Consider the following 144179-nt stretch of genomic DNA (forward strand, 5'->3'; position numbering starts at 1 on the left):
TCATTCTCATTACTGGGGTGTCCAGCTTGCATGTAGTATTGCAAATGTGGGCTTTAATGCTGTATAAGGAATGAATAGTCCTTACTTTCCAATCCTTGGTGCTTTACTATATCGTAATGTTATTTTGCTTATGTTGAGATTAGACTTTCACCTTCCGACATTCTCATTTACACCAGTTTTGCACTCATCCCTTTCAACATTCATTTTACATTAGAAAAATAATTGGAAGCATTTAACAAAACTCTCCAGAGGTTTTTATTAATGGAGAAATCAGAGGTAAAGAGACAGCCAATGGTAAAAAGTTGCTAAGCCTCTGTTTCAAGATCTGGATTGTAGAACTTCTGCCTTGCACCAAGTAATAAAACCATACTGAATTTGCTCCTGCACTACTATAAGAGACATTGCCATTTCAGAGACCCACTTTGACTTTTTACATAGAATTGTTGTTCAATGGGACTAAAGCCGTAAAAAATCTGTTACAGAAATGATCCTTCTCTTCCCAGCCAGTTCTGAATTTTTTTCTTCTGCTACTGTTGGTTGTTCCTTTGTTTTTTGTTTTGTTCTGCACAATTTAAGGGCCAAAGACTCTCTGAGCCAGAGACACATCTACGATTGGCGTCCTCTCTTCCTCCTCCTTCACCAATAAAATGACCAGAAGGTCAGAATATGAGACTATCCAGAACAAACAAAAAAAGCCCATAGCTTAAGGGAGGTTTTTGTTTTTTTAAAGAGCAAAAAAGCAAACCATTACAATTTCTGAAAGCCTCATCTCCAAAGAATTATCAATAAAGTAGCTCAGAGTAAATGTACTCAGCATCATACACAGAATAATCTATAAATATGTCTGTGAGGGGGTGGAGAGAAGCTTCTTATTCTTGGGTCTGATTCTGAGATGAGCTGGACATCAGTAACTCCTGGTGCTTTCAAGGGGTATTGCAGGTGCACCTCTCAGGAACTGACTCTTCATGACTATGGTGGTTTCCAGGGTTCTGCATAATATGAATTCATTCCCTGTGTGATGGGGTATCCACCCCCACAAGACCTGAAGGGGTTAAGCTGGCTAGCTGGGCCAATTAACTGACCAGGCTGCAGCTGGAGGAGGAGCAGTCAGGGAGCAGAAGTTAATTAGATGAGTCTCAGCTGGACAGTAATAGGAGGGGCCTGTATAAATCCCAGAAGTTGAGAGCAGAAGGGGGCTGAAGGGAAGTAACCTGTATCCACTCCCTTGGAGAAGGGATGTGTATTTGGCAGGATAGAGGCAAGTAGTTTGCAGCTACCCCCTGGGAGGAGGGAGCTGGTAAACCCAGAGAGGGAGGAGAGCTAGAAAGGGAGGAAAGCAGCAAGGCATAGGATATTACAGTCCTTGGTCACTGAAGAGAGGTGTAAACAGGCCCAGGTTCCCCTACCAGCCACTAGAGAAGTGGCACAGATCAAGCAGTGGAGAGTGGACTGTTTGGGTCAGTCTGCCCTGAAAGACTTTGATACTCTGGAAGGGGAGGACCGTAGTGACCTGGTCCGAGGGCCTAGTCACAAAGATGAACCTGCAGCTCCTGGAGCAGGAGGTGAGAGAGGATGATGGGTGGGGAGAATGCTGGAGGAAGGTGCAGCACCTGGAAGGAAACTAATCCCCAGGCACCACTAGCAGTAAGTGGACCCTGTGACAGCCTTCCATACACTCCAATAAATGCCTCTGAAATCCTGCATTTCATTCTGCAGATTCCCTTGTGATACTTTAATGTGAATTCATACAGTATAAAGGGGGCAGAGGGGAATCCATGAATGCCTTGGGGCTAGTCTACACTTACCAGCCGGGTCGATGCGGTGAGTTCGACTTCTCGGAGTTCGAACTATCGCGTCTAATCTGGATGCGATAGTTCGAACTCTGGAAGCGCCGCGGTCGACTCCGGTACTCCACCACTGCAAAAGGCGGTGGCGGAGTCGACCTTGGAGCCGCGACTTCGATTCCACGGCGTCTGGATGGGTGAGTAGTTCGAACTAGGGTACTTCGAATTCAGCTACGCTATTCACGTAGCTGAACATGCGTACCCTAGTTCGACCCCTGCCCTTAGTGTAGACCTGCCCTTAGTGAAGCTGGTAATAAATTAAGACCAGTATTACACTTTAATTTACTGTAGATACTTACAGTCGCTTATGCATCACATAACAGAAATAGGTTTTGAAGAAAACAATTCTCTTGTGATCATGTTTCATTGTAAAGAAAATGCAGTATTCATGTAATTTATGTGTCTCTAAACTTGTTTGACTTTAAAGGTTTCTCGCATTTCAGTTTAAATCTGTACTGTATCAGCATCTAAATTCACAAGTGTCAGCATGAATTTCTCATACGGTAATTTAATTATCCACATATCAAAAGTAATTTCACACCTGGAAGTCTTTGCTTTTTCAGATTAGCAGACTGGTAGGCTGTACACTAGCATTTCTTGTAGTCATTTTCGGGGATCCTAGTTTTCCTTGATAAAAACAAAATTTTCTGATTAAAATAAAAATCTGTTTTTCTGTGATAAAAATGAAATGCTAAACTTTAGTTTTGTCACAATATATTGTTATCCATATACAGTAGAACCCATTTATCTGAGCCTCCGTTATGTAGCTCTCAGTACCAGCTGAACCATCAGCTGCCCAGGGCTCACAGTGGCTGGGGCTCAGGCAGTGGCTGACTACCCTAGACTTGCCCCACACCCATCTTAAAATAAGGGATAGAAAGCACTTTGCCAATTCTCCTGATTATCTCAATTGTTGATGATCTGATCTGGCCCTGGTCCCAATTAGATTAGATAAATGGGGTTCCACTGTAAATTTAAAGCACATTCAAAAATCAACCACAACAAGGGGAGATTATGCACATTCAGTAAGTGACCCTGGTACTATCAGGAAAATTTTGTTAATAGTTAATGTGTTTTATTTTTTCACGATGTGTAAAAACTAAAGATTCTCTGTAAAAATACAAATTCTGCATTTTCCATGGGAAACAGATTTCTAGGATCCCTGGTAATTTTGGGAAAAACAGTAAAAAGCATCAAAATAAAAGTGTCAGAAAGGAGACCACACTGTCATTTTATACCGTAGGATTTCTCCCCTGTGAATAAGTGGTTGGCAACCCAACTAAAAGTTCTTCTAATTCAATGTCACATCCTGAAATGGATTTCACACCACTGTCACAATGGATCCATTTACTGCAATACTTAACAATGGTCCCTTCTACCTGGTACTGGTATGACTACCTTTTTATTTGTTTGGGGCAGAGAGGGGGAGTTAAAGCTTCTCTGTGGCCTTGCTGCTTCTAACTTTGCTTGTTGGTAAGCAACATGCAGTCTGGAACATTAGAAATTGTATATATTAAAAAAAAAAAAAAGTGAAATTCCATCCCTTAACTCAGAACTTTTTCATTTGGGCAGGGATGTAGGGGGGAAGGTGAGTTAGTCAAATGACATTTTTATTTAATTAAGACCATAGGGCAGAATATGGACCAGGATGCTCAGTTTGACTAACTTACAATCATGCAACCTCAGTGGAGCCAGTGAGGTTGCAGATGCAAGGAGTTAAAGTAAGGGGGAAGCGTGAAGCTCCCCCTCCTCTGTTAAAAGCCTGAGAAAAGATCACCTGACTCTTCCTGACATGGGTAAGCTCCAGGTATGGATCCTCTGTCCAGCACCCATGTCCCCACCCCACAAGAGCTGTAACCACACAGCTTACTACCCAGCCCCTGCACCACTGCTGACCCCTCAGCTTCCCTCCACAGCTGAAACATGCCCTGTCCCAGACTCCAGCTGTGTGGGTGTTCTGGGTCTTCAGTTTACCTTATCAAGGGGCACAAGGTATGCACAAAATGCACAGACACTTTGCAAATGGATTCTAGCACCATGGCTCCTAACATAATCACATGAAAAATACAAAAATAAATCCTACATGCATTTCCCTTTTCCAATTTCCTCACCACTCCAGAGCATTTCTTGGGCTGGGGTCAGAGTCCTCTGGGGCCAGCCAGGGTCTTTCTGTTGCAGTGTATGGCTTATCTGCTCAGACAAGGAGCCTTTTGTCAGCACCTCACCTTCTGATTTTGGCTGTTCCTTCCTCTTCCCCTTTCCCTCTGGTGGCCAAAACTTTCTGTGTGGCTCTTTGAGTCTTCCACCTGTAGAGTTTTTAAAGGTTAGCATCAACATGTTGGTTTCTCTAGCCATATCTGCACTACAGTTGCTTTGCCAGTGGAGATGCAGCTTATACCAACAAAATGAGTTGTTTGACTAGCATAGTTAAACCACCTCCATGAACAACATAAGCTACATCAGCAGAAGCACACGCTTGTGAGTGTAACTTCTTCTACACTAGGACTTTTGCTGGCATAGCTATGTTGGTGATATGTGATTTTTTTTCCCTGCTATCCTAGCCAACATAGTTATGCCATCAAAACTTTGTAGTGGAGACCAGGCCTCTGTCCTGCATTTGGGAATTTTCCTTTCTCCAATTACCAGCCCTCTGTTGGGGATGTGCTTAACAGCTTGTTAACCATGCTGGATGCATAAACCTAGAGACATTCCATGATATGGCAATTGTCAAGGTAACAGCTTCCAAAAATCAACCAGAAGAGTTTGAGGCATATTCATATGAGACTGGATGTATGAGATGTGAGGATCTATAGCAGGAGAGGGGAGGGAATAGGAGCTCTAGAGCAGAGGTCGGCAACCTTTCAGAAGTGGTGTGCCCGAGTTGTCATTTATTCACTCTAATTTAAGGTTTCGTGTGCCAGTAATACACTTTAATATTTTTAGAAGGTCTCTTTCCATAAGTCTATAATATATAAATAAACTATCATTGTATGTACAGTAAAAAAGGTTTTTAAAATGTTTAAGAAGCTTCATTTAAAAATTAAATTAAAATGCAGAGCCCCCTGGACCGGCGGCCAGGACCCGGGCAGTGTGAGTGCCACTGAAAATCAGCTTGTGTGCTGCCTTTGGCTCGTGTGCCATAGGTTGCCTACCCCAGCTCTAGAGTGAAGTAGAGACAGAGCAGCTTAGGGATAGCATTGTTTTCCTTATTCTGATAAATTTCCTCCTTCAGTTTCTAAAGGTGAATTTTTACCATTGTCATTTTGTGACTCTTTACCATTGTCAAATGACTATCACCATAACTGTACAGATATCAGTGGGATGAGCAGGTAGAGGCAGGGGATCTCCATGAAATAAGCAAATAGATGCTCTCTAAAGAGGGTGTGAAGTGCTACCTGCAAGACTTGGGTTATTTTACAGCCTTTCATGAAAATTTACAGGCTTGGAGAAGGTGCCAGATTAATAACCCTGGAGATTGAAGGTCTATATTTATCCACAGAAGAATGATGGCATATGCAAACTTCCCATAAGCCTCAACCCTATTCTCAAGGGAGAACCCCTGTAGGGGTGAGAAACATCTCTGCTCTGTCAGTTGTCTGCTCTGAGGCTAGCTGGCAAAAATTAGGACTGAGCTCACTTGAAATTAAAGCAGAATTGAAACTCCAGACCCTGGCCTACCTACCTATTTACTTTGTTTAATATCGGTAGTTTTGTCAATTTTTAAGTCAGTTTTTCCTCCCTAAAGTATTTTTAAGCATTGTTTTCTACTAGGGCTGTCAAGCAATTAATCACACGATTAATTGCTCTGTTAAACAATAATAGAATACCATTTATTTAAATATTTTTGGATGTTTTCTACATTTTCAAATATATTGATTTCAGTTACAACACAGAATACAAAGTGTACATTGCTCACTTTTTTATAGTGCAAATATTTGTAATAAAAAATAAATATAAAACAAAAATAGCATTGTTCAATTCACCTAGTACAACTGCTATAGTGCAATCTCTTTATCATGAAAGTGCAACTTACAAATGTAGAATTATGTACAAAAAATAACTGCATTTAAAAATAAAACAATGTAAAACTTCAGAGCCTACAGTCCTACTTCTGGTTCGGCCAAATGCGCAGACAAACAAATGTGTTTACATTTGTGGCAGATAATGCTCCCGCTTCTTGTTTACCATGTCACCTGAAAGTGAGAACAGGCATTCACATGGCACTGTTGTAGCTGGCGTAGCAAGATATCTGTGTAAGCAGGACTGGCTCCAGGCCCCAGCACGCCAAGCGCGTGCTTGGGGTGGCATGCCGCGGGGGGCGCTCCGCCGGTCGCCGGGAGGGCGGCAGGTGGCTCCGGTGGACCTCCCGCAGGCGTGCCTGCAGAGGGTTCGCTGGTCCTGCGGCTCCGGTGGACCTCCCGCAGGCACGTCGGCAGGAGGTCCACCGGAGCCGCAGGACCGGCAACCACCAGAGCGCCCTCCACAGCGTGCCGCCGTGCTTGGGGCGGCAAAATTGCTAGAGCTGCCCCTGTGTGTGAGATGCGCTAAAGATTCATATGCCTCTCCATGCTTCAACCACCATTCCAGAGGGCATATGTCCATGATGATGATGGGTTCCACTTGATAATGATCCAGAGCAGTGCAGACTGATGCATGTTCACTTTAATCATCTGAGTCAGATGCTACCAGCAGAAGGTTGATTTTCTTTTTTGGTGGTTCGGGTTCTGTAGTTTCTGCATCAGAGTGTTGCTCTTTGAAGACTTCTGAAAGCATGCTTCACACCTCATCCTTCTCAGATTTTGGAAGGCACTTCAGATTCCTATACCTTGGGTGAAGCGCTGTAGCTATTTTTAGAAATCTCACATTGGTGCCACCTTTGTGTTTTGTCAAATCTGCAGTGAAAGTGTTCTTAAAATGAACATGTGCTGGGTCATCATCTGAGACTGCTATAACATGAAATATATGGCAGAATTTGGGTAAAACAGAGCAGGAGACATACAATTCTGCCCCCAAAAAATTCAGTCACAAATTTAATTAACACATTATTTCTTTAATAAGTGTCATCAGCATGAAAGCATGTCCTCTGGAATGGTGGCCAAAGCATGAAGGGGTACTAATGCATAGTGTAGACAAAGACCTAAGTGACTTGTTTGAGGTCTTGCAGGAAGCCCAGAACAGGAAACTGACCCTGGGTCGCCCACGTTCCAGACTAGCTCCTTAACCACTGTATCATCCTTCCTCTGAACATTATTTTGTTTCCAGGTTAGATTCAAAAACCAAACCCAAAGAATGTTTTCGTCCTGTTTAAATTTAGATGGAGCCAAAATCTTGAGCCGTTAACTCCAAACTTTAGGCCTGGATCTTGCTGAGATGATGACAGGCTTGGACCATTACTGCCATGCAGCATCCTGCTGACTTCAGTGGGAGTAAGGGTGCAGATCCCTTTGCTGGATTGGAGTCTTGGGGGAAGATCCAAAGGCCACTGAAGTCAATGGAAAGACTGTCACTAACTCTTTCCATTGACTTCAAAGGCATTTGGCTCAGGACCTTTATGGGCAAAAATTTTAAAAAGTCCATTCTTATTTTATCCACTCACCATCATTTTTACTATCTGCTCCATATTTTCAATGAAACTGTTGAGGTCATTCCCACTACAGTAATAATCACCACTTCTTGCAAAAAGACACATCGTAAACATAGGGAGAGGGATGAGATACCATGATGATGAATATGCTGTACATACCTAGACTGATGTGCTAGATACAGAGTTGTGTGAGAGTTTGGAGATGGGTCTTCAAGGTAGAGGTGTGTGTTAAATGCAGTTAATAGTTTTTAAATGTAATATGTTATATAGTAGTCACATTCCAAAATAAGTCTGTTAGAAGTCTGTCTGGTTCTAACTGAAGTGATGGGATAGCTTTTCCCGGGAGTATGCTAAGATTGATGTGCACTGTTATTTATTATGCAAATGAACATCTTGATCCATATTTAGCACAACTCTAGCTCAGTTAGTCTAGTGTTGGGTCACTAATTAGATCGGAAACAGAAAATGGGTAAAGCTAACAGTTAAGTGACAACAAAATCAGTAACACTTTAACATAATGGCCTGGTTAATTACAAAGCGGTATCAGTAAGAATGATTCATAGATTCTAGGACTGGAAGGGACCTCGAGAAGTCATTGAGTCCAGTCCCCTGCCCTCATGGCAGGACCAAATACTGTCTAGACCATCTCTGATAGCCATTTATCTAACCTACTCTTAAATATCCCCAGAGATGGTGATTCCACAACCTCCCTAAGCAATTTATTCCAATGTTTAACCACTCTGACCATTAGGAACTTTTTCCTAATGTCCAACCTAAACCTCCCTTGCTGCAGTTTAAGCCCATTGCTTCTTGTTCTATCCTTAGAGGCTAAGATGAACAAGTTTTCTCCCTCCTCCTTATGACACCCTTTTATATACCTGAAACTGCTCTCATGTCCCCTTTCAGTCTTCTCTTTTCCAAACTATACAAACTCAATTATTTCAGCCTTCTTTCATAGGTCATGTTCTCTAGATCTTTAATCATTCTTGTTTCTCTTCTCTGGATCCTCTCCAATTTCTCCACATCTTTCTTGAAATGTGGTGCCCAGAACTGGACACAATACTCCAGTTGAGGCCTAACCAGCGCAGAGTAGAGCAGAAGAATGACTTCTTGTGTCTTGCTCACAACACACCTGTTAATGCATCCCAGAATCATGTTTGCTTTTTTTGCAACAGCATCACACTGTTGACTCGTATTTAGCTTGTGGTCCACTATAACCCTTAGATCCCTTTCTGCCGTACTCCTTCCTAGACAGTCTCTTCCCATTCTGTATGTGTGAAACTGATTGTTCCTTCCTAACTGGAGCACTTTGCATTTGTCTTTATTAAACTTCATCCTGTTTACCTCAGACCATTTCTCCAATTTGTCCAGATCATTTTGAATTATGACCCTATCCTCCAAAGCACTTGCAATCCCTCCCAGTTTGGTATCATCTGCAAACTTAATAAGCATACTTTCTATGCCAATATCTAAGTCATTGATGAAGATATTGAACAGAGCCGGTCCCTGAACAGACCCCTGTGGAACCCCACTTGTTATATCTTTCCAGCAGGATTAGGAACCATTAATAACTCTGAGTATGGTTATCCATCCAGTTATGCACCCACCTTATAGTAGCCCCATCTAAGTTGTATTTGCCTAGTTTATTGATAAGAATATCATACGAGACCGTATCAAATGCCTTACTAAAGTCTAGGTATACCACATCCACCGCTTCTCCCTTATCCACAAGACTCATTATCCTATCAACGAAAGCTATCAGATTGGTTTGACACGATTTGTTCTTTACAAATCTATGCTGGCTAGTCCCTATCATTTTACCACCTTCCAAGTGTTTGCAGATTATTTCCTTAATTACTTGCACCATTATCTTCCCTGGCACAGAAGTTAAACTACTGGTCTGTAGTTTCCTGAGTTGTTTTTATTTCCCTTTTTATAGATGGGCACTATATTTGCCCTTTTCCAGTTTTCTGGAATCTCTCCTGTCTCCGTGATTTTCCAAAGATAATAGCTAGAGGCTCAGATACCTCCTCTATTAACTCCTTGAGTATTCTAGGATGCATTTCATACGGCCCTGGTGACTTGCAGGCATCTAACTTTTCTAAGTGATTTTTAATTTGTTCTTTTTTATTTTATCTTCCAAACCTACCCCCTTTCCATTAGCATTCACTATGTTAGGCATTCCTTCAGACTACTTGGTGAAGACCGAAACAAAGAAGTCATTAAGCATCTCTGCCATTTCCAAGTTTCCTGTTACTGTTTCTCCCTCCTCACTGAGCAGTGGGCCTACCCTGTCCTTGGTCTTCCTCTTGCTTCTAATGTATTGATAAAAAGTCTTCTTGTTTTCCTTTATTCCTGTAGCTAGTTTGAGCTCATTTTGTGCCTTTGCCTTTCTAATCTTGCCCCTGCATTCCTGTGTTGTTTGCCTATATTCATCCTTTGTAATTTGTCCTAGTTTCCATTTTTTATGAGACTCCTTTTTATTTTTTAGATCATGCAGGATCTCATAGTTAAGCCAAGGTGGTCTTTTCCACATTTTCTATCTTTCCTAACCAAGGTAATAGCTTGCTTTTGGGCCCTTAATAGTGTCCCTTTGAAAAACTGCCAACTCTCCTCAATTGTTTTTCCACTCAGTCTTGATTCCCATGGGACCTTACCTATCAGCTTTCTGAGCTTACCAAAATCTGCCTTCCTGAAATCCATTGTCCCTGTTTTGCTGTATTCCCTTCTACCCTTCCTTAGAATTGTGAACTCTATGATTTCATGATCACTTTCACCCAAGCTGCCTTCCACTTTCAAATTCTCAACGAGTTCCTCCCTATTTGTTAAAATCAAATCTAGAACAGCTTCCCCACCAGTAGCTCTTTCAACCTTCTGAAATAAAAAGTTGTCTGCAATGCAGTCCAAGAACTTATTAGATAGTCTGTGCCCCGCTGTGTTGTTTTCCCAACATATATCTGGATAGTTGAAGTCCCCCATCACCACCAAATCTTGGGCTTTGGATGATTTTGTTAGTTGTTTAAAAAAAGCCTCATCCACCTCTTCCACCTGGTTAGGTGGCCTGTAGTAGACTCCCAGCATGACATCACCCTTGGTTTTTACCCCTTTTAGCCTAACCCAGAGACTCTCAACACTTCCATCTCCTCTGTCCATCTCAACCTCAGTCCAAGTGTGTACATTTTTAATATATAAGGCAATACCTCCTCCCTTTTTCCCCTGTCTATCCTTCCTGAGCAAGCTGTACCCATCCATACCAACATTCCAATCGTGTATTATCCCATCAAGTTTTGGTGATGCTAACAATGTCATAGTTGTATTTATTTATTAGCACTTCCAGTTCTTCCTGCTTATTACCCATACTTCTCGCATTTGTATATAGGCATCTAAGATACTGATTTGATTTTGCCTCCCAGTTTTGCCCTGGCCCTCCTTTCTCTCTGCCATTATAACCCATGCTCTCTCCTATTTCCAGATGTAACCATTTGTGGCTTGAGTTTTTCCATCAACTTCAATGGTCTTGAGTTATACATAGGGGCATGCCAGGGAAGTAATGGAGCGCACAGAACTCCACCAGATCTACAGCTGGTGGCTGAAGGTAACGTACTTTAAAGTAGGCTGCTCTAAATTATGCCGGGGGTTTTTTGGGCCCTGGGATCAAAGGAAAGGAAAGGAGGCCTTTTGCTTCCGTTCTGCCACCAGTCTCATTTCCCTTCAGCCTTCTTTCAAGTGCATGGCAGCATAGCTTCAATGGAGCTATGCTACCATGGGTTCGACCAGTGACTTTTGTTGCTACAGTCCTATTTTAGGAGGTGTGTGAGCATGAAGAATAAACTTACTGGGTATGCTGACCCAGTCAGTGAAGCTTAGGCAAGCAAACCTCGTGGATTTAGGGAAGGGAAAAAAACAGATGGTCTTGCCTGTCCACTTCCCACCTAGAGTTGGCAGGCACCCTGAAGCTCTCATGGAGGTGTTTCTGTGGGGGAAGGTTGGAATAATACCAAAGAGGAAGAATTCCTTCTTGTGTCCCCACCAGAACCCAATCTGTTCTTTGCCTGGATCTGCTAAACTCTTCTTCCTTCCACCCACAGTGTCTGAGGGGATGACTTTGCTCCTGTTATGATAAATCTGGCGGAGAAGCCTATGAAATGTGATACTTGTTATAACAGAGTCATTCTTGGCAGCTTCTTCAAAGTGCTTGTGTAATTTCTCTGTAAATCTGTACACAATGAAGATGGAAAAAGAGAGACTGTGACATTGCCAAGCATTTATGGAAAGGAAACTCCATAATGAGAATCAAGGTAAAAGGCTTAAATGGATATGTGTGATATTCGACCCAAGGAGCCTGATTCTCATCTGACTCATTTCACACTGACTTCAGTTGAGTGATTCTTCACTTGCACTGGTGAAAGTGGGAGGAGAATCAGGGCCAAGCAAGATGTTTATTACAAATGGCTATTAGCCCCATAATTTTAATCATGTGGCTTTGTTATTCACCTTCCCAGTAGTAAAAAAATTGTTTGGATAAACATATGGGGCCACATTCATTGTCTTATCGCTCTGTTGGCTCCAGTGGGATTGCATGAGTGAAACTGAGAGCAACATTTGGTTTGTATTCCAGCTGGTTCAGATACTGAAAACTGCAAAGTGATTGCAAACTCTATAAGAATCCCTTTATGAACAAGAAACAGGCCAATTTGTGATCTCATTCAAACCCTGTGCAACCAGATGTGAAATAGATAATACTGCACATAGTCAGCCATTTCTGTCCACACTTGCAACAACATGTCCGTATGCTTAAAATATAGTAAGTATATATTAATTTATCATAAAAGATGGGATTTTGTCTGCCAAAAGTGAAAACAATTAATAGATTCCAAGGCCAGAAGGGACCTTTGTGATCCTCTAGTCTGACTTTCTGTACAACGCAGGCCATAGAACTTACCCAAAATAACGCTTAGTTCATATATTCTAGAAAAACAGCCAATCTCGATTTAAAAATTGTTAGTGATGGAGAATCCAGCATGACCCTCGATAAATTGTTCCAATGGTTAATTACCGCCACATGTTAAAAATTTATGCCTTATTTCTAGTCTGAATTTGTCTAGTTTTAACTCCCACCCATTGGATCCTGTTATACCTTTCTCTGCTAGATGAAAGAGGAGTCTGTTATGTTTTGTTCCCCGTGTAGGTACTCACCCCTTAACCTTCTCTTTGTTAAGCTAAATCGAAAGACTCAAAGAGCTCAGTCACCATAACGTGAGTTTTGTCATCCTTTAATCAGTCTTGTGACTTTTCTCTGAACCCTCTCCAATTTATCAACATCCTTCTTGAATTGTGGGCACTGGCGTTGGACACAGACAGTATTCCTGCAGCGGTCACACCGGTCAAATAGAGAGGGGAAATAACCTCTCTACCCTTACTTGAGATTCCCATTTATGCATCCTAGGATTGCATTAGCTCTTTTGGTAACAGTAGCATGTTGGGAGCTCATGTTCAGCTGATTATCCACCATGACCACAAAATGGTTTTTATTGTCACTTCTTCCCAGGATAGCATCCTCCATCCTGTCAGTAAGGTCTGCATTTTTTTGTTCACAGATATTTACATTTACATTTAACATTACTAAATCACACATTGTTTGCTTGCGACCGGTTTACCAAGCAATCTAGATCACTCTCAATCAGTGACCTGTCCTCTTCACTGTTTACCACTCACAGAGAGAGGTGCCTAAGTCTGGGCTGCAGGGAGGTGCCTATCTCTGCAAGTGAACCACAGTCCTGGGGAAAATGAGTGCTCCTCTGCCTAACTTGCATGTGGAGCCTGATCTGGTAGGAATGCTCAGAGGCTCTGGTAGTGGAGGGGAAGGAGCTCCCTTATATTTAGCCCAGTGGTTAGAGCGCTCACTGAGGATGTGGGAGACCATCAGTTTAATCCCCACTCTGCCTCATGAGGATAAGGGATCTGCCACCTCTCAAGTGAGTGTTCTAACTAGAGCTGTAGAGTCATTTAGACTCATTCTTTGGCCCAATTAATATGTAATTATTTAATTAAAGAGGAACAGCTTAAACAGAAGGAACTGAGGGAACCTGAATATCTGAGTGTTCCTTAGCTGAGTGGTAACAGCACTCTCCTGAGAGGTGGGATATTCCTATTCAAATCCCTTCTCCTCATCAGGCAGACAGAGAGACTTGTACAGGGGGTCTCTTACATCCTGGGTGAGTGTGGTAACCACAGAGCTAAAGATTATGAGGGAGGTAGACTTCCTCTGATTGTTTTGTTTGGACTTAGACAGCCTTTGAGCATGCCTACTGGATTGGGCCCCACATGTGAGCTAGGGAGGAGCACCTACCTTCCCCTGGTTCATGGATCACTCTGGGGCATAGGTGAGAGATAAGTGTCTGGGCATTTAGAGGGAGGCAGCAGTGTGCATGCCCAGAACCATAGGCACCTAGGAAATTTCTACTGCAAAATCTTAGGACCCAAGTGAATTTAAGTGCCTACAGAATTACCTGGCAGCTGGGCGGGGATTTTGTGGATCACAACGGCACTTAAAAATACAACTTAGGCGCCTAACCACCTTTGGGGATCTTGACCTCAGAACTTAAAGGAAACATTCCAGTACATAGGCAGGAAATAATATGATTGCCAGTTTTCAACTGGAACGCCTGGTTGAAAAGGGACCCTGGCGTCTCCGGTCACCACCACCAACCGGCCCATTAAAAGTCCAGTCAGCAGTGCTGCGGGTCTAAGGCAGGCTAGTCCCTACCTGTCCTAGCACCACGCTGCGCCCTGGAAGCAGCCAGCAGGTCCGGCTCAGAGGTGAGGGGGCCACAGGACTCTGGGCACTGCCCTTGTCCTGAGCACTGGCTTCGCATTCCCATTGGCCAGGAACCGCAGCCATTGGGAGCTGAGGGGATGGGGCAGTGCCTGTGGGCAAGAGCAGCACTTGGAGCCTCCTAGGCCCCCCGCCTAGGAGCTGGACATGCTGGCCGCTTCTGGGGCACAGCGTGGAGCCAGGACAGGCAGGGTGCCTGCCTTAGCCCTGTTGCACCACTGACCTGGAGGTAAGCCCACGCCCCAACCCCAAGGACCACCCAACCCAGAGCCTCCTCCTGAACCCCAAGCCCCTCATCCCTGGGCCAGCCCCAGAGCCTGCACCCCCAGCCTGAGCCCTGACCTCCCCAGCCCCCTGCTCCAGCCCTGATCCCCCTCCCGCTCTCCTAACCTTTCAATCCCAGCCCGGAGCACCCTCCTGCACCCCAAATACCTCATCCCTGCCCTCACACCAGAGCCCACACCCCCATCAGGAGCTCTCACCCCCGCCACACACTCCAACCCCTGCCCTAGCCTGGAGCCCCCTGCCACACCTTGAACCCCTCATTTCTGGCCCCACCCTGGAATCCACCCCCCCCAGCCCCTACCCTCTCCCACTCCCCAACCCCCTGCCTCAGAGCCCCCTCCCATACCCTGAACCCTTGACTCCACCTCCCAGCCCCAAGCCCCTCATCCCTGGCCCTACCCCAGAGCCTGCACCCCCTGCTGGAGCCCTCACCCTCTCCTGCACCCCAACCCCCTGAGCCACGCCGGTGGAAAGGAGCAAGTGAATGAGGGTGGGGAGAGTGAGCAACGGGGGGGGTGGTGGTGGATGGAGTGAGCAGTGGTGGGGCCTCAGAGGAGGGGCGGGGCAAGGGTGTTCAGTTTTGTGTGAGTAGAAAGTTGGCAACCCTATGATAATCAGATTACTAATATAGAGTAAATTGTGTGTAACAAAAAATTACTATAAAAAGAACCCAAATTTGACTGGCAGACACCCAAAAGAGCAGAGGCCAACATTTTCAAAATGACTTAGTGATTTGCTGGATGCGTCAATTTTTGAGTGCCCAGCCTGAGTCCCTTTAGAAGGTCCTGGTTTGTCAGGAAGTGTAGAGCACTCATCCACTGGGAATCAGGCCTATTCAATGTTTCTCAAGATGGGCACTCAATAACTGAAGTGCCCAGTTCTTTTGGAATATTAACATTTGATGGATGTTGCCTGGTCTGCTAAATGTTTATATAGAGATTTCAGTCAATTCAATAAAAACACTAGAAACTACATATCACAGTTGTAATGATGCTCACTTTGTAATATGGTAACACCCTGTTAAATAGAAAGCTCTGATTGTGTTCCAATATAATGTCTCTTTACACAAAAGCTAACTGTTGTAATGACTATTGCTTTTGTTTCTGATATTTACAACTTTTCAGGTATTCTTCTTTTGTATGTTGATATCTAGATTGTTCAGCCAGTTAACTGCTGCATCATCAAAGGTAGCTAGATGTAGCAGTCTGCTCTCCAGTCTTCTAATTGTGAGCTCCACCACATATCTGACTGTCTGCATCACTTCCCCACTATCACAGTGTGAAGATTGGGCTAAGCCAAATTTCTGCATTGTGGCTGGCATGCTGGCCATTCCAGTGAGTAGCCTGTTAAGCCTAGTCCAGGATTTGTGTCCCAGGCTACAAACAGGTGGAAGCAAATTAGGGCTTCTGAAATTTGTCAGTATATTTGTCTCTATCCCAGAGTTGCTGCTTCTCTGCAAAGACATAACTGTTGGCCCTGATGTGTTATCTGAGATTGGCAGTGTGGCGGCAGCACTGGATATAAGTGCATGGATGGCTGCTGCAAAGTCAGTCATGGCAAGTCAGCAGGAGCTGCAGGTGTAGGTGTTTTCTTCTGGAGGTGGGCAGACCTTATAGGAAGCACGAGTTGTTTGTTTGCAGCTGTTGGAACCATTGTCAGCTTTGTATGCAGCAGGTTGTTTTCACCCATTATAGCCCTCCATGCAGTTTTAAGGGTAATGGCATCTCAATGAAGTTTTGAGGGAGCTATTTAAGCCAACATGTTTAAATTAGATGTTAAGGTGTAGCTAAGGCAACCACCAATGAGATGGGTGGCTGTGTTCAACTCCAAATCAAAGAGATGCATATACTGACTTCTGCCGCATAATATTCCACTGGAGCAAATACCAGTGTCATGACTAAAATTTGTTAAACATTTGCCTCCACTCCCCAGGAGTCTTCTGGATCAAAGCACTGTGGGAAGAGATCTTTTTTTTAAGTGTTCTAGATAGGACTGGCGGTCCAGTTTGATTCCTAAATAAGTGACAACTATCTGGAAAGGGAATGAATGAAGGTTGTGGCCCCTACTTATATTTCCTTACCTTCATCAGTGAAGATTTACATTAAGTGGCCAGAGTATTTATGTCCTGGCTGAGTGAGCCTTCCATATTGTGTAGATCGTTATCCACATTAGTGAGACAGATGTCATCTGTGTATACATACTTATCAACCTTTGTTGTTGGTAGGTCAAAAGTATACAAGCTGAAAATGACAGGAGCTAGAACCAATCCTTGTGGAAGTCTATTACGGTGACACCTAACTTTGTCTCCATCTTGCAAGATGAAGCTTCAATTCACTATCATTTCCAAGATAATCCACACCATGGGATTACAGGAAATAGCATGCAATAACTTGGCTGTCAGCCCCATCAAGGAGCCATCAAGTATCAATCCACACTAGGAACCTGTCACCTCTCTGTAATTTCAGTTCTGACTGCATGGCTGAAAGGCTTATCTGAGTTCTGTGTGTGTCTGTTAGCCACAAGCTGGAATGCAATGGCATTTGTGGTGACTGGAAACTCCTTGTGGCTGGAATCTTCAAAATGTCTTTTGACGGACTGCCAAGCTTTCTGGCTACACAGAGTAAAGTCCATCTTTATGACTGACTCTGTCCATCAGTCATGCCTGGTTTGATTCAGCAGTTGAATGAGTTCCTCAGATTTATTAGTGAGCTCCTGTTTGTTATTAGCTGATTTGAATTCCTGGTAGAGCTTAATTGCCTCTGATGACCACCCAGGGATATATTGTCAGTGATAGCATCTAGAAATCAATTTCTTAGCAGCTGCTTGAATTAATTCACTGAAGTCTGGTAGAAGTCATTTATATTGGCTGGACATGTCAAGTCCAACTCAGCCAGTTTGCTGACAGATGTCTCTAGTTCTGCTTGCAAGACCTCCCACCAAGCTTTCCAAAGATTCCACCAGGCCTTCTGTAAGCTATTTGTTGATATCTGCAGGCCCATGGTGATCAAAGACAGCTGATTGCTGAGTCTTTGGGAAAGCTTCAAAGCTTCCACTCTATGACCAGTGGTGGCAGTTGCCCAGTGCACTGGGAGAGAGCCTGTTGCACAAATGCTACTGTGAAAAGTTGGTGTTTGCTTTGGGTTATAGAGGAGTTGAAGGTCAATGACTGGTGCCCACTCCATTAGACTCTGTCCGCCTGCATTGTTGTCAGGGTATTCCCAATTGACATGACAGAAAGTGAAGTTGCCACAGTAGATGGGAGGACCTGGAAAGATGGGTAGAGTGGGGATTGGCCAGTTAAATGATTGAAACTTGTAGCCATTAATCAGTGTAAGCTCATTTACTTTTATTGCCTGCCATTCTATGATATCACTTGGACCAGATGTTCATACAGTGACAGCGGACAGCCCTTCTCTAATGTAAGATGCCATTCCATACTGCTTGTGATGGTGATGAGTCATGACAGCATAGACTAGAACTGAAATGCATATCAGTGGTGGAATGTGTTTCCTGAAGCAAGATGAGGTGTGCATCCAGGTTTGTAGCTAAGTGGAAGGAGGTATCCCCCCTTTACTGCTGCATCCCCTCAATATTAAAATGCAGCATTTTGAGAACCAGCCCCAGTGGTAGAGTTTGCAGTTCTGGCCCTGAAAGGGGGCCCATTGGAGGATGGTTCTTTTGGGCTGATTGCTTAGAATGCAAACTGTATTTTGCAATTTTGTCTACTTTTGTTTCGCTTTATGCTACTCATGGGGAATGCCATGAGAAGGTGACAGAGATGTCCCCCTTCTCAGATGTTAACAGAACAACAGTGCCTATTTTTTTTAAACATATATTGAAGTGAGCTTAGTGTTTGTGAAAGATTCCAGGTGGATAGCTCTGAAGAACTGAAGTCCTCTATTTATCGATAGGACAGTGACAACTCAAGCAGCAGCCATGCAAGCTTCCCTGTACTACCTCCACCAATGTGTCTCAACCTTGACATGGGGGTGCCACCAATAAGAGTGAGAAATTAAGTCATCCTCTATTCAGTCCTTGGATTCTCTGCAGGTGGATTGATTTAAATCACAGATTTAAATCATGGTTTACTCAGCAAGCCGGAAATCTTGATTAAACCATCAACTTCAATCGTGTTTTGCATTTGTACTTTTATTTTCCTAAAGAAAGGTTGATTCTCATTGGTTGGTAACTATTAAAACATGTTGATTTGCAGCTAAATATAGCCTTTACACTAAATGTGGTGCTTCTTTTTGATAACCAGGAAAATGCACTATATCTATACTCATTTATTTATGTACTTATATAGTGAAACTAATATTTAGTCACATTCTTAAGTTTTACATTTTGATTACATTAAAAAAGGGTAAATGATGCATTTTTATTCACAGAATTAATAATTTTTTCTGGAAATTTGTGTTAAGCTCTATTTGGATGGAAATTCAAATTCAATAAAAAATGCACAAAAAAGCATTGTAATTTTTATATGTGTTGGATACATAAGAAAAAAAAGTTGATCAAAACATTTTGCATTTAAAACTAACCAGCTTATTAAACAAAGGAAATATCTGTAGTTAGTAAATTTAATTTATTGTTTTCAATGATCTCTGTGTTCAAGACTTCAGAATTAATAGAAGTCATCCTTGCATATGTAGTTTTCTTCTATTCATAGATTGGAAGAGGGAAGCAAATTTTCCGGCTTTTTCAACTCCTAATTAGTTTCTTAACTTTGAATGAATTAGTCATTAACTGGACTTGTTGACCAAACTGAAAGAAAATATTCTCTTTGCACCTGCCGAAGAGGCTACTGATATCAAAAGCTGATTTAGCACTTCAACAAACTCTGGTTTGAGGTTGTTACCCTGTGACTTCCATCAGTTCACTGGTTTGAATTTCTTTAAATCTTGGCAGCAAACGTACTACTTAATGCTTTTTTGTATTTAATTAAAATGATTTTAATAGATTATAAATTTAGGCCTGAGCATACATTGTCAATTTCAAATTAAATTTTAAATAGGTTTTATTTTTTTAAATAAATCAGTTTTTAATTTAAATTAAAAAACTAATTTAATTTTTAAAAAATCCACTTTTTAAATAAATTTTTATCCACACTGCTTCTTGCTGAGGCAGCAAACAGAAGTATCAACTGTATATGTGGGTTTTGAGATATGGACACCTGCCCACTAGGGAATAGTCTGGTCTGGACTTGTTTCATGTAGGTCAGTGAACAACCGTTCAATGGTAATGACTTTGTGACTACTTAATGCAGGACTGACACCAAATAACCACCCCCTATTACCAGTTCTATGAGCCAGGCACTCCACAAGTATAAATAACTGCTCTCTCTCTCTCTTCCTCCGCCCCCATTGATCACACACATTTTCTAGCATTTGGACACTTGTTGAGAACAAAGGCTGAAGAACGTTCACTGTGCTATGAGTCATACAGACAGAAATGCATGAAGATCATGACTATCAGAAACCAGAACTAGAGCAAGAATATTTTTATGCAGGAATTATTCTCAGTGCTGCGGCTGCATTCTATTCAGCTATGTCAGAGACCAACTGGAAGCAGGAAGTAACACATTTTTCAACAAGTGCAGTACTTTTTTTTCTTTTTCTAAAACAACTTATTGACAGGGAGTATTTTCACTTAATTTATCAAAGGGATTTTCCCAAAACACATTAGCTGATGATGTGACTTCCTCTCAGAGCACTGATGTTGTTACATGCTTAAGAAAACGGGAGGGGCAACAAACCCTGCATGTTTCATAAAAGGTTTTAATGTAAGAATTTTTGTATATAATCTATATACTGTATCAAGAACAGTAACAGATTAACACCAGGGCTTATGGGGTCCATGCCTAGGGGCCCCAGCCAATTTGGGAGCCCCCAGAGGAGCACAGGAAACTGGGTAGAAGTAAGGAGTCACTGGCACTGGAACTATGGCCCTGCCCCCTGCTCCTCCTTTTCGAGGCTCTGCCCCCTGGCCAGGCTGGAAGACAGAGATGGGCCATGGTAAGAGCTGCCCAGGGAGCCCAAGCTGCTGTGGGGAGCCCCAGACCCTCCACCTGCCCTGGGCTCGGGCTGAGATGCCCAAGAGCAGTCCCCAGCCCATGTCCCTTCCCTGCCTCATTGCTTGTAGGACCCCAGGGCAGGGGCTCCAGTCTGGCCTCCTGCCCCCTCCCAAGGGCCTGCAGACATGCTCTGCAGGGAGAAGAGCTCCAGCCACGGGGGAGAGGGGCTTGGGCAGAAGAGATGGGGTAGGGGGCTAGCTTCCCTGAAGGGGGACTGCATCCGCTGCCCATGCTGTGCACTGAATAAAACGGGTCCTCTGTGTGTCTGTGGGGACTGGGTAGGGGGAGGGAACCATGTGATTAAAGGCTGTAACATAATGCATACGGGCAAGGTGGCAATTATGTTTGAATGGGCAATGTGTTTCCTAACTTTACCCCTCCTAATTTCCTAATAGTTTATTGATGTAAGCAAACTTAACTAATGCTAAAGGAAGTTTTTTGTTTATTGCAAAGATAATGTCTTTTGCAATAAACATTCTTGCATGGAACAAAGAATTCTTGACATTTCTGAATGTCAGTGGGTGGAGGGTCTGGCAGTTTCTATCATGCTCCTGCTGGAATGTACTGTCTGTAGATTGCCAATGCCTCTTTGAGGAGGAATTTACCATCTTAGATTTCTCTGCAACACCACTTGCCACTGTCAAATGCTTGAAAGCCATGCCAATCATTTGCCTGTTTTTCAAAAATTTCTTTCAGGGGTACTTTCCTATCCTCTTCTTGTTCCTCTCATGCATCCTCTCATTGCTAATTCACCTAGATACTTAGTTACTAGTAGTTTAAAATGATTTTGATTGCATACATCCTATTTTTTATTCCAATTCTCCTCCACCCTCCCCCAAAAAATCTTTGCTTCATTTTTATTGATATTCATTTCTACAGCAAAATAGAACCTGTATAATACAGCCCTTGTACGAATCATATCATAACCATAGATAGTTACTTTCATGATTATTTATCAAAGTAGACAGACAACTAACACTTATACAGGATAATAGGAGAATTAGAGAAAAAACACTTAATTTGGCAAGGCCAGGTCCTCAGCTGATGTGAATCAGTGTAATTCCATTGAAATCAGTGGAGCTATACCAGTTTATGCCAACCATATAGTTCTAAATGAAATTTGTTCCCTGTAGTAGTGGGTATAAAATGAGAGATCTCTTTTACTGCCTCTGATGAATTATTGAGTTGTCTCCTTGATAAATTATTAATTAGGTTTTTAAAGAGCTAATTGATATTACTGCACAATAACTGCATTTTAATTAGAATTATTATAATTGCTTCAAGAAATGTTCTATCTAGTTCACAGATTTGTAATTTGAATTTAAAAAGAATTCTACTTAAGGGATGTAGATTTCATTGTATGTACTTTGTGTTTGTGCCAATTTATGTTATTTAAAAAAATATACATTTCTTTTTCTGCTGGGTCCTTGGTTCTAATTTCTTTTATCCTTCTTCTATTGTCTTCTCTCCATTTCTGGAATTAACACCAGAGGCTTTCTGAATTAGAGGCAATGAGGGATGATGATGATGGTCTTCACTTCCAGTAGTATCTTTAAAATTATCAAGGATTGAAAGGATTTTAAAATACAAGTGATAGAATTTTACTCATCAAGGCCTATCCACACTAGGGTAAAAGATGTATTTAAAAAACATGTTTGTTAACATTCTTTAGAACTCTAGTCTACACAGGGCAAATTGTATTTTAACACATATTGTTAGTTGGTCTAGGTCAGTGGTTCCCAAACTTGTTCTGCCGCTTGTGCAAGGAAAGCCCCTGGTGGGCCAGGCTGGTTTGTTTACCTGCCGCATCCGCAGGTTTGGCCGATCACGGCTCCCATTGGCTGCAGTTCACTGCTCCAGGCCAATGGGAGCTGCTGGAAGCAGCACAGGCCGAGGGACGTACTGGCCACCGCTTCCAGCAGCTCCCATTGGCCTGGAGCACTGCACCACAGCCACTGGGAGCCGCGATCGGCCGAATCTGCGGACGCGGCAGGTAAACAAACCGGCCCGGCCCACCGGGGCTTTCCCTGCACAAGCGGTGGAACAAGTTTGGGAACCATTGGTCTAGGTGAAATCTGGGGATGTGCTTTTTATCCTAGTGTAGGCTGGCCCTGAGAGGATGAGCTCTGGCTCCACCTCCAGTTGAGAAGCCAGGTGTTTAATATACAGGGTCTTCCCTGATCTGACTTGATTCACTCTCAGATGGCTCCTGTAGCAGCTGATGCCATTACAGAGAGGAAATGTACTTTAACATACTAACTTGCTGTACTATGCAAATGTGTAGGGGAGGAAACAGTCTTTTGTTTAACTTAGTAGTTATTAATCTGCCATAGCTATTGTTGAAAAGTGCAGCACCATTCCAGTCTCCCAGAGTCTGCAAGTTCCTGCTGGGCATGACAATGCTTTGTAATGGAACTTCCCAGCTGGACCTCACAGATTGATTAAAATGTTATAACTTCTCTCTGTCTGATTATATGAATTAGGGAAAATCTCCTTGCTCAAAGTGCCAGGAGTCTTTTGCAAATTGTATAGGACAATTGGACTATGTTACAGAGACCATTCATACAGTAAATCTGAAACACCGACTTCTGTATAACTTCAGTGCTCACTAAATATACTTTTTTGGTTGGATATAATTTAGAAGTGCAGAGCAATTTTTTTTAGCTTTCCCTTAATACCGTCGACCTGGAACAAGCAGGTGCATAGAAACCTTTTCTGAAGGTGTAAATTGATTTATTTTGGGGGACATGAGATTTATATATTGTGGGGTTTGGATTCAGTTCTAGTTAATGCTACTTAATAGACAATAAGAGTATCACTCTGTTTCAGCAATTTTTGTTGTACACAGCTAAATTCATGACTACAGCATCTTTATGTATGGCTCCAGTTCATATTATGACCTAGGGACCTTCATCATAAGAAATAGACATTACTAGTGTAACACATCTGTGATTCAAATTAGCACATTAGTTACATTACTGAAAGCAAAACTTCAAAATTCATGCTCTTAAGTTAGTTTCATTATTGATTGATTGAGTGAGTGTGATATGGGATGATACACTTAAACAGCACAACAAGTTTGGAAATAAGGTATCCTTTGCAAAGTAAAATACAATACAAGGGGAAAAACACAAAGTAGTTAAATGTTAGCTGGTCTTTGACTAAGTCCTAGTGAACAGGTGTTCAAACCACACACATTGTCATCACAAATGGTCATCCTTGTTTCAGTGTCTGTAGAGAAGCTAGGTATAGAATTGATGTAGAGAGTGAATTCTTCTCTGCTACGCCTACATGTGGGAAAGAGAATAAGAAGGAAGGAGATGCTGCTGTCCAAACAAAGGAGAGGAGAGAAATAATGCTAGACAAATTAGTTTAAAAGGTCTGAAGATGGATAGGGGGTAGGCATGGGAGGAGAGAACAAAGGATACGGAAGGGAGGACCTCGCTTTTAGCTTACTGAAACTAATTCATTTATTCTTTCTAGTCTGTTTCCCTTGCTTGGTGAACTATTTGCAGGAAACATTTCATTCAATGAATTTAGCACCTCATTTTGTTTGTTTTACACTGACTCTTATTAATTTTTTCTAAATGACTTCAGTGTTGTTTGGCAACACATTTCAGGCTATGGATAGCTTCAAACTATTTGACATGACCATTGCTTTGAATTTGTGTCCATAATATGCTATCCATGCTCTGTGATTGATTATCTGTAGCTAAATATTATATTCTATTAACAAAAACACTGTAACTGGAGAAAGAGAAGATAAAATAACCTAAAATTCCACAATGCACACAAACCACTGAGGTAGAAGGGGCCCTTGCAGCCCCTTGTTTAGAGAAATTATCCCTTTAAATATTGTTTAAAAAATAAAATATTGGTAACAATGCATGGACCTCAGCACAAGCAGATGGACTCCACTTAGTCTGCATCACAGGAAGCAGATGGCAGCCAATACAAAATAATGTGTTTTTTTTTAGAGGCAGGAGCCTTGTCTAAAGTCAGTGTTGCCAACTTTCATTACTTTATTGTGAGTCTCATGATATTTGGTGCTTTTCTTAAAGCTCCAGCTCCTGGAGTCATGTGACTAGATGAGACTCTACTTTTTTGGTAAGTTTCTGTCCCTCACATTTGAAAAGATAAGTTGATGTGATTCTTTTTTTTTTTTTTTTTAAATATTTGGGTTGCAGTTTTAGTTGTTGGTCGTAAATGCTAAAGTAGAGACACTCACAAATATTTATAACAGGAAGGTCACTTATTCCTGGTCATGAATCACCCTAGGCTGAGCCTATAACAAACATCTGATGTGTCTGTTTCACATTTACAATTGCCTAAATAACACGTTAACTGGCAATTAATATGCATTACAACAAGATAGAAAATTCAAGTCTAGGGAAGGCCAGGGGTGGAGACAGGTAAAAATGCATCTGCCTGGGCCTCAAAATATTAAACTGGTCCTGTAAACAGGAGTCCACCATGAAGGTTGGCTTGCCATTCTGTTCTTGGGGTAGCAATCAACAGAAAAAATCATTCTCCAGGGCTTTCAGCGTGGCACTTTGAGCACTATAAATATTAACTTAAAAATACGTGGCAGTTGATATTCTATAAATACTTTTTACCATAAATTAAACACACTGCATCTAAATTCAGTGTACACACTGAGTTATGCTGATTTATACCAGCTAAGAGTCAGGCCCATTGACTTAAAGGAGTAACTGTAAAAAATGTTTTGTGATTACTCTGTTCCTAAAGTTATATTTCTTCAAGATATTGATGCTGCATTGTCATCTCCTAATGCTTTGAAGTCTGTTTTGTTTCCAAAACTCTGAACAATTTTAATCTTTTGTTTCTTTTCTTTTAAAGAGGGGTTGAGGGAATTTGTTATGCTGGAACCACAACAAATAGTATATTAATAAACTGTTCTCAGTTAAACGTATTCTGTAAATTTTCAAATCTCCTGAGAGAGAATTGTATTTTCAACTACTAGAAAAATATTTGCAGTAATAGTGATATAGTAAATACATAGGATTGTGCCTCTGAATGCAGAAAGTTGTCTTTATTTTTCAACAAGCAGCTCATTAAACTTTCTGGCAATCTTGTTTGCTGTACAGTGCTTCGAAGGGTTAACTAAAAGTCAGCAGTGATGCTGTAATCCTCAGGGACTGCCACCATGCTGCAGTGTTGTTGTGTAAGATCAGTTTTTCGGGTGTAGTAGTATTTGCTCCAGCAGCTGGCTCAGTCATGTCTGTCATTTTGGGTTTCTGTCCAAAACAACATGGCTGATGTAGCAGGTAAAGCAAATGACTAACGTACTATGTATGAAACTACATTCCTGTCATCCCCTGCTGTACCAGCAAATATATTACCTCTGAGAAAAAGTCAGACGCTTTTCAGAAAATTGATACACAATGCATCAGGAATGGTCATCCTTGATTGGAAAAAGTATGACTGTGCATTTTCTCAAGTACCAGCCTTCCTAAATGAAATGATAACAAGATGCAGATAAACCTGTCTGTCCTCTGTCTTACTTTTTATGTGCTATAGGCAAATTTTTTTCTAACAAAATATAATAGCAAGTTGGGGGGTAGTTGTCCACAATATCACTATTTCCCAAATTCTGTGGTAGCCTTGCCCTTAGATTGACACTGTAACCTTCTGGTATGAGCCATTTGATATGAAGTGGGGCATATCCACAATTTAGCTTCTATATGAATGTTCTTGTTGATCAGTGTCTAGTTTTCCCTTTATTTTAAAAAGATTATACACATTATATTAGGGATGGCAAATGTGATTTGATAATATCAGAGCTGGCCTTAACGTTAGCTACCCCTGCAATCAATCCATCTCTTTTAGGTTCTTAAATGCCCTGCCCCCACCCATTATTGTAGTATCCAAACGCTTCACAATCCTGCTGTGAGGTACAGGAATGCTGCTCTTCTCATGTAGTAGATGGGGAACTGTTACGCACAGAGTGAGTAAGCACAAATAACACAGGAAAGCCCGTGACAGAGCAGAGAATTGAACCCACATTTCCCAAAACTTAAAGGAGTACACATGAATTCACTTTTACACGGTGCGGCACCGTCACCAAGATGCGCAGATCAGTGGCGTAGCCAGGATGGGACACTTGGGTGGGCCCTGACTTCGGGTGGATGGGCAATGGTGGGGGTGGGGGAGGGGAGGCAGGTGGGATCGGGGCTGCCTCCCTTCACCCCCTCCACCCGGCCTTGCATAGGGCGATAGATACTCTGATCAGGGCCCCCCCCCGTCCCTGGCGCGCACCCGGGGAGTGGGGTTGGGGCATGGGGGCTTGCCCTGCTCTGCCAGCCCAGCGCTCCTGCCAGGGAGTGGGGTCGGGAGCTCGCCCAGCTCCGGCTGACGCTCCTTCCAGGGAGCAGGCTTGGGGCATGGGGGCTTGCCCTGTTCCACCTGCTTGGCATTCCTGCTGGAGACCAGGGTCAGGGCACGGGGGCTTACCCCACTCTATCCGCCTGGCATTCCAGCTGGGGAGCGGGCAAGCCCCCGCGCCCCAATCCCACTCCCCGTCTTGAGCACCAGGCAGGTGGAGCAGGGCAAGCCCCCAATCCTGCTCCCCAGTTGCCCGCCTGGGTCTGTGGGGCCCCTGGACAGAGTGTCCATCGCTCCCCACAAGGTCAGCTGGAGGAGGTGAGGGGAGGCGGCCCAGATCGCTCCTGCTCCATCCTTCCTGCCTCTCCTTCCCTGCCCCCATCATCTCCCCACCCAAGTGTCTCACCCTGGCTATGCCACTGCTCCACCCTCCCTGGCCTCTCTAGACACCCCAGATGAACTCTCGGACTTCTGACTTCAACAACATCAGCATTATCATCATATCAAGTTCATCCTTAACATCAGTAAAGATTAGTAGCAAGTTTAAATTTTATTAAAATTTTTAAATAAAACCTGTATTGGATAAATTATAGAGGTCATCTTGTGAGCCTGGAACCTAAACCCTCATTTCCCATCGACCCTTGGTATCCTTTTAAGCAATTTCTATTTGCACAGTGTTTTTTTCAAGAACATAACCACCGTGTAAATCGAGGCCCCACTGTACACATTTGTCAGTGCCTTTCAGTTTACATTTGCAACAGCCCTAAAAATGAGTATTTCCTGCACTCTGCAAATTCCAGTGGATGGCATGTTAGTGAGAAGAATAAGTATTGTGCTGCTACTTCTGCTTTCATGCAAGAAGTGGCAATACAGCCAGCATTCTAAAGAACAGGAGATCCAGACTCTTGGTGCTTCTTCTGTAATGGGGCCAACCAGCACTAAATCTATAATATTCCTCACCATTTATAGGATAACCTCTTGGTAGGACAGCATTAAATAAGGATTAATTATATTTCACTTGTACATACATGATGGTGTGCAGTTGGGAAGCAGCTCCCATTGGCCACAATTCCCAGCCAATGGGTGCTGCAGAGTCAGCACTTGGGGCGGGGGCAGCATGCAGAGACCCTGAGCCTAGGAGCAAGAGAGATGTGCCAGTCACTTCCAGGAGCCGCGCAGAGCCAGGGCAGGTAGGGAGCTTGCCTTAGCCCCACTGTGTCGCCGACTGGACTTTTAGCAGCCTATTAAAATCTCCCGGATTGGTTTCAGTAGCCACCAGGAGGTCGATTCCAGGAGACTCCTAGCCAATCCGGGAGGGTTGGCAACCCTATAGCAGGCTGACACCACTACTAACTTCTGACATTTCTTCCAATCCCTAAAGGATGAGGAAGAAAATCTGACAGAAAACAGCTAGTGAAAAAGTTTTCGTCTTCACTGGTCACATTTAAGACACTAATAGGATGGTACCGTACAGATTGCTAGCTCAGCAGCTGGAAGCCCAACTCCATTGTTTACAGTATTCAGGGTGGGTTCTTGGTACTTTGATCCTAACCTGCAGTTGCCAGAGTTGCATCTGTAGGAATGATAAAGGACCCTTAAGTGAGTTAACTTTGATCTTTATTTAGGAGAGAAGTGGTAACTACTACCCTGACCAGATTACACTGGGCTTCTTCCTCAGAACTCTGTGAAATCCCTCCCTCGTGTAACACCACTGGAGTTATGTCAGACTTGACTTTGGCCCCTCTATCTGCACTCACTGTCACAGACACAAAATGTCCCCTTCCTTCCTCAGAGGCGGCGAAAGTGAATTCGGTCCAAAGGGACTAAACAATGGACGAAAAACCTTTATTGTAATGGGGAGTTTCACTGAGCAGGGCCAGGATTTGGCAGCTACTATCTACTACAGGCATTGCACAACTGCAGGTTTAATTTACTGTAACTGCAGGTTATTCAATGTGAGGAGGAGTTAATTCTTTTGAACTGCTGAGTTAACAGGTGTCTTAATATACAGTGACTTTTATGTAAGGAAGGTTATCCCTATAGCAGAAAAGGTGTGTCCTTTTCTGTTCCTAATAGTCCATTAGATTTAACCATGCCTGGGATGAGTGTGTACATTCAAAGCTTCTTGCAGTTTTCCCAAGGCCAGCACCAACTCTCCCTTAATGCTCAGAGAATTTGGTTTTATTTTTGTACTTGCCTCTAGATACAGGATCAGAGTTAGGTATTTTGCTGCCCTAGGGAAACTTCGGTGTGTAAGTGTCCCATTCTGGAGCTGTTTTGTGTGTGTGTGTGTGTGTGAGAGAGAGAGAAAATCTTCAAAATGTTGAAGCTTCATGTTGCAAGGTTACAAATGGACCCATTTCTTTTGATAAAAAATAATGATTTTAAAATGATTTTTACTGAACAAAGAAATTGCAGAAGCAGTGTTTTTTTTATTCTATTTTTGAAAGTAGCAAGGAAAAATTTTGGAAGCCTCGTTCTGTAAAATTATTTATTTTCAAAAATACTAACTTTTGACTCAGATTTCACCCAAGTCTGGGTTTTTTAACCAGTTTGGTCCCATCCTCACCTTTTACTTAATCCCCCCCTCTCCTACCCAAGGTTATTTCTCTCCCACACACCGCAGCCAACTCTCCTTGCTTCCAGAGATTGGAAAAGAGCTCTGTTGAGTTGGGTCCCCAGGCTACCAATAACTTTGATCAGCTGCTTGCTCTGCTTGCAGAACAATCTGAGTTGGAGGAGGATTATGTTACTGTGAACTAAAGCCACTTTACTCTTGAATGAAAGCATCCATGAGGGGTGGGAGCGGTGTGCTTTAAGGTATGGCATTGACTTCACATCTGTAATTGATTCACTTTAACTTTCTTGAGTGTTCCAATGTAAACAAGCCCTTAGCTGGCCACTCTGCAGGGGTTTTTCTGGGAGTGGAGTGCAGAAGAGAGAGAACTGGAGCTTTGGAGGAATCATTTCTGTTAGATGGTGTGAGGGGGAGCGGTGTGAAGTGAGCTTCCAGAGGTCACTCTTACAAAGGGGGGTTCAAAGGAAGGCAGCTGAAGCACAAAGAACATTTTTCCTGCTGGCTTTGTTTACTTTTTACTGCCTCCTTGCTATTAACTTATTAGGCAATGTGCAACCACCAGATCCGCTTTTAGGAGCAGCAGGTAAACTGTGCTTACTTTGCAAGTGGAGAAATGGCTTTCCTAACTGCCGCCCCTGCAAACTCTGCCTAAGAGCCGAATGTCAAGCTGCATTGTTTCCTCCTTGTACATCGGCAGTAATAAAGGTCTGCAGACCAAATTATGCCCTTTATTACAATTCTGCCACCCCTTTGTCTTCAATGGGTTGCTGACCTACAGTGGGTTTTGCGGATCTGTCCTGTGACTAGAACTTTGTAAATAATTCTGTTGATGCGCAAGAAGGAATTCGGTTCAACTCAACTATGTTAGCAGTAATGGCTCTACAGGGCTAACCATTAGAAACAGTAAAAACTAATTCTATCAGTGTCAGTAGAAAGGATTCTGAATACACACAAGTGACATTCTGTTGAAGAATAAGGCATTACATAACTTTTCAGAGTAAATTCTACTGTAATTTGTTGAAAGTGTTTTGGTTGCCTCTACAGTCAGATTGAGAAACAAAAATATAAACTACCTTAACAGCTATGAAACTGTCTGCTTTTTCCTCCAATAGTTGCTAATGGGACCAGAATTTTCTCCATTCTAACGTGTGTCTGTGGTTAAGATATCTTTTTATTTGATTGTTGTTTATGTTTTTCAGGTACTTGTAAAAAAGGTGATTTAATGGTTAGAATATTGTAGGCTTGATTCTCACATACACTTAAAATGAATATAAGGAACTCTCTAAGCCAGTATAGGAGTGTCCACATGAAACTGGTGCATCTTTTGTGTGTAGACAAGGCCTAAAAACTATGACCAATGCCTGTCACAAAGGTATTTACTCACCTGTTTTTGAACCAGTTTTTCAAATCTCATTTGGTACCAGAAATCACATAGAAAAGAGCTCAGAGAATCAAAGAACAATCCCCAAAGCATTGCATGTTCCAGACAAACAAAAAAGCTCTTCTGTGAACTAGCAGGGAGAGCAATCTGGGCATAGAAGCCAACTCTAGGGGTACTCTGGGGCTCAAGCACCCAGGGGAAAAAATAGGGGGTGCTCAACACCACCAGCCACAGTGGTTCTGCGGACCTGGGACTGGCCACTGATCAGCTGTTTGGCGGTGTCCCGGGGCTTGTGGGTAGAAGAAGGCAGGAGGACGGAGGGGCCTCGGGGGAGGTGGCAAAGGGGGAGTGAGAGCAGGGTCTCAAGGTGGAGCAGGGGTGGAGCACCCACCGGGCAAAAGAAAAGTCAGCACCTGTGAGTCTGGGTATCGGTGTATAAATAAATACGCTTGGCATTCTGCTCTCCTTCAGGATTCCTATGGTTTGTGCACTGGGAGTGAACAGTTACATGTCAATACCAGAATGCTTTCCTTGCTCTTTCAAAGCCAGGTTGTTTGAGCCCTGGAGCTGCCTGGGAATGGTTTGGGTTTTGCTTTTGGATGCAAGAAGGTTTTTTCACCCTCTGTACTCTGCCATAGTCATTGGCATGCAGACCTTTCTCCCAGTTGCCCATAGTACATCTGTTTACTGAGGATATATTTAAAGATAGCTCTTGCCAAGCCCTTTCATAAATGGCTGGCTGAAGATTATCAAGCTTATTAAAGGCAATATGACTTTGTATGCTGGAGTAGAGGCTATGACTTCTCCGTAATCCCTCTGTGAAGTAGAGTTGTGCAAATAACTGATTTTTTTGGTTTGCTGGCAATTCGAAGAATTTGGAAAATTTTGTTTTGAGCCAATTCCACCCTGCACCCCAAAAAAATCAGAAAGTCAAAAAATTTCATTTTGGGTTGAACAAAATATTTCATCTGGAATGAAACATTTTGTTTTGTAGAGTTATGAACATTTTTATACATTAAACAAAATCTTTAATAAAAGGAAATTTCTAAAAAGAATAATTTCAGATTGAGTAATTAAAATATTTCATTTAGAAAACATTGACACAAACCATGTCAATTTTTTGGAATTATTTTAGTCTGTTTTTCTGACCAAATCAATTTATCAAAATTCACACAAATTCATAAAATGTTTTACTTGATTCAAATCTGCATTTGTTTTGTTTTTATTTTGCCAAGGGGGGAAAAAAGTTCAGTTAAAAAATCTTTGCCCAGCTCTAATGTCAGGCTTATTAAATTTAATCTAGGTATACTGCTCATGAACCTATTCTGGGCTGGTTTGAATAGTCCCTTCATAATGCACAAGAACATACAGAGATGATCTTACTAGGCTTTATTCACTCCATCTCAGTGCAGCCCCATCATAGGCCAGAGTAGAGTATTGAGAGCCTTGCAGCAGTCTGAAAGCACAGAAGGCCCCACTTTAGAAAAGCACTTATACACATACTTAAAGTTAAGCTTATCTTAATAATTGAACAAGGAGGCTTTCATGAATTGGGGTCTGAGAGAATATGATTGCATATAGAAGAAATACTTACTAAAGCCACAATCCTCCAATTTTTTCCACATACCTAACTTTAAGAGAGAGAGAGGACATGATAACAGTCTTCAAGTACATAAAAGGTTGTTACAAGGAAGAGGTAGAAAAATTGTTCTTCTTAACCTCTGAGGATAGGACAAGAAACAATGGGCTTAAATTGCAGCAAGGGAGGTTTAGGTTGTACATTAGGAAAACTTTGTAACTGTCAGGGTGGTTAAGCACTGGAATAAATTGCCTAGGGAGGTTGTGGAATCTCCATTATTGGAGATTTTTAAGAGCAGATTAGACAACCACCTCTCAGGGATGGTCTAGAGGATAATACTTAGTCCTGCCATGAATGCAGAAGACTGGAATAGATGACCTCTTGAGGTCCCTTCCAGTCCTATGATTCTAAGTATGGGCAGTAGTCCTCATTAATTTTATTGGGACAACTCACTTGAAGCATGTATGGAAATCTTTTCAGGCTCAAGGCCCTTAATGAGTATTAGTCTCTTATTTCTAAACACATTTTCAAAATTTTAGCTGGCTATATTTATAACAATAGCAGTGTGCTCACTACTTTACAGAAAGAGATGAAGACAAAGTACCTGTCACAAAGAGCTTACAATTATTTTAAATATCTCTTGGGAGAGGTTAAAATTTTAAATTTCAGTTTAACTTTTACAAAGAGAGAGCTAAAGTGGAAACATCACATTTTATTTGAAATCTGCTTATGAAACAAACTTCTGACAAACACAAGATAAATTGGTCTCTGTTGTTCTTGGACTGAAGATAGGAAGCAAAAATAGATGATTTACCAAATGCTCACCAAAAGGACATTGGCTTCCTAAAGAAATAAATTCCTCAGATAGAAAACTATGTTTGATCTCCACAACAGTAGCCCTGTTTGCCTTATCCAGAAATTTGCATCACATGCTACTGTTTTTTGGGTCTATAACTGGAGAATGTTCAGTATTTTACATGAACAGGGTTTTCTTTTAAAACTATTATTAAATCTCAGTTTGACCTTTAGATCCAAATAGTAGATGAAGTGCTATTCACTTCTGAATGTAATGATTAGATGGTGAAACTTCCTCTCCAGCTGCTCTTCTTTTTAACAGAGTGAAATTGATTAACCTGTGTTAGAACTATACATTTACATTTTAATTGAAAACTTTAAAACAATTTGACTACTTTACTAAATTAGAGCTAGCATCTTGTCTCTGAAACCAGGATCAATCCAAAGTTGCTCCATTGGCTTCAGTGCCATTACTCCAGATTTCAACACCAGACTACAAGAGTGCAGAATTTGGCCCTTGCTAGTAATTCCACTGCTAATACTAACAGAATCTGCTTTGCTGGGGGGAAAAGTGCAGGGTTTTTAAAGACAAAAAAGGAGATGTAACCCATCTAAAGGAATAGGCCAATAATTTCAAGCTTGGGGTCTGAGTTTCAGAAATGCTAAGCATCCATATCCCCAACTGAGGTAATTGTGGGTGCTCAGAAGACTATCTGAAAACCAGACCCTCAGATTAGTTATCTGAACAAGAATGGCCTGATTTTCAGAGGTTCTGTGCTAGGCATCTCCAGCTTCCATTGATTTAATCTCTGAAAAGTAGAGCTTTTATTTAGCTGTTAACTGGAGTTAAGTACCTAATTTTGGGCTCCCTAGTTGAAAATCTTGGCCTTAGCTCTTGGGTCTGAATGCTGTTATTATTTCTGTTTTGGTAAAAATGGGCAAAATCAGGCAGCTTGGATTATTTCACCAAATGTTTCAAAGATTTTTTCACATCCAATTATATTCCTGCATAATATATTTCAGAAGTGTTTGTGTTGGACGCATGCAAAATGTTATACAAATATCACAAATACTTTCCCAGATATACAAATAGAAAAATGGTATGCTTTGCTCATGCTGTGAAATGAGAAAGCATGGCCATCTTTGAGTATTAATGATGATACACTATATGTTAACAAGAGATGGAGCGTTGAGTGATATAGTTACTGTTCTGTAGTTGGTATATAGCTACAAAAGCTTTTGTTAAAGTAATAATCCAAAATGTAGTTCACCTTAAGCATACACAGGGCCATGTGTTTGCTTCCTAAATTTTGATCCATTTAAGTTAAATATTCCCATGTGGAATAACATGAACAAAGGTGTCTAACTACTCAGTAAATAGTCTTGCATACCTGTGTGATGTGACACTCCATATTCTTTATAGAAATATGCTTATTATATGAATATGGCATAATTAAGATACATTTTATGCAAGATGGCTCATGTAAGATATCATTGGAAAGGTTATAATTTACTGAATGCGAGTATCCAATTTGTATGCATGTATCATTTCTGTATCTGGAGTTAGCAATAGTGACTATGTAACAATTACAACTGTGGTTATACTTGGAGATGCCCACCAGACAATAAGCAATCATCTTAATGGGCCATTAGGAAAAAGACAATGAGTCTTCGAAGATGTGGATTTCCCCATCTTTTGGGAGTTCCTTCCGGTGGACATTGCAAATAAACCTGGTTTCATGGTTGCTTTGACACACCAAGATCAGGTGATAATGTCACCTGGTAAAAAGTGCCACCTTGGACACTGCTGGTACTTTTCCACTGGAAACAAAGGCTTCCCACCTTATGTAAATTCTATTTAAGGCTGTGGAGTAAGGCAAACAGGACTCTTCTCCATTGCCTTCCTGCCCAAGAAGAAAGACTGCTGAAAGTACCTGAAGAGACAAAGGAACTGAGTGGTGGGAAAGGCATGGGCTGAGTCCAGACTAAAACAGGAGTCTAGTCTGTAAAGAGAAATAACTGGAACTCTAAGCTACAGAAGCTCTGCAACGTGCCTAAAACAACATTTAGGGTGAGAAATTACTTCTTGAAACCAGTCTCTTTAAGATCTTAAGCTTATTATGCGTGTTTTGTTTTATTTGCTTGGTAATCTGCTTTGTTCTGTTTGCTATCCCTTATAATCACTTAAAATCTGCCTTTTATAGTTAATAAACTTGTTTTTGTTTATTATTAAACCCAGTTTGTGCAATTTAGAACTGGGGCAGGGGTAAGAAGTTGTGCATATCTTTCTCCACATTGAGGAAGGGAGTGAATTTATGAGCTTACGTTGTATAGATTTCTCTACAGCACAAAACAATATTATTTTGGGTGTACTTTTCAGAGGGGAGCTGCACTTGAGTGCTGGGCAATTTCCTAGCTGAGTCTTCTCATAGAGAGCTGTTTGCAGACTCTATGTGATTCTACAGCTGGGGCGTCCCTACCTGTGTGTGTGTGCTGCCAGAGGCCGGAGAGCCTAATTCAGCAGAACCGAGAGAGGGAGCCCAGGCTAGTACAGCAGGCAGGCTCAGTGAAACCCCAGTACATCAGGTGGCATCCCAGAAGGGGGGTACAGTTGCCAAGTACCCAATGTTCATTTTAAGGCTTCCTTAATTTGAGCTGTGTTTTATACTTATCTTTTGTAATTTGTATTAAGTGCAAAAGATGTCTGTTAATACAACATTATGGTTGCTCAGTTAAAATAATTGAGTCCATAAATGCAAAAATTAGGGTTTCAATAGCAACTTCCTGCACATGGTGTCCCACATATCCAAACACACTCTACCTCCCTCTCTCCCCACAACTCCCCTCCCCATCTTCAGGCAGAGGCTAAGAATGAAAAAACTCCAGTCCCCAAAATGAGTGTTTTAGAAAGTTATGACCATGTGAAAATAGGGTTATAATGTGAAAATTGTTTTACAAACTTGATTATAGTGGTCACTGATAGATCCTGCTATAATTAACTTAGCAAAGTCACTTGAAATATTTCTTTACTGAGATAATTCACAAACACGGAATTAAGCATAATCAACTGGCTTTCTATTTGCACAATAACCTAGATGTTACAAAACTGATGTACCGTAGCACACTTTAAATCCCACATTTTCATCTGCAAACATGCAGTCTTTATTGATTAATCACTGTCCCAATCTGATTTTGGGGGGAAAAAAAACAAAAAAACCTGTTTCTTGAGTTATCAAGGTACAAACAAAAATCTGGAAAGAAGAAAAAATGTAAATGTTAATCTATTTCAAAACCAACAGGATAAAAAAAAAATCATTTGGCCTAAACATTAAAAAAAAAACAGTCACGTGAGCTCTGACCAGGTATGTCACATTAGAACTTGGAAATTTTTTTGCTCCTGTACTTTAAAGCATATTATCATGCTACTGTGCCATCTCAGTCTTAGCTTCAGCAGCTGTCTACCACTCCTCTACAGTGCGTACTATTAATATCACAGGTATGTCTATATGCATTAATATTGTTGAGTAGTTTGGATGATATACTTTTTTTTTTAAAGCTAACAAGTGGGCCCAGAAAATCCATCAACCCATGTGCCATGAAAACAAAGAAAGTGGTCTGCAAGTTAAGGGGCAATCTAACTTCCCCCACCCCACCACCAGCTAGCATGTATGCCACAGTAAGAAGCAATCATTAGATGACAGCAGCCAAAGGCACATATTGCTTCCTCAACCCATTTGCACATTATCACCACCTCCACCTCACTCAGTCTCTGAACCAGGAAAACTTCCCTACTCAGGAAAGCATGTAAGCACATGCTTAAATCCAAGTCCATGGGATTTATGCACATATTTAAGTGCTTTCCTGAATCAGGGCCCAGTGAAGAATCCTCATATGGATGACAGAAATACTACCATGAAAGGTGGTTTACATGGCTTCTCTGACTCATCCGTCACCAAAAAGTCAGAGGCTGTCAGCAGTAGTTTTGTTTTGCTTTAACACCCCACATTTTCCAGTTTTTTAATTAATTTAAAATTGATATTAAAAAAGAACTGGATCCCTTCAAAAATAATAGCTAACGAGTTCAATCGATCTGTTGGATTTCCCATTACATGAGATGAGACGGTCTCAAAAAAGAAGTTTTGAAATATTGGCTAAGCCATCCAAGTTTCTTCACAGCACCGCTTAAAATTCAGAGCAGATTGCATAACAGTATGTCCACTACCATAGCAGCTCAAAGGCCCATCCATATTCAAGGCCCTAATGTGCTCAGCACTGTACCAAGAAACAGTTTCTGCCCCAAAGAGCTGATGAACTAAATAGGTGAGACAGACAAATAGTGGAACAAAGGAATTATTATCTCAGTTTTGTGGGGTGAGAGGCCCAGAGAAATTAAGTGACAGGATTATACAGGAAATATACGTAGATCTTCTGAATCCCAGTCCAATGACTAAACCATAAGACTAAATCTCCTTTCCCTTATGAAGTAAGTGAGCACTGGTTTATCTTTAATATAAAGCCTCAGATTCTCTCCTGTATTAAGATCTGCTAGCTGTTAGGAGGAGGAAGACAGTCAGGGAGCTGGTTATGCTTCCTAATTTTCACAGGGTTCTAATGTAAGAGGTTCTCTACTCTTATGTTTAGTTCCTGCATTACTGGGGTATGAATCTACCCTGCACTAGCCTGCTGCATACGTAACCCACACACCTCCTGGGTGTGGTGCTCTGTCCCATCTAGTGGCACGTAGACCACTTAGAGATTAATGAGTCTGCTCTACAGCCTTAGCTAAGGGCCAGTTGGTGTTTAACTCATGCAGTAGAGGCTCATGCACTAAGCTCCCGAGGCCCCAAGTTTGATCCTGCCCGACGACGACCGGGGTCTGTCCATGTTACACATACCAATTGTCCACATGAATCCTGCTGATGCATACTAACAGGTTGTTAATGTGCTTGAGTCTAGCCCCCTTTGAAACAGGGGGGAGGGATAGCTCAGTGGTTTGAGCATTGGCCTGCTAAACCCAGGGTGGTGAGTTCAATCCTTGAGGAGGCCACTTAGGGATCTGGGGCAAAAATTGGTCCTGCTAGTGAAGGCAGGGGGCTGGACTCAATGACCTTTCAAGGTCCCTTCCAGTTCTAGGAGATTGATATATCTCCTTTAAAAAAAAAAAAAAAATTAAAGTGCACTAATGAACAGTTTATGTGGACCCTGCTGATGCACACTAAGTTAGTGTGGGTCTAGCACCTCAGCTAGCCACATACTAAATGTTTGTGTAGACAAGACCTAAATAGAGCAGCGCTATTTCAGTTGAGAGTAGACAGAAAGCAGATCCACTCCACCTTGTCCCTGCCACGCCCTTATTATCAGAGGGAAGGGGGAAGTTAATGTTTGTGCCAGCCTTCTGTGAGCCAAGAGCTCTCTCATACTATGGGAATGCTCAGTTGGCTAGTTAGGGTCAGATTCCAATTGCTTTGTGGAATGAAATTGTTGGTACTGGGGAAAGAATCTGACTCAAATTGCCCAAAGTGAAAAACTCAACAATGACTTGGAACTGCTCCTGCATATGGTCCAGAATTGTCCTTTACGTAGTCCCACAACATGATGCCTGTATAAGGTGCTTTTATAACTGCCTAGATTGCTAAACCATCCTGTTTCCATTAAACTCAAGGGGTATTTTACCACTGACTTTAACTGAAGCAGGTTTGGGCCTCATGACTGCATTAGAAAAGGTTAATTAATCTGCATTTCTTCTTTGCATCCTAAGGGATGTTTCCTGCTGTACTCCATCATGCCCTGCTAAGAAGAATGCTACCACTCAGCAGTAGTCACAGCCAAGGAATACCTGTAGCTACCTCATACACTGGAAAAGCAATAGACCCTTCTCAGCCTTGCAAGTGGCAGCTAATCTTCTTCTTCTTTTTTCATATGGCTGGAGTAGAGCAGCAACTACAATTGCATCAGGAGTAGCAGAATTTATTGCAGTGATGCCTCCTTCATATTTATAAATTGGGAAGTAGGTTGTGATATATTTGATGGTCTGTCATGGGGTGCCACATGTGCATGCATGGGAGTCCTTGATTTTCAATTTATGCCTTAGATGTCCCCATCTACCATGGTTGGTTTGAATTCAGATCAGAGTGGACTAAGATGACCATGGAAGGTCAAACCCAGGAAACTTCTGTGTGGGATCTGGCACAAGGTGCTTATTTTTTAACTCAATCTGCTTTCCAAGCCTCCTTCTGATCATAGCCTGGTTGCATAAGGCTAAGTGAATGTTCCCAGAAAGGCTTGTGGGCCTTAAGACATTTGTGGGGAGGAGGGTTTGACGAGGTCTTGGTGGATAGGAAGGCATTTGTTCTCCTGGCCTCACTGAACTTCGCGGAGTTTGATGTTAGACAGAACAGGTAGCCATGGTGTTGGAGTCGACTTAAGGATTCCAGCATCACTGTATTCAGCTGGGTATCAACAAATTGCATGTGGCTGCATCTGCTCCATACCGGTGCACAATATTCAGCTACCGAATATACAAGTGCTATTGCACATGCTCGCAACACTGATACCAATGCACCCCAGGTTGTACCTGGGAGTGAAAGATGGCAGCCTTCACTCAGCCCACTGTGTTGAGTGAGAATTCATGACGAATGCCATCAACTTGGTGACGGAACATCACTCAGCAATCTCCCGGGCATCAGAGCAGTAACTCAGTGGCAGCTAATGCACAGCTAGACATACCTTCATAGCAAAAGATGGTATAATGTCAAACAAAAACTACACCTTGGCATTTCAGGGTGGAACATGTTTTTTGGAATAGTTTCCTGTGGGAAACAATTTAACCAGGAAACACACATATCAAAATGCTGTGTATGTAAAGCAGGGAAGCATACATCTCCTTTTTCATTGCTTTCTGACATGGGCTGCTGCTGTTTAGTTTGACTTCTGATTATTTGGTTTTGTAATGGGATATATATTTGCAAAGTATCAGTCTGCGTAAAAGACTCATTTACTGTCCATTTGTTCCTGTTTGCACCCCATTACAAACTCATTTACCAAATGAATGTGAAAACAAATGTGAGTTCTGTGGAAAGCCTCCCTGAGCCTGGGTGTGATTACAGCCATATGTAACAGCTCATAAATGGTGTCAGCTAGAGACTATGGTTAAAATATTACAACACGAGAGCTTGTCATTTCCTTAACAAGAATTCAGTATCTGCATTTCCTGTGCCCTTTTCCTGATGCTGTTAAGCCAGAGAATTCTTCCAAGAGCAGTCATCTTAAAAGCTAAATAGCTCCTTTGGAACAGCTCAGAAATGCTGTCATCTAAAAAAAATGCCGTTGTGCTGTAAAATAATGTTAAAAACTGCAGTAGTAACAGCTTAGTGCACAACCCCAGCACAAAAATGGAGAGGAAAATCAAAACCAGAGCCTCTGGAACAGTCAGTCTGGCAGGTGAGCAGCTGCAGAAGCTCAGCTAATAGGATATTCTCATATTCCCAATCAGACTGAAACACGCCTCCCTTTCAGGATCTGTCTGTTGGCCATGTCAACTATTAAAGCTGCATTTAACTTCAGTGAGGTATGCATCTCTCCAGCACTGCAGGCAGTGACACCATTCTCCCACAAGTCAGCTAATCCCAAATGGAAAGAGTGCTGCTGTTTGCAGAGATCTCTCCACACAAAAGAAAAGTTGGATCTCCTCTGCGTAGAGGCACCAATAAGAATACACAGCATTGCAAATGATACATCAGTCATCTTGCAAACAGGCACCCTCAGAAAGGAAACCTCAAGAACAGGATCCCCATAAACCACATTGGTCCCTTTAGGAGTTCTCTTTTGTGTCTGACATAATCTTGATCATGAATTAATGTTTTCTTATACACCTCTACCCCAATATAACGCGGTCGTGGGGAGCCAAAAATCCCTACCGCGTTATAGGTGAAACGCCGTTATATCGGGGTAGCGGTGGCAGGGCTGCAGCAGTGATTTAAAGAGCCTGGGGCTTCAGCCGTGAGGAGCCCCAGGCCCTTTAAATTGCCAGCGGAGCCCCGCTGCCACAGCCCCTTGGTAGGGGTGGCAGGGCTCCAGCAGTGATTTAAAGAGCTCTGGGCTCCGGCCGCTGCGGGGAGCCCAGGCCCTTTAACTCACCAGCCAAGCCTTGCTGCTGCAACCCCGGGGTAGTGGCGGCAGGGCTCCGGCAGTGATTTAAAGGGCCCGAGGCTCCCCACAGCAGCTGGAGCCCCGGACCCTCTAAAGCGCTGCTGGAGCCCCGCTGCTACTGCGCTATACACAAAGCCATGTTATATCGGGTCGCGTTATAGCGGGGTAGAGGTGTATGTAACTCATCTCCATTTGTATTCTACAGGAAACTGTTGTGGTTAATTAACACTTACTGATTTGTGTAATCAAAAATTGCAAAGCGCATGAAAGAAAGCAGAGCAAACTATATTGAACCAGAACTTATACCCAGCCAGGGCTGTACTGTTGTATGCACTTTACTCACTTAAACCAGTTTTCTGAAAGGAAAAAAAAAACAATCCAAAAGAATCCAGCGAACACAATTAAATCAAACCTTGCTGCTGCTCTGGTGTAGTGCTTATCTGTCTTCCTTTTGTGCTTTACAGTCTGGTTTTCCGCCCCTACTGTTTAGATCAGTGAAGGATCATTATGGGTCAGATCAAAAGCTGTTTGAAGTGAATGGAAGAGCTCGTATCAATTGCAATGGATTTAGGATAGGATCATGGGCAGAACTGTCCCTTGGGTATGGTGAATCGGGGTGACTGCTCCAGGCCCCCGCTTCAGTGTGCGTGTGTTGTGCGAGGGGTGCTAGGCTAGGCCAGCCTGGGGGGTGGGAGTTAGGGGTGCCTGGGGGGGCCAGGCCTGCCCGGGGTGCTAGCAGGGCCCTGGTGCCGGCAGTGGGGGTTGGACCCTCACTCACCGGCGGGAAGTGCACATTGTATTTCTTTTTCTTGCTCGCCTGCCACTGCACCGGTCTTCAACATCCTAGGGCCACTGGAACACACCAGCGCCAGGCTGACCCCATGCATTACCTTCTGCCCCAGAACCTTCCCTTTTCCGGGACCCCCAATGCAGGGAGCCCCCTCGCCCCTAGCACAAGTGCCACCCTGTGACTCTCCATTGTTCCTCACCCCCCAGCACTGGTGTCCCCTCCCCACAGATTTCACTCATATAAAAAATGTTAAAGGGTGCCCATACAGGCTGATTTGTCCTGGGCCCCACATCCCCCAGGGACGTCCCTATCATGGGGCCTTGGAGAGAATCTGCTACAAATGGCTAGTGCCAAAATAGGCATAATAGGCCAAATCCTGTACTATCTACTCTGTCTTTACTCCAGACATTATCCTATAGGCATCAAAAGACGTGCCCGAGTAAAGATTGCAGGAGATGATCCTATTTTAGGAATTAAAAAACAAAGACTTTTGTAATACACAAGGATTCTCTTGTGGAGCAACCTGATAAATTTTCATATGCAGATTCACTCATGTACATAGATAAAAAGGAAACATTTTCTGTTTTGCATCTTTTGTGTAAGCCTTTTTATTTTCTACTCATACTACAAGCAAAACTCCCATTGACTTTAATGCTAAACTATGTTTTAATGCTCGCAAAAATTGAAAAAAAAATGCCTTTCCAACTGCAAAGAGGAATACCATGAAACTCCCTTTGCTCTCTATCTTTGCCCATAAATAAAAATGTAAAATAAGCTCTGACTACCACACTGAGAAAAGCAAAAGAAATCCTGCAAATGGAACATTATACCTTTGTTTCCATTAACTATCTGTATCAGGCTTTCACCTAACAGGCCTTTACAGGCCAAGGCAATAAAGAAAGAGAATGTAACAGGGAAAAGGAAAATGTATAATCATGACACCAAATCAGAACATTTTTATTTCATTTGGATTCTTTTATTATTTTTATTTCAGTTGGATTTTTTTATTGTTTTGTTTTCATTTAATCTTAAATGTAAAACAAATCCCATGAAGAATTTTGCCTCAATAAGGACTTGAAGATATGGCCCCACTTATACCCAGTGATGGATGTACCTGGAAGAATTTGAAATTTGTTGATGTTTTTAAAGCATTTAAACTAGGATATTTTTCAAAAGATAAAATAGTTTATAATGGGGAATGATAATATTCCATGAGCCAAACTGGTGCACAGATCCAAGAGTAACATCTCTGAGACAGAACAGATAATCCTTGGCTACTGAGAAAACAGAGCTGAACAGATATATGACACCTTTGGGAGACAGGCAGCCATTTGAAAGCCAAAGGAGTCATATGAAGTATGAGTATTTAAACTCTTGCATTTTGTCTGCATTTCTTTTGCTGCTCTTGCTAAATCAGCTCTGTTTCAAACTAGCACTTACTTCCTGCTTGATCAAATAAAGATAGAATGTTTGATATCGGTTTATCAAAGACAAATTGTAACCACAGTGAACAGATGCAGGAGATGGGTTTTAGAAGTTGTAGTTTTGAAGTTGTGATCTTCATGAATTGAAAGTGAGCAGGAAAAAAATAATTACTTGAAAGAAAATTAAAATGGTGATAGTGTTTTCATTTTTTTATATCTGTAGGCAAGGGGATCTTTTATAAAAATGCGGCTATCTAACAAACTTGTTTTATTCTAAAAGCTAGAGCAGGGGTCAGCAACCTTTCAGAAGTGGTGTGCCAAGTCTTCATTTATTCACTCTAATGTAAGGTCTTGTGTGCCAGTAATACATTTTAATGTTTTTAGAAGGTCTCTTTCTATAAGTCTATAATATCTAACTAAACTATTGTTGTATGTAAAGTAAATAAGGTTTTAAAAATGTTTAAGAAGCTTCATTTAAAATTAAATTAAAATGCAGAGCCCTCCTGACCGGTGGCCAGGACCCGGGCAGTGTGAGGTGCCACTGAAAATCAGCTTGCGTGCCGCCTTCGGCACGCGTGCCATTGGTTGCCTACCCCTGGGCTAGAGACACAAAATTTTTAAATTACAGCTGACTTGCATAGTTGGCTATAGATTACAATGTTCTTTGTTCGAGTGAAAGTGTTTTAAAATGTATGGAATGTGCAACTATGTAGCCTTATTATTTATTCTCATTCTGTCATGGGTTGCTTAGCAAATATAGGCTCTGATCCATCAAACACTTACTCACCTGAGGAACTTGAGATAAGAGAGAGAATAGTCCCATTACAGAATTTCCTGTATAAATTCAGCCATTTTTATCCTGTCTTCTCTGAATAAGTAATGAAAGGGAAACTGAAGGTCTTAAAACAAAACCTTCTCACTTTTTTTTATATGCTTTCAAAAGAAGAAAGAAGTGCATCTAGTTATTGTTAAGGAAGTCTATTTAGAGCGGTATTAACAAAATTTGAGACAATTACCACATGTTTAATGTCTTGAGAAATCTGAGTAGCAGACTTCCTGTTTTCTCTACCAGAGTAAGTGACATAACAGGAACCATGTACATAGAGTTAAACCCTATTTCTATTCCATTTTTTGTATGTTTGTTTGTTCTTGTCATTCACTCTGGCAGAGTCAGAAAAATAGTAAAGTTATTCCTCCATTAACGGGGATTCCTGTTATCTCAGAACTGGTCTGTGAGCAACATTACCACTGCCAAACCCACTAATAATCATAGGTGACGCTGTTCTTTTCTCTGCTCACACACATACCCTGAACAACATAGTTCAAATATAAACTCCAATAGCCAAAAACAGTGAGAGAAACAACCCCAACTCCCCATTGTCAGTGGCTCTAATCTTAAGGTTTCCTCAAAAGCATGAGGAAAATAGCAATGGAAACAACATGCCTTGACTTAAACACCCCAAATCTCCCTGATAGTGAATTCTTCTCTTCTCCAAAATACTTGTTCTTGAAAGAAGGAAAACACCTTAACCTGATGGGGGATATGGGGCAGGAGACAGCAAAAGAGCAGAGATTCAGCTTGGAAAATGTAAGTTAATAGATACAAGGAAAGATAATTCAAATAAACTGCAATACATACTCCAAACACATTCAGAGGATGGGAGAAAACAAAGAAGCAGTGATGCTGAAAGAGACCTAGAGTTAGTGATAATGGACAAAAAATTAGACATGAATTTTCAATAAAATACATTAGAGGAGAAATTCTGGGCTGCATACACAAAGCGATCAAGTCATGGAGAAGGAGTTATGGAGATAAAAGTCCCTCTTTGTTCAGCTTTGGTGAGGGAGCTATGGAATATTTGAGTTTACTTCTGAGCATCTCAATATGGATTTATCTAAATGTATACCTTGTGCATCATCATGGTAAATATTGACAAGTAGAAGGGAGATTACAGAAGAGCAACAAAATATCAAGGGAGCCAGAGGAATTGATTTATAAAGAAGATAAATGTATTTTTGTTATTAAAATATATCCAACATTCTGGGGGAATGTAGAAACTTCAGCATGTGCACTTGTGAATGAGACCTCTATGACTGGTAAATTATACAATCCCACCTGTCTTGACTGTTGATTTGTCATCCTACCCTCTTACACTTTTATTTATCTGTGTAGTCACCTAATGAGTATTGGCTGATTCCTAGACTGAGCTCCTAGAACAGTGTTCTCCAACCTTTTTATGCACAAGATCACTTTTTGAATTTAAGTACAACCCAAGATCTGCCTCGTCCCTGGCCAGTGGGAGCTGCGATCGGCCGAACCTGTGGACACAGCAGGTAAACAAAGCGACCCGGCCCACCAGGGGCTTTCCCTGAACAAGCAGCAGACCGGCTTTGAGAACCACTGGACTAGATGTCTAGGTGTGTTCTTTCTCTATTGTCACTGATTCTTCGGGACACATACCCTTCAAATGTCTCCATGTCCATTCAGACTGTCAACAAGGATGCTCATTAATCCCAATTGTAGTGAGTTTTGTGATTTGAATACCTATCCACTAGTAACTGGACTGAGCTCACAAAATTCATTTCACAGGTAAGTCATTCTAACCCTTTCAAAGTGCTGAAGTCTGTACTGTCTCACGTTTTCTATTCCTTGCATCTGCAGGTCAGAAAAAAGCTAAATAACTAACTCCTTCCACAAACTAAGAGCCCAGTGACTTTCAATCATTTTAATAGTCAATTACAGTCAAGAATATTTGTTTTTCCCCTTCCTCTGACATAGATCCAATCCATCACAAATCAGTCATTGTGGACTTACAGAAACTGCACACAAAACTCCCAGCATAGCCATTAGTGTCACATAATAAGCCATTTATAGTCTTTTATTAATTGAACATTCACTTAATGTACTAAAAGTGAACACTGTTAGTGTGTTTTCAGGCCTGTATTAAAGCTGGATAGATAGATTACATGTAGAAAGACTTGTGACTTGAATGTGAGCCAGTTGTCACATGAATAACTATATCAAACTTCAGTCTTCAGCCTTCATAAACAAAACCATGTCAGTGTGCTCTGCTTTGATTTTATTTAATCAGTTTTAAACTAACCTCCAGTAAGTGTTTAGTATCCGATGGCAAATCAAAAAGTTGTCAATGTTAAAAAATAAAGCAAACCATTTACGATCACATTCTGATACTCTTATCTGTACTGTGTAGTTCCTCACTCTTCCAGTAGCCTCATTTACTTCAGTGGGACCACTCAAGGAACAAGGCACTATTTAGCATGATTCAAAGTATAAGATTCTGACCCTAATTATTAGGAATAATATTTGTGTTTACTAGTCTTCAGAAAAACTAAAAGACAGTATAGCTCTGTTTTCTAAGAGCCAAGTGCATATATGAGCAAATAAAACAAGTGTTATAAGAAATAAGAAGAAATACCCCTCTTTAAAAGACAGAAGTAACTTTTTTTCAAGCAAAAGAATAAATGGTATATTAAAGTTACCTTGGAAAACTCTACTCAAAATAAGATAGCTAATAAAGCTAATCAACACGTGCTGATTGCTCCTTTGCAAGTGCCGCTGGGATTTTTTGCATTTTCTTCTGCATAATTCAATATCTGATTTTAATAACACGAAGAACTATTTACAGTTCCCTCACCTAAAGAATACCTCTAGTCATGAGAATTTTGCTCCCTTCAGCAGAGTTTATCTGCTTCAATAATTACCAGTAAATCTCTCAGCTCGCAAAATAAGAGAACTGAACTACACCATAAAAAGGGTCATTCTCTACTCTCCATTCATCTTGATAATCTTCATTGCTGCGTAAACAATAATAGACGTTATTATGATTCATGTAGAAGGAGCTCTCAGCTACACACTGGCTCTAGAAATTCTTCCTAAAAATAAGCAGCATAATTAGAGGCAATCAACATCAGAAATATGAAGCCATTTAGAGGTTCTGGTTCTAGACTGAATGCTCCCTATGCAGTAGCTCAAATGCATATTTGCACCAATATTGATTCCTAATGTGATCAGACAGGTTTAGCAACTTGTTTAATATATAGGCCTTTGTTCGCTAGGCCTGGTCTACACTAGGACTTTAAATCGAATTTAGCAGTGTTAATTTGAATTAACCGCTCAACCGTCCACACCAGGAAGCCGTTTAATTCGACCTAGAGGGCCCTTTAGTTCGAATTCGGTACTCCACCCCGACGAGGGGAGTAGCGCTAAATTCGACATGGCTATCTCGAATTAGGCTAGGTGTGGATGCAAATCGAACTTAGTAGCTCCGGGAGCTATCCCACAGTGCACCACTCTGTTGACGCTCTGGACAGCAGTCCAAGCTTGGATTCTCTGACCAGCCACACAGGAAACGACCCGGGAAAATTTGAATTCCTTTTCCTGTCTGGCCAGTTTGAATCTCAATTCCTGGTTGGACATCGGGGCGAGCTCAGCAGCACCTGCAACGATGCAGAGCTCTCCAGCAGAGGAGTCCATGCAATCCCAGAATAGAAAGAGGTCCCCAGCATGGACAGACCGGGAAGTCCTGGATCTGATCGCTGTGTGGGGCGATGAGTCTGTGCTTTCGGAGCTGCGCTCCAACAACCGGAATGCAAAGACCTACGAAGGTCTCCAAAGCCATGGCACTCAGAGGATACAGCCGGGATACAACGCAGTGCCGCGTGAAAATCAAGGACCTGAGACAAGGCTACCAAAAAGTCAGAGCGGCAAACGGACGCTCCGGAGCCCAGCCCCAGACATGCCGCTTCTACGAGGCACTGCATGCCATTCTAGGTGGGTCTGCCACCACTGCCCCACCAGTGACCGTGGACTCTGAGGATGGCATAGTGTCGACGGGCAGTTCCTCGGCGATGTTCGCCGATGGGGAAGATGAGGAAGGGTTTGTGGAGGACGGCGCAGGTGACAGCGCTTACAATACCGCTTTCCCCGACAGCCAGGATCTCTTCATCACCCTCACAGAGATCCCCTACCAACCCTCCCCGGCCGTTAACACGGACTCAGAATCAGGGGAAGGATCAGTCGGTAAGTGTTATAAACATGGAAACATTTATTTCTTAAAAAACAGGAATAAAAACTATATAAAAACTATATAAAAAGTTTTCCATATAAAACTATATAAAAAGAAGGTCCACACATATAGGGATGGAAGAGATATCCTCTTGGGACACTTCCACGAAGCTCTCGTAGAGGTGCTCGAAAAGCCTCCGCAGGAGGTTCCTGGGGAGAGGTGCCTTATTTGGTGCTCTGTGGAAGCACACTCTTCCACGCCAGGCCATCCTCACGTACAGCGGAATCATTGCCTCGACCAGCATGGCAGCATACGGTCCTGGTCTGTGCAGGGATTCTCGCAGCATCCTCTCTCTCTCTCTCCGAGTGACCCGCCTCAGGGTAATGTCGTTCGGCGACTGCTGCATCTAATTAGGGCAATTAGTGTACTGTTACTATTGTGATTGCTTGACTTTTACTTTGCATAGCAATGACCTTTGTTTAACAGCCACGTGTTGGAGGCCGCAGAGGAAAAGCATACAGTGATCTTTCCCGGGCACAGCCGCGAGGGGCTGGAACAGGGTCAGACTTTATGCTTTCCAGATTGCCTTCTGCGGGAGGGCACAGCTATCCATTAACTGTTAAGCAGCCTATAGTGTAGGGCTTACCAGGCCTGGCTGATAAACAGATTCAGCTGTACCGCCCCGCTTGTCCGATCTCCGGTGCAAGACCGCAGCCACTGAAAGCGTATTCCGAAATCTCGAACTTGTCCTGAGAGCTCGTGAGACTAGGTGCCCTGTATGGTCTTGTTCACAGAAACTGAGTAGACTGTGTTCAGTGTTCACAAACATGTATCTTTTCAAGGAAATCACTTCCTTTTTCCCATCACACAGCTGCGGCTCTTTCACGAACTGCCCAGCCATCCCCCTCACAGAGGCTGGCGCAGATTAGGCGGCGAAAGAAAAAGACTAGGGACGACATGTTCTCGGAACTGATGGCCTGCTCCAGAGCCGAGGCGGCCAAGCAGAGACAGTGGAGGGAGACCCTATGTCAGCGCCAGTGCTCACACATCGAACGGGAGGACAGGTGGCGGCAGGAAGACCAGCAGGCGACTCAAACGCTGCTTGGGCTACTGAGGGAGCAAACGGACACGCTCCGGCGCCTTGTAGATGTTCTGCAGGACCGCAGGCAGGAGGAGAGAGCCCCCCTGCACTGTATCTGCAACCGCAATCCCCCGCCACAAAGTCCTGTCCCCCCCTCACCCAAAATAACAAGAAGGAGGGGCGCTAGGGGCCGTGAAAACTGTCACTGCACCCAAGCAGAGCGCTCATGTACCACACAGCTCTCATGCCATAAATTTTGAGAAGTGCTTCCCTTCCTGGATCACCCAGTCCCAAATCCAAGTTTCATCCCCCCACTGTGTAGTTGAGTATTAAAAGTAGTTTGTTGTTATTCACTGTTTCCATCACGTTTTTCTTGTCAGAAGACTTTGTGTGAAGGGGGGGGAGGGGTTTTTTAATTGCATAGGACAGCCTCCATTACCAGGGTACAGACTTGGGGGCAGGATCAACAGCAGGACACACACAGACTGCAGTCACTAGGCACCAGGGTCAGTCTTCGAGGTGTATGCTGCCACAGGTCAGTCTGTGAGGTGTATGCTGCCCCAGGGTCCTAGCGCCTGCCATCCACAAATGGCAAGGCAGGCTGCCCTTACCATGCCCTTCCACCCTAGCCACGAGCCTCTCCGATGCCCTGAGCCCCAGCAAGAGCCCTCATCCACGGACACATACTCACCCTTCCCACACACCCCTCACCCCATCCTATGCCCCAACCCCAGCCCAGAGCCTGCATCCAAACTCCGTCCCAAAGACGGCACCCCTCACCCCTTCCTGCAAACCCACCCCTTCCTGCACACCCACCCGCAACCGTCCTCCCCCCAGAGACCACTGTAGGAGCAGGAGCCTGTCATTCCTCTAGTGTAGAAGCGGTCTGTACATCAGTGCACACCGTACCCACCACAGTCTGCGTCCATGTTTCAACCCTAGAACAGGAATTCATAATTAAAGAAAACTTTGTTAATAATCAGTGTTCCATTAAATTTATTTTAAAACATGTGTTGGAAGGGGGGAAACCTGGAGAACGGGGTATGTAACCGCAGATCGAAGTCAACAGTCACTGAAACAGGCTCAGGTTCAGCTTCTCTGTAAATCAAGTGGACAGTCATAGGTTACCCTGCTCTCCGAGGAACCTAGCTTTCAAAGCCTCCCGGATGCACAGCGCTTCCCGCTGGGATCTTCTATCGGCACGGCTGTCTGGCTGAGCGTAATCAGCAGCCAGGCGATTTGCCTCAACCTCCCATCCCGCCATAAAGGTCTCCCCCTTGCTCTCACAGAGATTGTGGAGCACACAGCAAGCTGCAATAACAACGGGGATATTTTTTTCACTGAGGTCCGAGCGAGTGAGTAACCTCCGCCATCTCCCCTTGAGACGTCCGAAAGCACACTCCACCACCATTCTGCACTTGCTCAGCCGGTAGTTGAAGAGTTCCTTCTCACTGTCCAAGGCGCCTGTATAGGGCTTCATGAGCCAGGGCATTAGCGGGTAGGCTGGGTCCCCGAGGATCACTGTAGGCATCTGCACATCCCCAACCGTTATTTTGTGTTCCGGGAAGAAACTACCTGCCTGGAGGCTTTTAAACAGACCAGAGTTCCTGAACACACGTGCGTCATGAACCTTGCCCAGCCACCTGACGTAGATGTTGGTAAAACGTCCCCTATGGTCCACCAGTGCTTGCAGCACCATAGAAAAGTAGCCCTTTCGGTTAATGTACTGGCTGGCCTGGTGGGCTGGTCCCAGGATAGGGATGTGAGTCCCATCTATAGCCCCACCGCAGTTTGGGAATCCCATCGCGGCGAAGCCATCTCTGACGACCTGGACGTTTCCTAGAGTCACTACCTTTGAGAGCAGTTGCTCAACGATTGCGTGGGCTACTTGAATCACAGCAAGCCCTACGGTAGATTTGCCCACGCCAAAGTGGTTCAATACTGACTGGTAGCTGTCTGGCGTTGCAAGTTTCCAGAGGGCTATGGCCACTCGCTTCTGCACAGCCAGGGCTGCTCGCATCCGGGTGTCCTGGCGCTTCAGGGCAGGGGACAGCAAGTCACAGAGTTCAAGGAAAGTGCCCTTACGCATCCTGAAGTTTCGCAGCCACTGTGATTCATCCCAGACCTGCAGCACTATGCGGTCCCACCAGTCCGTGCTTGTTTCCTGGGCCCAGAATCGCCGTTCCACACCATGAACTTGACCCATTGCCACCATGATCTCCACTGCGCGGCGTACCCTGCTTTGTGAGAGGTCTGCGCCACTCTCCTCACTGCGCTGACGGAGCCTCCTCGCCCGATTTCTCAGCAGCTGACTGTGGAAGAGGTGGACGATAAGGTGCGAGGAGTTGACAACGGCCATAAGTGCAGCGATGATCGCAGCGGGCTCCATGCTCGCAGTGCTGTGGCGTCCGCGCTGTAACCGACCAGAGAAGGGTGCGAACAGATTTCCCGCCGGCGCTTTCAGGGAGGGAGGGCGTGATTGACGGTTCAATGACGACAGTTACCCAAAACCACCCTCGACACATTTTTTCCCCCAGCAGGCATTGGGGGCTCTACCCAGCATTCCAATGGGCAGCGGGGACTGCGGGAACTGTGGGATAGCTTCCCACAGTGCACCGCTTCCAAAGTCGATGCTGGCCCCGTTAGTGTGGACTCACAAAGTCGAATTAGTTTCCTTAGTGTGGATACACAAATTCGACTTCATAAGGTCGATTCCACAAATTCGAGTTAAGTAGATTCGAAATAGTCTTGTAGTGTAGACGTACCCTATCTTAATTACTTACACCACCTTTTGCCTCAATCCAGCAAAGCACTTACACATGTGTGTAAAGTTAAGCACTTGCATAGTTCCATTATAGCCTATTGAGGATCACAGTTAATACTCACAGGCCTTTTTCCCAGATAGAACGTAAATAATATTGCAGTTACATGAAAATAAAAATGAATCATACAGTAGGTCTGTGCCTTTGTCTTGTTTTAGTTCACCATACTATTAAATAAATACCCCTACAGAGGCCTTTCTTTTCCTTCCTCTGCCATTAATGCCTGTGCACTTACAATTGAGTCATTTTGGCCTATTGGAGCAGTTAGCCCTATTTCAGTTGAAACAAATATTCAGTGCAAGATCTTTTTTCCCAAGCTAATTGAAAATTTAGGATCAAATTTTGCTTTCAGTGATGGGCATGTAACTCTATAGGTTTGGGGTTGCAGAGGTGTAACTAAGCTGATTTGGAGCAGATTTGGGCTGAATATTGACAGCAAGATACAAAAAAAAGAAAAAGAAAAATCAGGGTTTTGCTGTTAAAAAGTCTGTAGTGAATCAAGATTGACCTGTGTTCACTGTTATTACATCTATAAAACGGGACTAATGATACTGCCCTCCTTTGTAAAGTGCTTTGAGATCTATGCATGAAAACCACTATACCAGAGCTAGGTATTATTATTATTTATTATTAATTTGTCATCACAATGAGCAAGGACAATTGCAATGACATTCTGGATGTCCTCCAGAAACAGAAAGCCAATTTGTGCCCTGGTTTTCTTTAGATGTCTTCTGCTCTTTCTAAAGGACTGATGCTCAGGTCTGGTTATGAATCCGTGATCTTAATGCAATTAAGTGTGAGAGCTAGAAAGAAAGCATTCTCTGTTATGGAACATAGCTACGAGATGACCTACTGTAGCAGATATGATCAAAACAGGCTGATCATTTTCAAAGCATTTTGCAAACTCACCGAGTTTTTTAAGGTTTTTCTGCAAAGTGTTTAAAAAAAAAAAAAGCAAGTGAGTAAATGAATCTGAGAGGGTGTAGTATAGAATTACAGTGTTATCTGCTATGCAAAACTTTCAGTATTAGCCACTTACATACTATTGGTGAATGATTCATCTTCAAGGTCCAGCCATAGGCTAGAAATAGCTTTTGATGGCTGGCATGGCTGCTGCAGGACCATCCCAAACTCAAGTGTCCTCTCCTCCTCACTGCCCCTCATTCTTCTCCCTCACCTTGATTTTTTTTTCTATTTCTCTCCCTGCCTCCCTTCCCACCCACCACCTCCTGCCTATACACTCGCTCATCACAATTTTTGCAATAGCTAGATGAGCACAGAGCTGTTTAACTGTGAATACTGAAAAGTTTAAAATTCAGTATCTAGTAGTACCTGAGTGAGTGATCTTAATGTTTGCTTTCCACAAACATTGTCTCACTCAAATTCAACAATCCTGAAAGGGATAGGAGCACAAAGCAAAGTCACTTTTCAATTTGGACAAAATTACTTGTGGAAAATATTTTCTGGTATTTGCCCAACTGCACTGAATAGAAACCTGGAAATATCTTTCCTGTTATAATTTGTACCAATCAAGATCTGCACTTCACTAGGGATAAAATTGCCATATCACGTCATCACCTGTTTTATGCATATCTTTAATCTAGTGATAATTTACATCAATTATTTTAAGCACTCCTAGGAATCTCCATTTTTTTCTTCCAGTTTTGTTTATAAATAATATGTACAGCCTTAAAAGGAACCATAACTGCTACTAGACTATGGAGAAAAACATGAACTGGTAGAAATGTTAGTCCATTATTTAGGAGTGGATATTGTCAGCACAGTTTTAGTTTACCTGATAGGCAAAATACTTATGTTCTATCAATGAGGCTGTCAGATGACTGTTTTGAGTTTATGTATTCTAAATCCTTTTTCTTTAAGTTTCTTTATGTGCGCCTCCGAGTTTGGGTGCTGCCTTACCCCCCATAAATTGCACAATATTATGTTTCTCCTCAGCAATTATCCTATTGTCTCCCAACATGTGTGTTTGTCATTCCAAATTCCTTGTTGATGCAGGTAGGCTATTTACTGGATACATTATACAACAAATCCTAATTTGTACATAATATATTGCCTAATTCTGAATTCGTGGCCATGGTGAAGAAGATAAAAGGATGAACCTAACACTGTTTCGACAATTTGAGAAATGATTACACAGGAAACTCCCTAGCACTGTGGTTGAAAGGAAATGTGTGGGTGTGTGATCTGTGACTTATTCAATATGAATCAAACTAAATTGGTCTATTTCTGCCGTGTCATAAGGGAGCGCTCAGAATCGGCCCTTAAATCTCTTAACTGTTGACAAGTGAGACTAAAATAAGCCAATATCATTCTACTTCTATCTATTAAGAATTGTGATGAACATACAAAGAGAAGTGATGAAAAGAATGGAGGATTTTTCATACTTTTAAATTCTTTTGCTGAGCAATTATAATCTTTTCTTATCAACTTCTCTTTCCTTCCTCTAACTGTCTAATGTAATAGGACCTCATCCTAAATTTCTTTTGTAGCTCATCTATTTTAAATCTACAGTCTTCAGCTGTTCCAGCTCTCTTTCGGGAATCGGCAATAATTTAGAAAAACCTTAGTTAATCTCAGATACTAACCTTCTGCAATCTGAACTATAATATTTTAATAGCACATCAGTTATTTAGTAATATTGTATAAGATTAGTTGGTTTAATTTTTTCATGAATTTCATTAATGTTGAACATCTGGGAATCCCCATGACAGAAAAACCTCTCTCTGATATTTTTAAAATATGATTTATAAATGTAATCTTTTAAAGATCATATCTATCTATAGAAAACCCATGAATACATTTGCATGGGATGGATCGATATTAATCTCCAGTGGAAATTTAGTCTTTTGGAGACATCATGCACTCTCAAATTGAAAGTGATTTTTGAATGAGTGTTACTATTACAGATACAATTATATATGTTGACAGAAATCAATATGTGTTTATATGTGAGGAGAGGAAGGAGGCATGACAGTATAAGAAAATATAAAGGTTTCATTGGAATGAGTTTGGGATGGCTGCATTACTAGTGGGTGGTGGTTATGCAGGTCATCCTGACCTGGCCTACATATCAGACCTAGTTTTTATTGACGTCACCCTTCCCTCAATGTTCCAACACCGATCACAGCATAAGGTGATCAGTCACACAAAATGCATCACATTGGAGTCTGGTATTAGCTGACGAAAGAAAAATCAGATAGTGGATCACAACTTACAAGTAAACTATTAGAAAGATTACCTTTAAATCAAGTTTTACCAAGAAGACTGTTAAGCTATCTAAGAAAGTAAAACTGGGGAGATACTACAGTAAAGAGCATGGTATTTGAAACTGGATAGAATAGAATATCTCAGTGTTTTGGAATAAAAACACTCTCAGATCAGTGTGGCTCATCAGCAACTGGTGCCGAATAGCTGCTCCTGTCCAAAACACCCTGTTCAAAACAACATCTGTGGTTAAAGATAGGACCCCATGAGAAGTTAAGGATAAAGTAAAGGAACAGATCAAACCAAAAGCTGCATTATGAACAGATATACAAAAGTGATTCCAAAGTTATATATTCAGGAGTGGACAGATATACAAAGTATTTAGCTGCATAAAATGCAGAAAATCCATCGGAGTTGGGTGTTTAGGTTCTTTTGTAAACCCCTCTAGGTGCCTATCTGCATCTTTAGGTGCCTAAATACCATTGTAAATCTGGCCTTAGGTGACCATTTACATAAGTCAGTTGGCAAATGAGTACTATGAAGCAAATCGCAAATGGAAAACTACTCAAGTGCAATAGTATCAGAGGGGTAGCCGTGTTAGTCTGGATCTGTAAAAGCAGCAAAGAGTCCTGTGGCACCTGATAGACTAACAGAAGTTTTGGAGCATGAGCTTTCATGGATGAATACCCACTTCGTCGGATGCATGTCAAGTGCAATAGACAGCTAACTAAAATAAGAGAGATTGCAAACAGTAAGCAAAACTTTGGGTGACCATAATTAACAGAGGAAGAAGTATTGCATTAGAACATACAGTTGCAACTGCATCACAGTCAACTGATCATGCCAAAATAAAGTTAAGCGAATAGAGAAAGCCAAAATCAAGTGAAAATGTTACCAGTGGAGAACGTTCAGTGAAAGCATAAACTGTCAGCCAATAAAACAGCAGTTGGATAACATTCTGCTTTCCTGATGGGTGACCTCAACCAATGGAATTACACAGATGTAACTAAGACAAATTTGGCCCATTATATGTAGTGATAGATATTGCGTATCAGCAGTAGATAAATTAAAGAAGTAGAATATTCCTTTCACCTGCTAGCAGAAATAAAACTGGACCTTTGGTCCTGAGAAAGGTGCATTTTTTTCAGGGAGGAAGAATGATCTTATATTTGTTTCATTTTAGTTTAATTGCTTTTATCCTGGGTTGGGCCAAGGTTCTCAAACCTTTAAAATGTCTTTTAAAAAAGAGATGTTACACAAGTTTACAGTTTTATAGGGTGCATGTAACAGCCACTGAAGGGTTAACCAGCACTGAGCAGTTGCTAGGCAATAGTGTCCTGCTTTCAGGATTACTGATCAGCCAGTGACAGTTTGTTCTGATGTTGTAATGCCTCTATCTTGTTTTTCATTTGTTGACTGTACTGTCAATTTAATATCATGTGAAAGAGTTTTGTGGGGAGTTCTGCTAATATGATCTGAGTTCAGCAGAGCTCTGTACGAGTTTTTCTGATGATGATTTTGAATTAAAGAGATACTTCATGTTAAAAATATTTTAAGCCATAACAAAACCAGAATATCTTTATCTGTTCTATGCCCCATTAGATTTCCAAAGCTCAAAGGATTACAAAATCACATTCTCACCATTGATGCAGTTTTCTTTTTGCTTTTCTCTCAGATGGGCCAGTAATAAATTTAGTCAGTTTCACTTTTGTTTATAGACAGCAGAGTCACGTTTCTTTCTGATTCTCAGGCACTGTCACAATTCTGCAATGCTTGGGTTGCAAACATGACAATGAGATATTTAAATCAAGTAAACTACCTTTCTCACTGAAATTTAAAAAATGTATGTTAATACATAAATTTATAATAATAATAGGCAGTGTAAAAACTTTAACAAAAGGCAAATTTGGGTCTTGAGTTACATATGTGTCCCTTTTACAATTCCTGATAAAGCACCTTTCTAATTCACCTCTAGTCTCTTCTAGTTCTTCTTCGAGTGATTGCTCCTATGCATTCCATTTAGGTGTGCGCGCCGCGCGTGCACGGTTCTTCGGAACATTTTTACCCTAGCAACTCCGGCGGGCCGGCTGGGCGCCCCCTGGAGTGGCGCGGCTATGGCGCTAGATATATACCCCAGCCGGCCCGCCCGCTCCTCAGTTCCTTCTTTCCGCCCGTGACGGCTAGTAGGAACAGTGGAGTGCTCCCTTACCTCCACAGCCCTAGCGTTCTCAATAGTTTTAGTGTATATAGTTGTAATAGTTGTTAATAGTTTGTTAGATTTCTTGTTAAAGTTGTATAGTTAGTGTATAGTATAGCAGTTAGGGAATTAGAGGGGTTAGCCCTCTTCTTCCGCCCCGGTGCGGGCTTATGCCCGGAGCACCGGGATTCAAGCCCTGCGTGGCTTGCCAGCGGCCCATGCCGGTGAGTGACCCGCACGACTCTTGCCTCCGCTGCCTCGGAGAGTCGCACCGGTCAGATAAGTGCCCCATTTGTGTGGCTTTCAAGCCTCGTACGAGGAAGGAGCGGGACTCTCGTTTAAAACAACTCCTTATGGAGTCGGCTCTCCAACCTCCGGCACCAGCTCCGTCGGCGCCGAAGCCGGCCTCAGTGAGCAGCGCACCGGCAGCACCGAGCCGCTCCGGTGCCGACGCGTCCCGGCACCCGGCACCGAAGACCCGGCACCGCTCCCTCTCCCCGGGGAAGAAGCAAAAGGTGCCGAAGACGGCCGCTGCAAAACAACAGCAGAAGCCGTTAGCCCAGCCGCCACCGACTAAAACGGTACAGGCTGAGGCAGTGCACAAGAAGTGCACCGGGCCGTCGACTCCGGCGCCGCAAGGGCCGTCGAGTCCGGCACCGCCCAGCTCCCCGGTGCCGACCGAGGAAGAGCTGAGGCTCCCGTCCACGCCGGAGGCGTTCGCAACGGCGAGGGAGCTGATTGACCTCACCGCTGATACGGGCCATCAGCTACCGGCACCGCCGGTGCGGACAGTCAAGTCCATTGGAAAGCCACTGATGATGCGCCCTCCTTCTCCTGGCGGCCGAGGTGATCGGAGCACCATGATCCGCTCTCGCTCCCGTTCTCCTTCAAGAAGGCGATCGCCACCGCACCGGGCCCGATCCGCACGACGGTCAACGTCGAGGCGCCGCTCCCCATCTCGTCGCCGGTCGCAGTCCCGGTACCGCTCGCAATCGCGGTACCGGTCGCACTCCCGGCGGCGTTCCAGGTCCCGGTCGCCGAGTCGCCGGCACCGCAGCAGGTCCGGCTCCAGACATCGCGGGCGATATCGCGATTCACGCAGCCGCTCAAGGCGCCGCCGCTCGCGCTCGAGGTCCGACTCCCGGCGCCGCCGGTCGAGCTCCCGGAACCGCCGGTCGAGCTCCCAGAACCGCGCTTCGCGCAGATCCCGTTCGCCGATCAAGCCGCATGACGACCGGCACCGTCCATCGGCACCGGAGAGGCAGTTTACCCCGGCACCGGACGTTCACCCGGGTATCGCCACGGCTCCTCCCTGGCCTTCGAGGGAACCCTCAGTTGCTTCTCCTGAGGGCAGTGCGGTAGACTTCCGAGCGGGGTCTCTTCCGCAGGACCATGGACCTCAGCAATGGGGGTTTTGGGTACCCTGGGCCCAACATGAGCAGGGGCCTCCCTTTCCACCGAGGCAGCCAGGTTCGGCGCGTTCGGTGCCAGAGGCCACTGTCAGCAGGCCACCCCCGTCTCCCACGCCACAATCCGCCGCCCGCGGTACACCGTTGGGGCATGAGACACTGGCACTGGAGCGCCCTGACGCGGAGCCAGCTCCTGAAGAGGTGCTGCCAGGTCACTCCTCGTCCTCCTCTCCCGACGAGGCGGTGGCAGGGGCGTCACCATCAGAGCCCCCGCCGATAGACCTCAAAGCGCACCAGGACCTTCTTCGGCGGGTAGCGAAAGCCATCAACCTGCCCATCGAAGAAGTCCAAGAGGTCGATGACCCCATCACGGATGTCGTGGGAGCAGACGCCCCCGTGAGAGTAGCGCTGCCATTCATCCGCACAATCCAGCGGAACAATGCCGCCATCTGGCAGTCGCCCTCCTCCATCCCTTCCACGGCACGCGGCGTGGAGAGGAAATATTCGGTACCACCTAAAGGGTACGAATACCTTTATGTGCACCCGACTCCGGACTCTTTGGTAGTCCAATCCGTGAACGACCGGGAGCGTAACGGACAGCCTGCCGCTGCGCCGAAGTCAAAGGAGTCCAGGCGCATGGACTTGTTGGGGCGCAAGATTTACTCAGCGGGTGGTCTCCAACTCCGCATCGCAAATCAAATGGCCCTGCTATCCCGGTATACATTTAACATCTTGGGATGCCTGGGAAAATTCACGGAGCTGACCCCGCAGGACTCCCGCCGAGAATTCTCGGCGCTCCTAGAAGAGGGCAAGTTGGCCTCCAGAACCTTGATTAAAGCAGCGGTCGACTCAGCGGACTCGGGGGCCAGGACTGTGGCGTCCGGTGTAACCATGCGATGCATCGCGTGGCTGCAGTCATCCACTTTGCCACCGGAGGTACAATATACCCTCCAGGACCTCCCCTTTGAAATGCAGGGCCTGTTCTCTGAGAAAACTGACACGAGAATTCAGACCCTGAAGGACGGACGAGTGGCAATCCGTACTTTGGGGATGCATACACCAGCCACTCAGAGGCGTCCGTTCCGGCAACAGCCCTATCGGCCCGGGCCGCAGGCCAGGTCTCGGCCATTTAATAATCGCAGGGCCCCATTCCGCCGCAGACCATCGGGCGGGCGGCGTAACCAGTCCCAAGGCTCGTCCAAGGCTCCTCAAGGTCCCAAGCCGACCTTTTGATGGGACGCCCGAGGACGGCACACCACTCTCCCCTCAGGATCCATCCCCTTTGTTTTCAAGTCGCCTTTCCCGCTTCCTCCAGGCGTGGTGTTCTGTAACATCAGACAGCTGGGTGCTCAACACCATCCAGCACGGCTACCGCCTACAGTTTATTTCGCCCCCTCCCTCCCAACCACCCTCTCCGTCCCTCTTCAGGGACCCCTCTCACGAGCAAGTCCTCTTACAGGAGGTCCAGTCTCTGTTGAGCGTGGGTGCCATCGAGGAGGTGCCTCCCTGCAGGCGGGGCAGGGGATTCTACTCCAGATATTTTCTCATCCCCAAGGCGAAAGGGGGTCTTCGTCCCATCTTGGACCTCCGGGAGCTGAACAAGTACCTCTGCAAGCTCAAGTTTCGGATGGTAACTTTGGGGACCATTATCCCTTCTTTGGATCCAGGAGACTGGTTTGCCGCCCTCAACATGAAGGATGCTTACTTTCATGTGGCAATTTACCCCCCCCCCCCACAGACGCTACCTGCGCTTCATGGTCAACGAGGCCCACTACCAGTTTGCGGTGTTACCCTTCGGCCTCTCCACCGCACCGCGGGTATTCACCAAATGCATGGCGGTCGTAGCCGCGGCCCTCCGTCGTCGTCGGATTCACGTGTATCCATACCTCGACGACTGGCTGATTCGTGGCCGTACCCAAGAGCTGGTAGCGGCTCAGGTGTCTGAGATACTGCGTCTGTTTCGATCTCTCGGCCTGCTTGTCAACGCCGACAAGTCCCACTTAGTTCCGTCACAAAGAGTGGAATTCATAGGAGCCGTCCTCGACTCCAATCTGGCCAGAGCCTGCCTCCCTCGGGCTCGGCACGAGACGTTGGCCTCCCTGATACGGACACTTCAGGCCTTTCCAATGACAACAGTGCGGTGCTGCCTTCGTCTCCTAGGTCACATGGCAGCGTGTACGTTTGTGACCGCGCACGCAAGGCTGCGACTTCGCCCGTTCCAAATGTGGCTGGCATCGGTGTACCGCCCTCAGCGCGACCCACTGGATATGGTGGTGGTGGCGCCGAGTCCCGCTCTCCAGTCGCTCACCTGGTGGCTGGATCCGGAGACAGTCTGCGCAGGGGTTCCATTCCGCCCTCCTCGCCCGTCGATCACCCTGACCACAGACGCGTCGGCGCTGGGATGGGGGGCTCACTTAGGAGACCTGCACACCCAAGGTCTTTGGTCAGCCCAGGAGCTCTCCCTCCATATCAACGTCCGGGAGCTGAGAGCGATCCGCTTGGCGTGTCTCGCCTTTCGGACCCACCTTCAGGACCGCTGTGTAGCGGTGTACACGGACAACACCACAGCCATGTTCTATGTCAACAAGCAGGGCGGAGCTCATTCCTCCCCGCTTTGCAAGGAGGTGATGCTCCTCTGGGATCTTTGCGTAACCCACTCGATTCGCCTCGAAGCGTTTTTTCTACCGGGAGTGCAGAACACGTTGGCCGACCGTCTGAGCAGGTCCTTCGCCTCCCACGAGTGGTCCCTTCGCCCAGATGTGGCTTACACAATCTTCCAGAGGTGGGGGTTTCCCCAGATAGACCTCTTCGCCTCCCGGGCCAACAGGAAGTGCCACAGGTTTTGCTCCTTCCAGGGTCAAGCTCCAGGCTCCCTCTCGGATGCGTTTCTCCTGCCATGGACGGAGTCCCTCCTCTACGCGTTCCCCCCGTTTCCGCTCGTCCACCGAGTATTACTCAAGCTTCGGAGAGACAGGGCCCGCGTAATACTCGTCGCTCCGGCCTGGCCGAGACAGCATTGGTATACCCGGCTGCTCGAGCTGTCGGTTCGGGAACCCATCCCCCTTCCGCTATGGCCGGACCTCATCACTCAGGACCTCGGCAGGCTTTGTCACCCGAACCTGCAGTCGCTGCATCTTACAGCTTGGTTCCTGAGTGGTTGACCGACGCAGAGAGAGGATGTTCGGCGGCGGTGCAGCAAGTTCTGCTGGAAAGCAGGAAGCCTTCGACGCGCTCGACCTACCTCGCAAAGTGGAAACGCTTTGCGCTATGGTGCGACCAGCGAAGTCTTAACCCATTCTCGGCCCCCATCCAGACCGTCCTCGATTACCTCTGGTACCTGAAAGGTCAAGGTCTCGCGATCTCGTCCCTGAAGGTGCACCTGGTGGCTCTGTCAGCCTTCCGGCCCGCTATAGGAGGGCGCTCCGTCTTCTCCAACCCAATGGTAGCCCGCTTCCTTAAAGGGTTAGACCGTCTCTACCCTCAGGTGCGTCCTCCTGCTCCGACTTGGGACCTGAACCTAGTTCTCGCCCAGATGATGGGCCCGCCCTTCGAGCCCCTGGCCACGTGCTCTCTGCTCCATCTTACCTGGAAGACGGCCTTCCTCGTGGCGATCACATCCGCCAGACGAGTCTCGGAACTCCGCGCCCTGACGGCAGGTCCCCCATATACCATCTTCCACGGGGACAAAGTGCAGCTTCGACCACATCCGGCCTTCCTCCCCAAGGTGGTGTCGGCCTTCCATCTCAATCAGGAGATCTTCCTCCCGGTTTTCTTTCCGAAGCCGCACGCCTCACCTCGTGAACAGCAGCTCCACACTCTGGACGTCCGCAGGGCCCTCGCCTTTTACATCGACCGGACAAAGTCCTTCCGGCGTTCCTCCCAGCTCTTTGTGGCAATTGCTGAGCGCATGAAAGGCGAGCCGGTTTCCTCAGAACGGATTTCATCCTGGGTGACGTCCTGCATACGAGCGTGCTACGAGCTTGCTCGCGTCCCCCCATGCCGCCTCACCGCACACTCGACGAGGGCGCACGCCTCGTCGGCCGCCTTCCTGACCCACGTTCCCATCCAGGACATCTGCAGAGCGGCTACCTGGTCTTCAGTCCACACCTTCGCTTCCCACTACGCGTTGGTGCAGCAGTCTCGGGACGACGCAGCCTTCGGCTCCGTGGTATTACACTCCGCCACGTCTCATTCCGACCCCACCGCCTAGGTAAGGCTTGGGAATCACCTAAATGGAATGCATAGGAGCAATCACTCGAAGAAGAAAAGGCGGTTACTCACCGTAGTAACTGGCGTTCTTCGAGATGTGCTGCTCCTATCCATTCCAGACCCGCCCTCCTTCCCCACTGTCGGAATAGCCGGCAAGAAGGAACTGAGGAGCGGGCGGGCCGGCTGGGGTATATATCTAGCGCCATAGCAGCGCCACTCCAGGGGGCGCCCAGCCGGCCCGCCGGAGTTGCTAGGGTAAAAATGTTCCGAAGAACCGTGCACGCACGGCGCGCACACCTAAATGGAATGGATAGGAGCAACACATCTCAAAGAACACCAGTTACTACGGTGAGTAACCGCCTTTTATTGCTCCAAACACCACAAATTAAAATAATTTTGGTTTTATTTACATCTGACAATTAGGAACAGTGTGTTCTCACACACAATCTCTGCCATACAATCCCGTTGATGTCAGTGGGGTGGCATAGAGTATATGTCAGTGCAGAATATAGACATTATATTGCAAGCTGTTTAGAGCAGGAAATGTGATGTTATTCCATAGAGCGTCAAGTATTGCAAAGCTACTATATAAATCCTTAAGTTAAAAAAAACAACCACCACCTTTTCTAATTGTTTTGTCAAGATTTTATAGAAATTCTAATAGAAAAAGTACATACCCTAATTCTATTCCCATCCCTCAGATTCAAATATCTGAAGTACAGATATTAACACAAATACTCTGTCATATGTGATTATGTTAAGTAAGCACTGAATCCATTTCCCAGCCCGAGTATCTTTGCCAAGCACTGGGGAGATGCAGCAATGGCATGAATCCTCCCTCAAGGCTGTCCTAACCCTGACAAAGTCCCACTAAGTAAAGACAAATTTAGAATTTATATTTTCTTGTCGCTCAGGATTTTTTTTCAACAGAGAAAAGTTGTAAGGCCTTCCCATTTGACCTATTTTTTAGATAATACTTTTTACTTGTATGTAAATTGCAATTGATAATTTTCTCACAATTTGTTGAGAGTACATCTTGTGCGTAATACAGTGGTTTTGATGCCCCAGTATGAAACTATGCCTTTCATGAGGACAGTGGGGATGGAGAGTGCCATCAATTAGGATTAGAAGAGAGAGCTTTTTATTCATAGGTCAGAACCCTCCCTGCACTAGATCAATCTTCCTGGCTTTTGACCAATATCAGGTGAACCATAATCCCTTTTTTTGAGATGGGCAGGCAGTTGAGTCAGAAATGGCATCCTGGGCACACCAGGTCTAGTACACTATGTCATGTAACCCCTTGCTTTTCATTTAATCACCTTGACAAAGAATTAATATGGATGCCAAAAAAAAAACAGAGTGGGAAGAATTCTCAATGTCATTTTATTTGTTTCCAAGGTCACGGAAAGGATGTAAAGAAAAGTCCTTCTGATCAATTACTGTGGAATATGATCTCATAGGGAGCGAACCGTTATCTTATAACTTAATTAAATTAGCATGATTCTATGTGTACAGCTATCCAGCCAAGATTTCCTTTTGAATTTAGGCTTATTTGCATAAATACATAACTCTTGCAAGGTAAATTCCCAGTTCTGTTGTGTTAGTCCAGTTATCTGAGACTGCACTGGGCAATCTTTCAGAGCAAACCAGTGTCATTCAACACCTCTGAACTATAAATGGACTTCAGCTATTTACATAGGGCGAAAACAAAGTACTAATTTTTTCCAATCTCTTAGTTGCTGTGACAAATGGGATAAAGCTGCAGGCATTACACTGACATGTGAAGCTTGAAGAGGGCAGCCTGGATGCAGCTCCTGGCTTCAATCTTTGCTTGGCCATTAGAGCACACATTGTGTGAATGAACTAAAACTTTATGGAAGATGACAAAGGGATCAAATCCATTGTTTTCTTTTTGTTGCTACAATGTATAATGCAAATGTATCCTGTGTGGAAACAAATGATTGTTTAACAATATACAAGAATGCACTAGCAGCATTTATAAGACATGGTGAGCAAGGGATTTTTCCAAACTGCTCTAAAACAAAATGCACATATGGCAGAGAATGAAAAATTCACCTCCTTGCTGGGGTTTGGATTGATTGATAAAAGGAACTCAAAATAAAACAAGACAAAATCCAGCCCAGATTTTCTGCTCAGACTTGGCTGCTTCCAGGAGTCCTCTTCAAGGATTGCTCAGCCTACATCCCAGATCCTCTCTCTCCAGAGAGCCCCTCCTATTTTCCTAATATATTCTGCCCCCAGTGAATCAACAGAACCCACACCTGCTATCAGGGTGGGATGTTTTAGTTAAACACTGTCAGCTTGCTAACAACAGTTATTACCAAACATTGTGCACATTGTTGTGAATATCCAAACTGTACCATATAGACATGTCAGCCTACTTAACAAGGTCACAAATCAGCCTTGCCTTTTCTATGACCTAAATGGAAACACCCATGCTGTAATTTACAGCAGTAAAATGGAGATAAGAAGGGCAGGTTGCTCTCTGCATTTCAGGGAGACTATATTATCCTGTTTTTAATTCCCTGCATCCAGGATATTCCATCATTTGTGTTTGAAGTCACTCCCAATCCAGTATTTGCAGGATGCTATCCCATAACAAGCCTTGCCGCAAGGTTCTCCTTGTATACTCATTGCTTAATAGAGCTTTCCATTAGGTTTTATTTTGTTAGTAGACTAAGGTTGCATTCCAGCCTTGTAGCATACGGATTATAAAATGTGACTCTTGCACGGTCTTCCAGTCTTAAAGTGTGGTTACAAAGGGTGTGTCTAAGTAAGTCAATCTAATATAGGTCGACTTACAGCTACTACTCTAATTACTGCGGTGGTGCAACTTTCTGTTGGTGGTGCATGTCCTCACCAGGAGCACTTCCACCACCCTAAGAGGGGAACTGGGGAGTGGGGAAGGCGGGGGGCTGAGAGCCTCATTTCTCAGCTCTACTGGCAGCTCCATGCCAGGAGCCTGGCTGCCCCATAGGCTCCCAGGCTCCTGGTGAGCTACGCCCCCCTCCTCTCCACATTCCCCACCAGGAGTACAGGGAAGCCACCTGGGGCTTCTCGCCCTGACTCCCAGCTAGGATGGGGTCCAGTCACCCGGGGCTTCTTGCCTCGGCTCCCAGCCAGGAGCAGGATCCAGACACCTGGGGCATCTCGCCCTGGCTACCAACTGGGAGTGGGGTCCAGTTGCCCAAGGCTTCTTGGCCTGGCTCCCAGCCTGGAGCAGGGTCCGTTCTCGCCCCAGCTCCCAACTCTGCAGGGGAGCAGAGGGTAGCTGGTGCCTGGCTTTCTTGTCAATTTTATGGCTCCTGCCCCCCCACCCCCCCGCGGCACCTCCCCCCGTGGCAGCTCCGCCCTGAGGTGCCCCCCCAGCGGCAGCTCCTCCCCTCCGCCCTGAGGCGCCCCCCTTGTGGCAGCTCCCCACTGTGCCGCCCCCCCACCTTACTTGCTGCAGGCGGTCCTCCCTGTGCTCCCCTGCTCCAGCTCCCTCCGCCTAAATGCCGGTGGCAACCGGGGCGGCTGAAGATCCGGCCGCCGCGGTCACTGCCGAAGAAAATGGCGCCCCCCCAAATGCCAGCACCCTAGGCGACTGCCTAGGTAGCCTAAATGGTTGCACCGGCCCTGAGTAGAGCACTTACATCAGTGAGAGCAAGGCTGTAGTATAGACGCTGACATAATTAGGTAGACCTAAACTGCCTTACGTTGGCCTAACTGTGTAGTGTAGACCAGCCCAAAGATGGTAAATATGGAAGCAGCATAAACTAAATTCAATTCTCAGATAAGTCTATAAAATGTATTAATTCCCAGCCAAAGTCCAGAATGCCAAACAATTTGGATTGACAGCCTTCCTCTTTTGCAACAAATTTATTCTCTGTCATCTTCAAAAACAAAACACAAAAAATAGTGCTGATCTAGCATGGGCCTCTTCATCCCAAACAGAACAGCTCACCCACTCTTGAAAAGTACTGTAGTAGCAAGAACCAGGATATTCTCTGGGGAGGAACCAGTTTTTCTGGTTTGACTCTCCAGCAACAATAGCATTTTTGGGACAGGTTCTCTTACCCCTAATGCCGCCTCCTAACCACAAACAATGGAAGCATTATTTTCAGGCCAACATCTCTGTCTGTCAAGCACTCCTGGGGCAGAAATAGCAGGAGCAAGATCTCAAGCAGCTGAAAAGTGCTCAAGGCGCTGCTTTAGGTGTAACCTCTTGAATTCCATAGTGAGTATATTTAAAGTGCTTCACCTCCAGCATCTTTGGCCATGTGCAACAAACCTGTAGAATGTAAACGTGGATTGCAAGGGACACATGTTAGCTGCCTATTCAGAAGAATGCCTAAGGCTGCGTTCTTCCAGTTTCTCTAAACATTATACTTTATTCAGCTCTTTTGTCTGTATTTAAACTAAAACCTTTGACTATTCCTTGAGTAATGCATCTCCTTTTTCTTATTGTAGTAATATAGCCCTGCCGCTCAGAATATCTTTCTTTGTTACAGAGAAAGCTGCTCTTATAATTCAGTCCCTAGGACTGCAGGGGCCAGGACTCTGTCCTTTTTCAGCAAGAACAGCCACAGCACACGCTGCTATTTCCCCATATGGCGGGCCCCATCACTTGTGTAAATAAGGATCAGATTTGTGTCAAATGAGTTACACTGATGTGAAACTAGAATCAAGCCCCTTGTGAAGCATACTCTTCTAGGCAGTGAAAGAGAAGCACATGCATCTAGTTACTAGTACCTCTCAATTCTTGCCCTACTTTGATTCAAGGCTAGTGTCCTGTGGGCAAAATTTTGCTCTGAAATCCATGCAGTTACTCCCGATTTACATTCATGTAACTGAGGGTATGGCTACACTTAGAGCTGCACAGCACTGCCGCCGGAGCGCTTTGAAGTGTGAGTGTGGTTGTGGCGCCAGCACTGCAGGTACTCCACCTCCCCGTGGGGATTAGCTTACAGTGCTGGGAGCCGCGCTCCCAGCACTGGGGCACTGTTTACACTGGCGCTTTGCAGCGCTGTAACTTGCTGCGCTCAGGGGGGTGTTTTTTCACTCCCCTGAGTGAGAAAGTTGCAGCGCTGTAAAGGGCCAGCGTAGCCAAGGCCTAAGAAAACAATTTGGCCCTGTATGTTTTTAGGAGCGTGGTCCAGTTTACTAGGCCTGATTCTCCACTCTGTTACACTGGTTTTATGCCTGTTGAAGTCAATGGAGTTACACTGGCATATCGAGAATCAGGGCCACGGCTTAAAGCAGTCATCCTGCTGTCTTAGGGCATGATTCTCCTCTCACTTGCGCCTTCAGTGCAGTTGCTCCAGATTTACACTGGGATGATAAATGAGAGGACAACTGAGTCCTTAGGTTCTAAATAAGAGGAAACTTGATCTGTTTACATCTGGCTCCCCTAGATTTTATTACCTTACCCTTCAAATGTTCCTTACTCCAAGCCTGAGTGTACCCCCTTAGGTTGAGTGGTATCTTACTCCACAAGTAGCCCCATTTGGCTTGATAGTGCCTTGTAGGCACAGCCTTGTGTGGAAAGGAAAAGAGGGAGTGCAGAGCTGCTCTGAGACACAGAATGTCCTCTGAATCTCTAGAGCAGGGGTGGCCAAGCTGTGGCTCTGGAGCCACATGCAGCTCTTCAGTAGTTAATATGCGGCTCCTTCTATAGGTACCTACTCCGGTGCTGGAGCTACAGGCTCCAACTTTCCAATGTGCTGGGGGGGTCCTCACTGCTCAACCCCTGGCTCTGTCACAGACCCTGTCCCCACTCCATCCCTTCCCGCCCCCTCCCCTGAGCCTGCCCTGCCCTCGCTCCTCCCCTCTCCCACCCAGAGCCTCCTGCACACCAGGAAACAGCTGATCAGGAGGTGTAGGGAGGTAGGGGGAAGCACTGATTGATGAGGCTGCTGGTGCGTGGGAGGTGCTGGGAGCTGAGGGGGGATGGAGGAGCTGCTGATGTATTACTGTGGCTCTTTGGTAATGTATATTGGTAAATTCTGGCTCCTTCTCAGACTCAGGTTGGCCACCCCACTCTAGAGCACTGAGGCAGTGTTCCTGCTGCTACACTTCTTTGTGTGTTGCAGCTAACTCCCCACACTCTGTTGGATAGTGCATAGAGAGGAGGGTCAGGGGAAAAGCAGTTTCTGCTTTACCCCCAAGTACGGAAACAGCCATTCTGCCTGGTGGCCATTATGTTGGCAACTTAAGTGGGAGAAGGTTCCTTGTGCCTTCTTTCCCTGTAGTGTACTGACATAAGAGTGACCCCGTTGAAATCAGTGAGATTGTTTGTGGAGTGAGGCTGGCAGAACTGGTCCCCCTGTGATGGAGCTGGTATTCCAGAGGGATAGATACATCAGCAATCTTGTAACTAGAAGGCTTAGAATGAATCAGCTGTGCCATGGTAGCTCTCCTGTATCAAGATTAATCTAGTATGTAATTTTATTAAACAACTTAGGATTCATCCTAAATGAAGCTTCCACACTGCAAAGACATGGTATTCGATCTGTGTTGATGATTCATTATTAGCAGTGTCTGTTTGTGGGACCATATAGGCAATTTTTCCCAGATACACAGTGTGTTCCTGATTGTAGAACACATCCAAGAGGATTAATTTCCAACAGCAAATTGTATCCAGTGTTTGTCTTTCCCCCCCAATCAAAGAACTTAACTTTGGCAACATGTTGAGTTTTTGATTAGTTTATAAAATAATCCTTTTCATTTCCTTGTTGAAGCAATTCCCTGAAAAGAAGCTCATGCTCTAAATCTTATCAGTTTTCTCACTCACTTTTGGCAAAGCAAATTGGCATAATAAAAAGCACTGCATGGCAGTTAATAGAAATCTTGAACTCAGATGGAACTGTAGGGATTTGGCAAATCCTTTTTTGTTAATTTTCCATCAAAATATTTCCATTATGTCACATCTCACTGTCACGGTTCCTGGGGTGCCCAGGACTGTGGTTCACATTGTTTCCCCCTGCCTCAAGTGAGAGAGAGAGACTTGCTGGTGCTTAACTGGGTGTCAGCTCTCTGACACCCCCAGTCTATTAGCTTTCCAAACATTCTACTCAGAGCTATGCAGGGCTGGATTTAGGGGCAGGTGACCTGGGGTGCCGGGCTTTGGGGGCACCGGGCTCAGGGTGCTGTTTTTGTAGTTAGTAACAAAAAGGAAAATAGAATGTTTGAAGTAACATGTTTCAGATATTCTGTATTTGCTTATATATGGCATGAATAAAAACAGATTTACAGATCCTAGCATGCAAATTTATTGTCTTATATGACAGGGATAAATCATGCATGCAAATCATGCATCAAAGTCATGAAATGGGCTACAAATGCGATAAAAAAATAAGGTATTCAAAAGTTTAACAAAGGAGGGGGGCTATGCCAGTCCTTACTTTGCCTTGCAAGTTAACAATAGCTGCACCTCAGTCCCAGAGACCTTTTCAAGTGTCCCCCCATAGTGTTGAGCCCCTTATTCACTGAACACTCACAAAAATACCAAGTCTGCTGTTCCCAGTTTGCACACCAGCTTGGATGATTCAGTTTATGATCAGCTTCTTGTATAACACCACAGCACTGAGGTATTTTTACAGTAAAAACAATCATAAGTTTATTCTCAAAACAGAGATTAAAGAGATAGTAGGGATAATGGAAACTGAAAGGTTACATATAAAACAAAATCACAACACATTTTCTAGAGAGTCAATTTTACTTAAACTTCCTTAGACAGGAGGTAAGCTTGTTATCTCACCCCAAGTGTCTTTTGCAGCGTTTTAACCAAGCCTAGTTGAGATCCTGTTTTCATAAATGTGAACATGCTGTCCACTTATTTCCTCAGTTGCAGAATAAAAGAGTGTCTTTTTGCCTTCCCCTGGTATTCCCCAGAGTTTATTGTCTGCCCCCAGACACAGGACAATCTCCTGTGGTTCAGTCTCCAGTATGTTGTGTCTCTAATGACTTCCCATCCTCCTGTTGACTTCATATGTAAATGGAGCTTCCACTATGTTGGCTTACAATGCTTAATTACATGTAAACCAAGATAGATGAATTTACATCTTTTGTCTGGCAGAAACCTGTGTGTCAACCCTGTCTTGATTTAGACATTAGGAACATATTTTCATTTTATATATATATATATATATATATATATATATATATATATATAAAACTTTTAAAATAGTACCAGTATATGCATTTCACAATGATATTAATGATCATCATGATCCTGGCATTCATTTAAGACCTCACATGATATCATTTATGGTTAGCTACCATGAAAGCAGTGTGCTAGGTATAGTCAGTTTGTCAGGCCTGTTAGAAGTTTCTGTTACACAACAGTGATCCCTCTGCCAGTTGGCACCCATGGGCCAGTGTGTCACACTCACAGACAGGGGCGGCCCCAGCACGCCAAGTGCGTGCTTGGGGCGGCAAGCCGCAGGGGGCGCTCTGCCGGCGCCGCAAGGGCGGCAGGCAGGCTGCCTTCGGCGGCTTGCCTGTGGGAGGTCCTCCGAAGCCACGGGACCAGCGGACCCTCCACAGGCAAACCGCCAGAGGCAGCCTGCCTGCCGTGCTTGGGGCGGCAAAATCCCTAGAGCCGCCCCTGCTCACAGATTGCCATTCTATTCTGATATATTAAAGAAAAACATCTTACCTGCTACTGCAGTCTTCTGATGAAAGTAGATCTCATGTTCATCTGTCACTTTAGATCTGTTTTCAGATTTGAAGGCTCACTGCATGGAGATATCTGCAGAGCTATTTAGTAGGTTGGTCTCTCCACATCAGAGCTGCCTCAAAGTCACTTTTCCATCTGTAGATGATTGTTGTCTGACAGGAGGAGAAGATTTTCTTCTTCTTTAAGATACAAGCTGAAATTGTGAGAACACTAAATTCTGCAAAAGTCACAGCCCAGGTCACCTAGTTCAGAGCCTAGTTCATATGAGTCAAGGAGTCTTAGTTTTACTCAGCCACATTACAAGAATCAGCGTAGCCTCTTTCCACTGTTTATTTTAATTCCCTCTACTGGTAATTTATATTGAAGTCAACAATCCTAAAATTATCAGATTTACCCAAATGAGCACAAAAGCTTTCTCCAAATCAGGAATGAGATGAGAGTTGGTACATTTTACACAATTTTGTAACAAAATTCAGCCATCTATAACTGCCATTATATCCTAAATCAGTGGCTGAAATGAAGCCAAATCAAAGTAAAGGCAACAAAATCTATTAACACTGCATTATTATTTAACAGCCATTTGCTATAACCACAAAGCAAAGACAGATTTGCTAGGATCTTGGCTTTCTCATATCAATCCTGGAAAGTTAAGGGTGGCATGTTCAATGTTGGCCTAACCCTATTCCCATTTAAGTCAATGGAAGTTCCACTAACTTCATTCAGAGCAGAGTTAGGCCAATGTTTAGTGCTTTAGGAAATCCCATCCTCAAATGTGAAAGCTCCTGTAAATTGATGGAGCAGTGGGCCAAGTGTTTCTCCCCAACACTTGAGGTTCATGACCATAAAAATCTCAGCCCATCTCAGGCTTCAACTCTCTAATAGCTGACTGTGGAGTTCTACCTCTTCAGAGATCCCTTCCCTTAAGACAACCAAGTAGCCGTTCTATAGAGTTTCCTGGCTTTCCATAGAGTTCCTGATTAGGCCTTCAGTTGCCAACCAAGTTTCATTACTCCATTTTGAATTTCTGTGGGAGTTTTGAGCTGCCTGCTTACTCCAGGAGTCAGTGTTTGTCTAACTGACTGTCAGGAATGTTGTGATGGTACAGAGGCTCTACTCGAACACCAGCTATTACAGCTCTGTAGTTCACTGAACCCTGGAGTCCTAGAAAGGGTCTTCCGTGCAGGCAAGCCAGACTTTCTGCTTCAGGGAAAGGTCAACACACGAAAATGAACAGTTCATCCTGATGCAGATCTAATGTCTTGAGTTATAATCACTTCTTTCAAGAAGTAGGATGCATTCCTAATGGCAATACAAGGAGTATATTTTGTGTGGTTCATTTGAAACACCTTGATATAGTTGAGAGTGCTGGTATTCTTAATAAATAAGACACCTATAAAGATAATTAATTAATCCAAACGTAGGGTCCAATTTTGTGAGATGCTGAACACCTTCTCATTGAAGATGGTGAGAGTTAAGGGCACTTGGCATCTTTTGCAGGACTGCATCCTTTCACACTAGTGAAAATTAAATCTCCTTCTATTAATTAAAAAAAAATCAGCAAGCATGATTAAAATCAACTATAGTTTTGCCAGATCTTCAAATCACAAACAGCTTTCCTAATGTGCAGAACCAAAAGAACAGACACTGACAAAAAACAAAAACAAAACAAAACAGGTAAGTGGATGTACTGCACTGTGATGTACATATCTGTCTGATCTAAAAATTAAAGCTTATAATAGCTGTAGACAAACTAAGCTGCAGGGAGTTTTAACAAGAACATTCAGCTGCACTTGGACTGTTGCCTTTTTTAACTTGGGATAAACTTAGTAGCTGTTCCTTAAAAAAAAAAAAAAAGAGAAGAGGGAAGGAAAGGAAGTATGGTAATTACTCATCACATTTTTTTCACTCTCAGAGCAGTATTAGCCCTCATTTGAAGTATTAGAAACATCCCACAAACCTCTAATGACTTTCAAAGGGGTAAGCAGTAGACTTTTTAGAGGGTGATTGTTATTGAGGTTGCTTGGCTCCCTTCTGGGACCTGCACAAATCAGAATAATACAATGTATGTGAGTATTATTATTTTTTTTGCAAGAAATAAGAGAGAGAGAAAAGAAGCCTTTGAACTTCGTACTCTGCTGTCTGGTTTGTGCCTAGAACTCTCTGATATCAGAATCAGCTTTCCACAACGGTAGCATTCTCATATTTTAAAACAAATTCATTCTGGCTGCTTTGCTTTCCATGGTTGGTGTTTTATTTGCACACATGGTCATGGAAAGCAAATTGTAAGCTCACAACCTCACAACTTGTTCATATAACATGGGATGCTGATGGACACAGCAAGTGATAACATTCCCAAAGTCTCTCAGCAGAAACCTGATAGTGAGTAAATTAAACAAAGATCTGATCTCACCCTTCTCAAGTGAGACCACACAAGCGCACTTGGGCCAGGTCTACACTAAAAGCACTTTGCTGGTATAGCTACAGCAGTACACCATGCCAGCAATGCACTAGTGGGAACACGACTTATACCAGCAAAACTGCACTTTTGCTAGTATAGCTTATTCCAGCCTCACTGAGCTATACCAGCCAGAGTGTGGTTAAATTGTTAAAACTGCCTCTATGCTAGGGTTTATGTTGGTCACAAAGCAGATCTCATCATACCCCTGCCTGACATAGCTATGCTGGCAGAAGTTTGTGCTGTAGACATGGCCATAGTTACTTTGTGTGACTATAACAAGATAATATTAAATATAAACCCCGACCAAATCAACAAGTCTTACTGAATGGTTTCCAGGAATGATACTGTGGCCTGTAAGTAGAGCTGGTCTGGAAATTATTTTTAATTGCAACATTTTTCTCAGGTTTTTGTTGAAAATCAAAAATCAGAAATTGTTTTCAGATTTTCTCATTTTGGGTTTTGGGATAACTATTTTGTGTGCATCTGTGTGCGTGTCAAAATGTTTGTTTTGTTTGTAACCCATTGTTCTTGCTCACTTTCTCTTAAAATCTTTATTAATAATTTGTTTTCAACATAAATAGATTACAGGGCTATGTTGTTATATTGGAGATGATAGTCAGCTGAATCAAACAAGCTGATGTGTATATATTATTACCTTGGGAGTAACAAACCTGTTAGTTACTATGAGGGTCCAGTGATGGGGCAGGACACGGCAGGGGGATGCTTCTGAGGTTTTCATGGATGAGGGTACACCAAGTATTTACCTGCCAGGGAAAGCAGGGGCTGGCAGAGTTCAGAGAAGAATGCTTGGGTGCCTGAAGGGCTGCCAGTGTCAGGGAGCTGACATCCAGCTATCACAAGAAAGACTCCCTCTTGTTGGAGGCAGGGGAAGGCAGGTGACCCACAGTCGTGGACACCCCAAGAAAAGTAATTTTCCATCAAAAATACCTTTAGATGGAAATGTTTTGACCAGCTCTATCAGCTAGGCCTCTGTACCTACTCTTCTCACTAACCTGCTACCCTGAAATATTCATATTCCATATTCATTGCTCCAACGCCTCAGAGACAAACACCTACAAGATCTCTATCAAGCGTTCTTACAACTACAATACCCACCTGCTGAAGTGAAGAAACAGATTGACAGAGCCAGAAGAGTACCCAGAAGTCACCTACTACAGGACAGAGCCAACAAAGAAAGTAACAGAACACCACTAGCCATCACCTTCAGTCCCCAACTAAAACCTCTCCAGCGCATCATCAAGGATCTACAACCTATCCTGAAGGACGATCCCTCACTCTCACAGATCCTGGGAGACAGGCCAGTCTTTGCTTTCAGACAGCCCCCCAACCTGAAGCAAATACTCACCAGCAACCACAGACCACAGAACAAAAACACTAACCCAGGAGCCTATCCTTGCAACAAAGCCCATTGCCAACTCTGTCCACATATCTATTCAGGGGACACCATCATAGGACCTAATCACATCAGCCACACTATCAGAGGCTCGTTCACCTGCACATCTACCAATGTGATATATGCCATCATGTGCCAGCAATGTCCCTCTGCCATGTACGTTGGCCAAACCGGACAGTCTCTACATAAAAGAATAAATGGATACAAATCAGACGTCAAGAATTGTAACATTCAAAAACCAGTCGGAGAACATTTCAATCTCCCTGGTCACTCGATTACAGACCTAAAAGTTGCAATATTATAACAAAAAAACCCTTCAATAAACAGACTCCAACGAGAGACTGCTGAATTGAAATTAATTTGCAAAATGGACACATTAAATTAGGCTTGAATAAAGACAAAAATGGATGGATCATTACACAAAGTAAAACTATTTCCCCATGTTTATTCCCCACACACACAGTGTTCCTCACAACTTCTTGTTAACTGCTGCAAATGGACCATTTTGATTACCACTACAAAAAGTTTTTTTCTCTCCTGCTGGTAATAGCTCACCTTAACTGATCACTCTCTTTAGAGTGTGTATGGTAACACCCATTGTTTCATGTTCTCTGTGTGTATATATATATATTACTACTATATTTTCCACTGCATCTGATGAAGTGGGCTGTAGCCTACAAAAGCTTATGCTCAAATAAATTTGTTAGTCTCTAAGGTGCCACAAGTACTCCTGTTCTTTTTGCGGATACAGACTAACACGGCTGCTATTCTGATACCCCCATTGGTTTCTTTGAAGCCCTCCACCTGATTATAAGAGGTATGCTTATCGTAGCAAAGAACACAAATAATGCCATGTGACCAGTCACACAGTTTCAATTTCTGTTCATAATCAATCCATAGAGTGAAAAACATGAAACAAACAAACAAAAATCACCAAGCAATTACAAATAATGAATGAATGAGTGGAAATTGCAATCTGCTTGCAGATGTTCTGTGAGCAGACACAGACCAAATAAAATGAGTAAATAATTCTCACTGAATCGTTCACTCAGTGTTATTTGTGTCATTTTACCAATCACTTGTACGATTTTGCAGGAGACCACCTACCTAGTCTCATTGCAGAACTAAGGCCTGATAACACAGTCAGTAGGCACCTGAGAAAAAGCTAAGAAAGATATCTAGGCATTTATGCTATACTCCCCACTATGCTATGTTATGATTACAGTATGTTATAAAGATAGAGGCCATTTGAGTAATACAGATCTGAATTCATTTTCAGATTTCAAACACACTCAGAGTTAGGGGGTCTTCAAAGTCCGGGGGTTGGTTTGAGCCAATCATTACTGAAAGGGAAAGCAATGTTGAATGTTTCCTCATAACTGCAATATTTGAGCTGAGAAAGCAATAAATGTTTCCATGTTCTCATCCAACCACTTTTGCAAAGGAGTTTGTTATACTCAAGAAAGCTTTTGCCAACAGGAGGTTCAAGGCCTCTCTTTTGTTTCTAGGTAAAATGAGCACCATCTGTGAGGGAAAACAATACCTTTTAATGGCTAGCACGGAGCAGAATAAACTACTGCAATTCCTAAAAGAAATTGTGTGGGACAGAAATGGGAAAATGCCTGGCTGTATGAAACAAATGGATTTTGTTCCTTATTTCTTATTGCAATATCCAGATTGTGGCTGAACAGGTTGTACTAGTTATTTCTTCTGGTTTTTATTTGATGAACTAGTTTCAGGCCCTCAGGAAAATATGTGAATGCAAGTGAGAATGGATAATTGAAGCTGTGTTATTAATGATATTATATTTTGGTGTCTAAGAACCACCAAAATCAGGGCCCTGTTTTGCAAGGCACTATACAGACACAGACTAGTAGACGGTACCTGCCCGAAGAACAGACAAAAAACAGACAGGGACACAGGATGGGAGAAGCAGAGTGAGCAATGTAATGACAGGAAATCTTATGGTTCCTTTTTTTTTTTTTCTTTTGGTGGGTTTAGTTAGGAGAGGATAAGCTAAATGGAAAGACAAGGGAAGGGAATGAGGATGAAGGGGACAGGACAGGGAGAACAGAGTAAGAAGATGTGATACTTCCAGGGGGTATGCAGGGCTGGGGGGCACACCGCTCTTTCCTGCTCCCCAACTCCTCTGGCCACAGGCAACACAAACACTCCCTTATAGGCCTATGCAGGCCCCACTCTCTCTCTAGCAATAGGCACACTCCAACTCCCAAGCTCTCTAAGCATCTCTCTGGAGCGTTCAGCCCCTGTTCCAATGGACACTCAAAGTATTCACAAATTTGCTGCTCCCAAAAGAACACCCGTTACAATTCAGATCACCATTCCACTTAACTCACAGCACTTAGATAAATGTATCGTGAAAACTAGTAAAAGTTTATTTTGCAAAGTACAGCAGATTGGGTGATAGCAAATAGAAATATTGGAAACAAATGGTTATATGTAACATAAAATCATAACAGGCATTCTAGAGCCTAAACTTGATTAATAAGATACTGCTCATTCATGCTTTCCAGCTACGTGGGCTGTGATCCCCTTTTCATGAGACAAGACACGCTATCAGCTTGTCTCCTAGGTGAAGGATTCAGGGTGTTGGTTTGCATCCCCAGATATATCAGAACAATCCATTGTCCTTATTCATAAACAGGGATCTCCCTGCTGATAGTATGTTCCCAGTGGCTTTTCTCTCTTGTTAATATCACAATCTCCTGATTAGCCTAGCCTCAGGCTAAGTATGCAAATAGACATGGATTGTGAGGTGGATAATACCTACTACACAATGACCAGACAGGGAGATAAGTGCCTGTTATCACCTACCTGCAATGAACATTCTTCTTTGAGTGTCTTCTGTGTTCTTACTTTGGGATGCGCTGACCAGATGCCACCGGAACAGTAGAACTCCCTGTTCGGGCACCTTGCTCCTCTCCAGTGCTTGAGCATGCTATGGGGATGTGGCTACAAAAGGGACATGGCATCCATTGCCACCTCAGTACTCTCCAACCACTGCAGCATTAGGACATGAACTTCTCCAGATCATCCAGATCAGTAGTGGATAAGTGCCTCAAAAATCTTCTTGTAAATAGTTTATAATATAGCTAGTATTAGGATAAGTTAGTTTACATAGAGTAGTCATAGTCATTATTTAGTTAAGATATGGCGAAGCCCAATGTGAAGAAATGTGGGTTTAAGTGATGCGCGTCATGTCTGGAGGTCTTCCCAGCTTCTGACACATGTTCATTGCCTGAAATGTTTAGGCGAGAATCAGTCACCAACATGCTGTGCTATATGCAGACCATTGATGGCCTTTGAAGAGGCCACACATTGACATAGTGGGATCTTTTGCAAAGAGTAAGGCCTCATTGCCTATATTAAAAGGCATCTGGCAACCAGCAAAATCCCTTTGTCCAATTCTTCATTGTGCCAATCAATTTTTTAAAAAGTCTGACAAATTATACCAAATACCGCATGATGATTTCACATACATCCTCAGCCTAATTCTCTCATGATAGCAGCCACACTTCAAAGATCTAGGTCAGATCTTTTGCCTTCTACCCGTTATGATAAAAAGGGAGAAAAGTTGGACTCTTTAGGGAGGAAATTGTTTCCTTCAGCTTCATTAAATATGTGCATAGCAAACTATTAGGCAGTTATGACCAGATATCAGTTTCAGTTATGGGAAAAGATTCATATATTCATTAAACAACTGTCAGCTGATCAGAGGAAGATAACATCAGCTCTCATTAAAGAGGACCAGATTTTAGCCAAACATGCCTTAAGGGCATCATTTGATGTCTCCTATACTGCCTCAAAGTCTATGTGGCATCGTTGATAGCTCCATGGGGACATGAATAGTTACAATCTTCACTCCTCATGGAAATAAAATCCAAGATAGAGGACTTACCATTTGATGGAGATGTTATATTCAATGCAAGAACTCATGAGCTACTGGAGAAGATGAAAGAGAGTCACTTCACAGCAAGATCTCTGAGGCTACTGCCTCTTCATAGACGCAAAACATCTATGCCTGTGTACAGGCATTGTGTTCCACCTCCTTCACATTTGCCTTATCATAACCAAAGAAGGCAGCCATACTATCAACAGCATGCATCCTCTCTTACACAAGAGAGGAAGAAATATTAAAAGTCCCAGACAAGAACAAAGAATTCTTTGGCCACATCCTCCCTACCAAATGGCAGACTGCAGGTTTGATGTGATAGTCAAGAGCTTTGAGCCAGTTTGAAACACCTCTTTCCACATTTTTGTAGACCATTTGTTGCAATGCATGGGAAACAATCACCTTGGAAAGATGGGTTTCAGATACAGTAAAGGAAGGTTATTTCATATCCCTTCAGCCATGCAACCTCCCCCGCACTACCACATTCCCTTTTCAGGGGCCTTTCCCACAACAGAGTATTAAAAATGGAGGTACAAACTCTACTGCATGTAGGGGATGCAGAAGTGCCACTGATTTGCAGAAACAAAGGCTTCTATTCCCATTACTTTCTAATCCTGAGGAAAAATGGAAGTCTCAGACCAATTTTAGGTCTCACAGTCCTAAACAGATACATCAGGAAGTTTCAATTCCAAATGCTATCTCTGGCTCTCCTTAACCCCTCCCTATGTACCCTGGATTGTTTCGCTGCTCTTGATCTCAAAGATGCATATTTCCATATCACCATAAGACCATCACCCTGCAAATATCTATGTTTTGTCCTTGGTTCAGAACATTTCCAATACAGAGTTTTACCCTTTGGCCTCTCCACCACATGCAGGGTTTTTACCAAATGCCTAGTTCCAGTAGCAGTGAATTTGAGAAGACAAGGGATCGTCGTCTTCCCTCACCTAGACAATTGGCTCCTCGAGGCCCCATCCAAAAATGAATTAAACATAGCTATCCAGACCACTTGTTCTCTGTTCGAAGCCTGGGTTCTCCTCATAAACAGAGAAGTCTTTTCTGATTCCATCACAACAGATTATTTTCACTGGGCAATCCTCACCTCCATAAAGGGGAGGGCTTGCTTTCTTGAAGAGAGGTTTCTGAAACTAAAGAATGCCATAAAGAGGCTGCTTTTACAACCTTCTTAGAGGGTAAGGTACTTTCTGTTATTATTGGACCGTATGTCATCCACAATGTATGTAACCTCATATTCCAGACTCAGAATGAGGCCACTGCAACACTGGCTACTAAAGAACATCAAACCCAGTTTGGACAGTATATTCACTGTTCCAAGAAAGATTCATCTCTCTTTAATGTGGTGGTTGGAATGTGCTCAAAGGAATATAGTTCAGCCCACCTCCCTTTGCCAATAGTCACCCCAGATGCTTCCAAGATAGGCTGTGGAGCATACTTCAGCAATCTTTTCATTCCAGGTCTTTAGAATGAGAAGGAGTCTTCGCTACACATAAATGTGTTAGAACTGAGGGCCATTTATTTGTCTCTCACAGAGTTTCTTGCAAAGATTCAAGATGCGGTAATACAGGTGGCAACAGACATGTCTGCAGTATTTTACATGAACAAACAAAGAGGGGCTTGATTGTCTCAGCTGTGCCACAAGGTGACAATTTTGGGATTGGTGTTTGTGATGCTCTGTGCCTCGGGGGAACACCCAGCACCCCCATGTTCATCATTATAAAATGATTGTGTGGTATCCAATGCAAAGTTTGTCATGTTGGGTGTGTGCAGAAGGCTCATGAGCATGGTTGTTATAGTGATGTTATAGTAATTGTTACAGTACTGTTATAGTAAGGTTATAATTTCATGTATATAGTTATGAGGCTGAAAATGTTTCCTCATGGCTTAAAGCAAGCCCGTGCAAAAACTCTCCAAGAACAGAGAGGCAGTTCACACCTCATCAGGGCGTGGATGAGACAAACCCAGCCCAGCCTCACAAGAACAATGGACACTGGTTTAGGCAGCAATAAAAGAATCTGTTAGACCCTCAAGGGAGTCACCCCACTTCCTTTGGGCAGTTTGGGACCGTGATGAGGTAATGCTCACCTGACTCTGAAGGTGGGGTGGGCAAATCCAGGAGGAAAGAAAGGAGATAAAAGGGAGAGACATTTTGCCATGCTCTCTCTCTTCCACCTACATCTACAGACACCACCACGACCAAGCAACTGAAACACTGATCAAAGGGGAGAGCCTGGCTGAAGAGCAGCCAGCCTGTAGTGAGAAGCATCTAAGTTTGTAAGGACATTGAAAGCGCTAAGATCAGCTTAGAATGTGTTTTGCTTTTATTTCATTTGACCAAATCTGACTTGTTATGCTTTGACTTATAATCACTTAACTCTACCTTTATAGTTAATGGTTTCAGAGTAGCAGCCGTGTTAGTCTGTATCCGCAAAAAAAAAAAAAAAAAATTTGTTAGTCTTTAAGGTGCCACAAGTACTCCTGTTTTCTTTATAGTTAATATAGCTGTTTGTTTATTCTACCTGAAGCAGTGCATTTGGTTTGCAGTGTGTCAGAGACTCCCATTGGGATAACAAGCCTGGTACATATCAATTTCTTTGTTAAATTGACAAACTTATATAAGCTTGCAGCGTCCAGCAGGTATAACTGGATATTGCAAGACAGAGATTCCTAGGGTTGTGTCTGGGACCAGAGATATCGGCTAGTGTCATTCGCTTGCAAGCAGCTGGGAGCAGCTTACATGCAGAGGCTGTGAGTGAACAGCCCAAGAGTGGGGGTCTCACAGCAGAGCAGGGTAAGGCTGGCTCCCAGAGTCAAGGATTGGAGAGGCCTAGCAGATCACCAGTCTAGATAACACCAGAGGGGAATGTCACAGTGTATCGTATACAACATTTACCCAATTGCTTTACATGTTGTAGGGCAAAACAACGAGGTTGCCAATCATCTGAACAGAGATTCCTTGCAAATGCCTGAGTGGACTCTAAAGGACACAGTGACTCAGAACATTTGACAGTTGGGGACTTCTGGACATAAGTCTATTTGCCATTAGATTCAATACAAAATGTCACCATATTTGCTCAAGAGTGAGCTCTGACAATCAGCCATTGTAATATATGGATGTATACCTATCTCAGAGAGCTGGAAGGGACCTTGAAAGGTCATTGAGTCCACTCCCCTGCTTTCACTAGAAGGACCAAGTACTGTCCCTGACAGTTGTTTGTTTGCCCCAGGTCCCTAAATGGCTTCCTCAAGGGTTGAGCTCACCACCTTTGGTTTAACAGGTCAGTGCTCAAGCTACTGAGCTATCCCTCCCCCACTTGATGGATGTGTTCCTCCTAGACTGGGGAATGGGTCTGATGTATGCATTTCCCCATCCCCTCTTATTCTCAAAGTTCTAAAGAAAATAAAACAGGATTTGGCCAAGGTGATTGTGGTTGCTCCTGCATGGTCAAGACAACAGTGGTACACAGGGTTATTCCATCTGTCCAACGGCAAATTTGAGATGTTCCCATTATCAACGGACTTACTGTCTCAACAACAAGGAAAGGATCTGTTGCCCAGATCTTCAATCATTACACCTAACAGTTTGGACCATAGGTCTTTAATAGATTTGAGAAGTTCATTCTCCACTGAAGTACAGTGAATTCTTAGTAATAGTCAGAAACCATCTACCAGATAGAGTTACAATTACAAATGAAAGGAATTTGTTATCAGAGTGACTAATGGGGTGTTGACCCAGTTTCTGTATTTATACAACTGGTTTTGGAATGTTTGCTGCACTTGAGAACAATGGGCTTGTTTCTCTCCTCCATTAAAGTCCCATTTAGCAGCAATAGCAGCTTTTCATATACACATTGAGGATTGATCCATTTCCTCACACGAACTGATAAAAAGCTTCTTAAAAGGTTTACTTAATCTATATCCTCCAGTTAGGGATCTAGTCCCTCCATGGCATTTGAACATAGTTTTAACTCAACGTATGTCTTCTCTATTCTAACAAATGTCAAGCTGTTTAAAGACAGCCTTCATAAGAGCCATTATTCTGCTAGAATAATTAGTGAATTATATGCACTGATGGTGGACTCCCTTGTATTACTTTTCATAAAGTTAAGCTGGTGCTTAGACTTCACCCTAAATTCTTCCTGAAATTGGTTTTGGAACTCCTTAGAAATCAAAATGCAAGTTTACCTATTTTTTTTCCTAAACCTCATCTGAGTAAAGGAGAATTGAGATTACATTCATTTACATGCAAAGAGGGCACTCTTGTACAACCTGGACAAAGCCAAGAGCTTTATGTCTTCTCCTAAGTTATTTCATATCCCAGCACTTCAAGAGAAGGAAAAAATAAATGCATAACTACAAAATAGGAAATAATTTGCTAGGTAGTAGTACTGCTGAAAAGGATCTGGGGGTTATAATGGATCACAAATTGAATGAGTCAACAGTGTGATTCAGTTTAGAAAAAGACTAATATTGTTCTGTGGTGTATTAACAGGGGGGGTTGTATGTAAGACACAGGAGGCAATTGTCGCACTGTACTCAGCACTGATGAGGGCTCAGCTGAAGTACTGTGTCCAATTCTGGGAACCACATTTTAGAATAGATGTGCACAAATTGAAGAGAGCCTGGAGGAGAGCAACAGAAATGATAAAAGGTTTAGAAAACCTGACCTATGAGGAAAGGTTAAAAAAACTGGACATGTTCAGGATTGAGAAAAGAAAACTAAGGGGAGACCTGACAACAGCCTTCAAATATGTTAATGGCTGTTATAAAGAGAACTGTGATCAATTGTTTTCCATGTCCACAGAAAGTAGAAGTAGTAATGGGCTTAAGCAGCAGCAAGGGAGATTTAAGTTAGATATTAGGGGAAATGCCATAACTACAAAGGTAGTTAAACTCGACAATAAGTTTCCAAGGGAGGTTGTGGAACTCCCATCATTGGAAGTTTTTAAGAAGAAGTTGGACAAACATCTGTTAGTAGGGTAACCAGATAGCAAGTGTGAAAAATCAGGATGCCGGGTGGGGATAGGTGCCTGTATAAGACAAAGCTCTGACTACCGGCATTGTCCCTATAAAATTGGGACATCTGGTCACTCTTCCTGTTAGGGATGGTCAAGGTGTACTTGGTCCTCAGCACAAGGGACTGGATTTACGACTACTTGAAGTCCTTTCCAGCCTTACATTTCTATAATTCTGTAAAGTCAGTGATAAGTGTATGAACAGTTTCTCATGGAATGAAACTAAAGTTACAACAGAGGGAGGCCAGAGAGAAAAAGTTGCAATAGTCAAGACAACAGATGACTAAGAAATGGACAAGGATTTTAATGTGCACTTTCAGTATGTAGTGTGGCAAAGTTCCTCCTCTCCTCTAGTAGGTCCTGCGCTTATTGGCGGATTTCTTCCCCTCAGTGGTTTTCCCCTTGGATGAAACCCATAGTCTGGATCAACTACTCTTATGTCTGATTAGGAGTAGCGGGGCTAGGGGGAAACCCAGGCCCACCCTCTACTCCGGGTTCCAGCCCAGGGCCCTGTGAATTGCAGCAGTCTCTATAGTGCTACTTGTAACCGCTGCTTGATCGCTACAGCTCCCTGGGCTACTTCCCCATCGCCTCCTTCAAACACCTTCTTTATCCTCACCACAGGATCCTCCTGGTGTCTGATGCTGCTTGATTGTATGGTGTTTTTCCTCAATCCTCCAGTAGTACCCCTCTTAGTTCCTTGTGTTTCTTGCTCCCAGCTCCTCATGCACACTTCTTTCCTCTGGCTGCTCCTCCCTAGACTGGAGTGAGCTCCCCTTTTTATACCAGGTGCCTTGATTAGCCTGTCCTGATTGGCTGCAGGTGCTCCAATCAATGTAGCTCTCTGCAGGTGCTCCAATCAATGTAGCTCTCTCCGGTGCCTTCTAGAAAGTTCTTAATTGGCCCCAGGTGCCTTGATTAGCCTGGAGCAACTGCCATTTTGGTTCCCATGGTACTAGGGATTTGCTTAGCCTGGAGCTAACATACCTGCTCCTCAATACTTTCCTGTAGCCATCAGGCCGTGCTCCATCACAGTAGGTATTTGCACAGTTCTTACCTTGTTAATATAACCTGCCAGAAACAATTAATGTAAGGGTTACTGCATAAAACTGAAAATGAGCTCTGGTAAAATTGCTTTGATGCCTCATACAATGGAAATTTTATTATATTAACAAGATGTGAAAATGTTTGCCTTCTAGCTCCCAATTAAAAATGAAAATTAAAAAAAAATAAGAACAGAGAACAAAACTAATATTTCAGCAATTAAAAGCTCTTCCTTTGAAACAGCTGACCTCTCATCATCTGAGTATTCTACTATTAATACTGCAATAATTGAGTTATGTTGAGCTTTCCTTAACTGTGTTACCCTGCTCTGGGCTGATGAATAAAGGTCATGGTATACTCATGAGCAGTTGTTACTATAAATGTCATACCAACTTGTTGCAAGCAATGGTGCTGGAGATGGGATTCTAGCTGCTGCTTCTCGCTCCCTCGCTCTTGTATTATCTTTTTGTCTTGAAATTTTTTTATTCAGTTGCATTATAGGACATTTGTTCTCCACTATTTGAATGTATTGGACTGGCACCTACTGACAGTGACAAATTTAGCCTCTTTATTTTGCCTGAAGATTATCCATGAACAGACTGTGATTTCCTCAGTTGTTTTTGTTATTCTAAAGTAGTTGATGAATATGTCTGCAGGTTTCTTGGACTCTGGTTAGAATGCAAACAGTTCTCTGAGTATTCTCAATTTGAGGAGTGACTAACTGGATAAGTTGCATGGTATTGTTTCCATTCCCTGGTTTGATAAATCTGCAAGCACTTACAGTTAGTAATATTTATGTGTGAATTTACTATTCAGTTTCTGAGAATACTTATGCATAGGAGTTTGAAATTAGTTTCCTGTGAATAGAGTGACCAGATGTTAAGGGGAAAATATCAGGACTGCCACAGGGGGTGCTTTTTTTTTTTTTTTTCCACTCACCCATCCAGGAGTTCGGCGGCAATTCGTCGGAGAGCCCTTCAGTCACGGATGGTCTTCAGCGGTATTTTGGCGGGGGGTAATAAACCTTGCCACCAAAGACAAAAGCACTGGCCACTGAAATACCGCTGAAGACCATCCGCGACTGAAGGACTCTCCACCGAATTGCCACCAAAGACCAGGAAACAAAATATTTGGACAAATGGCATCCCGATCGTACTCTGGTCGGGACACGGGACAAACTCCTCAAAATCGGGACAGTCCCGATTTTATCAGGACGTCTGGTCACCCTACCTGTGAACATTTATGCCAGTAGAAGTCAATTGTACGAATGTTTGCAAAAAGCAAAGACAAAATGGATGGAAGAATAGCTGAAATAAAATAATTAAAAATTAATTTTAAAATGGTGAACATTTTTGCTGTATTTGTAATGATTATCAGTTATATGTGGTGGTGCTTGAAATGTCACATTACATGTAAAAATGGATAGTACAAACTTTTGGACTATGTAGAATCAAAAAGTTAATCAGGTTGTGACGAGCTATGCTAAAAATTGCTGTTTTCAACATGTATTTTTTGCCATCCTGCATATACTTGTAACACTTTAACACTTCTACTGAAATTAGGAAGGACCTAGGAACCTTATTTAACAGAAGGAATCATGTAGAACACATCCACATCCAAACTGCACTAATCTGCACTTTACTTGTCAACATCCTTCATATTCTGCGCAGAATTTTGACAGCCTTTCCCAATCTCCGAGCCTCTAAAAGATAATAGCAAGATGCTGTCAGGGACTCTCATATTACCAATGCTTAATTATATGTACAAAATATAGTACTGTACGTGTACTAGTATGTTTTGTGATGTAATAGCTTGGCTTTTTTTCACTTTGTTTGTGAAGTGCCTGTTCCTGAAAAACATTCACTCACACAAGTAATCATTTTGGTCAACTCATGTAAGTAGTGGTTTTTATGATTGGGTCCTTACTTGCAAATTCAAGCCCAGATTCTGCCAATTTTACTCGCACTGAGTAGAATTTCACTCTGTGACTAGTCCCTCTGAAGTCAATGGGACTATGTGGCATGAGTAAAGGTGGCAGTATTTAGCCCTTTGAAATTTGCAGCAGGTCTCCCACTCATAAAGTTTTATGGTGCATCCTAATGTAGCAGCTGTATAGAAAAGACAAGCTCATCCTGTGATATGAACAGTGAGAAGAACTTATCTCCATTGTCCAAAGGAGAATTTGATCTTTATCTCGGGGCTGTGCTTATCATATTCCTTCATTTAACCCTATGTAACCTGTATCTTCCAGTTCTTCTTCGAGTGATTGCTCCAATGCATTCCAGTTAGGTGTGCGCGCCGCGCATGCACGGCATCTCGGAACTTTTTTACCCTAGCAACACCGGCGGGCCGGCTGGCGCCCCCTGGAGTGGCGCCGCTATGGCGCTAAATATATACCCCAGCCGGCCCGTCCGCTCCTCAGTTCCTTCTTCCCGCCCGTGACGGCCAGTTGGAACAGTGGAGCACAGCTTAGCTGACCTCCACTTCCCTAGCTACTCGTAGTTTTTTCTCGTTCTGTTTATAGTGGTAGTTAAATCTGTTTGTTTGTAGTATAGTATAGTGTATTTATTTTACAGGGGTTGGGGTTTATCCCCTTCCCCTCTCCCGGGGCCGGGTCCGGTGCCCGGTCCACAGGGTTTTTCTACTGCTCGGCCGGCCACAAGCCGCTGCCGACAAGAGATCTTCTCTTAAGTGCCTCGAGGGATCTTACCTCACAGATAAGTGCCGCGTTTGTGAGGTCCTTAATCCGTGAACAAAGGGGAGCGGGGCTTTCGTTTTGAACAGCTCCTGAGGGAGGCAGCTCCTGCTCCTCCGCTCTCGGCGCCGACCGCTAGTTCGCTTTCACGGCGCGCTCCCTCGGCACCGGACCGCCGGTGCCGACAAGGCCTCCTGGCACCACCGTCGCTGACTCCGACGTACCCTCGGCATGGACCTCCCTCCTGGAGGATGAAGAGTTACTCCGGCCAGGCAAGAGCCGTTGAGTCCGGTGCTGGAAAGCTCCCCGGTATGCACCGTGGTCGAGCTCGCCCGGAAGCTGCGTCCGAGCCGCTTGCTCCGCAGCCGAGCGCTACGCTCAGTCGGAGCATCCGGCACCGATGTCTGCCGCGGCACCGACAATATCCGCACCTTTCACTCCGGCCAGGCAAGAGCCGTCGAGTCCGGTGCTGGAAAGCTCCCCGGTACAGACCGTGGTCGAGCTCGCTCTGACGCTGCGTCCGAGCCACCTGCTCCGCAGCCAAGCACTATGCTCCGTCGGATCGCCCGGCACCGATGTCTGCCGCGGCACCGACGATATCCGCACCTTTCACTCCGGCCAGGCAAGTGCCGTTGAGTCCGGTGCTGGAAAGCTCCCCGGTACAGACCGTGGTCGAGCTCGCCTGGAAGCTGCGTCCGGGCCGCCTGCTCCGCAGTCGAGCGCGATGTTCAGTTGGATCGCCCGGCACCGGTGTCTGCCGCGGCACCGGATGTATCCATACCGTTCGCTCCGGCCAGGCAAGGGCCGTCAAGTCCGGTGCTGGAAAGCTCCCCGGTACGGACCGTGGTCGAGCTCGCTCTGACGATGCGTCCAAGCCACCTGCTCCGTAGCTGAGCGCGATGCTCCGTCGGATCGCCCGGCACCGATGTCTGCCGCGGCACCATCAATGTCTGCACCATTAACTCCGGCCAGGCAAGGGCCGTCGAGTCCGGTGCCGGAAAGCTCCCCAGTACGGGCCGTGGTCGAGCTCGCCCTGAAGCGGCGTCTGAGCCGCCTGCTCCGTAGCCGAGCGCTATGCTCCATCGGGACGCCCGGCACCGATGTCTACCGCGGCACCGACAATGCCCGCACCGTTAACTCCGGCCAGGCGAAGGCCGTCGAGTCTGGTGCTGGAACGCTCCCCGGTACGGGCCGTGGTTGCGCTCGCTATGAAGCTGCATCCGGGGTGCCAGCTATGGTCGAGCTCACTGTTCCCTCCACGCTGGAGACAGTGTCCACGGCGAGGGGGCTGATTGCAACGGCAGCATCTACGCTGCCGCAACCCCCGGCACCGCCGGGGGGGGTTGCATAGTCGATGGGCAAGCCTGCCTTCATCAGGCCACCCTACCTCGGCACCGCACAGCGGCACCGTTCAGGGTCGCGGTCCCGCAGATGTTCTCGGTCCCGTCACCGATCTAGGTCTCGGCACCGTTCTCCATGTTGGTACCAGTAGTGCTCGCGGCACCGGTCAGCGTCCCGTTCGCCGGTCCGGGACACTCAGCACCGATCGAGCCCCGGGCACCGGGGCACTCGTGGCCACTCCTGATTATCGAGCCTCGCACCCTCGGTCGACCGCCCGGCACAGCTTCGGTGGCAGGTCCCGTTCTCGGTACCAGTCGGTCTACCGGTACCGATCCCCGGTGCCGCATCGAGCGACGTCAGTTCCAGACGGCGACTCTCCCAAGAGCTTGCTGCTCCTCCAGGGCCATCCAGCCGCGCATTAGTGTCGTCCCGTGCAGTCACTTCATATGCGCGGCACTCTGTTTTCCGATGTGCCCTCCAAGGTCTTCCAGGAGGCCTATTAGTGGTCATTCTGGACACCGTTGGTGTACTACCGCACCAGAGGCGTACCGGTGATCCCATCTCGCTCCATTCCCTCCGAGCTCTGGGGGCCAGAGGTGACAATTAGTTGTCCCCGTCCGACCGGTTCAAAGCAACCCCCGGTCCGGCACCAGGCTCCCAGATCCCGCTGGATCAGGAGGTTGTCCAGGAGTTCGAGCCCACACAGGACCCGCTTGTCCCGGGGCCTTTCTTCTTCCTCCTCCCCACATGAGGCGGGGGCAGGAATATACCCCTCTGGCCCTCCTCTAATCAAAACGCAATCAGCCGCTGAATCCAAGAGCCTGGCCGTGTGGTCTTACCGGGCCATACGATGTACCCGGAGGGGGCCCTGCACCTTCGTGTAGCGCACCAGCAAGCCCTGCTTATCCGCTACTCTGGATGGCGGGGGGCAAATTTTCAGAGTCGGTTCTTCGGAACTCCCGTCACGAGTCCGATGCTCTCCTGCAGCAAAAGACGGAGCTGGAGAGAGCTTACCTCCAGGCCTCGTTGGACGCAGCTGACTCCGCTGCCATGACTCTGACCTCGGGTGTTGCCACGCGGCGTGTTTCAGGGCTCCAGTTATCGAGCCTTCTCTCGCGGCTGCAGCACGCTATACAGATCTGGCCCTTCAATGGCACAGGCCTGTTCCCTGACAACGCTGGCCCTAGGCTGCTGAACCTAAAGGGCAGCAGGGTCACTTTGCTCTCTCTCGGCATGCACACGCCGGTGATTCAGCGCCGACGTTTCCGTCCCCAACCTCCGCTCTTACCCTACGCCTGGGCAAGGTCGGGACATGACCAGCGGGCGTGGCTTACACGGTCGTGGCCACCATTCCGCACCCCAAAGGAGCTGGAATTAGGGTCCTTCTGACCACCAATGGGGCAAAAGCCTGCCCATCCTCGCCCCTCCTAAGGACCCCTCTCACGAGCGATTCCTCTGGCAAGAGGTGCGGACGCTCCTCCTCATCGGAGCTATACAGGAGGTACCTAAGGGCGAATCCTATTCCCCTAAGCGAAGGGAGGTCTCAGACCCATCCTAGGCCTGCAGGAACTCAACAAGTCACGATGCAGTTGAGTTCCACATGGTACCCAGGGCGACCGTCATCCCATCCTGGGATCCCGGAGGCTGGTACGCCGCCCTCGATATGAAGGGCACGTGTTTTTCACGTTGTCTGTCTCTTCCACTCAGAAGGTACCCTCGGTTTGGGGCCTACCATCGTCATTCCCAGTATACGGCCCTCCCGGTTGGCCTCTATACAGCCCAGGGGTATTCAAGGTGCATGGCTGTAGTCGCCACCTTTCTTCACCACCGTCTGGTACACGTTCTCCGTGTCTAGACGAGTGGCCCATTCGAAGAACCCCCAGGCCCAAAGTACCAGTCATATGGGCATCGACACGAACCTATTCCTGTGTCTAGGCCGGATGATCACTAGTAAAATCCACTCTGACTCCCATACGGGGAAAGGGATTCGTTGGGACCGCCCCGGACTCCGGACTCGCCAGAGCCTGCTTCCATCAGCCTTGGTTTCAGGCGGGGGTAACAATTGTACAAGGTCGACGGACCTTCCCGACAGCTTGGGCTCGCCCTTGCCTCGGTTTCCTGAGTCACATGGCTGTCTACATGTTTGCAGCCAAACATACCAGGCTTCGCCTCTGTTCACTTTGATCGTGGCTCACCTGGGTGTGCCACCTGGGCAGAGGTGGCATACTCGTGGTCGTCTCGTTCCCCCCCGAGCAGCCTAGGCTCCCTCCACCGGGAGTTGGCGTCCTCCCCGGTGTATCCGGGGTTGCTGTTTCATTCACCCCTCGGGGTCCCTCATGACAGACGGCCCATCTCTCGGCTGGGTGCGCACCTGGTGTAGTTTTGCACTCACGGCCTTCGGTCAGCGCAAGGCCTGGCCTTCCACATCAATGTCCGAGAGCTGAGAGCAGTCTGCCTTGTGTACCAGGCAATTCAGCTGGCGGATCGTCTCAGCAGATCCTTCCTGTCTCACAAGTGGTGGTTTCCTCCCGTCTTTTCTATTCCGTTTTCCAGAAGTGGGTCTTCCCCCGCATAGCCTTCCTCGCTCTCGCGAGAACGGAAAGAGAAAGAGGAACTCTCGTCATTCCAAGGCCTCTCCCCAGACTCGGTCTTGGAGGATTTCCTGAGGCTGTGGGTCGGCCATCTGCCGTCCGCTGTCCACTCTCCCCGCTGGTTCACGAGGTCCTGCTTCAGCTCCGCAGGGACAGAGCGCCCCTGATCGGGATCGCTCCAGTGTAACCTGGGCAGCGCTGACACACCCTGTTGCTACACCTGTCGGTAGCAACCCTCTTGGCACAGACCCCATGACGCGAAATCGCGACAACCTTCACCACCCGGTCGTATGATTCCGGCACCTCACAGCAGGACTCCTGCGTGGCTAAACCGATCCGAGTTACGTTGTTCGGCCTCGGTTCTGCGACATTCTCCGGGGTGGTAGACAATCGTCCATTCGGTTCAAGTATCTAGCCAAGTGGAAGCGTTTCTCATACTGCTCCGAAACGCGCGATGTTTCTCCCGCCAAGATCCCGCTCCATTCCATCTGGTTCCTCAGGGCTTGGAGCGTTTATACAACTCCCCAGTGGGGCCCCGCCATAAACCTGACTCTTTATTCTGGTTCTGCCCAGTTTTACGACTGCCCTATTCGAGCCAATGTCAACATGCTCCTTGAAATACTGTGTTCCTCAAGGACAAGGGCAGTTATAACCACGTCCGACCTGCCTCCTTGCGGAGGTGTCTGCCTTTTATATCTACCGGGATATCTTCCTTCCGGTGGAGAGCAACAATTGCCCTCCTTTGACATCCGTAGGGCGTCTGCAATCTATATCTAGCAGGCACAGCCCGCTTGTAACGCCCCCAAAACCTTCATCGTACCCCCATACCGGACGAAGGGCATACCTGTCTCCTCCTAGAGGATTTCATCTTCAATAATGTTGTGCATACGCACCTCCAGTGTTTTGGCCCATGTTCCATAGCGCCACCTGACTGCACATTCCGCCAGGGCTCAGGCTTCTCTGCGGCCTTCCTGGCTCACATACCCTTCCAGGGGATGTGTCATGCTACTACCTGGTCCTCTATCCGGACCAGTGCTTCTTTGGTCCAGCAGTCCAGAGCTGATGCAGCCTTTGGCTTCGCAGTTTGCATTCTGCGACATCTACCTCCGACCCCACCGCCTAGGTAAGGCTTGGGAATCACCTAACTGGAATGCATTGGAGCAATCACTCGAAGAAGAAAAGACGGTTACTCACCTGTAGTAACTGTTGTTCTTCGAGATGTGTTGCTCCAATCCATTCCAGACCCGCCCTCCTTCCCCACTGTCGGAGTAGCCGGCAAGAAGGAACTGAGGAGCGGACGGGCCGGCTGGGGTATATATTTAGCGCCATAGCGGCGCCACTCCAGGGGGCGCCAGCCGGCCCGCCGGTGTTGCTAGGGTAAAAAAGTTCCGAGATGCCGTGCACGCGCGGCGCGCACACCTAACTGGAATGGATTGGAGCAACACATCTCGAAGAACAACAGTTACTACAGGTGAGTAACCGTCTTTTATCTTTACAGAATCATAATGTTCCTGTTTACTTACTCTCTCTCTCTGAAATGTTTTTCTTATCTGAGATACCACCTTCTTGTTATGTCCTCCTCTAGAGGTCTCTCCCTCTCTACCCCTTTTCTGACACACCAAATTATTCTCTGTTTTGCCCCAGCTCTGAAAGATTAAAGGGAGCAAAATTCTAAATTCAAATGGATCTTGGTCTTGTGTGATCAGATCTAGCATGTGCTATAGAAACTGATTCTGCAAGATTCTGAAGTACTAAGCACTTTATAGGAGTGCACCCAGAGTCTGATGGGAGTGACATTAATTAATTATACCAGAAAGAGGTATGCTCTGTGTAAAGAGTGGATCACTAAAACCTTCCCTCTCCTTAACAGCTTCAGTAGGACTGTCTGATACTGGAAGAACTGATGGTTAAATGTATATGAAATAAATGAATAAAGAGAAATGCTGTCATGCCAGTAGGGCAATATGGTCTCTTTTTTCTTATTATAGCTCCATGCTCAGGCATAGTTTACATGATTTAGCAGTTAACATACTGTATTTTATACTTTAATATTCTTTATTAATGCACAGTGTTTTGTCTTATTACAGACAATCAGTTTAGCATAGTCAACATTTAAGTGGACGGAGCTAGGCAAGTTAACATCCCATTAAGATAAATAGGGGCAATTGAAATCTCCTTTCGTGTCATTTGAATGTCTTTGCTGTGAATTCAGCGAGACAGTAGGACACTGACTTTCATAACCTGCTGTGGAAGGAAAGGCTATATTAAGGTATTATAAACCTAATGGGGAAAAATGAAAGTTTAGAAAATGGGAGAATATAGCATAATCCACAACCTATAAATAACCTAAATTAGTGAAGCTGAACATTTTCCTCAGCTGCAGATTTCTGTTGCCAGTGCTAATAATTAGTTCACAGGTATTATATAACATTTCTCTAAGTAAGTACCTGTACATTATATTTTCCTTTCCCTACTATATCTTCCTTTCTCAGTATTTCCATGTGGTCTCCTAGCTACATAAATCCTCATCCAAAAGGGTGGGTGCAGGGCTGCCCAGGGCGGGCAAGTGAGGCAATTTGCCCCAGGCCCCACAGGGGCCCCACGGCGGTCCGGGACTTTGGTGGCATTTCAGCGGTGGGGGGCCCTTCAGTGCTGCCGAAGACACAGAGCGACTGAAGGGCCCCCTGCCGCCGAAATGCTGCTGAAGACCTGGACCACCGCCGGGTGAGTACAAGCTCCACAGCTCCCCCGCTTTGCCCCAGGCTCCCTGAATCCTCTGGGAGCCCTAGGTGGGTGAGTATGTTAAGCAAGTGACTACTTGTGTGAATGTAGTGTATAGAACACCCACTAACGCTAATATATATTGTGACAAACTTTTGTTGTCAGACATTGTCTAAAATGTTGCTTTAAAAGAGGGGCAATCTCTGCTTAATTCTAATGTTAAGATTGAATGATTCACTTGCCACCTATGTCTGCGTCTACACTACAGAACTGAACCTGTGGGAGGGCACGAGTGTAAGTACTAATGGTCAGGGCTGGCTCCAGGCACCAGCCCAGCAAGCAGGTGCTTGGGGTGGCCAACAGAGAGGGGCGGCATGTCCAGCTCTTCCGCGGCAATTCGGCGGCGGGTACCTCACTCCCTCTCGGAGCGAAGGACCAGCCGTCGAACCGCCGCCAAAGACTGAAGCAGCGGCACTAGAGCTGCAGATCGCGGCTATTCCCCCACTTCTTTTTCTTTTTGCTGCTTGGGGCAGCAAAAACCCTGGCACCAGCCCTGCTGATGGTAGTGTGTCCACACTAACCATTTTGCTTCACTGCAGTTTTCCTGTATCCACATTTGTGCTGTTCTGAAATATTTCACTTGCTCTCTGGACACATATGCCACAGCTCTTGCCACAGCACTCTGAAGTAGTGGCTTGTGAGAGAATTTGAAGGGCCTTTTGGGAGCCCAGTGGAATTATTATGGGAGAAGAGCTCAGATTCCTCTGAGTCCCTGAGGAAACTCCTATACACCCATGAGAATCAACACCATTTCCAAGTTCTTTTCTCAAAATGGAGACCAGAAACAAAGTTTACTTCACATTCTTTGCTAGGTAAAAAGGGTTTCTGTTGGAGTTTTTCAAAAGCAGTTGAGGCATCTGAGACTGTTGTCTTGAGCTAGTGAAGGTGGTATCTACATAGAGCCAGAGAGGAAACCAGCATCTCAGAGTTTTTTCTGAACTTGTCATGCAACACTACCCCTGGAGTAGCCTGGTCTTGTGCAGTTCCTGAAGATGGTGTCCTCCAGGTGGAGTCCTGCTTTTTCTTTTGATCCATGAGCACAGACTAGTGAGACAGAGTTGTTCTCAAGACCTATGACAAGCAGCCATAGCTATATAATTCTGGAATGAGGAAGGAGACTTTTCTTTACCTCTGAGGTGAACTGTCCCTCATATTGCAGCACCAGGCCTCCAGGATGAGAGCTCTGATCACTGTCAGGTCTGGTGACTGCCGAATGGAATCTGGATACCCCCAGATCATTACCAGTCAGCTAGGCTCCCATTTAGGTAGGTGCTGCTGGTTGGGTGCTGTTGTTGGGGAAGCTTGCATGGCAATACACAGTGTTTTGCAGAAGCATTTGATTGAGGAATTTAAGCAATTGATTTTTTCTCATCTTTGCAGGACCTATTGATGGCATCCATTTGCCTATTCTGGTCCCCATTTCCCCCACCTTCCTTCCCAGTAAAACAAGTATGGTAAAGAAAGGAGTACTAATCAATGGTTATTATTATGATTATTTTTGTACTGCAATAATTCTAGAGGCCCCAACCAAGATAAGGGTCTTTTTGTGCTAGGTGATGTACACACATACAGGAAGAAATAGCCTTGCCCTGAAAAGCATACAATGTAAAATAATTACATCAATGGTAGTGCAACTCTCAGTGAATCACTGTGCAGATTCCTGGATGTGAACACCGGGAGGCCAGGCAAAGTGCATGATCTGGGCACTCACTTCTCACCAAAAATAAACTGATATTAAAATGATGATAATTGCTCCATCCCGACAGCAATTCTGAGTGACTCTGCATATTCATTTTTGCCATGAAAGTGTTCCCCATCAATGAAAGCCCAAAGAGATACTGAATCAACTATACTCTAAGCAGATGCAGGAAGGTAGTGGTGGAGTGTGCTTTTGGAGGACTGAAAGCAAGATGGATGTGTCTGACCTGATTCAGTGAATAATGTTACAATATCTACCTATTTCATTTTGCATAATATATGCAAAAGCAAAGCTAAGGTGTTCAATACACAGCAGTGAGGAAGTAGCAGGACTAGTAGCAACTGCTGCACAGATATGTAGACAAGCTGTTGTACCTGAGGCTGTTACTTATATTAACACAGTCCATAGTTGGCATATTACCCAAATTATTGTTATGGCAGGCACCACCAGGTATCATTATTACACAAAAAATTCTGAGTTCTTTTTCTTAGTGTCTGAGCTAATGTTTAGTCTTCAGAGAATAAGCTGTGTTTTTGTTAGCTTTCTTATGCAAGGTTCTCGGTAGAAGAAGGTGTACAAACACCAGAAGAGATTGTTCTCTGCTTTGAGTCAATTCTTGAGGCACAGCTGCTGCCTGAGAAGTAACTGTTGGTGTTGCACTAAGATTCCTGAGAGAATGAATTGCCTATGTGCTGTTTGTGACTGTGTGAGATGCTTCTGGGGGTACCCAGGACTGTGAGTCACCTTGTTACCACTTGCCTCCAATGCGGGGGAGTCTTGCCTGTACTAGTTGGGTATTAGCTCCCTAACACAACCAGCCTGTCAAGCACTTTCCTCTGGGCTACACCAGTCTTGGCTTTGCCTTTCAGGCTGACAATAGATGCACCTCAACCCCTAAGTCCCTTCAGAGTATCCCCCTATAGTATCCAGCCCCTGATCCCTGATTACCCAGAACCTTTGTTCCCAACAGATACCCAGTTTTACTTTAGACTACTTCTCCTATCACACCCAGCACTTGAATTCAGTTATAAAACTAAAGGAAATTTATTTAAGAAAAAATAGAGATTCTAATAAAAACCAGTGTGAGAAATGTGAACAAATGGTTACATATTAAGCAACATCAAAACATACAGTGTAAAGCCTAAACTTCACTAAGAAGTTATCATCCTATCTAAAGAAGTTAATCTCATCCAAAGTTCTCTTCAGTTTTCAGCAAAGCCTGGTTAAGATCCCCTTTTCCTAGACCTAGAGAACATAATTTGTAGTATATACAAATATTTTCCATACATACATCTCACAATGGTCATAATGACAAGTATGATGCAGGTTTTCATTAGACACCTTACATGATATTCTTTTGGTGAACAAATGGGATCTCTGTACCCCTATTTGCCCCTGTCATAAACAGATAGTTAAGGGTTAATGTCTCTTTTACCTGTAAAGGGTTAAGAAGCTCAGTAAACCTGGCTGACACCTGACCAGAGGACCAATGAGGGGACAAGATACTTTCAAATCTTGGTGGAGGGAAGTCTTTGTTTGTGCTCTTTGTTTTTGTTGTTGTTCGCTCTCAGGACTGAGAGGGACGGGACATCAATCCAGGCTCTCCAAATCTTTCTGAATCAGTCTTTCATGGTTCAAACTTGTAAGTAGCCAGGCAAAGCGGATTAGTTTTAATTTTGTTTTTCTCAACTTGTAAATGCTTCTTTTGCTGGAAGGATTTTTACCTCTGTTTGCTGGAACTTTGAACCTGAGGCTAGAGGGGATTTCCTCTGGGCTATATGAATCTAAGTACCCTGTAAAGCATTTTCCATCCTGATTTTACAGAGATAATTTTTACCTTTTCTTTCTTTAATTAAAAGCTTTCTTTTTAAGAACCTGATTGATTTCCCCCCCCCCTTGTTTTAAGACCCAAGGGGATTGGGTCTGAACTCACCAGGGATTGGTGGGGGAGAAAGGAGGGGGAATGGTTAATTTCTCCTTGTGTTAAGATCCAAGGAGTTTGGATCTGTGCTCCCCAGGGAACGTTTTGGGGAAACAGAAAGTGTGCCAGACACTGATCTCTGGATGGTGGCAGTGTTACCAGATCTAAGCTAGGAATTAAGTTTAGAAGGGTCCATGCAGGTCCCCACATCTGTACCCTAAAGTTCAGAGTGGGGGAGGAAACCTTGACAACCCCACAGCCCTCTCCAGTTGGCATCCAGAAGTTCCTGGGCCACACTTAGGAAGGAACAATCAGTTTCACACACACAGAATGGGAAGAGGAAGGAGTACGGCAGAAAGGGATCTAGGGGTTATAGTGGACCACAAGCTAAATATGAATCAACAGTGTGATGCTGTTGCAAAAAAAGCAAATGTGTTTCTGGGATGCATTAACAGGTATGTTGTGAGCAAGACATGAGAAGTCGTTCTTCTGCTCTACTCTGCGCTGGTTAGGCCTCAATTGAAGTATTGTGTCCAGTTCTGGGCACCGCATTTCAAGAAAGATGTGGAGAAATTGGAGAGGGTCCAGAGAAGAGCAACAAGAATGATTAAAGGTCTTGAGAACATGACCTATGAAGGAAGGCTGAAAGAATTGGGTTTGTTTAGTTTGGAAAAGAGAAGACTGAGAGGGGACATGATAGCAATTTTCAGGTATCTAAAAGGGTGTCATCAGGAGGAGGGAGAAAACTTGTTCACCTTAGCCTCTAAGGATAGAACAAGAAGCAATGGGCTTAAACTGCAGCAAGGGAAGTTTAGGTTGGACATTAGGAAAAAGTTCCTAACTGTCAGGGTGGTTAAACACTGGAATAAACTCCCTAGGGAGGTTGTGGAATCTCCATCTCTGGAGATATTTAAGAGTAGGTTAGATAAATGTCTATCAGGGATGGTCTAGACAGTATTTGGTCCTGCCATAAGGGCAGGGCACTGGACTCGATGACCTCTCGAGGTCCCTTCCAGTCCTAGAATCTATGAATCTATGAATGTCACAGGGTAAGTGGCCCCTTTAGGAGGGAGCAGGGTCTAGTGCACCTTTGACTAGTCAGCTGCTTCCTAACTGAGTTTTAAGAGAGGGCACCTGGGAGAACCTTGCAACAGAGTGGGTGAGCTAGCAGATGAGCACTGTCAGTGAATGAGGGGGAAAGCTGTTGTTGTCATTGTCTTTTGGGGAAAGCTGAAGGGAACAGAAAGCTCTGCAGGCCTTTCCTGGGAATAGAAAGGAATTCTGAGGAAGCCAGCAGAAGATCCAGCCTGATGACCTTCCTGAGCCAGAAAGCTGAGCCAGAAAGCTGGTTAGGTCCTATGACTGTGTCATTTGAATAGATATGTGGACAGAGTTGGCATCGGGCTTTGTTGCAATGATAGGTTCCTGAGTTAGTGTTTTTGTTCTGTGGTGTGTAGTTGCTGATGAGTATTTGCTTCAGGTTGCTTCAAAGATCTACAACCTATCCTGAAAGATGATACCTCACTCTCACAGATCTTGGCAGACAGACCTGTCCTCGCTTACATACAGCCCCCCAACCTGAAGCAAATACCACCAGCAACCACACACCACAGAATAAAAACACTAACCCAGGAACCTATCCTTGCAACAAAGCCCGATGCCAACTCTGTCCACATATCTATTCAAGTGACACAGTCATAGGACCTAATCACATTAGTCACGCCATCAGGGGCTCGTTCACCTGCACATCTACCAATGTGATATGTGCCATCATGTTCCAGCAATGCCCCTCTGCCATGTCCATTGGCCAAACCGGACACTTTCTATGCAAAAGAATAAATGGACACAAATCTGACATCAGGAATCATAACATTCAAAAATCAGTAGGAGAACACTTCAACCACTCTGGCCACTCAGTAACAGATTTAAAGATGGCAATTTTGCAACAGAAAAGCTTCAAAAACAGACTCCAACGAGAAACTGCTGAACTTGAATTAATATGCAAACTATATACAATCAATTTAGGCTTAAATAAAGACTGGGAATGCGTGAGCCATTACACACATTGAATCTATTTCCCCAAGTTATGTATCCTTCCACCTTCTTGTCAAACTGTCTGGAATGGGCTATCTTGATTATCACTACAAAAGTTTTTTTTCCTCCTGCTGACAATAGCTCATCTTAATTAATTAGCCTCTTAGAGTTGGTAGGGGAACTCCCACCTTTTCATGGTGTGTGTGTGTGTGTGTGTGTGTGTGTGTGTGTATAGATAGATATATAGATATATATAATCTCACTATATGTTCCATTCTATGCATCCGACGAAGTGGACTGTAGCCCACGAAAGCTTATGCTGAAATACATTTGTTAGTCTCTAAGGTGCCACAAGTACTCCTGTTCTTTTTGCGGATACAGACTAACGCGGCCGCTACTCTGAAACAAAATTTCTTCTTCCTCTGCCTCCAAAATCAGCTTTCTTAAACAAGCACAGTCAGTTGCCCATTGTAGCTTTTTCTTATACCCCTAACCATACACCAGAATGTGCCATTTGACCTAGCTCAGTTGGGTCTGGATTTACACATCTCAGATAGTCGACAAGTGCTCAAATGCTGGTTACTAGAGCAAAATGAAGTGAACTGCTGCTAAAGTTGATTGCTATGAAAACAAACTCTATGGTATGTGCAAACATGATTCATGCCAACCAGCCAGACAGGCCCCTTAAGCAGTGACCTCCCAGGGCACCTTGGGACAGCAGTGGAAGAACTACTTGCAAGGCTGATAGTAATAGTTCAGCATTGCCATCCACAGTTACATGGTACTAGTGGAGACTGGCATGGTGGAGGAACACAGTGTGGCTGTCGATAATCTCATTTTAACACTTGTGTTCAGTCAGAAGCATTTTTGTGTGCGGCTACATGATGTGTTACAGACATTCAAGGGGGCCAAGTGGTGCTTAGTATGCCATATTTTTCTAGTGCAGACAGGACTAATGAATTGTCTCTTTAAGGAGACACTTAACCTTTTAATAGTTGCATAGATGAAGTGCTAATGCTAATAGTCCCTACCTTTTACAAGAATGATTTGTGAGTGCATTTTTTCAAGCAAAGTAAAATAAACCTGGCAGCCTGAAGCATATCCTAGTTCAGTGATTAATGTAAATCAGACAATTTTCTTGTCACCTATATACAGTATACTCGTTCCTATGGAAAAAAACAGGTACAGTATGCCTGTGTGTAGGAAGCAGAGGTCAGATAGGTAGAAATCACATGCTGCTGTAGTCATGACGAATCATTGTAACTCCCACTTTTAACTGATATGTGGTAGGAGTAAATGCCTCTGTAACTTCCACTACAATGAGTATGCATACAGTTAGAGTTACCTAATAAAACCTAGCTCTTATATAGCACTTTTCATCAGTAGATATCAAAGCACTTTACAAAGGAGGTCAGTATTGTAATAAGGCTTACCTAAGTCAGTTCAGGAACATTAAAAACAAAGGAACATTGTAACGGAGGTTAAAGCAGATGCCTGTTCCTATGGCTATACAAAGCTTTTATGAACAGTAACCACTTCCTTCCAATAATATATATGTATGTGTGTGTGTGCGTGTGTGTGCGCGCGTATACGTGTACAGTGGTCACCATGCAAACCTTTACATTTATAGTTTACAGGTAACCCAAAGTTACCAGAGTATTAGTGGTATCACATACTGAGGTAATGTTAATTAGGAAAAAGCATGAAGGTTTTACTGGCAACAACTGAAACTCGATGTGTATATTTGCCACTCTGGCTCTGGACTGTGCCCTAAGAGGGAATATCACCCAGAAAGCTGCTTGACATTCCATAGCTTAAGGTGTATACGAAATAAATAATGAAATCTGAGGCCAAACTCTCTGTCTACACCCATTCAACTACATGAAAGTCAATGGGATTTCATCAGTCTGACTGAGGACAGAATTTGGCCAAGGGCCTAATAGAAAGAAAATCACAAGAAACTGTTAAACTGAAAGGAACTCTGAATGAAACTGACAATAACAACAATTAATTAATAAAGAAGACTGTTTGGAAGAATTCGATGAACGATTCTTAAATGCCACATTATGTGAATAAAAACCATGTAATGTGAATGAGATGTTTCTGGTGGTCGCAAACTCTAAACATCACTTTTTTTCATCTCCTGACTGTGCAGTGCCTAAGGACAGTGACTGTCCTGTTCCTCCATAGTCTATATCTTGGACACAGTTGCCACTCCTAAGTGTGAAGTGCATTGCCTTATCTAAGGAGGCTATCATTAATGCTTTTATTGACTGAGGGGCTAACAAGTGTAATAAAATGCATGTTCAGTTCTCCAGCAAAGTACATTAGCCTTGCTGAAGCATTAGAAGCCATTGCCTCATTGAAGAGGGGTTGAAACTTTAGAAGACCCTGTCCCAGCGAGAGTGGCAGCAGACTGCCTTCAAAGAAGAGAGGCCACTGGAGGAGCCTATGCAAGAGTAACAGCTGCGACACCCTTTAATAGAGTGCACTGAGTACTCCCCTAGAGCTGGCGCCAGGTGTGACTCCCTACTGCACCCTTATTGTCAGAGGAGCAAGAAGCAGCTCTCTGGCTGCTCACTGCATAAGAATGTGAAGGGGGAGGGCTCCTCATTCCTCCCCTTACTATATGGATATTTAACAGAAGTCAGAATACGTTGACTTCTAATGATTTCCTCATTTTAGTTTTCATTCTGTGTCTGCTGCATTCAAGAAACCATAGCTTAGTCCTCCTATAGCTAATTTAACACCTCTCACTTTCCCACATGGTTCCTTTCTAAGATTCATAGATTCACATAAGAGACCTCTGAACTGACGAGCAGTGGCCCAGTTAGTGTTGGAGACCTTGTCAACGGCACACTGTCAACGTCTGGAAGCAATCCCTTTTTGCTGATTACTCAGAAACCTGATGGCCTCCATGAATTTGACACCGTAGTGCATGGCAGGAGTAAATAGAGATTGAAGCATCAGTCAGACAGGATTTTCAGTGTGAGGAACACTGGGTTAATTTCTGTGCAAATTTCTTCAACATAGAAAGTGAGACACAGATGACTGTGTACCAATAAGTCATTCCAGATGACTAAAATGAAGTGTTGGAAAAGCCTCCAGGGACTCATACATACGATAATATCCAGGAGACCGCTTTCCCTCTTTTCTTAAAGGTGACTTGCAATGGAAAAAAATTGCATGTGTGTCCTTTAGTACTACTTTAGGATGCTGAAAGAAGGCCTACAAAATGTTTAGTTTGGTCCCTCCCTGTCTGGTTTGCATTTTTTTAACTTAGAAATATCAAGTATGGTCTCTAGTCTTCCCTGTTTTCCTGGAGGTCTCCTTAGAAGGCACAGAGCTGAAGAGGGCATTTCCCCAACCTTTAATCCAAGGTGGTGATGAGAAGTAGAATCTTTCACAAGCAGATCTCTTTACCTACTACTGAGTTTGAGTTAAATAGGTGTTAATCAAACCAAAGGACTGGGCTACACATTGGTTTTTGCATTGATTAATTAAAATCAGTGAACCACAAACCACTTTAGTTAAATCAGTGCAAAAACTGTGTTGACCAGCCCAAAGTGTTTTAAACAGTCTGGTTAAAATTCTCATGCCCTTGCAATTTAATCATGTTTTACTTCCTTGATGCTCCTGGTAATATAATCCTAATAGTTTCACAGGAGTCTATAATATCTTTTAGGAAAAACAAAGCAGACAAGACCTGAATGGCTAGTGTGAAAAAGCAAGCTGGAAACTCCACCGCATGGTCACCACCACCATTTTTACTTTTAAGATTTGAAAAGTTACTACTCTGTGTGGAGGATATGAATTGGGAAACCTTAATGTTACTCAATCAGTTCAGGACCAGCAGCATGTGGGAGCACTGTGAAGATAGCACATTTCAGTCCCTTGGGAGAAGTCAGTGATCACTGTGCTCTGCAGTGCAATACAACTCACCAGAGACATTAATGGACTGTGGAGTGAGTTGCCAGAGAAGGGAAGTCCTCCCCCTTCCAGAAGTTGTGGGGTTGACAGAGAGACAGGAAATGGCCAGGCGTGCTGAGAGAGAGGAGTTGGTCCTAGCATGAAAGTTCGGAGTTTGAAAATACCAAGGCTGATGTTCTCTTGAGGGCCTGGGACCTGTAGTATAGGAAAAGGAGCCCTGCCCCCGCCCCTTATAACTCACTGTCATTGGCTAAGAAAAGTCAGGGCAGTAGATAATCTGCTACTTCCCTCATAATGAAGAAACACCAGAGGGAGAGAATTGGCATGGGAGACTGAGATGGAACCTCTCTGACTCTATCTTCAAAGCTGTGGAGGAGTATTGAAAAACCACCCTAATAAAAACATTGGGAGCAGGAGTTGGGGGACGGACTTCTTTAGTTGTGAAATTTTCATTGCAAGTTTCCATTTATTTTGAAAGACTTTGCTGCCAATCTGGGCAGATCCAGGTGCAAGCAATTTAAAGAGCCATCTGGGAGAAGCCAACTCAGGGCCACCTGCTGCAATGATTTAGCAGACAAATATCTTTTAGAACTTTTAAAAGAATTAACTACCTCAGTGCTTCATGGATAGCTGGCAAACATGTCAGAAACCAAGCCCCATCTAGGCCTTATAGGCATATGCTAACAATTCAAATGTTCCATTAAAGTTTTCTGTAGTTGAACCATATTTCTGATATTAGTGTTTGTTTAAGATATGCTTCTAGGATATTAATAGCAATATACTATATGCAAACAGTGTTACATTCAGTATTTTTTTGTCCACAAAAAAAGTTAAAATCAGAGAGGCCTGACTTAGATAGATGATTTCTGTACCAGCTACATTAATAAAACTGACAAATGAATTTTATCTAATCAACAGCATCCATACTATTTAGTAAATTCCTCTCAAGAAGTATAAAAAGAACATTGTTAAGAAAGTATTTTGTTGCCATATGTCATAATTCAAAGGCCAAAAATCTTCAATATTAACACCGAGTTCTGACATCTGTACTGAACAATTAGAAATTATTCTTCATACCTATAACTAGTAAAAACAAATTTAGTATAGTTTACATATAACATTCTTTTCTTTAAAATAAGGGTATTTTAGAAAAATCTAACTCTGCTCTGGCCATATATTTCAATCGTTTATATTCACAGCTACACCTACCTTTTATTTCTTATTAAGCATGAAAATAAAGTATTATTTGCTCCTGGTATTGGGCCTGACTCAATGACCATTGAAAACAGGAAAAATAAGACTCCTGTTGACTTCACTGGGCATTGGATCAGATCCATTGTTCTTAAGTCAAAAGCTAACATAGGTTGTTCACTTCCTAGCATTGGTATCAACAGTGACTGGGACTGCTCCAGAGAAAATTTGTTCAGCCATTTGGGTTGAAATCTAGGAGTGCCTCACATTGATGAGCAACCAACTAAACAGCAGTACTGACTAGTTTAATGAGTCTCCTCCACTTCTTAGTTAGATGATGATGTCCAGGAAGTTGGAGTTCCAGGAAGAAGAGGTAAAAGCAGGGAAAATTGAGGATACTGGAGTAGCCGACAAGAAAATGAAAAACTTCCAAAAAAATCCAGCAAAGCTGTGGATTAACATTCTTGAAAGGCAACAAAATGGCAGACTCTAATTTTAATGACAGAAGGAAGGTGGAAGATGCCTCACAACACCAAGTCTGCAAACATTACTTTAAAATCCTCGCATTTATTATAAATAGTGAAATGCACCAGTCAATATATTTAAAGCTAACAATCCCTTGGGTTCTGCAGATACTATTGCTACTGCTACGTAACTAGTTAATTAACTGATCAATCTCCCCTGTTTCATAGCAGGCCCGTCCTGCTGCCATTAAAGTCAATGATAAAGCTCCTGTTGGCTACAATGGTTGCAGTGATATGTAAAAGTTAGAGGTGAGCCCAAGCTATAAACTTTTGCACTAGATCCAAACTTTTCCAGAGTTTGGTATTATTTGGTTCTGAGTAGTTGATTCTGCTCACTGTAGGGGAAGGAAGCAGTTGCACAGTTTGGATCCAGATCTGAACAATCTCAGAGCTCAAGATATTAGGTCATCATTTTACAGGCTGAAATATCCAGTATCACCAGTTTACATCTTATAATGTAAGAATGCTGCCTACTGAATGGTCTAGGTGTGAAAACTGAGAGAAAGTTCACTGATTGTGGACCTAGGCTGCACAAGAATAGCACTGATGCTGTCCCACAAGACATACCACCTAGCAACAGTATGTGTTAATTTTCTGCTTCAAAAATCATTTCAGCTGCATTGGGAAATCAGCATGGTAGGCAGGGGTGGTGTGTTTTGTGGGTAATTTTATAATTAAGAAAAGATAAAACCTGGCATAAGAGCAGCTGCCCAGTGACTAACATAGCTAAGGAAATATGCTGTGTGTGAAACATTGAACATTTCCCCACAGAGAGAGGATCACCAGCCTAAGGAGCTGGGTGGATTCTTTTGGACTTTATGGTGGGGGAAAAGTCCTAAACTCTGTTCTTGGAGTGTATAAAGGATTTGTGAATAGCAGCTAATCCAGAACTCTTAGTTAATTTCCCATCTTATTAAGGACTGTTAAAATTGTTTTAACAAAGCCATCCTTATATATATTATGGTAAATGCCTTTGTCTGATGGTATGTGTATTTTAGTACAGTGCTCTTTGGCTTCCCCCTGCTGACTGTTTATATCTGTTACTACTGATTGCTATCAGTATTAATGCCACATTTTATTAAAGATAGGCTTGCTTAAAACTTCCGCGCTTCCACAGCACAGCTGTGTAGCTTCTGTCTAGCTAATCAAGTGAAAAAAGCAAAGTACAATTTCCCTTCCTTTGTCTTTACTTGTATACTATGTGGCAGGATGAAATATTGAAGAGGGAAGTGCCAAATATTGATATTTTAGTGAGTCGCTGGGTAGAAAAAGCAAGAGAAGTCTGAGGTTTTTTATTTGTTACTGCATTTAGCATTAAACCATTGGGGGGAGGGGAGAGGAGCCTATCTTAGGTTAAAAGCAAATGTAGTATAGACATATTAGAGATGGAGATCAGATCTTAGAGATGGTATCTTGAAATATTTGATTAAAGATAAATGGTGGTAAAATGACAGGGCAGCTAGAGATGAATCTCAGAATTTCCTTTTCAACGTCCTCTCCAGGTAGAGGATTTAGAAAAAGTCACCCCTAAACCGTGTGAATTTCTATGGTGAATTGGTTTGAAAGGTCACCTCACAGCAATTGAGAGGTAGCAATTCTTAAAGGTGTAGATAAACAAATGTTCTATCAAATATTTGTTTCAGGTTTTCAACAGAGCACTTTGGGAAGGAGTGAAAGAAGTCCTGAGGAAATCTGGAAGATCTGTGGGGGAATAGGAAATTGATAGGTTCGAGACTGGAAGGTTTCTTCAGCGAGAGGAAAGGAAGATCTCAAGGACTGGGAGAGGATTTAAAATAAAAGGTGAGAACGAGTAAAACAAAGTCAACTTTATTCATACAATGCAGTAAGATACAAATAATTTATTGACAGACTTATTAGTGTTTTTATGTTCATTGCCATGAGTTTGCTGTAAAAACAAAACCAAACCAAACCACATATTCTCCAAACATTTTCACAGAATCTGGTAGCATCATGTTAGATCCTTTGCAGAGCAGCTAGCACACTTTTAAACATGCCTGTCTTTTTCCACACTAAGGGCAAAATTGTCTTTAATATTGTGTTAGTTAACACATTTTCTAACAGGATGCATTTTCCCAGACCTAAGAAGCCAAAGAGAACATGGATTTTCTCCTTTTGAAGTCAGTGTCAAAACTCCATTATGACTTCAGTGGAAACAAAATCAGGTCCAGTTGTGAGCCAGCTGATTATCAGTAATCTATACCAATTAGTTCTATTATTTATCATCTTTCTTCTAAAGCCATGTATGACAAGATTCAGGGGCTATAGGTCTTTAGCTAATGGGGAGTTAACTTCAGTTCCTCTGCCCTGTCCCCTTGCCCAGGTGCTTAGGGAAAGGTAATAGGACAGAGTTGGTCCCTATAGGTCTGTAATGTGGTGTTCAGCTCACACTTGCTCTGAAAGGGTTAATGTAGGCTAAGAAGGTGGGCAATCAACCAGACAGGCCACAGCTGACAGGAATCAGGTGGCTTGAGTAATCCTGACTGAACCAGGGAGCCCCACTGAGGAGGAACGAGCTGGGTGTTATAAAGCCAGGAAGCTGATCACCAAGAGGGCTGCAGGGAAGTAGTCTGCAGTCTCTACTTGGAAGAAGGGAGGTGTGTTTGGTGCTACAGGGGAAAGTTGCCTAGTTACTCATTGGGAGGCTGGCAAACCCAGAGAGCAGGGGACAGCCAGGCAATAAGGAAAGGGCTCAAGGAAAGGCAGTAAGGTCCAGGAGGAAACAGAGCTTGGCTGCTCACTAGAGGATCCCTGAGCTGGAACCTGGAATAGAGGGTGGGGCCTGGGTTCCCCTACCAGCCACTGAGAGGGTGGCACTGTGAGGCAGAGAATGGGAAGACTGCCTGAGACTGCTGGTGAGGAAAGACTTTGATACCCTAGGAGGGGGGAAAAAAATTATAGTGACCCAGCTGGAGGGCCAACCCACAAAGAAGGAGCACCTGGAGTAGCAGAGACAGAAAGAGCGCAGCAGTAGAGAGTAGCAGAAGGGGCCCCAGACCTGGAAGGAGCTAATTCCTAGAGTGGTCAGGAGTAGAAGACCCTAGCTCTGAGTGGACCTTGTGATAAGGCCAGTCTGGTTTCTTAACAGGAAGGAAAGCTCTACAAGAGTGTCTGGTTGAGAGAGAGAGAAGTAGAGTTACCTTAGAGTAAAGGGAAGTTGGCACCCAGTCACTGCAGGCCTGCAATAATAACTCATGCTAGAGATTTTTTTATCTTTATTTTCTAGCAATGTAAGACCAGTTACGATTATTGGCACTGATCTCTGAAAAGCCTGAGGAGAAACAAGCCAAAGGACATGGGTAGCCTAACAACTATTTTTTTTTCCACCTGGTGAATCATATTTCTTTCATCTCTCCTGCAGTTTCCATTGACTCCAACAGGGCACTCAGAATGTCTGAAAATCAACCATTTATAACTAGGTGCATAAATATAAAGTAAGAAGTCTAACTTTAGAAATCCAGGCTTGATAATTTTGGCCTCTACCCTTAAGTTGTTTAGCTGTCTGACAGAAAGTTAAACAAAATCTTATTTGGGCTATCAATCTCTTCTGGAAAATCCCTCACTTGAACCTTGCTCCCTTGTTTATTATCATCCTCTCTTCCGCTTCTCTTCCCTCAGAGGTTCGGGGAAAGCTATTTCCTCACACTTACACAGCCTCTCTGATCAATTTCATTCTGGAACCTTTCTGCGTTTGTGAAACTTTCCTTTCTTGGGTGGTTAATGAGCTGCCTCTTGGCTCTGATTAGTGATCTCCCTCTTCATCCTACTTGACCTCACTTTGGCTTTCAATGCCATTCTTCTTGAGTGCCTGCCTCTATAACTGCTGGGATACCTGCCTATATTTAACAATAAATGGGGATGTGCATTTTAACTCTGTTGAAATACACTGGAATAGGGGAGCTTGTGGAGAGGAGTGTGGGAGGAAAGATTTTGCTAAATAAAAAAAGGACTGCCCTTCCCAAATAAAGACATTTGGAATGTTTTTAGAACAGGAGTACTTGTGGCACCTTAGAGACTAACAAATTTATTTGAGTATAGCTTATGCTCAAATACATTTGTTAGTCTCTAAGGTGCCACAAGTACTCCTGTTCTTTTTGCGGATATAGATTAACACAGCTGCTACTCTGGAATGTTTTTAGTGCTCCTTCTCTGGAGGAGAGAGAATCAGTTAGAGCAAGCTGATGATCTCGATCTCGTTCAGACTGGCCTTACCCCCCCCCCAATTAATGCTCATCTTCTAGAGCACAGGAAGGCAGCCCTTTACACATACTCCACTATTTGTGCAGGTTGGTGAGTTTTATCTGGGCCATCGGAGGCTACCTCTACCTTTATGGCTCTGGAGCTGCTCACAGACTGTCAGGTGAAGATTGAAATCTTCAGCAACAAATGCTGACCCCCTACTGCCTGCTATGGCATTGTTTACTGGAAACTGGCAATGGTTCTCTGGCATTCTGCCTGAATAAGGAAGAACATCTGCAGAGATAAAATGAGGTAATGCTAAAAACCAAGATAGAAATGAAAGTCCTGTCAGCACCTCATTTTTAAGAAGTGCTGATTTTTGGACCCAACTATGAATGCCAGTAGTTGTGTATGCACTGTACATCCTATACTCAAGGAGCATATCTACTGCTGCAGCCCAACCAGAAGGTAAGGCCAGGAGGAATTATCCTTTGATACAGAAAAGTCTCATTTTACACTCAAGCCAACTCCTGTACTTCCTCCCTTCTGTATTAGGGTCTGATCTTGCATCCATGGAATTCAGTGGCAACACACCTATTGAATTCAGTTGTGCTGAATTAAAACATAATGGGTCAAACATATGTGACATACTATAGTTAAGGTTGTATGATGATTTCCATTTTAACCTGCTGGTTTCAGTTACCATTTTGTTTCTGAAACTTTTACCTTTCAAACAGAAATGTTCCTGTTTTGGGCATCTTAGCTGCATTTTGATAAATAGATTGAAGGTGCACATGAGCTGGGGCAAGAATTGAGCAGGAACCCAGGGTTCTATCCTTGCAGAACCTGTAGGTTATGAAGAGGTTGGCGTAGGAAGCTGTGCACCTTAGGCTTTTCCCAGTTGTGGAATTCCTAAACTACTTTAAGACATCAAGAGAAGTTGCATTATTCCACTGAGAACATAGTGACATCTTTGTCACACTTGCCAACGTTGGAAATTAGGGCGTATTCTTGAGGCTGGCCAGAGGGCAGCAGGAATTCTCATATTGAATTTGGTTACCCAAGCCCTCTGGAGGGAACTTCTCAAAGTGAGGAAAGAATTTGGGATAGAAAATGCAGACATGGCCCACCTCACGCCCACAAAGCTGAGGAACAGACCCCACAGCAAAACGAGTGTATTTAGGGAACAGAAACTACAGAGGAATTTCTGGAAAAAAGTTAGCTCTCAGCAGGAAGACATGGCTACTGCTTAAACCAGAGAACTAAATATGAAAACTCAGAAACAGAAAAACACATTAACAGATGTTTGCCTCCAAAGTGGATAATCATAAGTACTGACTCCTGTGTAATTTGGTAACATGGATATGATTGCAAATGTTTTTATTTCACTGTTTTTGTGTTAATCATGTCTCTTTTCAATAAATAATTCCTTTATGAATCTTCTTTCATTATCCCCGTTATGCTTTTATATACTTTCACACAGCTACATTTTATGAATAAGTTGCACAAGTCGATAAGCACACAGAACTACTCAGGTAGCTCTATGGTATCCTCAAGATAAATTTCTAAGATGTTTAAATATAGTCTTCATTTAGAGCACAGGTTTACATGAATACACAGTAGTGTATAGTGGAGATAAGGACAAGAAAGATTAAGATTTCAGAAGTACATCTGTGTACCTTTTGAGTTCACTTCAGCAGGGCCTACATAGAGCAATTAGAGCACTCTGTAATTCACACCCTCACAGACCAGACTATGGCGCCATGTAGACAAGCCCTTAATCTCAAAGTGTGCTTCAGGATCAGGACTCCCACACAGTCAGCCCATGGCCAGCTACTATTAGGTAAGGTAGTGTAATACACACACAGCCCCCTGCTCTTATCCTACATCTGTGTTTGTGTGTTTTGTTGGGGTTGTTTGTTTGCTCGTGTGTTTAACCATTTAAGAACATAAGAATGGCCATACTAGGTCAGATCAAAGGTCCATCTATCCCAGTATCCTGTCCATCCTGGCTAATAGCCATCGATGGACCTATCCTCCATGAACTTATCTAGTTCTTTTTTGAGCCCTGTTATAGACTTGGCCTTCACAACATCCTCTGGCAAGGAGTTCCACAGGTTGACTGTGCATTGTGTAAAAAAATACGTTCTTTTGTTTGTCTTAAACCTGCTGCCTATTAACTTGCTGCCATAGATTCAAACTGTGTCACAACTCTGTATGGAATCTCTGATACTTTAGCCACCAGGCAGAGGAAATGCAGTGTTTGTGCTGCTTTGGGATCTCATGCACTTATATTGCTGGGCTCAGGATTTGGCCTCCAGATTAATGTGGTGATAAAGGGGGGCTGGGAGGGTCACTTGTATGTTTTATCTAGATGTGTGAATGATGCTCCAGAGTAGGTTAATGCTGAATCTTAATCTGCTGGATTTAGGTAGTCTAGGAAAATGGCCTACATTTCTCTGAAGATATCTCATTTTATGTATATAATTTTCAAGTAATATCTTTATTATATTCCAAGTTCTTATAACAGAAGCATGCACAATTACACTAGCTTTTTCACTAGGACTAAGCTATATATAACTGAGGGAGTGCGGGGGGAGGCGTAAATACTGAACAACAGAAAAAATATACAGTACATAGTGTTTTCAACAGTACGTACCATTTTCTGAGTGTTACAATAGTTTATATTTAAGTACTAGGGTTGTGACTGTTGCGTAGAGACTGAAATTGATACATTTATCACTGTTCTAACTCAAATAGAAACCAATAGAAGAATATACTGAAAAAATAACAAACTACTAAAACTTGTAGAAATAGGTTGTGCTCTAAACATACCAGTTCACAGTACAACTTTTCTTATCACTAATTACATAACAGGTCATGTAAAATGTTACATATATATTGTGTGATCTTAGCCTAGGGATTGAAGCAGTTGTAATATAAGTAGGCAAAAAGGAGAATTAAGGTTACTTTAGGAATCTGGGACCAATTCTCAACTCATTTATATTGTTCTAAATTCAGAGTAACTCCATTGGCCCTAGATTCACATTAGTGTAACTGAGATTAAAATCTCTGCTTTCATAATCTGGATTCCTGATTTCTGTGCCATTATAGTCTAAACCTTGAGTAGCACAGTTGTTTCCATTTATATCTTAAAAATTTCTCTTAGATTTCTATTGCCTTCCTTTTTCTTCACTTTGTCTGCAGCTGTCATCATTGCGTTTAAACTCCAGTTAGAAGAGCAAGGCAGATGTCTCTTAGTGGAGTCGCTGCCAAGACCACTCCAACACAGCTGTTGGAGTAGTACTGTGAGAGTAGCATGACCACCACCATCAACAGAGAGTGAGCCCATTACATCTGCAAAGCTTTTTAGCTTCCACTGGCTTAGAGCCTACATCCCAAATCACTGCTGTACTCAGGTGTCTCAGCTGGTAACATTTAGTATTAGTCAGTTCTTCAATATATTGGCTACTCTTCAGTCTAATTTTTAAAAAATCAGAAATACCAGTCCACAAATGTAATACAGTCATGGGGGTGAGGGACTTTTAAAGATACCTCTTCCTGAGGCCTAGATGGGTCTGAAAATCTCATTAAAAATGCCAAAACACTTCAATGGAAATTGGGACAACATGATACAAATTAAGAACAAAGAATAGCATTTAGTGTATTCTCAAAAGAGAGTAAGAGCCTAACAGTAATAAATTCCAGCAGCTTGGAAGAAAATACTTGAAATCAAAACAGAACTTATTAGAACACTTTGTTTTAGTGCTGTTTTATTTATAATTTTTCAATATATTCAAGAGGATGTTAGTGAAAGAATTTAAGTATAAAATAATGCACAGTACTCATGAGGGAATTATTAGTCCCAAGCAACCCTGTTACATCAGTGCTATTTTCCTGGTACACTTCCCCCTCCCTGCCAGTGTTTGTGTGAATCACTTGTTGCATTATGTCTTAGGACCAACACTCTTCTCCACAAGTGGAAGGACAATTCTCCCCAGGGGTGTGGAGAAGATAGGCACTGTGGCAGTGCTTCATGAGTAAGTTAGGAGACTAAGACTACAGTGCATGCCAGGTCACTCCTTCCCCTGCCACAAGCCCACAGGCAAAGTGTTACAAGTTACTGCAGCAAATGTGCATTTTTCATTAAGCTAACAGCCAAATGATCAGTCTGACATTTATGTTAGAATGACCTGCATCAGATATATAATTACAGATTAGTTTACAAGTCAGCAAATATAGTGGCGCGGTACTGGTCTCAACTGGAAGTGGAGCCCAATGACATCAGAGTTCGCTAGGGTTGTTGCTACATTTGTCAAGAAGGATTTCCCAACCTGTTTCCACACCTATGAGATGTGATAGCCTTTATCCACCAACGGGCAGATTCTGAGCTCATTTACACCAATGTAAGTCAGGGAAAATTCCATTGACTCCTGACTTTCTTTGGAGTAACAGATCAGAAGGTGATCCTGAATGATTATAAGCACTTATTTAATATAGAAGGTTGTTGGACAAATACACAGTTTGCAACCTGTTGCATTTAGGCTTTGTTTGACATTAGTTGCATCTTGGAGGCAGGCATAATGTAATAAACTAGAATTTGTCAATGGCAGTGAGTTAATAGCACCACTTCTACAAAATGTCATGAGAGATCTTAAATGACCACAAGTAATCAGGCCCCAACATAAGACAGCTCCTTCAGCAGTACAATACCCCTTCTATCCCCAACGCAGGGCGTAGCCAGCACGGACTCAGAAAGGGCAGAGTGCTACCTGCTGAATCACCGCAACCACTTTTTGCAACACTTAACTGTTCCTTGGAGTTTTGCCATCCAAGTACTGACTCAGGAAACTTCCCTACTTTGTGATGTGACTAGACTTGGGCTCCACTTCAGGAAGGTGTTCCTATTCAGGAAGGGTGTTTAAGCATGTACTGAAATTTTAGTGAAGTCTATGATACTTAAGCACATGCTTTAGTTTATAAACTCTTTTTTTCCCGAACTGGAACATCAAAGTGCAACATAATATGGCTGCAGGTGTGAGCTTAAGCATAAAGATTTTCTGCAAAAGGGGAGAGGGAGGGAGAGGAAGAGTTTTGCCACTTTTTTGCTGTTTGGTATGTAAGGTCTATAAGGCTTGCAAAGTGAGGGGTTCCTTCTGAAAAAGACTTTTCAAAAAAGACTCGTTTTTGCCATTTGCTTCTCAGTTGTTTTTACAATAGACATTCAGGTCTTGATGACTCTAGAAGACTTTGTGAATCGTGTAATATTATGTTGTTGGATCAACCATGTAAGTGGAATGTGGTTAATTGAAAGGGGAAGTGATTTTTTTTTTAAACTCAGTTCAAAGCACTGTTTGGGTTTTTGTTAACTCCTATTTAACCCAAACATCTGTGAGAAATGATGTTTTGGTTAAAGCTTGAACACTCCTGTCCCCTAAATTAACACCCGAGGATCTCCCAATCCACATACATAATCTAAGCCAGTCTTCCAAAACCAGTGAAGACAGACTTTCTTTACATTTCTAAAGCTACAAAGTAAACTAGTCTGAAAAACAAAACTCTTTCAGGACTTGTCTACGAATCAGAAAGAAATGAAGAAGCAGCAAAGAGTCCTGTGGCACCTTATAGACTAACAGATGTATTGGAGCATGAGTTTTCATGGGTGAATACCCACTTCATCGGATGCATGCACTGTTCAAGAAATGAACAGTGGCACAAACCCATTTTTTCTTTTCCAGGTCACCTTTCAACAATTTATAATCTTTTTTATTAAAAATCTCCCCAGGTTTCTCCACTTTGTGATTAGGAATGTTTTTGGAGATAGCTTGAACTTGTTTTCTTGTCAAATCCATTTCACTCTCCAGGCTTTTCAGCTAAAGAATTTTAGGCCCAACATTGTAGGTAACGGCAGACTCATGACAAAAGGCATGGAGAATCTGCCCTATTATGTTTTCTGTAGTCAAAGACTTGTTCATCTATTATATTTCTCATTAATAGTTTACAGTGGTTCTCCAAGATAGAACAATTTGGCCTTGTCTAAATGGAAAGATTGGATTGGTTAACTAAAATCAGATAAACTAAATCAGTTTTTTAAACAGGTACAAGCCCCTGTATGGACAAACTGAGGGTTTTTCTGTAGAATAAATGGAACCAAAATCACTCAATCAGCTGTATGTCACATTTTTTAGTTATTTGCTTTTTAGCTTGTATGTGGACACTTTCCTTATGGAATAAGGTTACCCTATTTAAAAATAATTTTTGAAATTACATTATTTTGAAATTAAAGCCTCCACATGCAACTTGAAACCACATACCAAAAGGTATGAATTGCAACACATTTAATTATTTCAGATCCATTTACCATGTAGACAAGTCCTTACATTGGTTTAAATCAGGTTCGTTCAGTTTAGCTTGCACCTGTTAATTTATCTCCCACCGAATTTTCTTTTTCAAATGCCATGCCTTTGTGTGAAAGAAGTCAAGTATTTAGTGCAAAATCAGACACAGCTGAGTGACTGTCATATCTATTGTTCAAATCTAATTCTAATCAAAATAGTTGAGATGTTGACTCATAAGAAGTATATTCACTCATTTTAAAATAAAATGTTTGCACTTTCTAAGTGCGATAAACCCTCACAAGGCTTTTGACGTTGTAGACATTCTCATTTTGATTTTCTGTAGCTTTGTACAGATGCCGATGGTATAGCTGGGGACATATATTTTTACAAGGGAAGAGCACTTCAACTCTATATCCGCTCATAAACTGAGACCACTATAAAAGGTAATATAAAGTTATTGTTAATGTTTTGGCTTGGGAGGGAATGTCAAAATGAAAAATATAAAGCAGATCCCATAACTTTAAGAAAGTCAAAATTCCATCTGCTAAGCAAGATTTGGCAGCATTTTCCCTCAAATCACCCTTTTGCCTGCATCAAAATCAAACTACACAGTTTTCAGTCCACAGGGACAAACTAACAATGTTTAACTTTAGAACATTGTTTAATTGGGCATCAGTATTGTCAAACTCTCAGGTACAACAGCTGGAGATCTGGGAGGACATTGTCAAATCTTGGACAATTTCTATATAGGTTCTTATACCATGCTCATCACCATAGTATCTGTGCACCTTCCAGGAGTGCATTGAGCAAGGTGATTACATGTCTCCCACATGCTTATTCTCTCATCTTCTTCCCCAGAGGGAGAAACATGAGGAGTAGAACATTTTGTTTTGGTAGTTTGTTGTTGTTAAATATGTGTCTATATTAGAAGAGGCAAGGTCAAAGAAATGTGCCTTGCACTTTGAGTGGAAAGGTTTGTGATAGTACTTAGCTCATGGGGGAGTTCATACTATGGTCTGACCACTCTCAGAGAAGGTTCTGTCTCCTGGATAGATGAGCTTTATTTTTATTGTTGAAAGTTTCATTGTGCCAGAGGAGTGATGTTGTTAAACTCTGGGATGAAGATCAGGGTTTAAATGGTCTTTCAGGAAGTCTGGACCCAGGCCATGGAGTGCTTTGAATATAAGAAGTGAGACCTTGAACTTGATTCAGAATTCTATGGGAACCCATACTCCCCACTTCCTCTAAAGCAAATGGACGATATATGTAAGGGCCTGGTGCATTCAGTATATGCAGCACATAGAGAAATGAAGTGATAAAACTGGGTGAAACCAGCATCATGGAAGCAATGAGTCAGATTCATTCCTTCACTCCTGCTTCTTTGTGCTACTCTGGCAGCCCAAAGGGCCTGGGAAGCCCATATGATCTTCCCAGCTAAAGAATTCCTCAATGTGGGATAGACTCTGGCTGGCATATCCGGTTCCTGCCCAACTCCCTCTTCTTCCCCTCTATGTCAGGGCTAAAAGTGTGGCCAGTGTATGATGTGCTCCAGTGAGTCCCAGCTGATGGATGGCCCTTTGAGGCTCATAGCCATCTGGCATAGATGAGCGCAAATAAGGACTGCTCTAATCTAACATGCATCTGGTATAGAACTTGCATAATAATCCTCAAGCTGCAACTGGCTTCTTTGGAACCCCATCATCCTTTCCTCAGCTGCACGTAGCAGATATTGGGTGAGGCAGAGAATCTGGGCCAATATGAAGGTTAATGGACTAGCAGAGAGGGTAGAATCTTGAGATCTCATCTTTTTAGAAAGAAGGATTACTATCGTTTTCAAATTAAACACCATTTACATAAATGAAGAACCCCACTTGTGAAAAGGCAGAATATGTTGTCTGTCTCAGGACAACCAGCAAGACTTCAGCTGAGCCAACTGCCTAAACTTTAATCTTCAGACTCTCAGGGACCAGGACAAGATCTTAAAGGCAGCTTGTGACAAGAAGGCTCTCTACCCTGAGGATAGCCACCATATTGCAATATTCTCAGATGTCAAGTTGAAGTAGCTCTTTTATATCTGGCTGAACTCCAGGTGTGATATATTGGCAAGGAGTATGCCTTCTGGGAATGAATCGCTGTAAAAAACCAACAGTAACTTCAGCAGACAACATGGGCTCAGACACAGAGCCCTGAACTGTAGACAGGTTAGACACTTGGCTGTCTTACTGTGCTAAAATAGTTGTGCTTAAATATCAACACTGGGTTATGTTTTGTTGAAAGGCTTCACATCTTAACCTATTATTGTATAATAAGCTTTCTCTATTCAGTTTGCTGTTACAGGCTGTCTTTGAAATGCTCTCAGCTCCTTTATTTCTGTTTGTCTCCTCATCCCAGCCTTCAAATGATGCTTCTGTTCAATTTACACACACTTACAAATGAAGGCCCCCACTACAAACACTGGAATGGTTCTGGCTGACTTGCTCCACGTAGGATGTTTTTATTTATCTGATACTATATTGCCTTACTTATAATTATGGGCAACTCCCAGAAGAGAGGTACCCAGTCACAGGTGGACTAGTAGCCGTTTAGTGTAGCTGGACTATATTTATCATACAGTTTACTCCTTCTGAGGTGCAAACAGCCTCTGCCCTACGAACACTCTCTGTGAGTATTAATACAATTTTCAAAGTGTGGAATAGTTTTGCTAATGTTGTAGATGTTGAATGTGAATAGAGAGTTTAAGGAAATGGACAGTGACTCACGAGATCTGGGTTCAATTCCTGGCTCTTTCAAAAACTCCCTTATCTCAGGCAAGTGACTTAATCTCTCTGTGCCTTGGTTTCCCCATTAGTAAAGTGAGGATAACATTTCCTTTATCCCTTTTGTCTTTCTTGTCGAGTTAAACTGTCACATCTTCAGAGCAGGTACTGTCTCTTATTATGTGTCTCTCCAATGCCTAGTACAATGGGGCCTGATCTCTTCCAATCTCTACTGTAATCAATCAGTAACAAAGGATTAGAGTACGCATTTAGTAATTGTCAGCACGATTAGTTGTAAGACTTCTAATCAAATCCGAAGCTGTATTGTACTATTAAGAGCACCTTAACTGGTGATCAGCAAGGTCCTTATAATTACAGTCTATGTCCGATGGCCACTTTAAAAGGGCGAGGAGCTAGGAACAGATTTGCACCAATGTGTTTCAAAGGAGGCAAATGTTGGCTTATTAGAATAACTCAGAGCTGTCCTGCCAGTCAGGCAGGATAGGTCACACCTCATATTCATTACACTCTACCGTAGGTGTGGCTGCCTTCAATTACAGAGATGATCAAATACAGTCTAATGCCTTGTTGATATTGTGGTTGAACAGTTATTAAAAGCACAGTGCAACCCCAATAGTATTAATACTGTACTAATATCTTATATTTATATAATACTTGTCATCTTAAAGTGATTTAGGTTATGTCTACACTGTAAAGTAAGGCCAGGATTCAAATTCAGGGTTAAGCCTATCCCCATCTACACCCAAATCGCACTAACTGAGGGCTTGGACCCAGGATCCCAGGACCATCCAGCAGTGCAGGGTCTGAGCCTGAGTCAAGCTGGAGTCAGGGTTCAAGCCCTATTGTTTTGCATTGTAGATGCAGCCCCACTGGACTCCTGCTTTGTGAGTCCACTAAAAGTATCCTCAAATCCCATTGACTGACTTTCTTTGTCCCCTGGACAGTCAAGTTCTCCCATGATGCACCATGAAAAAAAGACTACAGTGGTCACATTTTGGGAGGGTGCAAGGTAATCTGGGATATGAGTGGTTGGACTCAGGCCGGCATAATGCAGTGCAGTCACTGGAACCCCAGGTTGGGACCCAGGGTTCAGCCATTCCTAACCTGAGGTTACAAATAAGTATAGACATTCAATCCCTAAGTTAACAAACCCAGGATCTGCTAACTCGAGTTCTACTAACTCTGGGGTTACATGGCATACCCCTTGACAGTCTTCAAGTGAAATACAAACTAAACAAAGAATTTCATTCACTACTGAACCTGGCCACTCATACACCCAGGAAGGAGATTCTTATGGTAAACATGCTGTTGAGTGTTTTTATATAGCAGAAGCAAGAGCTGCAGGAAGGAGACGATTGATAAAGAGAAGTGGTAAATAATGAAGAGGACAGGTGACTGATTCAAAGTGAGCCAGATCACTTGGTAAACTGGGTGCAAGCAAACATGTTTTAATATGGCTAAATGTACACATCGAGGAACAAAGAATGCAGGACATACTTACAAGATGGCTACTCTATCCTGGGAAGCAGAGACTCTGAAAAAGATTTGAGGGTCATGGTGGATAATCAGCTGAACATGAGTTCACAGTGTGATGCTGTGTACAAAAAAGCTAATGTGATCCTGGGATGCATAAACAGGGAACTCTCAAGTAGGAGTAGAGAGGTTATTTTATCTCTGTATTTGGTATCACCGCTGGAATACTGTGTCCACTTCTAGTGTTCACAATTCAAGAAGGATCTTGATAAATGGGAGAGAGTTCAGAGAAGAGCCATGAGGATGATTAAAGGATTAGAAAACATGCCTTATCATGATAGATTTTAGGAGCTCAATCTATTTAGCTTAACAAAGAGGTTAAGGGATGACTTGATTGCAGTCTATATGTATCTAGATGGTGAGTAAATATTTGATAATGGCCTCTTGAATCTAGCAGAGAAAGGTATAACATGATTCAATGGCTAGAAGTTGCAGCTAGACAAATTCAAACTGGTAATAAGGTATAATTTTTTAACAGTGAGAGTAATTAACCATTGGAACAATTTATCAAGGGTCGTGGTGGATTCTCTCTCACTGACAATTTTTAAATTAAAATTGGCTGTTTTTCTAAAAGATCTGCTCTAGGAATTATTTTGGGGAAGTTCTCTGGCCTGTGCTATACAGGAGGTCAGACTAGATGATCACAATGGTCCTTCTGGCCTTAGAACACATGACTCTATAAAGAAATGGAAACCAAGTACTATCCATTTCTGGAAATAAATGTGACAAATTCAAACAAGAAAGGCACAATGAAGCAACCCAACAAGAGCTTTGGAGAGTCATTCTACATGGATGATTAATGGGAAAAAACAAGAACTTCCAAGCAAAAAAACCTTACTGGTGTAATAGAAATGAAATGCTGCATATGATAGGATTCTGTACACAGGACATGGGCTCAGATCCACAAAGGGACTTAGGCATTGCAATGCTCAGTGTCATGGCACCTAGTGTTTAGGCACCTAGAAAAATCACAGAAACAGCATTGGGATCCACAAAGTCAGAGTTAGGAGACTAAGTGCCACAATTAATGGGAAAAGACAGGTGCCATAGAATGCAATCCATAAAAGCCAGCACACTAGGCAGGAAACCACCTAAAGTAGCCAACGAGAGATGCTGACAATAGGGGTATGTCCTAAGTCTCACCCCTCTCATTGAGATAGACATCCATCTCTGCTTAGTGATCCATGAACAGGAACCCCTCTCCTGGAGTCACGTGGCTTAGACACCTAAGCTGTTTCTTGCAGAAATGAGTTAGGTCTGCCTCACTCAACACAAAAACTCCAGAAAAGGAGTTGGAAGAAGTGGTGGTGATAGTGCCTACCATTATAACTTTTAGTTTACTAAATAGAGCACTAATCAGGATCTCCCAAATCCCAGGCATGTGCTCTATCCACTGGTCTAAAAAAGTTATAAGGCAAGCACCACCTCCTCCTCCTCCCTTCTTTGGCCAGATTTTGAATAGGACCTGATCTGATACGTAGCATGGGTCATGCCTACTGGCTCAAGGCTCACATACAACTTAGGTGGCTGAACACCTATCTTCCCCTTGTTCATGAATCACTCTGGAGCTTTTGGACACCTAGAGGGAGGCAGCAATGTGCATACCCAGAGGCAGAAACATAGGCGCTGAGGGAACTTTTATCCTAAAAACTTAGGCACCAAGTAAGTTTAGGCACCTACAGGGAGTTTTGTCGATCACAGTGGGGCCTAAAACTGGGATGTAGGTGCCTAAACCCGAGACTTAGTCACCTAAAAATCTTTGTAGATTCTACCCTTTATACCACACAGCATGCAGCTGGAACATAGTGTCTCTATGAGAAACGTAAAATCGGAAACCCAAGATTCCTTATTCTGGCCAAGCATGAAAGTTGCTGTCAAATATAAGGCATCTATAGTGTGTAATCTGCAGTAATTAAAGAGTGAACATTTCAAAATAACCCCTGAAGTCACGTGATTCTTCAAAGTTATCACAGATCTATTTTAATTAATCATGAAAAATTACTTTTAATTAGTGAAATTTTACTTCTTTAAAATAGAGTTCTATAGGTTTAAACTCAACTGCTTCTTAGCTTCTAAATTATCGATGGCACTACACAGTTACATGATTTTATGTGCATTTCCATAATACAGAAAATGATGCCATTAATATCTTAACAAAATTGTTTCTGTATGCACAAAATCAAATCTTAATCATTTACCATTTCATATTTTTTCATATATACTTCTGACTGACCCTTAATGAGGGCTAACCCTGGGTGATGTTTGAAATGTAAAGTTCAGCCAGTTTTGAGTTATGTAGGTCCAAAGAAGTCCTAGTTTTTAAAGTGGTGTTTTATATTTATTTCTTGTTCAGGTATCTCTAAAATGGTTGAAAGAATTTTCTCCAAACTTTGAAAAAATATTCATGTTTGGAGTGAGATCAAGCATGGAAAGTATCTAGACCAAAAAAATATTTTTGTTAAGATGTGAGCTAGAGAAAATGGAATTATAATGAAAATGGTTGTGCACCTTTAAATATGGTATTCACTCTGACAAATGTTTAATTAGATAAAACTGTTCCACAAAAGCATGCATTATTCATGACAGTTAATGTCACCTGATTACCCTCCTTGAGAATGTCTGATGTCACCTCCACGAATGATGATAATTTCAGGTCTGCAACAAAGTTGCTGGAGCAGGTTTTTGAAGTTGCTGTATTATAGTGTTTTGGCAACTATTTGAAATAAAGCTGCTCTGATGGCTGTTTCATTAAGCAAATCTACTGTGGTAACTGTCTGAAGCCAAGCTGTTTCTGCAGCTGTTTGAGTCATGGCTGCTCCTGAAGTGTTTGGAAGAAAGAGGGCATTAGTGAAGAATAAAGAGAGAAGTGAGAACATGAGGGAGGGAGAGAGAGAGAAAGAGAAGGGGGAGGTTTTTTAAAAAATATATTTGAAGTATGTACACTATGTAAAACAAAGAATATTTTTCTCAAGCAGCTTTGAAAAACAAAACTATAATGCCATCTTGGGGTTTTGGTGGTATCAACAGTTACAAGCATATAATATAAACATTGCTAATGATTTGTGTGTGAATTATGCATAAAAACTACATAAAAAGGACATTACATTTGCAAAGTAAAGCACTCGAAAGTTAGAAACTGTCCAAACTAAGGTTTCCTCTGCTACTTTAATTTGACCCCCTTGTTTGTATGTATTATGATACTATCTTTAATTAAATGATTGCATGTATTTTTTCTACAGTAACGCTGCCTCATTCAGTGCACAGAATGGACAGTGCTCACTTAGATGAGCAGCTATTCAATATTTTGTTTTCTCCTTGTTGTTCGATGTGTGGTCCCAGGCCTTATTTACTGCACATTATTCAAACCCTACTCTGAAGACAGGATTATTAAATTCCTCAATTGTTTTTCTATGATGCTGATCACAACAGTATCTGAGTGCTCAATGTGGATGGAATCTTCAGGAAATTTAGCTGCTAAAATGCAGGAATGAGTTGATGGCTTCATCAGCCATAGTCTTCTAAACTGTCAACCCACTACCAAAGTTCTTTGCCCAGAAAGAAAGAATATCACCTTTGTCTGTGAGCAGCCAGTTACTATCTGCTGTGAGGACAGGGGCTGTACCACTGGATTTTGGGACATACACAGCACAGAGACCTTCACAGAAAGCCTTCATATCATGCTTGTCAGCCACTTCCTACAGATCTGCAGCCTTCTGCTCCCACCAGTGGTTCTTCATTAGCCTTAATTGCGTTTGTAGTTTATTTTTTGCCTGATGGTACCTGGCCTTCTTCATTGCCTATTTCTTGTCATAGATGTAGGACTGGCATGTGATATGCATTGTCTTCAGTAGCTGGTCTATCTCAGGATTATTCTCATTGAACCAGTCTTGGTGTTTCCACCTTACAAAGCCAAGAACCTTGGATGCCATATTATATATGACATCTCTGAACTTTGGCCAGATTGTCTCAATGTCTGTGGAGTTCTCTGGGACCTCAGCTGATGCAGTCTCCAATGATGATTCCTACTTTGCTTGTTTGTGGAGGTCCTTTGTGGCAGAAACATTGATCTTCTTTGGTGATTTGAGGCATCTTCTGGAATGCTTATGGTGACATGATATTTCTTACAACCCAGTGATCTGATCAGCATTCGGCACCTCTCAAAAAGTGAGTGATGTACACATCTTCAATATCTTTAGACTGTACAGTTACATAGTCCAGCTTATGCCACTGTTTTGACCTGGGATACATCCATGCTGTCTTATATTTGTTGGCCTGTTGGAAGACTCTGTTGGTAATAATGAGATTGAATTTGGCACAATTGAAGAGAAGTAGTTTCCCTTCCATTGCTTTAGAGTTCAACCTTCCAATGCCGTGATGTCCTACCACGCTGCTCCACCTGTCAAAGTCAGCTCCCACATGAGCATTAAAGTCTCCAAGGACAATGAGTTTGTCCTGGTGTGGTACCCCTCTGATGGCCCCACTGAGATCTTTGTAAAATGCCTCTCATCTGTATGAGTCATTGTCAGCACATAAGTACTGATAATGGTGGCATACTGGTCTCTGGACAAGATTATGTAGAACACCATAAATTGATCATTGACTTCCTTGGGGAGCAAGTCAAGCTTGTGGGCAATGTCAGACCATATGGCAAATTCTACTCCAGATTGTCTAGCCCTATCCTTGGCCTTGCCAATCCAGTAACTGTAGACTGGTCCCAGCTCCTCAAGGTGGGACTCATCAGTGAGTCTGGTTTCACTGAGAGCAGTCATGTCTATGTTATACCTCTTCAGTGTTGTGGCAGTAAGGACTGTTCTTCACTCTGGTCTCTGGTCACTGTCAAAACAGTTCTGACATTCCATGACCCAAAAGTCAGCCTGTGAGAATCTTTGTTTTATTTTGACTGATGACCCGGACCCAACCTTCTCGGGCCCACTATAATGAGAAGTCTGGAACACTAATTGGAATAGGTGTGGTATGCCCATATGAGAGAAGGTGCAGGGCACAGTACTACAAAAGGGGCAGTGGGACAGATGAAATATCAACACCTTCCACCTTGATGCCTGGCCCTATCAGGAAGTGTGTTGCCATATGTCCTGTGCTTTTCCAGGGATACCTTGGCAGGAGGATCCCAAAAGAAAAAAAAAAGGTGTGTGTGTGGAATGTTAGGATATAGATATTCAGGCCTGTTTGTAGAGGCCTATACTTTAAGAATTTAGGTGTATTTTTATCACTTAGCTAGTTATAGAGGTATAAAACAAAGAATCAAAATCACAGTCCTCCTGTGTAAGGGCCTTCTCTCACTAGGATAGTCTGAGGCCTGGTTCTTAGGCTTAGGCCTTTGGCTAAGCAGCAGGGGCAGCCATAAGCTGGGAAGCGTATGATCACATCCTCACATCCCAAACCAGTCACATTGAAATAAGGTGCTACTGGGCTGTTAGGAAGATGATCCTGTCCTGACAGTGCCCATCACCACCAGATAAAGAAACAGATCTTAAGATGGTTAAAGAAAACTTAGTTTGATAGCATTCTGTCTGGCAAGAAATCACTTACCAATAGTTGTGGTTGTGAAACCCTCATTTCTGTATGTTTTATCTTTATGGCCCCCACTTTTCTATTGTTAATCTGTCTGGTTCTCTAATTGTTTCTGTCTGCTGTATAATTAATTTTGCTAGGTGTAATTTAATTAGGGTAGTGGGATATAATTGGTTAGAGAATTATGTTACAATATGTTAGGATTGGTTAGATAGATTTCAGTAAAATGATTGGTTAAGGTATAGCTGAGAATATTACTGTATAAATTAGGGGCAAACAGGAAGTAAGTGGGGATTCAAAAATAAGGAAAAAGGAACTTGGATTTAAGCTTGCTGGAAGTTCACCCCAATAAACATTGAATATTGTTTGCACCTTCGGACTTTGCATATTGTTGCTCTCTGTTCACGTGAGAAGGACCAGAGAAATGGGTGAAGGAATAAGCCCTCTAACATTCACTCTGGTCTCTGGTCACTGTCAAAAAGAGTTCTGACATTCCATGGCCCAAAAGTCAATCTGTGAATCTTTGTTTTATTTTGACTGATGAGTTGGAGGAACAGCCAGCAGCTATAGCCTGACAGCTATGGAAAGGGCAGGCTGTGTTTAGGAGTTAGTTATATTATTCCTTAAATATCATCCATACACATATCTCACAGTGCTTGAGTATTGATAAGTTACAAGCTTTCAGCAGTGATCTCACATGCTACCCTTCATGGATAAATACCATGAAAATGGTATCAGAGGGGTAGCCGTGTTAATCTGGATCTGTAAAAGCAGCAAAGAATCCTGTGGCACCTTATAGACTAACAGACGTTTTAGAGCATAAGCTTTCGTGGGTGAATACGAAGTGGGTATTCACCCACGAAAGCTCATGCTCTAAAACGTCTGTTAGTCTATAAGGTGCCACAGGATTCTTTGCTGCTTTTACCATGAAAATGATGTATTAGGTGTCGTCAGCTTGTTAGGTCTGACACAGGTTGCTTGTAAAGAACAGTGAACCCTGTGATAGTTGGCACCAAGGGGCTTCTGTGTGACACTTGTATTTTCAGTTTCTGAGTAAACTGGAAATGAACATCAGCAACCTTAACATCATGTTAACACCGTGTGTGTGTGTGTGTGTGTGTGTGTGTGCGCGCGCGCGCGCGCGGGCTGGAATTTCCCTTGGTTGTTTAGAATGTAAGTAAAGAATGGACACAACTGAAGAAATGAAGCTGATGACATTTTTATTAAGTAAATACTGTCAACTGTAAATGTTTACATTTTTATTCATGAATTTATTACATGCCAAACATCCTTTTCTGCCAGCCAACAAGGAGTTTAAGCTCTTGTTGGTATCATTCCACAGAGAAAATTGAGCAGGGGAACTTCCTCTAAGAAACCTCTTAATTCTAGTCCACCACCAGTTTCTATAGAGACAGTATCCTCAAAAATCATCCTTATTTGTGGCTATAAATAACTTCCATAGTGCAGTGCAGAAGTAGGGTTTAACCATAGATTCCACCATACATAAGTTGGACAATGCTTTAGAGAAATGAATCTGTAAATTAAATGCAATGTTAATTGCACCTTGTTAATGAGAATATATACACTCATGGGAAATGTGAAGGACTGCAAAAGCAATCTGTCCCCTAGTGATGCTGCCTCATTCTGAGATGATTGTACCTACTGCTAACATAAACCTGAGTGTTCTATGTTGCATGCTTTGGCAACACTGTAATAGCTTCTGTCTATCTTAGGTACTTATATTCTCCCCATTATCATAGTATTTGAGCACCTCACAGTCTTTTGTGTATTTTTCCTCATAACATGCTGTATCCCCATTTTGCAGGTTTTGAATTGAGGCAAAGAGAGACTAAGGGCCAGATTTTTAAAGATATTTGGGAGGCCAACTGCAAATTTAGGCACCCAAATACAGTTTAAAATCAGTCCCTAAATAACTTGCCTGTTTCTCTGTGGATGTCTCTGTGAGCGTGGGTGCCCAGCAGGGTGGTGACTAGCTGCTTTCAGCGGGAGGGAGTCAGCAACAAGGGAACATGTCCCCTGTGACAAGAGGGAATGGGGCTTCATTGAATGATATAAGGGGTAGGAATTGAGGAATAGGTCCACAGCAGGGGCTGGGATGTGGCGAGTCCATGCTTTGATACATGGCCTCATGCCCTGTAAACCAAGGCTTAGGTTAAATGCATTCTGTGTTGGCTTCATGATAGTAATATGCTTCCCACATCTATAGTAAAATGCCTTCATCAACAAATGGATTAGTGTAAATAAAAAGTTATGGGGGAAATATGAAATACTTAATAGTGGACATATTACATTCAAACATGCCCTGTATTTCAGACACAATAGTATATATACCCATTTGAGAAGTCTGAATTTTTTTATGTTCTAAATAGTACCCAAAAGGGACCTATGAAGAGAAATCTCAAAAATGGGTCATTTTTAATGCTTTTTACTTTTAACCTATTTAGTGAATTTATTTAAAATGGTCACAAACTAAATCTAGGCTCCTTTACTAAGAAGTGGGAAAGAAACATTTGATTTCTCTTAAAAAAAAATCAATGGAATAATTTGAACTGTATTTTCCAGTGCAAATATAATGGTCAACTAGATACAACTGTGAATGAATTTCTTTAAGACACACTTTAGTTAAAAGATAGGTCTCATCTTTTGACATGAACATGGTCATCTACAACAGTGATGCCAGTGCTGAGAACACAATGCCCCTAACAGACATACAAACTTGTTTCACCAATCCTGAAATTTTTCAAGTGTATTTCTAGAAGAACAGCAGTATAAACAGTAAATTTTAGCTGCTAATGAAATAATTATCCTGAGTAACGTACGCACAACCTCAGTATTAAATGTACTGCTTGCCTGTCTTGGGACTAATGTCACTGAATCATGCACGTCTATTTTCCAGTGCAACTGGCAATAGTATACCTATGGCTTTTTAATTATTTGTAATTGTGATTACTTGTACCTTTAGCTAGCAAAGGTCTTTCATAGTCATATTTTTCAGTTTCTAAAAAATGTCTTTCCATTAGTAGGTGCTCAACCTGTACATTAAGAATCCTAACTACAATTAAAATTGACATACATTTGGTAAAAACAAGATCAGAACAGCCTTGAATAATAACCATAGTGCTAAGCTGTGGACCTCAGTAACAAATGACAAAGGCACTGCCTTAATCAGAGGTGTTGTTATAATACTTGCAAGTTCTCCCAACCACTTCCCCACATTTTCTCTCTTTTTTTATACTGAGCTTCAGCCATCCAGCCCTTATCAATACCCCATTTTTTGTCAGCCACCAAGTGGTCAGTGTGATCCATTTAAATATGACATAGAGCTATATATTCATATACTAAAGACAACTCACCTAGTATCTCCTTACTAATAACCCTCCTAGCAGTTTCATATATATCTTGAACAAAATGGGGGACAGACAGACCCCCTAAATCATCCTCCAATAGTCCATAATTATTCATCTGGTTTTCTCCAACATAAAGAATCATTTAGGATCTGAGAACTCTGACAAATATCATGCTAGGAACTAAAGAACATTCCAATTCTACTCATAAGTCAAACTACTTTAATATGAATGAGATCATCTTTATGAGAACAACTAAGAAACAATGTAGAGTTATTGAGGTCTATCTACGTTATACAAAAAGGATGAAATGACTGACCAAAAAGGGAGGTAGTGAGGAACGGGACGGATGGGGTGAAAGCCACCCTTTGTAAGAGGAGGTGTCTCTAACTTGACTCATTTCCAAGATTGTAAAACGAGATAGATTTCCCAACCTTGAAAGAAATCTGGAACCAAAATTGCCTTTAGTTGTCTCCCCCTACCTTTTATGACAGGGTAACTCTTTTGTGTCAGTGTAAGTAAAAGGATATAAATGTAGTTTCCAGGGATTTCTCTCCACTTTGGGACAGAAATACGAAACTGCATAGGGCAGAAGACAGTAGGCTCAATACAAAGTAATTCCAAAATAAAATGTATGAGTGTCTTGACATGTTTCTTTTCTTATAGTTGTAACCTATGAAGGAAGAAGCCCACTTCACAGACCTTTGATTTAAGGAAATAATGTGTTTACTTGTCTAAATCTACCCTTTCCCTGTATTGAATGCATCTAGATTTTATATAATATGCCCTGAATCTGACTGTACAAAGTGTTACTTGTCTCTAGTTAAGAAAGAGGGTAATAAACATAAACGTCCAGCGCTTCAGCTGGTGGTATCTGGAGCAGCTCCGTTGAAATCGTGGAGTAATGCAGATGTTCACCTGTTGAAGGTCTGTCCCTAAGAAATTGCCTGGCAGAAGCAGTTTTAGGATTTTACAGACCTTCTTCAAAGAACATGGATGAGGTCCCTACATTGCTCTTAACTCCTTTTGCATATTTGGCAGGTTGGTTTCTATGGCCAAGAGCTAATTGTAGCCTGTTACTGCCTTCTCACTATAGTCTACAATTACAGAGTGAAAAAAAAGCTAATTCGTTGTAGGTTTTTACTGCTAACAAACTGAAAAAACAAGCTATTTCTATTTATCTATAGGGACATTTTACATTCAAGCAAACATTGTGGATGTCAGTTTAAAAAAAGTCACAAACTTTTATTTGCAAAAAGTATGTCATTTGAGTGTCTGCCCATTAGAATATATCCATGCTGCATGCGATGGTAGCACAGGTAGGCACACACGTGCTAGCTTTGGTCTAGCTTGCATGGGTAACAACAGTAGTGTAAATGCAGTAGAACAGGCTTCAGCATGTCATAGCCACCACGTTTACACTACTATTGTTAAAGGGTTAGGCAAACTAAAGTGAGCATGGATATGTCTACCTCTGCTACAATCATGCCTTCACTTGCAGTGTAGCAATAGCCAGAGTATTGCAAGATTGGACGTCCCTGTTCTCAGCAGGAGGAGTCTTAGAAGACTCACAAGGCAAGGTCCCATGAGTAGTCTATATGGTTGCTAGTCCCTTTCAAACCTTATAAAGCTACAGGGGTAAATAAATATTGTGCTGGTAGAAAAATAAACATTTCATGAAAAAATCTGGCGGTTTCAAGTGATTTTCATTCCACAGATTTTGAAAAGGAACAATTTTTATTTACTTGATTTTTGTTAATTTAGTTTTCCTTTCCCCTCTTATTCTCCTACCCTGCTGCAATTTTTTTTCATGTCACCCCTGTTATCACTTTACCTTTTAAAAGGGGGGGGGCGGAGAAATGGAAGGAAAACTTATGAACCAAAAAACCCCTAAATTTTTCATTTTCCAGTTTTTCTGAAGAAACAAAAAAAGAAAAATCTGAAACCAGTTTTTGCATTAACATTTCCAATTTTGAAAAATGGCCATTTTTTGACCCAAAAATTGAAACCATTTTGACCAGCTCTAACAAAAGTACATTCTGCCATTGACTGTTACAGATCTCAAAGGAGCACAGGGAGATCAAACACACTGAAGCCATGATTTAACTCTAATGTACAAAAAAAAGTCTTCTCATCCATGTCTTTCCAGGCAAGCAATTTAGTAAAGACATAATGAGATTAGAGATACTAGTCCAAAAATAACCTGCCACTGTATGAGTTGTAATCTTAATTTACTGCTGCAAACCCGGCATGAATTTCACATGATTCAATAACATTCTATTTCCAGGAGCTGTAGAGTGAACCTATATCAATTTCCCAATGCTAAACATATCAGGATATGACATCCATTTCTATCGTTATGAATTAAATTATTTAAAATGTCATACTTTGGATGTACTTAGAAATATTCCTGCTACCAGCCATCCACAGCACACCCACAGTAATAACTTTAGTTTTATGTAACATTTGAAGACAGACAAGCTTGAAGCATGTATATAAAACATGTCTGAGGTTTCCCTTACGTATTTCAGTGAATTGATCATACATACATTTTTTTTCACATTTGGAGGTATTTTCCTTAAAGTTCCTCCATCCATAGTAAACCACAAAAGAAACTGATTTTTTAGATATGCAATTGCTAATGAATTCCCATCACTTGAAATTCCTGTCACAAATATACGACACAGAGGAAGAATTTTTCCCCTCATAAATTTCACTCCCATCAGAGAGCATGTTATACATTGACCGCAGAATAGGAGGAGACACTTCAGTCTACACCAGCCTTTCCCTGATTAAGAGAAACAATTTAATTACCTATCTAAATTGCTAATGTGCTTCACTTGAAATACAGTTCTCATTCACAGACCATACCTTCACCTCCCTGCCTTGCTTGGATAATGTACTTTACTACACATAATTTATAAACAAAGAAATATAAAGTTATGTACAAATTACCTTCTACTGCCCCATAAATTGGGAGATAAAACATTTTTCACAGTAAACTCAGTGTCTGTCCCTAAATACCTTTTATATTTCCCTAAAACCACAAAAGGGGCGATTCCCAAAGGCAGGGCCTTTAATTGTGGGAGCCCTGCTGCTGGTTCTGGCATGTTCTCTCCTAGGAACTGCTAACAAGATCATCTGAGATAAATATAATGGTCACAATGGGGAATTGAGCAAGAGCTGGTGTCTCCGCTAATGGGGCTGTAGGCCATTTAAGGTCTTTAACAGTATCACAAATGACTTGAATTGCACCTTGACATGAACAGGAAGCCAGTGCAGAGATTTGAGCACAGATGTTAATGTATATGCCTTTTCTGTCTCCCTCCAGCTCAAAGTGAGCACTAGCTGGAGTTTCTGGGTAGTCACTATAGTGAAATGATATAATTTTGATTGGAATCGACAAACGTGTAGATGACATTTACAAGGACCACAGTTAGACAGGAATGGCCAACCAGAGCTGATGAGAAGCACTACAAGGCATTGCTTCTACCTGAGAAACTAGCAGCAGCAACAAATCTAATAAAGATCTTGAGTCTGCAAGTCATTTTGACAAGATGTGAGAATAGCTTTCCCCAGCTTTTAAGCTTCACTTCCATTTTATATGGGTTGTGGCCCAGTCAGTTCACTTATACGCAGATGCTGATCTCAATTTACAGAGGCCACAACTAGTGGCTTGCCACACCTATTGTCTAACACAGGGGTAGGCAACCTATGGCACGCGTGCCGAAGGCGGCACGTGAGCTGATTTTCAGTGGCACTCACACTGCCCAGCCCTGGCCACCGGTCCGGGGGGCTCTGCATTTTAATTTAGTTTTAAATTAAGGTTCTTAAACATTTTAAAAAACTTATTTACTTTACATACAACAATAGTTTAGTTCTATCTTATAGACTTATAGAAAGAGACCGTCTAAAAACGTTAAAATGTATTACTGGCATGCGAAACCTTAAATTAGAGTGAATAAATGAAGACTCGGCACAGCACTTCTGAAAGGTTGCCGACCCCGGTCTAACATCTCCATATATAGAGTATGCAGCTAAGACTTGAGAAAAAATGACTAATACTCCACACAGTGTCTGAAGACTTCTTTAAAAACTAGGCATGCAAGCAATGTCAACCACGTAGATTCTCTGATCATGCATATTTGTGTGGGCAAGTAACTGATAACGTCTTTTGAAAATACAGAACTATATTAGCTACTCATAGTTTTATGTATCCAATACACAGATTAGTTTGGCAAAACAGTTTATCTCTAGATAGCTCAAGGTATTGATAATGAGAGTTAGGTCCTTTTAACTTCTGAGTTACTGATTCAAATCCATCCTAAGTCTACAATCACTGAAGTCACTACCCAATATGAAATGAGTTGTAGGCTTGGTTCAGTTGCTTGACTTACACCACAAAAAATACTTTGTTAGCACAGATTGACATAATTTTTGACACTTTCAGAGGAGAAGCAAAGAACTATATTGCTCATTGTTCATGGCTGCAGTATGCTGGTAGGAAAGCATTCATTATACTACCCACAGTATCCTTATTCTGTGGATAAATAATTAAATTTCCAGTGTTGTTAATCCAGTGTCTTTCAGAAGCATTAAATTAAGTTTTAATTAAGGATGTATCTGCAATCATTTGACTATCTCTTTGTTCACTACTCCGTTAAACTACTTTGCTTACAGGAAGTGCATGGAAAGGAAAATTCAGCATCTGAAGGAGGACAAGGAATTTATGGTTATATTTTGAGTGATCAGAGAACAATTTTGCAATGGTATAAAATGATTTTTGTTACACCTGTTATTGTTTTGTTCTTTTTATAGAAGTTATTCTGTTATTTTTTCCACATATTCAAAACTTACAAAGGTTTCACTTACAATATGAAAAAGACAGTGTTCATAATATCTCAAAAGTAGTAAAATTTTATAACCAAATGTAAATCAGTTTATATAATTTATTATCATGTCACTTATGTAAAATAACATTACTCTTTCCATTTAGAGGGTGAGATTTTCTAAAGTGCTCAGCACTGGCCTACCGCTGTTCCCATTGTTCTTATTTATTTGTATTGCAGGAGCACCTAAAAACTCCAACTTCATTGTGCCAGACACTGAAGAAACATATAAAAAGACAGACCCTACCCAGAAGAGTTTACAATGTAAGTAAAACTTCCATTGCCTTCAATGGAGCAGAATTAGGCCAACATTTAGAAAATGCTTTAGAAACTCCCACCCTGAGTATCCTGAATTCTAAAGGGCTTGGTTCAAAGCTCATTGAAAGCACTGGAAAGACTGCCATTGACTTCAATGGGCTTTAGGGTAGGCCCATAATCATTCCATCAGGTGGCAACGCTGACCAAGTGATTTTCAACAGTTTTCCTATTCAGAGACACCACATATGAGCCTCTCCATTAATTCTCCCTTTTGTGGGCCTTGGATCTAGCTGTTACATAAATGGATTCATCAACTGAAGTGATGGATATAACAGTCTTCAAATATGTGTAAGCAGCATCTGAATGAACTGTTCCCGGACAGCTAGTTGTGGGGGGACTTCAGGAGCAAACTGTATTTACATGAACACACTTACTCTGCGTAGGAATCTAGCAGATAGGAGCTGTGTAGCTCCATGTGATCAAATTTGGCTGGTGTTGGGTTACAAATCACTTTAGTACTGTATGCAGGGGTAGTGAAATGTTGTTATCAGTGTTGTTGTCTTTATTGTCTGAGTAAAGGGGTGCAGAACTTCGCTTAACCCAGGGGTCAGCAATCTTTCCGAAGTGCTGTGCCGAGTCTTCAGTTATTCACTCTAATTTAAGGTTTCGCGTGCCGGTAATACATGTTAACGTTTTTAGAAGGTCTCTTTCTATAAGTCTATAATACAGAACTAAACTATTGTTGTATGTAAAGTAAATAAGGCTTTTAAGATGTTTATGAAGCTTCATTTAAAATTAAACTAAAATGCAGAGCCCCCCGGACTGGTGGCCAGACCCGGGCAGTGTGAGTGCCACTGAAAATCAGCTCGCATGCCGCCTTTGGATGTGTGCCATAGGTTGCCTACCTCTGGCTTAACCTGTCCCAAATGAAGGGGTCACCCTCAGTTGAAAGGATCTCAAATGCCAGATCCCTGTGAAGGAGGAGGAGACAGAGGCAGATAGGGCTCCCAGCCAGGAGGTGTGGGCTTTCCCTCAGGGTCCCTGATCTGGTTTAACCTGTTCCTCCTCACTGTTCAAAGGTAGAGCTAACTGGGCTCCATTAGGAGCCTTTTGTTATTTTAAGTGCTTAAAAGAGCTGACAATCACTTGTGGTGGGACCGTATCTCTGCCCAGCCTCAGAGCTGAAAATCACTAGAGCTGGGTGGAACCTGGAGACTGACCTGCAGAAGTCACAGAAGAGAGGCAGCTGGAGGGGAATGGCAGCTGGCAAGGTGGCCAGCAGAGTGGAATAAGCAGGTGGCAGGGTGGCCAGTGGAGAGGAACCGTGGCTGGTGTGGTGGCCAGCCAGAGCGAGTGCTCAGATGGCAGAGCAAGCAAGGTTCCTTCTTCCCTGGGTGGGAAGTGAACTCACACAGATGCAGAGCTGCCCAGAGGATTCAGGGGGCCTGGGGCAAAGCAATTTCAGGGGGCCCTTCCATAAAAAAAAAGTTGCAATACTATAGAATACTATATTCTTGTGGGGGCCCCTGCAGAGCCTGGGGCAAATTGCCCCACTTGTCCCCCACCCCGGGCCGCCCTGGGAAAAATAAACATTTAAAAACCTTCCGCATCTTGGCACAAACCCAGTTTTGAGAAAACTTATTTTCAAGTCACCTTTACAAGGTATCACTGGTTCTCAGCATCAGCTAGTGCTAAAAGGCACTAAAGCTCATTAAAAGGGTTGGACAAATGTTTTCCGTAAAAACTTTTTTTGGATCGAAAACTAGGGGGTTTTAAAAAGCAGAAAAAATCATGGCCAATGCCTGCTTTCCTTCAAAATTTGTTGTGGTTTTTTTAATTGAAAAGCTGAAATTAGTCTGCCAAAACTTGAACGTGGTTTGGGGTTTCAGAAGTGTGTGGCCAAATATTTGCTGCTTGCTGTGTTTGATTGTTTAAAGAAACAATAAAAAATTCTGCTTAAAAAAAATCCAAAACTTTTGAACCTCCTCAGCTTGTGACCAAACGCTTGAGCCCATCCAGTCAGAGATTTTTCTGGGTTTCTGATACTCTGCTGGCTTCCTTGACTCATATTTGTCTCCATAACTTTGGGTTCATTTAGGTTAGAACATAAGAACATAAGAATGGCCACATTGAGTCAGATAAAAGGTCCATCCAGCCCAGTATCTTGTCTACCAACAGTGGCCAATGCCAGGTGCCCCTGAGGGAGTGAACCTAACAGGTAATGATCAAGTGATCTCTCTCCTGCCATCCATCTCCACCGTCTGACAAACAGAGGCTAGGGACACCATTCCATACCCATCCTGGCTAATAGACATTAATGAACTTAACCTCCATGCATTTATCTGTTTCCTAGAGACTGGCTCCATGGGGTCCCTCACAAACTGGAGACGGTTACTGTAGGTTTGTCTTTAGTATAGCTTATGTACATACTCCACGAACTGAGCATTTGAGCTTGTTCCAAAATCCAGGATGAGCCTATGTTGTGAAAACTGAAATGCTCAAAATAGCACATGCATGTGAATGGACACAGGGTGCTAAAATTAAATTAACCCAGGGGGTCTCAAACTGGGGGGTCGGGATCCCTCAGGGGGTCATGAGGTTATTACTGGGGGTCGTGAGCTGTCAGCCTCCACCTCAAACCCTGCTTTGCCTTCAGCATTTATAATAGTGTTAAATATATTAAAAATGTGTTTTTAATTTATAAGGGGGGGGTCAAACTCAGAGGTTTTCTATGTGAAAGGGGTCGCCAGTACAAAAGTTTGAGAACCACTGAATTAACCCCTCTGGAGCCTCAGGGAATGCAGGGGAGAGGGGTCTCCCTTGGTAGGGTTGGGAAGGAGGTAGGTGGTGTAGGATATTGCTCTTCTCATGTGATCCCTCCCCCATGTCTCTCTTGGCGCTATCACTGTTAATCTAAAGTGGCTAATTTTAAATGAAGCTACCCACCCCTGACATGAATCTCCCTATGGCACTGAAATTAAATGTAGACTATAATTTGGCATTTGAGAAGTGAAAGGGATGGTATCCCTAAGGGAAAAGATAACAGCTTGGCTCTTTGTGTTAAATAGCTGTTTGCAAGCCTCAAACTGCTGAATGAGCTTTAGGGTAGGGAAGGCTGTGCCTCCTCAAACAGCCTGGCCCTGCCCCCTATCTGACCCCCACCCACTTCCTGCCCCCCGACTGCCCCTTTCAGAATCCCTGACCCATCCTGCTCCTTGTCCCCTGACCACCTCCTGGAGCCCCCCCCCCAACCACCATCCCTGGACCCCAACCCCCATGAACTCCCAGGCTCCCTGTCCCTTGACTTCCCCGACCCCTATCCACCCCCCCTGTTGAGTTCTGACAGACCCTCAGAAGGCCCATGATCCAACCCCCTGTTCCCCGTCCCCTGACCGCCCCCTCCCCCAGAACCTCTGCCCCCTCCCTACACCCTGACTGTCCCTGGGACTCCCTGCCCCTTATCCAACCCCCCTGGCCCTGCCTCAACCAGAGCCTCAGCGCGTCACATCCAGGAGCGGCCCTGGACAGCGCTGCAGCAGCCCCGCCCATTACCACACGGCTCTGAGCGGGAGGAGCTCAGTCCCCACCTGATCCATGCTGCTTTAGCTCTGTCCAGGGCTGCTCCTGGACACGGCGTGCTGAAGTGCCGGGGGATGGGGGAAGGTGGAGGTGGAGGTGGGAGTGGGGCTGTTGCGGAGCCTCCGACATTCTCGTGGGGGCCCCTGCTGGGCCCAGGGCCTGGGTCAAATTGCCCCACTTGCCCCCCCCCCCATCTGGGCAGCCCTGCACAGATGCACCTCTGAACCCTGGGTCCTCACTGACCAAGCACAACCACTGTGAGTGGGGTCTGGTGAGAGAACAAAGAGGGGCACAGAAAAGGAACTTTTGGTTGTAGAACTCAAGAACATGAGGCAGAAAACACTGCCCCATGCACTCTGCTCACAGTTTTATGATTATGAATCCTGCTTGTGGCATTTTCCCTAATTAATGTCAGGAGACTTCCCTCCTTTCATTAGAAGTTTCTTTTCTACACTCAGACTCTTTGCTTGCAAGTGGGGAAATATTGCCTCTCAGAGGCACCCAGGAGTGGTGTGTAATTTTCTCAAGTTATTGGGTGGGGGCTCGAGTTGGTTCTGTGTTGTATTGTTAAAAAGGAACCCCTAGATATTGAACCCAATCCTGGTTGCTGCCAGTTCCATCTGGCAGAAGGGTTACATATATAAAAGGTTGTTATAAAGAAGACAGTGATCAATTGTTCTCCATGGCCACTGACTGTAGGACAATAAGTACTCTGCTTAATTTATAGCAAGGGAGATTTAGGTTAGACATTAAGAAAAACTTTCTAACTAGAAGGATAGTTAAGCACTAGAAAAGGTTACCTAGTGAAGTTGCGGAATCCCTGTTACTGGAGGTTTTTAGGAACAGGTTAGACAAACGTGTCAGGGATGGTCTAGGTTTACTTGATCCAGCCTCAACATGGGGAAGACGGACTAAATGAACTCTTTAGGTCCCATCTATTCTATGATTCTATAAGTGCTGAGCTGCCATAATGCCAATCAAATAGAAGATGCAGATGCTCCACACTGCTGAAGATTAAAAGTCTCTCTGGTATAATTATAGGTGAAGAATATATTGTTTTTATGCTAATGAAACAGCTTAGTCAATTCCACCCATCTTTACAATTATATAGACCAATATTAAATTAAGTTTATGCTGTAGGTTCAATAAATAGCTAATAAAGCCGAATTGGTGCCTATTAAATGGGAAACTATTCTAAATTATCCAGTTGTAAAGACAATACCATGATAAATAGGTGTTTCATCGCAGCAAAGTATCAATTTGGAAGAGCGTAGTGCCTTAAGCGAAGACGATGGCCTTCATCCAGCTGATCAGTAAGGCCTGATCCAAAGTCCGTTGAGCTCAATGGGAGCTTTTCCACTGAGTTCAACAGGCTTTGGATTGGGCTCCAATTGCACTGGAATTCCCTGCAGGTCATTATTCCTCCTATAAACTGTGAAAATAAAACAGTGAAGAAAAAAATAAAGTAATTTTCTTATTGTGTGTTGAATAGATGCTCTGCCCATTGCCATGGATACAGTGCTCTTTTTGCAGTTCTGATCTTTTCCTAAATATTGAGACAGTCCAGTAACCAATAGGAAAGCAAGACTTAACTCTCAATATTCCTGTAGATTTATAATTGACAGCAATCCTATATTGGCATCTAGAGTGTATTTTTAAAAAGTCAGAAAAAAATTTCAGTTATTGTTTGGGTTTCAAATAAATCCTGGACCATCCTAGTCACATTAAAAAGGGTTTGCAAATATAGTTCAGATTTTCAAATTTTAAGTGAGAGCTTTAAGTGTTTTGGCCTGGCTCAAATTGCCAGACCTCACTTCACCTCAGAACAGAAATAGTTTTGGAACAACTGTTATGGAGAAATTATACACTATACTTTACCAGCTGAAATCAAACATTAATACTAATCCAAAGCATTAACATACTGCTTTCATTGTCACTGGAAAACTTGGAACTGATTTACAATCCCAGTATATTTAAACCAGAGTTTGGGTGAGGACACATCAACAAGCTGTTGCTGGAGTAGGAGGTGTACTGTTAAAGCTCTGCAGCTCCAATGAGTTTTCCTTTTTTTTATTGCATTTGTCACTGTGGTTTCTGGAGCATAGTACAGTAGTCAGGATTTAAGCTCTGGAAATGGGTGCAGCCTAATTATGTCTAAAGATGAAGCTGAAAGTGAAAACAGTATGCAAGATAAACTTCCTGTCATTAAAGCTACAGTGCAGCAGGCAGCCTTCTTTTCATGATCCCACAAAGGATTCCAGAAATGTACTAATATTATAATCAATGATGAAGAGTTAATTGATGCAACACTGTTATCCTTGCAAGACACTATTACTTCAATGAAAGTAGAGCTTCAGGATACGAACAAGAAGGCTGATATAGAAACAAAGGCCTCCTTGTGTGCCTTGCCTTCAAGAAATATGGCACAGTACTTTCAAAGACACTGTAACCACAGACATAAAATGACAAAGTCTGCCACACTTATGCAGATGGAGTAGTATCTTACACCTTTAGTAGTTCCATTGACTTGAATGGGACGATCCATGGAGTAAATTGCTATTCAGGGTGAGTAAGTGCATCTAATCTGGCCCTTAAATTCCCATAAAATAAATTAAAACTTAAGGATAACCAATGTTGTTATAGAAGCATTACTGAGTTTAGTTATAAATGCTTCTGGGCTGCCTTTTAAAAAAAATAAAACAAACTGTCTGCCCTTAGCTGTAGGTTCCAGTAGTTTATGAGATCTGTTAACTTTTTATTTTACTTCTACTATAAAGTTGTGCTCTTTAGGATGTATGAAAAAATTTCTAGATATTTGAGATCTATTGAAAGTATACACATTTCCAATTATATAAGAAATATAGAACAACTCTTCAAAAAATAAACAACATTTAGCAGAGTAGCTAGTACAAATCTACCATCTTAAGGGTGGTAAAAATGTCTGAGGCATTGCAGGGACCAAGAGCTACTAAGATTAACTCTCTCTACAAATTGAAACTGGAGGTTTCTTAACTTCAAACTAGGATCATATGATCCACTATCAATCAAGAAGTTTAGCTGGCCAGGACCAATAATGTCTTGTCTTCTATGAGAGTATAAGAACATTGTCCAGAACCTGCTTGCTTTCTAAGTACTTCTAGGTCTCAGTACTAGGGAAAAGAAATTCCATTCCATTCAGGTGCCCAGGTAAATATTAGTCTGTAAACGTAACAACTTGCATAATGTGTAACAAAAAGTACAGTCAATTGTGTTGTTGCATGTTGTCCTCTCAGTTTATGTGACTATAGAAACTTCCCCTCCCTGCAGTCATAAAAAGACACCTAATTGTTGGGCATTGGCTGTTCTCCCCTGCCCACTTTTGGGGGCGGGGGGAATAAAGCCTCAAAAGCCACTTCTGTAAACTTCCAGCTGAAGCCATAGTTTTCTTGCACCATAAACAAGAAAAATGAAAACTAAACAAACTAAAATATTTGTTCTTTCTTCCTCTACAGGAGGACTCGTTTTCCCCTTTTAAAGTGTCTAAAGGAATTAAACCAATATTACTGCATGAAGATGATTATCAGAAGCACTACCTTCAGCAAATTGCACAGCAGAGCACTTTAAAGGTACCACTCCTTTTTTATTTGTTTTTTTAGTCATGGAAAACTATGCAGCTCTATGGGGGAAACACAGAGAAATGTCACTGCCAGAAAAATTGTAAGGATGATAGGACAGAGAGGGGCAATACACAATTCTAAAAATAGTAAAGCTTAGAAAGCTATTCATACAAGGCAATAATAAAATACCCAGTAGAGCCACAAAATTACCATCTAAAAAAAGAGCATTTGGAAGGACTTTAATAGAAAATTGCAGATTAAAAAGGTATTCTCTAGTCTTCACAATTCTGTTAGCTACTGTCTAGAATAATGATGATTCCGTCAGCCCACAAGACATCAATTGCTATTTGCTTACTGTGACGAAGTGGGAATGTTCTTGATGTGTTCTTTGAATGCTGAGTGGGGAGTATTGGCCTGGGAAGGTTGCAGGGGAGTTTTGCTGGGACTGCCTGCATTGGGGAAGGGAGGATACCTGAGAATGTAAAATGAGAACCCAGGAGGGGGGTTGGAGGCCAGGTAACACCTCTGCCTGGGAAACTGGACAAAGGACACAAGGCTAGGGGAGGAGCCAGGGGGGAGGCTGAGTGAGACGGCTGGAGGGAGTTTCAGTTTGGAGGTGGCTGGGAAATGGAGAGAGGCGCCCCAACGGGGCTTGGGCTTCCCAATGGGGCTATTGTTGTACCAATACAATAAAAACCAGCAGGATCCTATTAAGAGGGATAAGGCAAAGATGCCACATTTATTGTAAATACCATAACAAAACAAAAAACAATGTTTTTCTACTTGTTTCTATTACTACTTATTCCTTATACATACACACACACACACACACACACATATTCATTCACACAATCATTCATTCAGGTTCTGTATAGATGTTATAGTTACCAGCCTAGATGTTGCTCATGCCAAGTTACTGGCCAGGTATCTTGGTCATGAGGATGGAGCCGAGTCTGTGTCAGATGCATCTGATGCTCCTGGAGGCTGGCAGCAGAACCATAGACTCAAAGTCCTCGGTCTTTAGAGTCCAGTTTTATAGGAATTTATTCCTATGTCAGTTCATGAGAGTTGCTTCATTTTGCTGTTGCTAAATCAATCAGCAGGTGGCTGGCTCCATGTTATTAGATGTTTTGTTTTTCCTTCCTTTGAGGTGTGGTGGGGTGGATTCCAGTTTGCCCTCCGGGGGTCATCTGGTTGATCCCACTTGACACCTTCTTCAGCTGACACTGAAT

The 144179-nt window shown here is 43.3% G+C and overlaps 2 long non-coding RNA genes across 2 annotated transcripts; one reads left to right on the forward strand and one right to left on the reverse strand.

Moving 5' to 3' along the window:
- Positions 1–2440: 2440 nt before the first annotated feature.
- LOC120396690 lies at positions 2441–72340 on the reverse strand. The gene is made up of 3 exons (XR_005593299.1): positions 72294–72340; positions 4070–4150; positions 2441–2471 (listed from the first exon to the last, which is right to left on the reverse strand). It is a non-coding gene; the product is annotated as an uncharacterized LOC120396690 (long non-coding RNA).
- Positions 72341–109461: 37121 nt separating this feature from the next.
- On the forward strand, positions 109462–111386 carry LOC120396692. The gene is made up of 3 exons (XR_005593300.1): positions 109462–109498; positions 110263–110320; positions 111188–111386. It is a non-coding gene; the product is annotated as an uncharacterized LOC120396692 (long non-coding RNA).
- The last annotated feature ends 32793 nt before the right edge of the window (positions 111387–144179 follow it).

The sequence above is a fragment of the Mauremys reevesii genome, linkage group 2, assembly GCF_016161935.1.
Source record: "Mauremys reevesii isolate NIE-2019 linkage group 2, ASM1616193v1, whole genome shotgun sequence".
NCBI lineage: Eukaryota > Metazoa > Chordata > Testudines > Geoemydidae > Mauremys > Mauremys reevesii.